This window comes from Peromyscus maniculatus, chromosome 18, assembly GCF_049852395.1.
Source record: "Peromyscus maniculatus bairdii isolate BWxNUB_F1_BW_parent chromosome 18, HU_Pman_BW_mat_3.1, whole genome shotgun sequence".
Lineage (NCBI taxonomy): Eukaryota > Metazoa > Chordata > Mammalia > Rodentia > Cricetidae > Peromyscus > Peromyscus maniculatus.
The window spans coordinates 49,456,407-49,566,191 of record NC_134869.1 but is presented as its reverse complement, the minus strand read 5'-3'; the positions used below and the strand labels follow the sequence as shown (position 1 = coordinate 49,566,191).

The 109,785-nt window shown below is 44.1% G+C and overlaps 1 protein-coding gene across 1 annotated transcript; it reads left to right on the top strand.

Moving 5' to 3' along the window:
* The first annotated feature begins 18,607 nt into the window (after positions 1-18,607).
* Positions 18,608-84,653, top strand: Wif1 (Wnt inhibitory factor 1). The gene is made up of 10 exons (XM_042263357.2): positions 18,608-19,129; positions 19,562-19,701; positions 60,764-60,872; positions 67,911-68,051; positions 69,065-69,160; positions 69,767-69,862; positions 75,289-75,384; positions 80,361-80,456; positions 81,009-81,104; positions 83,739-84,653. The coding sequence occupies exons 1-10, from the start codon at positions 18,985-18,987 to the stop codon at positions 83,858-83,860; spliced, it is 1,137 nt and encodes a 378-aa protein (XP_042119291.1). The 5' UTR covers positions 18,608-18,984; the 3' UTR covers positions 83,861-84,653.
* Positions 84,654-109,785: the final 25,132 nt, after the last annotated feature.

The following is a 109,785-nucleotide window of genomic DNA, read 5'->3' as shown; positions in this document are numbered from 1 at the left end:
GTAGAATTGCGGGTGGAAATGAATAGCAAGATGCTCAGTGGGATAGAATGTATTTATCGTATGCAAGAGGAAGATAACCCTAGAAAAATTAGGCAGAGGAAAAAAAATATGGCAGTGATACCAGACAATAGGGTCTTATGACAGAAACAGTAGAAATAAGCTCAAACCATATAGTATGAACAAGACAGGCAAGGCTTCTTTATTGGGGCATGAGGTCTCAAGTAGAAAGGTGCTAAGACTGATCTAAAGGATGACCAGGATTCTTACTTAGCAGAGGGAGCAGGTGATGCTGACTGCTTTTCTGGTGTGGACAAAGTCTTCTCTTTGTCCACTGGTCATGGTCAGTTTTTCAAAAGACATTCTTCTTCTTTGCCTAAGTATCCTAGACTTCAAGGCTATGGGTTGATGGCGGTTGACTCCACCCAGGAGCTGCTTAATTACTCTCCCAGCTCAGGTCGTCACCTGGCTTAAATGACCTGGCTTCCTGTCTTGCTCTTGGCTTTAAGATAAGAATGAACAACTTCACATGCTTGAGCTGATGAGAAGCATGAGGGCAGCGCAGAAAAAAGGCTCACGGCTCTGACAGGCATTAGTGTTAGGATTCTGTACCTGCGCAGCTCGGGGTCCTGTGTCTTACATCTTACATCATCAGCGGGCGCTGGTGACTGTGCCAAGTGGTCACACAATCCCTGCCTTAAAAAGCCGGATGTGGACCCCCACCCCTCTCCTTCTGTGTTCTCTCTGTGCTCTGCTCCCTCCCCTCATCCCCTGCTTCCCTCCCCCACCAGGCCTGGCTCCCTCCTTTCCCCTCTTTATAACTCTGGCAGTCGTGGCCCGTGACTTTTCCGCCAGTAACCAGCGCCATTTATCATAACCATCCATTATACCGCACACACCCTGTACTGTAGGGCAGGACAATGTGTCTACATGCAGGGCTGAACAGGCTCTGTCCTGTGGGTTAGGAAAACAAAGGGGTCCGAGAGAACTTGAAGGCACAGATGCCGAACCTCTTCTCACGGTTCAGTCACCCATCCGCTATCTGAAGGCCTCGTAGAAAAGTCAGTATTTTCGACAAAGGTGACCTTCAAATTCCTGTGAAGTAACCTAGGCAACGGTTATCGTAAGTCGGACATCAAAGGTATTACCTTACAGAAAAGCTGGTGGGAAGCTTATGGAGTGTGGCTCAGCTGTGGACTCTTGGTAGCTGGCGCTTTCAGGCCAAGGGTAAGAGTGTCTTCTGCAGGTTGTATTGACATTTGACTTGACTTGGGGAGAGAGGGCAGTCTTCCTAGGGGCATTTTGTGGGGTGTGATTTTTTTTTTCTTGGAAACATCACCCCTTGATTTAGTACTTCCTCCTTCCACTAGTTTTAGCTTGTTTTAGTCAGAAATCAATCCTACTTAGTAAACATTTTGGCCCCGCGGTTTATTTTTTTTTTATTGTGTTTTATGACAAAACTGTTTAAAGTAAAATGTACTTTTAACAAATGGCAGGTTCAGATTCCAAGATGTATTTGTGTTTTGTCCTCTTTGCAGTGGCCCCTGCCTTTCTCCCTAGGGCAGGGATAAAGACAACATGAAGCATCACGTGCCGTTTTTCCACAAGAAACTTGAGGTGGTGGTGTGTTTGTGCTTTTAATGCTTATTTTTATTACCTGTTCGTATTTTTTAACCCAGTGAATCCCATCAGTGCTGTCTCTATGCACACGCGTGTGGAGCCGTCCACTAGGTTTTGGGTAACCTACCAGTGGCCACACCCCTAAGGAAAAGTTATATCCCCTTACCCACTCCTCTTTCCCCAGCCAGCAACTGCTGCCAGCCACAAAAATATACAAAGTAGGATCTCAGCCGATGATGACAAAGCTAACACCTGGAAGAAACCAAGGGCCTTCCAGAGGTCAAGCTGAGGCTCGAGGAGCCTTGGTGATATTTGGCTTTTGATTATCAGTTGTTTTCTGCTATGAGTTTCTTGTGTGCTATTGTAGCTTTCCTATCATTGATTGGGCACCATTTCCTCTCTGCTAAAGGAATATTTAGATAACCTTGTGCGCTGACAGCTATGCTCAGCCAGAACCCCAGTTCAAGCCTCCCTGTAATTATCGTCATTGGCAGCATCCGGCCAGGTCCATCCCCAGATGGAGGAAAGTACCTTATCAGAGACACCTCTGTACTCTCTGAGAACAGACTTAAGCATCCAGACTACCTGTTTGAGAAGGTCTGGCGGATGAGCCAATTAAGCCTTACTTCCTCCTTTCCCAAACCTTACCTCTAGTTCCAGATCTCCCTTTAACTATCACCAGAGGCATCCAGCTGTACACAGGTTGCCTAGTGACCGAGCACACTTTCCCCCACCCTGCAGAAAAACGGCAGATAGCTTGGACAGATAGGAGCCACAGGAAAAAAGAAGACAGTTTTATTTTCTCCCATTGACCTAGAGGGGACGGAGAAGAGAAAAGAGAATGGAAGAACTAGATGGGTAAGAACTTGAGAGGAACAAACTGAGACAAGGAAGAACTAGATTGAAGGGCTAGAAGAGAGTACTAGAGGAACGAGATGGAAGATGAGGAAGAGCCAGATGGGGAAGAATAAGATGAGGAAGAACAAGATGAGAGAGTAGGAGATGGGAGAGGAGATGATAGGGGAAAGAACTAGATAGATGAGAACCTAGAAGGGACAGAACTAGATGAAGGAATTAAGATAGAACCTAGAGGGGACAGCAGATAAATGTAGAGAGAAATCAGGCAAGAAAGGAGCTAAAATGAGAGCAGAGTATAAGCTGTGTAGAGAGAGAACTGACTCAGAATAATAAAGTGTATGAACTAAGGAGTTTCGTGTACATAGATTCATTTCTTTTCATCAAAGATTAATTATCAGCTGGTTGTAGATTCTTCCCGGACCCTGGGAGGGGACTATGGAGGGGCTGGACCCCCATAGTCTTTGATAAGCAGCTGCCAATAGTTCCTCAGTTAGGGGTGGGACCCAAGGAGCCCTTCCCCCTCCACGCTAGAATTTTTTAACTGGTTTGATCTTGTGCAAACAATCAGAGCTGTGATTATTTGTGAGTTCCTGTAACAGCCATGTCATATCCAGAGGAGGCCATTTCTCACCACCCCTCCCCATCTTCTGGCTCTTGAATTCTTTCTGTTGCCTCCTCTTGGATGCTCCCTGAGCCTCGGTCAGATGGGGAGTTGATAGAGATGTCGTGTATATATGGCTGAGGTGCTTCCTACACACACACACACACACACACACACACACACACACACACACACACACACGCGCGCACACACACACACACACACACACACACACGCACACACACACAGTTTCACTCACAATTGCTTCTTGTCAGCACGTTGAGCAGTGATGAGCCAGCATTAGCCACTACAAACTGAAATAAGCTTTTCTGGCCAAGGTTGAGAGCAGCACAACTCTATGGAGAAAAGTATGTATGTTTAGAAGGCAGTTTGACAGCCTGGCAGTCTTCGTCAGGTTGACTATTGCTGTGATAAAACACCATGAACGAAACAAGCTGGGGAGGAAAACGTTTGTTTGGCTTATGATTCCACACAAGTTCATCACCGAACGAAGTCAGGAGAGGCATTCAAACAGGGCAGGCAACTGATGCAGAGGCCATGGAGGGTGCTGCTGACTGGCTTGCTCCTCATGGCTTGCTCAACCTGCTTTCTTAGAGAACCCAAGACCGCCAGCCCAGGGATGGCCCCACCTACAATCATTCACTAATCATTCCTTCATCACACCAACCATTAATTAGGAAAGTACCCTACAGGAATCCTGCGAAGGAGGAGGAAAAAGGAGCTTAGGAGCCGGAGGAGTCAAGGACACCACGGGAACACAGTCAACTAACCTGGGCTCATAGGGGCTCACAGAGACTGAACAGACAAAGGGAGCCTGCACAGGACTGACCTAGACATTCTGCATATATGTTACAGTTGTGTAGCATATAGGGGTAGGTTAACCAAAACTAAGGATGTATGAAGAAGCCTTATGAAACCCCATTAGTTTGTAAGCTAACCTTGTGGGACTCCTAACAGTAGGAACAGGGACTGTCTCTGACTCTTTTACTGGCTTTTGGGATCTTACTCTTCATACTGGGTGGCCTTGCCCAGCCTTAATACATGGGGAGGTGCTTAGTTTTACTGCAATTTGATATGCCATGTTTTATTGATGCTCATGGGAGACCTATTCTTTCCTGGATGGAGATGGAAGAAGAGGGGATTAGGAGGTGGGAATGGGGGAGGGGGAGAATGGCGGAGGACAGGGGGAGGAAATGGGAGGGGAAGATGTGGGGGAGGCTGTGGCCCAGGATGTAAAATAAAACAGATGAATAAAAAATAAAAATAAAACCAGAGAGAGAGAGAGAGAGAGAGAGAGAGAGAGAGAGAGAGAGAAAGAAAATGCCCTACAGGATTGCCTACAATCTGATCTTATGGAGGCATCTTCTCAATTGAGGTTCCTTCCTCTCAGATGACTCTAGCTTGTGTCAAGTTGACATAAAAACAGCCAGCACGATGGCCAGTTAGAAAAAACAAAACCAATAGGTTCTTAGGACCTATAACTTCCCCAAACCATGTTTTTGACCACATTTAAAAGTACCAGGCATAAACGTCTTCCTGTGGAGGCGACCTCAAACTCAACCAAGAAAGCGGTTGTTTACCTCCATGAACAGTCTTGCTGATACCGCACAAGTGGAGCCATCTTGCCTCACAGGTTGGTGTTATTACGTGCAGGGCCTATCACATGATGTCTTGTCTTTTCTTTCTTTCTTTCTTTCTTTCTTTCTTTCTTTCTTTCTTTCTTTCTTTCTTTCTTTCTTTCTTTCTTTCTTTCTTTCTTTTTTCTTTTTTCTTTCTTTGGTTTTTTTGAAACAGGGTTTCTCTGTGTAGCTTTGGAACCTGTCCTGGAACTCACTCTCTAGACCAGGCTGGCCTCGAACTCACGGAGATCTGCCTGGTTCTGTCTCCCGAGCGCTGGGATTGAAGGCGTGCGCCATCACTGCCCAGCTTTGATGTCTTCTCTTCAGCCGCAGCTTCCGTAGCACCTTCCAGCACTATGAAAGCTAGCCATCAAGGAGAAAGAGTCCTGGTATATTCAAGATTGTTTTCTCTGAGTCCTGTTAGCACAGTATTGTCTTCAACAGCGGTGTCTTAACCATCTAGTGAAATGATTAGCTTACAAACTAGTGGGGTTTCATAAGGCTTCTTCCTACATCCTTAGTTTTGGTTAACCTATTTTACCCCTGCTTTCCCATCCCATTCCTAACCATACCATTCTTAGTTTTTTTATTATTAAATTTATTTTACATATCAACCAGTTTTTCTTCTCTCCTCTCCTCCTATTCCCTCCCTCAACCTTCTTCTCCCCACCCCCACCCCTACACACACACACACACACACACACACACACACACACACTCTTCAGAAAGAGTAAGGTCTCCCACGGAAGTCAATAAAGTATGGCACATAAAGGTGAGGCAGGACCAAGCTCCTTCCCCCTGCATCAAGGTTGAGCGAAGCATCCCACCATAAGGAATAGGTTCCAAAAATCCAGCTCATGCACCAGGGACAGATCCTGGTCCCACTGCTAGGGGCCCCACAAACAGATCAAGCTACACAACTGTCACCCACATGCAGAGGGCCTAGGTTGGTCCCGTGCAGGCTCCCCGCTGTCAGTCTCTAGTCTGTGAGCTCCCGTGAGCTCAGGTCAGCTGGCTCTCCCACCCCAGCTCTTTAATAGCATGTATATTTTACTCTCTGCTTTCATTATATTTTTGTTCTTGATTTGCAAGAGCCTAGGTTCCCAAGTACTTTCTTCATGCACATTTCATGCCTGTTAAGACTTCCTCTGGCCTTTTGTTCCCCATCCCCATGACCTGTTTGATCCCTTCTCCCACTACTATCCCTTCCGACTGCCAATTTTACTATGTTGTACTATCCCTGTCTCCCTAAAATCATCCCCACACCCGTGCCAAAGGCCTGTCTCTAGTTTCTTAGCTTCCGTCAGGCATGTGTCTCAGTCCAGTGTGAAGCACTGTCCTGGGTTCTGAGAATGTAGCCGTGGGCAGAGCAGAAGGGAGTTTTGAGGGTGGGGCGATGGGAGATCAGAGAAAGGGAGAATCAACAATGGCCTAAGTAAAAGACGAGTAGAAATAAACACTTTTGATCCAACTAAAGCAGGAAAGGAAGACGGAGAGGCAGAGGCATGGCTTCACATGGTGGCCCTGTGGAGGGACAAGAGCGGTGAATGTCTGGGAGTGAGCGTTACAGATGCAGGGGATAGAAGATGCTGCGGAGGCCTTGAGTTGGAAGAGTACCCAAAATGTCGCTACATGGCTCTAGTGACTGAAGCTGTGGGGACAATGTAACAGAAGATGACCGAGGAGCCGCGTGCTGTGCTGGAGAAAACCTGGTGTGCATGCTGCAAGGTGGAGTCTCCGAGTCATGATGGCATGCTTCAGTGCCCCGGAGGTCCCCCAGCTTGATGCAGCCCAGGATGTTATAATGGAGCTGAAACAGACCTTAGCAAGGTTTTAAGAGCTCCAGTTAATTCTAGCCTAGACAGGATCCACTGATGTGAATAGGGCAAGCATCTGGAAGGTCAAATGTGGGGCATAGCGGCTCACACCTTTAATCCCAGCACTCGGGAGGCAGAGGCAGGCAGATCTCTGTGAGTTTGAAGCCAGCCTGATCTACATGGTGAGTTCCAGTACAGCCAGAGCTACAGAGTGAGACCCTGTCTCAAAAATAAATTAGGTGAAAGGGGGAGAGAGGGAGAGAGGGAGGGAAAGAAGGAAGGAAGGAAGGAAGGAAGGAAGGAAGGAAGGAAGGAAGGAAGGAAGGAAGGAAGGAAGGAAAGAAGGAAGAAAGGCCAAGCCTTTTCCCTAGCTGGGAAAGGATCCTCTCCCCAGGTTTGGAAAATGTCTGCAGTCCAGTCATGTGACATTTCTTAGAACACGTTAAAACCCCTGTTCAAGCAAGCCAGCTTATAAATTAAAACAAATAAAACACTGCCCATGAAAATGCCTGGCATATACTATTTGCTCAATAAATGTTGGTGAATTACCATACAAACATGTTTTTGTATTGTTTCATAAAAATGCAAAATATTAAAGCTATGATAAATGCTCTATTATGCCTAGTGTAAACTTGGCAAAAATCTGTTTAGTCCTCAGTTCTTGATGGAAATTTAGGTGATAATTGGTGAATTAGTAGAGAATATGTATAGACATATTTTGTTCTGATTTCTAAATATGAAGGTGATAGCTGAGTACTTATCTACAGAAAAGTGCCTAAGGCTAGGAATAATATCTAACTGTGATAAATTATATGAAACCCTTGTGAGGACAATACATAAGGACAAAAAGGAAGTTTACTCATAACATCTATTTTATAGGCTGCTAAATGCCACATGTGTGGTGATTCTCTTGTGCTGTATTGTTATGTAAGTGATGAGCTAGTTTTTCAAACTGCTTCTTTGTTTTGCAGAAAGAGAAGGGGAGGGGGGAGGGAAGGAGGGAGAGAGGGAGGGAGGGAGGGAGGGAGGGAAGGAGAAAGAAAGGAGGAAATATTGGTTTATGTTGTGATGCATTAAAAATATGAATAATGAGCTACCAACAATACTTCAACACGTAGTAACTCTGGGAACTTTAAGAGCTGAGAGCCTCTCACAGATTTCCATAACTGATATCTGCATTCTGAGACAAAATATGAACCTTCCCGAATGCCCATAAGTATCACTGTTTCAAGACTAGAGTTAAAAAAAATAAATAAAATAAAGGAAAGAGCTAATCTCTAGAGGATGAGGCTAATTAATGTAAAGCATAGTAAAAGCTATTTTTATATAAAAATGAATAGAAATGAGTGACGGTTACAATGATTGTACACTCCCTACGATTTTATTTACTTGTGTGGTTTTCTTGTGTACTGGGGATTGAACATAGATCCTTGTACATGTGAGGCAAGGACCCTATTCCTGAACTGCAGCTCTAGCCTTTGAATGCATATTTTTCTCATTTTTATTTTTGATGTTATTTTTAAAAAGGAATTAGCACCCAGCACTCGGGAGGCAGAGGCAGGCAGATCTCTGTGAGTTTGAGGCCAGCCTGGTCTCCAAAGCGAATTCCAGAAAAGGCGCAAAGCTACACAGAGAAATCCCGTCTCGAAAAAACAAAACAAAACAAAATAATAAAATAAATAAATAAGTAAAATAAAATAAAAAGGAATTAGCAAGCATTCACTAAAGTAGAGGGACCAGCATAATAAACTGCCAAATGTTCGTCTCTAGCATCACCAACTAACTGCTAATCTTTCTTGTCCTGGAGTTGGTTGAGTCCTGGTACCCACAGTCATTTCAGCATCCTTATGAATAGTGTTGGCCTGGTGTGTAGTTTTTCCAGCTTTTACCTTTAACTCAGCAGAGACATTTTACGTTTTCGCTCTCTGTTTTGAGGCAGAACATCATCACACTGCAGCCCAGACTGGTCTCAAACTCAACACAATGCTCCTGTCTCAGCCTCTGAAGTGCTGGGATTACGGGAAGGAGTCAGTCTATGAATCTTAAAATAGTTAGAATACTCTTTCCACTATTTGCCCCTATGGTTCCAGCACCGTGAAGGTTGAAGTGGAAAGATCATGCCTATGAGGCCAACTCAGTGATAGATCAAGGTACAGGTTGACCTGAACTACACAATGTGACCCTCTCTTAAAAACAAAAAGAACAAAGAAGTCCACCAAAAGACACTCTAACACACACACACACACACACACACACACACACACACACACACACACACACACAAATGATAATATTAAGTAAGGGTCTCCCCCCCCCCACGCCGTTTTTGTAGACAATATTGTTGCATCTTCATTTTTAAAACTTTAGTCTGATTATCTCTGTTTTTTAAATGGAATGTATAGATACCTGAAGTTCATGCGTTTAGCAACATCGTCACCCCTGACCCTAGCATTTTGTCATATCTGGTCTACTTCTTTTTCATTTCCTCCGTTTGACTAATTACATGCTTTTTAGTTTCCAGCTTAATCTCGGTTACTATCTTTGCTCCACTGTTTTCTTTCCCCTAGGATTTAAAATAGTCTACTTATGCTTGAATCGCACGCAGCTTTGTTCTGTGTCACACAAACAGTGAAGGACCTTGCAGAAGTGCACATCTGTGCACATCTGTTTCCTTTTCTCACTCTGTGTTATTGTCTCGGCATCCTAAACTGTAACGCATGATGAATGTCACAATGCGCTGTTCTTGATCTTGAAAGAGCTCTTTTTTTTTTTAAGGGAAATTTTTAAAAGGTAAAAGATGATTTTGTGTTCATCTACCTGCTCAGCATGTCTGCTTTCCCTCTGGTATCATTTCCTTCTTGCATGGTGATTCCCTTTAATTCTTATACTGCGGGTCGTCTGGTGACGAATTTCCCCCACTTAATTGCATGCTATTATTTCAAAAGGATTTTCACCTAGAGAGTTTTAGGTTGGATTTTTTAGAGTTTGCATTGGCATCATGAAAGTTTCAGCCAGGCAGATCTTTTAAGGCTTACAAAGAATCTCTCTCTCTCTCTCTCTCTCTCTCTCTCTCTCTCTCTCTCTCTCTCCCTCATTTTCTTTCTCTACTTGCCTTTTAGAGTTTTTCACTCATTTTTAGTAATTCAAGTAGCATTTGCTTTGGTATCATTTTCTTCATGTCGCTCTTGTTGGATTTAATGAATCTCTTGGCTCTATGACTACACTTCTCATCTACTTTGGAAAGGTTTCTGGCATTCTCTCTCTTTCTGCTCTTCCTTGTCCAGGGACTCCAATCACCTGTAAGAAAGTCTGTTTGATGTTGTCTTACAGACCGCTGAGCTCCCCCACCCCCCAAAGTCTTTTTTCCTTTTCTAGGATTCAGTTCCGGTAATTTCAAACACTTATGTTTTCAAGTCCTGTGACCTTTTCTTTGTGTACTAGTATGGAGATTTTCATGATCATCTATGTTGGAAGACTTATAATTGCTCTTGAATATTATAAGTATGAGCATATGATGTTTGATGTATCTGATCTACTCTTGAGCGAATTCAATGAAAGTTATTAAATTTTCACTTCAGATATTGCAGTTACCAGCATAAAAAAACACTACAATTTATGTAGTGATTTTTAAATAATTAATTTTTTAATTTTTTAAATCACGTTTAATAAACATGTGATTTGTGTGTCAACAGTCAAACTGACCACACTTCATACAATCTCATTGTATAATATTGACACCACAGCAGAAAAAAAATCTACTCGACTGAGTTACAATTTGGGCACTTTAAAATCTTTTCATACAAACTGCATTTGAACATTGACCATAAAAGACAAATATGAGTGGTGGAGAAAACAAAGCACCCAGCAAGAGAATCATTCTCCCACAAACAAACATAAAACCATCCGATTATGTAGTTGATTGATTGATTGATTTTTGGTTTTTCAAGACAGGGTTTCTCTGTGTAGCCCTGGCTGTCCTAAAACTCACTCTGTAGCCCAGGCTGACCTTGAACTCAGAGAGTTCCTCCTGAGGGCTGGGATTGAAGATGTGTGCCACCACGGCTTGATTATTATTTTAAATAAGAAAGACTCTAAGGGAATCAGGTGGTAGAGGTTTTAATTACGTAGTCTTCTCATCTGCTCTCTGTCATGATTGTATCTGTCTTCCTCAACGATCTTCAGTGTATTTCAAAAAGTGACTGACAGTCCTTGCCTGTGAATCCCGTTGTCTCTGCCCTTTCTTGCGTTTGTCTGAACAAGCAACACAGGACTTGCTTGTCCCCTCTTGCAGGCACTGGTTTTTCCTGCTTCCTCACATAGCCAATCACTTTATTAAACACTAAACATCGTAAATGTTAGCTTCCAAATGCCCAGATTTCAGAATGTGTCTTTAATGTCTCTGAATTGTATGTGTGTGCATGTTACCCCTGCATGTGTGGATATACATCAGGAGAGGGTGCTGGATTCCCTGGAGTAGGGGTTAGACAGCCAGTTGTGAACCATGATATGGGTCCTAGGAACCAAACCCCGATTTTCTGGGGGGAGCAGAGAGCGCTTTCAACTGCTGAATCAGCCCCCCAGCTCTCTTGAAAGCCTTCAAGTCTGTTTTCAGGGAATGACTTGCAGATAAACTTGATGCTTTTGATTATTATTATTATTTTTTTAAAGCTCAGGGCTTTCCTTACAGGTGGTAGGCAAGTAGTCTCCCACCAAGCCCCTTTTGAATCTGAAGTTTTGTTAGGGTAAACCCAGTACAACAAGATTTCCTATAGAGTAGTGGTTCTCAAGCTTCCTAGTGCTGCAGCCTTTAATCATGTTGTGGTGACCCCGACCCCAGCCATAAAATTATTTTTGTGCTACTTCATAACTGTAATTTTGCTACTGTTATGAATTGTAACGTAAATATCTCATATGTGACCCATGTGGGGTCATGATGCACAGGTTGAGAACCGCTGCTATAGAGTTAGCTTAATCCTACCATTAAGAAAGTATTTTCCGGCCTGGAGAGATGGCTCAGAGGTTAAGAGCACTGGCTGCTCTTCCGGAGGTCCTGAGGAGTTCAACTCCCAGCAACCACATGGTGGCTTACAAACATCTATAGTGAGAGCTGGTGCCCTCTTCTGGCCTGCAGGCATATATGCAAGCAGAACACGCTACATAATAAATAAATAAATCTAAAAAAAGAAGAAAGGAAGAAAGTATTTTCCCAGAGTCTCTCCCAATGCCTTCAGTGTTTAGTGAGGTCTCTTCACATGGCTTGTTAAGAGCTCAGTTCCTTCTAGCTCTGAAGGAGATCTGGGGGTTTTTCATCTTACAGTATCCCAACCATAAGCAGCCATGTGAAGTTTCTGTCCGTGTGTTCTCAGCTTGGTTTTCATAGAAGCAAGACTCTTATCCTGAGTGCTCTCTTCCTCGCTCCTTGCTTTCTTTTCTTACATAGCTCTCTCCTCGAAGGCTTTTGTTAGAAAAGGCTTTTGTTAGAACTCTTAATGCTTCCGTTCCATGGAGACATATTTGTTCTCCATGGAGACATATTTGCTGTCTGTGGATTCCATCGCCCCACACTGTAATCAGGGATGTGCCTTTAAAACCTTTGGATTTGAATGTGGTTCTGATTCTTCCTCCAGATCATTGGCTGCCTTGGTCCACGAGGGTGGAGGGAACAGGCTTGAAGACGGCTGTGGGTGTGGACGAAGACAGCCTTCCAGGAGTCAGACTTCAGTGAATCAGCTCACCTTTTTTCCAGAGTATAAGGAACAGATAGGACAGGGGAGCCTGGGGACAAACCCTTGCAGTGAGTGGTGCACTCTATCATGTCGTGGGATAGAGGAAGCTTGGCCCTATTGTCGTGGCTAGAGCACTCGCCTAATTACCATGTGGGTCCTCAGGGGAAGAACGTTTGCAGGGAACTGTGTCAAGGATCACCCTTGAGATATAAGTCAGGCATCCTGGGCCTGGAGACATCCTCCAGATAAGGCTGGGGCAGGGAGCAGGAAGCTTTGCTGGGGAGGGACTCCTCCACGTTTGCAAGCTTAGAGAAAGCTGCCAGGCTATGGTAGACTGTGACCTCTGCCAGCCAGCAATGCCTTCCAACACTTAAATACCTTGTTTCCTTCCGTTTTCAAGTCTACAGTATTGTGCTATCTGTTGTCCAATGTCTTAAGACAATTAAAAATATTGTCTTCTTTTCTAGTTGTTTTCCATGGGGTGATGAGCGCAGTAGCATTTCCTCCATTATAGCTGACAGAGGAAGTCTCACTTCCATAATCATCTTATTAGTATTCATAATCAGTACAGTTTTGATACCTCCACAAATCCCTTCCCTTCTATATAGACATGCATATCATAGAAACAACCAATTTTAAGTTGATGGTGGACAGAATGGCAAACTCATCTATGAGTGGTTGCCATAGGAGCATACCCAGAGATTGACAGTGTGCCATGGATGGAATACTGCAGTTTGGGCATGAGCTACCTTCATCCCACCTTGAAATCCATGGTTCGGTTTACAATCCACAAAGGAAGATTTTGGTTTTATGTTTCAAGTCATTTGATTTTCACCCAATTTGAGTGGCAGTTAACATGAGCAAACTCATTAACCTAATAATTTATATTTGGTTTTTCTTTTAGAAAACCATGCACACTGATTTAAACCTCACAATCTTAGCATATGTATCAGCCAGTGATTATTTACATGTTAGGTTATTTCTACTTATGTGTAATTGACGGATTAACTGTTTTGCAAAAAAAATTTAAAGAGCTGTTAATTTATCATTTTGACATTAGTATTATTTGAATGCTATCCAAATTAAAGTATTTTATTAATCTCCCCCCTTAGCTACTTTAATTGTCTACAATAAGTGGACTATTTGTAGATGTTAATGTTTACCAAAGCCATTCCAGAAAGCTACATAATATACTATAAATGACCAACGACAACAAAACCAAACCAAGACCCTTTAACAGCCAAATCAAAGCCCTGAACTGTTCCAAACACCTTATAAAAACACAGGGGACGTGCATCCCCAGTCCTTACAGTTCCCTTGCTATGAGGAATGGAAACAGTGTTTTGTTTTGCTTTGTTTTGTTTCATTTTTCTCTTTCCTTCTGAGCAAACATAGGTGGCAGTGTAATGTGAGGACTGACTGTGTTTAAAAAAAAAAAAAAAAAACTTTAGAAGTTTCATGCTGAGGATGAATGGAAAACCCCCAAACAGCATCCTTTCTCTTTGATGTAAAACTTGTAGGCAGAGGGGAAATCAGTTTTCTCCAATAGAGCTGGGTATATCAACCATTCCATTCAGGCCTCGAGTAATAATTGACCAACATATAACGGACTTCACTAAATGGACTTCACGGTTTCCTTTGGGTGTTTTTATTTGGTTACAGTTTGGTGGGTTTTTTGGGGGGTTGTGTGTGTGTGGTTTTATTTTGTTTTCTTGGTTTTAAAAAGTTTGTTATTGTATTGTTTTTTGTTTTTTGTTTTGTTTTTTTTTTTTTTGGTTTTTCAAGACAGGGTTTCTCTGTGTAGCTTTGCGCCTTTCCTGGAACTCACTTGGTAGCCCAGGCTGGCCTCGAACTCACAGAGATCCACCTGGCTCTGCCTCCCGAGTGCTGGGATTAAAGGCGTGCGCCACCACCGCCCGGCTGGGTTTTTGTTTTTTGAAAAAAAAAAAAACAAAAAAAAAAACAAAAAAAAAAAAACCCTTCAAGTTAGTTGTCTAGGGAGGGGGAGAGGATCCGGAAGGGCTTGGGGGAGAGGAAAAATATGATCGAAATATACTTACATTTAAAATTGTTTTATGATAAAAAACATAATTAAAAGTTAAAACATTTTATGTAAAAAAAAAAAAAGTTACCCCAATTTGTTTTACCCTGCCTCTAATATCAGGCAGTGGAATCATTTCTCATTTCCCCCCTTATCATAAAAAAATGGTTTTGTTAAAATATCATGGGGATGAAACAGCATGGTAAACAAGACATTTTAGGTGTGATTTGCGGAAGACAAGCTATGCAAGGTTGCTTGGCAATGGCACCCCGGAGACGAGCAGAGCCAGACTGCTGGTGGGGTGATGAGGGGTGCTCAGACTGTGCGCGCTTCGGTAATGAGCCGTCTGTCATGTGTGGGGATGCACAGTCCTCAGATGATCAAGTGTGTAAGGGGAGGTGCATGCCTGGGCAGGTGACAGCTGCCGACTTGGGGAAGCACAAAAGAAACAACACTTTTCTCAAAAAATATTTTTAACTAAAGCAGCATCTTATTAGGAAGGTCCCAGGAGTCCATGAAGGGAAAGACATTTTCTGGTCCCTCTTTCATGCTCTAGAGACGCCCACTGGAAATTTCACGGTGTAGCATCTTCCAGATGGCATATAGAAATAAATATGAACATAGATTGATAGATAAGTCTAGTCTGTGTATTATTCTGTGTATGATATATATATTCTAAAAACAAAACTAAATTATGCCTAATACTTGGCTCTCTTTTATTTCTTTTTGTGAGACTTCCTTTCCACAGGAGTGTGCTACAAATGTAACCCAGGTATTACTGACGTGCCCAGTTTCCAAGCCAACACCTGTAGCTACCAAGATAGTTCTAGCCTGGACCTGGCTACAGAAAGGCCAGCTCCCCAGGGGGAAATCACCCTCATCTTTCTTTTGAAGGTGCCTTCCTACCCCTGTGCCTGACAATGCACATATCAAACTCCCAAGGATGTTTTAAATGAATGATAAATGAAAAAAAAAATGCTCAGAATTCTAGATGCCAGATTTCATCTTTGAACTTCTGTCAAAAGTTGCCATATTCTGCTTATTTATATTTATATGTTGTTGGGTACTTGTCATTTTACTAACGCTGGTGCCCGGAGGGTGGCATCAAGTTCTGTTCTGCCTGTTCTAGGTTAGTGTCTGTCGTGCGGTGAGTGTTTAGTGAATCTTATTGGATGAGTGAGTTAAATTAATGAGCAAATAAATGAGGCTACAACTATAAACGATAAGGCTGAATCACACAAGGCAAGGAAGCATACTGGACTAGGAATAAATGGGGGAATTTCTGAAGTAAACATACTGACTCCAACATATAGCCAACATTGATCATGCAATCATATTTTTTAACAAGAAAATGTAAAAACATACCTATCCTAAATGAAGTCTACTGTATCTTTGACTTAAAAGGGGTGTGTGTGTGGGGGGGGGATAAAAATTCAGCTCTTGGATGGATTTCCTATGAAGATACACTCGATTACTGTTAAAAATAGCTGATTTCGTATACACAAAGTATGTTCCTTCCTCCTTCTTAAAATCTAAAAGTTATTCAATCACAGATGTCTTTTCTCTTCGTCGAGACAGGATTTTACTTCATAGCCCGAGCTAGCTATGAACTCTGGTAATGGTCCTACTCCTTAGCCTCCAGAGGGCTGCCATCATGGGGTGTCACATGCCATCATATCTGGATTAAATTCCAGGTGTGTGTGAATGCGCGCACTTCATACACAGAGGGCAGGGGAGGACACATCACTTTATCACTTTCCCCCTTATTTCCTTAGGCAGGGCTTCTCACTAATGGCAGCAGTAGGCTAGCAGCAGCTGTCCCAGCCCCTCAGCACTAGGTCACAGCAGCATGCTGCCTCGTCCAGCTTTCTGTTTGCCGGGGATCTGAACTCAGGTCCTCAAGCTTGATCAGCAAGGGTACGGGCTCTCACCTGCTTAGACATCTCTCTAGTACCAATAATTTTTTTAACCACACTTCTATATACCTCTAAACATACAATATCATGTCTCCTGCTGGAGAGAAGAGAACAGAAAGCAACCATTGTTGTTGCTGCTGGTGATGGTGATGATGATGAGGAGGAGGATGGTGATGCGATGATGATGATGATGATGTAGGGATGATGATGATGGTAACGATGGGGATGATGATGGTGGTGATGATGATGATGAGACAAGCTGCACTTGAATTCACTAGTAGCCTAACCTGGCCTCATTTTCATAGAAACCCTCTTGCCTTATCCTCTGAGTGCTGGGGTGACAGGCGCTTGCCACAACACCGAACAAAATAACTATTGAAAATGGGGAAATGTCCTCATAGCAGGGTAGGTTGTCGTTTCAACACCAGAGACAACGGCCACAGAAAATCCTCACTCCGAGCAAGCCCTCTTAAGATAGAACGTATTCTTTTTTCAGTTCTCAGCTAGTATTTCTCAAGAACAACCTGTAGAGGGCGTCCTTGCACCAAGAGCCATAGAGGACTGAGCCATAATACTACGGGAGGAAAAACCTTCGACGAAAACCACACGCTCCAAGCCAAAGAAAACGTCTATTTTAGTGTTTCAAAATTATTACCTGTGACTGAGTGACGCTGGCTTTACAATATTAAAGGGTTTTAAGTTTGTCTAATGCAGTAAGACATTATGAAAATGAATATTCACTGCAACAATAAAACGAAATGTTGAGGAAAGCTCTTTCGTTTTTTGAGACAGGGTCTCAGGTAGCCCCGACCGACTTCAAACTCCGTATGTAGATTGTATTCACTCTGAACTCTGAAGCCTCTGCTTCTACTTCTTAGTGCTCAAAAGATAGTCTCTGCCGCCGCCGTAACCAGTTTAAATGTTTTGTTTTCAAGGAAGACTGGCTGTGACACTTCTGGAACAAACTATCTCGTGATTTGCTCAGAACAATGATGGGGGGTGGGGTGGGGAACCTTACTGGACAGGGCTTTGAAGTCAGAGCGATCGATCGAGATTTGAACTCTGACTCCCGTCACTCACCAGCTGAGTATCTGCGGTCAGTTTACCAGACTTTTTAAAGAGTTTGTTCCCCATCAGTAAAACGAGAATGGTAACAGTGGCCACCGCACAAGGAATAAACATCCGTGGAGTTCACCATCAGTTTACAATGGAGAGTCTTCTTGTGTACCCTCCATCCACACATACACCCCCTCTTTCTATCAATCTGATTTTTTTTTTTTTTTTTTTTTAGAAACTGCACGTGACCAGCATTTGTTGAACGTGGTGAAGTTTCTGTTTGCTTTTTCCTGCTGAGAAACCTGCTGCTCTGCAAAGGACGAAGTGGAACAGCAGCCCAGGCGTGGCGTGCGTGCGGTGTGTGTGTGTGTGTGTGTGTGTGTGTGTGTGTGTGTGTGTGTGTGTGTGTGTGTGTTGGAGACAGTGTGTGTGTGTGTGTAGCTGAAAAGCAAGTGGGCGCAAAAGCAAGCAAACAAACAAACAAACGAAGCTTTTCCCGAGTCTGAAATTTGTCTGTGTTTTTGAAAGAAAAAAAGAAGTTTGCTTCCGCCTTCTCTCACATTCAAGGAGTCAGGCAAGAGGCAAAAACCTTCCCTGGCAGGGGACTGGAAGCCACTGCCAGCTAGGTGCTCTTCCCACAAGACCCTCAGTCTTGTCCCCGAGCTCCCCAAACTGCGCACGAGCCTCTATTTCCATTGTCCCCCCCCCCCCCCCAATCTAATATTTTATGAGAGTCCTACCCTCGTGGGGCAAAGTGTGTGTCTGGGTAGGTGGGGCGGTCAGGCACAGCTCCCATCCAGGACCTAGGGAACTATTCTGGGTGCCACTGGGTTATCAAGAAGACAACCCACGCCGCTTAGCGGGTATCGATCGGTCCAGTGCAGAAATGAAAACTCCCCGCTGTTGGAGGACCAGCTCCAACAGCAGCCCACTAGCTTGTGGAGTCTCCGTAGTTAACTTCCCGGGAAAGTGCCAACCGCCAGCTAGAGGAGGCAGAATTTGCAGACAGGCACACAGAAAGTAAAAGTGGACTATGTGCGTTCAGTTAGCCCCCCCGGGATGGAAGACGGGGTTATCACCATCGTTGATGGCCAATCGAGCCCACACATGTCTCTTCCGGCGGGAGAAGGATCGAGGGGCGATCCAGAAATCCCTTTGGGTGCTTTTTTTCCTCGTTGTTTTCTCCATCACACAACCCGGGGCGCGCAGCATGCGCTTCTTGTCACCTGGCGCGAGCCAGCCTGGCCTCCCGGGTACCGCGGCCCCGCCCACGCTGCGCCCCAGCGCCCCCTCGTGGCGGCCTCCCGCACCTCACCAACTCTTAGGGCTCGCCCGCGGGTGCCAGCCGTGCGTTCCCGCGGTTCCTCCTCCCTCCAGCGTGCGATCCTCTAGCTGCTGGCACTGCGGGACGTGCTGGCACCGCCAGCTTGGCCAGCATCGTGTCTCTGCGGACCTCTCTCCCTCCAGGGGCCCCCTCCTTCGGTGTGGCCGCGCATCCACTCCCTCCTTGCTCCCTCCTCTCCAGCTCTCCCAGGCTCACTCGCACCGGAGACCGGAGTCGGCAAGCAGCCCTATCCGTTTTAAGTGGGAACCGCTCCAGCCCCCGCCAGCTGCAGCCAACGCCCCCACCCCCCACCCCAAAACTTCACAAACGCAGGTTGGGTCGCTGCGGCAGGAGTTGCACCACCAGAGAGAAGGTCCTGAGCAGCAGCATGGCCCGGAGAAGTGCTGTCCCAGCTTTCGCGCTCCGGCTCTGGAGCATCCTACCTTGCCTGCTGCTCCTGCGAGCAGATGCCGGGCAGCCAGAGGAGAGCTTGTACCTGTGGATCGACGCCCATCAAGCGAGGGTGCTCATAGGTAAGGCCCAGCATTTGCACCTTCCTTCCCAGTCAGTCCTCGGTCTCTCCATGCATGCACCGAGTGTGATTTAAAACTTAACTTCGAGGGTGATTGCACTCCTTTTAAAATCAGTGTCTTCCATTGGGAAGTTTATGAGTTTCTTTCTCGGGGGAAGGGGGAAGCAAAGGCGACCGAACATTCCTATCCTGGTGTTGCTTACGGGGAATCCAACATTATTAGCACTGCATGACTCCACTGTGTGTGTTAGCAAGCCTGGTTCTTACCACAGATGGACGGAAAATAACTCTATTCATGTTGGTACCAAAGGCAGGTGCTTTGTGAAAAGCAATGACCTACCCTGGTTCTCTCAGGGTTTTGCTTTCTGCATGAAACGCCTGTCTCTTCGAAATGCATCCGGTTTGATAAGTTTGTTTGTTATTTACACAACAGGGTTTGAAGAGGATATTCTGATTGTCTCAGAGGGGAAAATGGCCCCCTTCACACATGATTTCAGGAAAGCCCAACAAAGAATGCCAGCCATTCCCGTCAATATCCACTCCATGAATTTTACCTGGCAAGCTGCGGGGCAGGTAAGTTCTGATAAGAGAGAAAGAGCGTTCTTTGGTATTTCTAGTCTCCGGTGGTGAGTAGCAATAACGGTGTGTGGTGCAGTAACATTTACAGTTCTATACCAGTTTTTGTCTGGTTGCCAAAGCAAATAAGGGATCAGTTCCAATGTATTTAAAGTTATCAAATTCATAGAAGAATCTAAGGGGCAACGTGCCTACGATCCCTATTTTAATAAGATTTGGTGTCTTGAGGTTGTGAATATAAAGACCCCAAATATCCATAACACCGTGTTTCCATAATCATTAAACAATTAAGAAAACATTTACAATAAGTTCTATACTAAGTGATAATCATTTGTGACATTATTTATACTTTACAACAAAATAAGTTTGTAAGTATTCTTGGCACACATTTTTAAAGGCTGATACGTTGAGTATTGTTCTGAGAAGTATGATGCCATACATTTTTGGTAGAGGTTCACAGACTCAAAAGAAGTAAAATAAAACCCTAAAAGTCAAAGGCTATTCATTTTTTTAAAAGTGACCACTCAAAATTCTTTTCTATGAAAAAAAAAAAGAAAAACCAATCTATGTTAATGAAGAATTCCTCTTAGTACTTAACATATAATTGGCTTTTGTGTGTCTCCTTGTATACATTTTCATGATAATATTAGTGGCCTCTAATTTGAGAAGGATAGGATGCTTGTGTGACTTTAATTTCTGTGCCACAATTGTCTGGAGGACAAATGGTAAGTAATAAATTCTGCTCATTAGTTGGTAAAAAAAATTGTGTCTACTATGAAAACCATTGTAATTATAATTAACTGCACATTTTCAGGTTTTTTTTAATTCTAAAATTGCTTAAATAGCTATTTTCAAGAAGAATGCAATCAAGACAACACTTTATAAAAAGCAACTATGCTAAATCAGGAAACCACTTTGGTTCCCTGGGATTGCCTATTACAGTGCAGGCATGACCATTTCAGCTGTCTTCTTATCCTCAGTTTGTTCTATTTTTTTTAAAATCTTCTTTGAAAATAGATCACATCCAGATCTTCAATGTTTCTATTGCTGTGCATTTTTTAAAAATTGTTAAGTGATGTTTGGTGGATCCAGGTCATAGATGCTGTGGTCCCATTGCACAGATGTGTTCACGGAAGCCTCTGTTCTTTTCCTGGTGATGTTTGATGGATCCAGGTTATAGATCCTGTGGTCCGATTGCATAGATGAATTCCCTGAAGCCTCTGTTCTCTTCCTGTCTGCAACCCTCTCTTCATAGACACTTTATGTGCTGTTTAGTTCAGAATATTGTGCAATCACTAATGAATAACTGGCCTTTCATGGTTTCCTTTTCTTTCGCCCAAATCTGTTCACTGGTGGCTAACCACTTGTTATTACACTCAACAGTCTATAATTTAAAGATACTTGTTCAGAATAATGGATCCATCAAGAGCTTTAGGAAGCTGTTCAACACTCACCCACCCCATCAGGTGAAAGGGTCGCATAATTGAAAAATTATGGTAGAAAATGCCAAGCTCCCCAACACACACACACACACACACACACACACACACACACACACACACACACACAAGCATGCCTTCTGGAGAGCTACAAGCAAAGGCTCAGTTCCATGCTCTCCTCTGTCTCCTGTCACTGCACATTGGCAAATACTGCCTTCTTGCTGAAAATAAAACGCATTCACACAGTCAGCAAACTCCCGACTGTCTTGTAAGGGGCTAGGGGGAACAGCAGAAACAGCTAAAGATGAAGTGCTTAGTGTTTTATGTCCTCTGCTTAGGCGTCGATTAAATGCATGGCTTATCTCTTTATGTAGGACAGCGTTATCACCTCAAGAAGTTACCTCGTTCTCTGTGGAGAGGTAACTGCAGGTCATTACACAGCATCTGATGTGTGTTTTCCTTATGTATTCGAGAATGTAGCATGGGGGAGAAATCCACAATGCCAAAAGAAATGTATTTTAAAATCTTATGTAAATATAACCAGTTTTGCTCCCTAAAATAATGTGATTCCAACACCATACATTTTGAAATGCCAGGGGAACGTGAAGATGGGAGAAATAATGTCTTCAGTATCAATTAAGTATTTTGAAAGGCACTCATAGCTATAGCCAAACCACATCAAAACATGAAAAATGAAAAGTTAACCCCATTATCTAGTTATTTAATCCAAATGATATCAAACACTTAGACATTTCAACACCGCAGAGACAAAAACGTATCTGATTCATTACATTTTAAGCTTCAGCTGTTTTAACAACATGTGGACCAAGTTTGTTTGTTTTAAGATACAAGACCTAATAAAAGCAACAAGGAATCATCTATTTCCAGCAAATCTTGAGTCCAGTCACCCAAAGTGTCAAGAGAGCCATTTAAAGCATACCCCATGATTGGCTCCAGAGAAGTTCCAGGGGAATTGCAAAGAGCTTCATTTTCCTGTAGGAAACTGGTCAGGTCTCGTGCAAGTGTTTTCAGTATGGAGGGAATTATGCAGACTCTTAACGTTGTGTGAGAGCATGAAACTCCTGGCACAACAGTCCCACCAGGATGGGGAGAGGTTTGAATGTGGCCTTTACAGTGGGGCATTTTATTTACAGAAACCAATCTTAAGAAAATGTCACACCTTTAATCCCAGCACTTGGGAGGCAGAGCCAGGCGGATCTCTGTGAGTTCGAGGCTAGCCTGGTCTACAGAGCTAGTCCGGGACAGGCTCCAAAGCTACAGAGAAACCCTGTCTCAAAAAACAAACAAACAAACAAACAAAAAAAAAAACAAAAAAAAAGAAGAAAGAAAAAAAAAAAGAAAAGAAAACCATTATGAACAAGAATATATGTGTAGCTGTAAAGTCACTTAGAGATCCAGTGGTCACAGCAATATATGATGAATCAATAACATGGCTAGTCTAGGCATCATGTGAGGCCATGGGAAATTTCTTAATAACAAACTAGTCTGTGATATAGTGCAGTGAGCATGTGTTGATTTGCCATCTAAAAACTCATTTCACATTAGATGTGTACGAATGGATGAGTTTATATTGGATGGGTTCAAACTCACATTGGATGAAGTTCTATGTCATAAATACTTAATCTCTATTTTCCCATATCATGTCTATACTACACATCACTCAAGGAAATGGCAGAATAAGTGTTTTTTTTTTATAGACAATCATCTATAGAGACCAGAGAGCTCACTAATGTTTATGTGACTTCACCAGCTTCTGAGGTCCTCAAAAACCTGCTTTTGAAGGCTTCCCTGCCTGAAATTATTCTACCTGAATTTCATTTCTTTGGGTGGGGAGGGGGTGGGGGTGGGGTGGAGGGTTGGGGGGGGAGTGGAGGGGTGGGGGGAATGGGGGGGAACCTTTGCCCCCATTTCCTCATCCATATAAAACACTCATTTACTGGCCGGTCTTTTTCTAAAAGCTTTTAGTTGAGAAGAGTTTCCATTGCAGAAGGGTTAGGCTGAAAGGCTTTGTAGTCACAAAGGGGAAAAGCCTTTACTATTGTGTACAACTGTTTAACAGTTGTTACTTTTCAATGTGTCCATGCCTTCTTCATGTTCTTTAAATCTGAGACAGGCAGGGACCATAAACAACCATTTTGGTTTTCTAAATTAGGCACTAATTAAACATTTTATTTGGAAAATAACACTTCCTAAACCCCAAGGCTTTCAAGTAAAAATTTTAATGGGAAGTTTGGTTAGACACATCTGAATTCTAACTTTAGGCCATCAGTGCTGATTTCCATATGAACGAATCTGGTGTAAGGCCAAAAAAAAAAAAAAAAAAAAGGTTTATAGATGTAACTCCTGTGAGTAGATCTTCATGTATAAGGCTGACAAAGACTCGATCTCTTAATGATAGTACAGCCAACATTAAGACACTATGAATCTAGTACTTAATGAGGTTTATTACTTATTATTTTTGTATGTATCTATTTTGGTGTTTGTAGCTGGAGTTTTCTCCAGTCCCATCCAGCCCACAGCCATTCAGACCCAAATGAACATACAGACGCTTATATTATTTAAACTGTTTGGCCTAATTGCTCAGGCTTCTTGCTATCTAGTTCTTACATCTTAAATTAACCCATTTCTAAAAAAATCTATACCTTGCCACGTGGCTTGTGGCTTACCAGTATCTTTACATGTTGCTTCTCATGGTGGCGGCTGGCAGCATCTCCTCACTTAGCCCTCCTGTTCCCAGAATTCTCCTTTTTCTCTGTCCCACCTATACTTCCTGCCTGGTTACTGGCCAATCATCACTTTATTTATTAACCAATCAGTGCAACACATTCACAGCATACAGCTATCCACAGTAGATGTCGCTTTCTTTTTTTCCTTTTTATGGGGGTGGTGGTGGGTGGCCACAGTTCATGGAACCATGTTGAGCCATCAACATTGACTTTCATTCTTCTTATGGCCAAAAGTCTGAATTTCTTAGTTGGACAACAAGGCCCGGGGTAAAATTGCTGTCCACGGACTAGAGATGCTTAGGGTGAAGATAATCAACCAGTATGAACTTCAAATCTATCATCTGAATTGTGGAGCAAGCTCTAGTCATCAGAACCAGGTGGTCCAGATCTTAGAGAAAGTGTTTGGTAATGCACAGCATGTCAGTTCGTATAGCCACTAGAAACCAGTGGTGTGGTCATTTTAAAAATGTTTTAAGATGCCTGCTGTCCGAGTGATGTATCTATTTTTAGAGGACTTGAGTTTATCAGGCTAAACTGCAGGAACACGCTCCTTTGTGGTTTTTAAAACTTATTATTATTAAGTGTATATAGTGTGAGCACACATGGGCACATGGGTGAAAGCCAGAGGACATCGTGTGTCCTGCACTATCACTCCCTGTCCAGGCCTTGAGGCAGGGTCTCACGCAGAACCTGGAACCAGGCTGAGAGCCAGCATGTCCCCAGAAACCCTCGTCTCCACCCAGTACACACAGCCACACCTGGCATTTTACATTTCTATAGATATGAATTCAGGTCCCCAGGTGTGTACAGCAAATGCTCTTATACACTGAGCCTTCTCCCCGGCCCCCTCCTCTGCTGTTACGCATGACCATTGAGAATAGAAAATATTGGATGGGATGAATAACCCAGTAGTCAAGCACTGATTGCAAAAAAAATTGGGGGTTAGTCCCCTGTATCACCCAAAACAAGAATAGATAATAAATATGCTGAAGTCACAGTGTATCAAAGGAAGCACTTCTAGCATGGAAAATTAACTATAAATGAATCAATGGTCCTCATTAGCTCCCTATGAACTAAAAACAGTCTTGAATTATTGAAATTACTAATTACTAGTTACTAGTCACTTAAAATAATAGTGAATAAAGTACACAGAAAGCATGACATCTTCGTACGGACTTGCCTTATAAAGGAGTCCAGTCAGTCACACCCAGGATTCAGTTTTAAAAGGAGGAAAGCACCATTGAAAAAGGATGAAAACAAAAACCGGGCCACTTCTCGGACAGCCAACTCAGGTGTGGGCTAATCGCTTTTAAGAAAAGAGAATGATGGTGAAGATACGTTTCGGCAGGAGCAACTAGATGGTCCATTCCGTCAGTCAAGTGCCGTAACCACGCCAGAGAGCCTGTTCCCAAGGCAGTATTGAGATGATGCAACACTGGCCCCATGAAATGTGAGCTGCCCTTTGCAGCCTCGGGTTTCCCCTTGCAGTGGCTGCATTCCAGAGATGTGTAGTCAAGGGGGGCTGTCCCCCCTGACGAAAATCAAAGAAGAGCAACAGGGGGTGAATTTTAATTTAAGAACATGCTTTCTATCTTCAAAAGGCCTTCCCCAGCTTTGCCACAAGAACACTCTGAAGCATCCCTTTGCAGCCCCACATTTATGATAACACTGTTGTTTAGATCCCTGTCCACGTTTTCTCCTAAGGGAGTTAGGTTGAGCAGCTCCAACCTACTGGTTGCATGTCTTAGGACTCCTGGGACTTTACCCTCCAACGTTAGTGTGTCTTTACATCACCAAATGAGGGAGATGCCTTGTTTTGGGACCCCTGTTCCACTACTTCAAAAGAATAAAAATGTGAACACATTTTTCCTACCATGGACATGTTTTGTTTTAAAGGAGGTATACGTCTCAAAAGGACGACTTTAAACCATTCGTGCTGAGACTCCGCTGTGCTCTGGTCGTTTGTGCTGTGTTGTGGACATGCCAGTGGGAATCAGAGTGACTCTGCCGAGATCCCGTTTCATTTAGCAGAGCAGGCATGTGCCAGCCATCTGCTGTATCTGCTGATAGAAAACAGCAGCTTTCTCAAACATTTGCCAGGGGAAAAGGGGGAAGGGCTTTATAGCTTAGAGGAGATGAGTTACAAGGTACCTTGAGAGCCACATCTGGTTCTGTAGAGGTCTACATGGCATAAATGTAAACTCTGTGATGTCTCCCTTCCACGGCGGTGTGAAAGCGCATAAACAAACACTTCCCTGGCATCCTTTCTGCTTGGTCCTGACTTTGAATTGCTTGCACAAATAAAGGTATTTTAAATTTCTATGGTGAAGCAGACTCGTCTTTAGTTTTAGGTTATTTAATCTATCTACCCCTGATAACTAAGAGGGATGTGTGGAGGAAATGAGTATGGGGAAGCTGACTTTCGTGACAGTGACTCTGATTCTGTGATGTGAGCTCCAGAGGGTGCCTCACTGGATCAGGGCCTCGTTGTTGACCACAGTGGTCTAGCTAACTCACTCAAGTGTCATGAGAGTAACATGGTCACATGCCTAGGGACCTGAAGGAATGGGCGTTGTTCTCCCATGGAGACCGAGAGCACCAAAGAAATCCATCCCTCTTCCTTCTAGGGAGGAGTGAGCCTCTCTAAGCAGGTGCTGTGTGAATTAATTCCCTGATAGATGAGTCAGATCAGTCACTGACAAAAATACTAAGTGAAAAGTTAGGCCGGGCGGTGGTGGCGCACGCCTTTAATCCCAGCACTCGGGAGGCAGAGGCAGGCGGATCTCTGTGAGTTCGAGGCCAGCCTGGGCTACCAAGTGAGTTCCAGGAAAGGCGCAAAGCTACACAGAGAAACCCTGTCTTGAAAAACCAAAAAAAAAAAAAAAGTTAGGATTCCCAAATGCTTGGAGGTCCTAAAGGCGAAGGCAGGTTCCCCGTGATGTGCAGGAGTTTACCTCGTATCTGAAGGGTAATGGGCACCCAATGAAGAAGAGTTAAAGGTCAAAAGATAGAGAAGGGAGTGTGGTGTGAAGGAATAGAAAGTAGAAACCACTCATGTGGTTTGTCTCTCATCTGTTTTCCCTTCCTTTGAGAGGCATCACTCATTATCTTGCACATTTGTGCTGGGGATGCACTGAGCACATTTTGTTTATCTGCTGAATGGCTGATGTCTTCTCCATCACCTGAATTCAGCTCTTTTCTCTTAGGAGCCTTTGGAAGAATTTACAATGATTTCTCTTCTCTTGTCTTTCTTCCTCCCTGTCTCCTCCCCCCCCCTTGAATTTGATGATATAGACATGAAACTATGAAAAAAAAAATAGCTTCTATGGGGCTGGAGAGGTGGCTCAGTGGTTAAGGGCAGTTGCTGCTCTTGCAGAGGACTCAGGTTTGATTCCCAGCATCTACATGGTGGCCCACAAATGTCCCAGATTCCAGGGGATCCCGTGCCATATTTTGGCCTCCACGGCATGTAGTGCACATACATACATCCAGGCAAAACACTCATATACCTATACAACTGAAAATAAACAAATCCTTAAAATAGCCTTTTAAGGGTATAGAACATAATAAATGAATTTCCTCATGGAGTCTCAACTACAAAGGGGAACTTAAATAAGGAAAGAGTGTGTTAATTTAATGAGAACAAGTGAGGTGGTCTGCCTTTTCAATTCTACAACTATCCTGTAAATTCAAAGAAAAGTAGACACAGGGCAGTAATCAAGTCTGGCAGGTAGCCTTCCTACTCAAAGAATGGGAAATTGAACACTGTGTGTAGATTCATTTAACATATGGTTGAATCTTCTAATATTTGGTTTTTTTTTCAATTTATTATCATTTAAGACACAGTAAAATCCCAGAACTGTTACTCTTCTTCCCTGTTTCCCTCAGTCATGTGGATGGTACTTCTGAGCTGTGAATTTTATCTCTGGTTGGGATTTTATGGATGCCTTAGTCAGTGTTCTATGGCTATGAAGAGACACCAGGACCAGAGCAACTCTTGGAAAGGAAAGCATTTAATTGGGGCCTGGCTTACAGTTTCAGAGGCCTTACCCACTCCAACAAGGCCACACCCACTCCAACAAGGCCACGCCTCCTAATCCTGTCAAGTAGCTCCACTCTCCAATGACCATGCATTTAAATACATGAGCCTCTGGGGGTCATTCCTATCCCAACCACCTCAACGGGTGAATCTGACGAATCTTGGAAATGGTCAGGCAGCGTTTAAAACCCAGCCCTCAGAGTAAAATCTCACAAGGGCAGCGGCATGGTATGGCCTGAGAAAAAACAGTCTATGGGTGAGAGCTTAAGCTAACGGTGTGAGAAAAGAGAGGCGATCATTTCTGTGGCTTGGCCGGTACCTAGAGCATGCTTTGGGAGAAATACATGATCAAGAACCCTCCAGAAAATTGAGCACCTACTTAAAAAGTCAGAAGTAGATGGGAATGGGGGGGGGGCTGGGGAGAAGTCGGGGGGTGGGGGGCGCCACGGAGAACAAGGGAATCCGTGGCTGATATGTAAAATTAAATTATAAAATAAAAAAATAAAAATAAAAAGAGATGTTAAAAAAAAAGTCAAGCCGGGCGGTGGTGGTGCACGCCTTTAATCCCAGCACTCAGGAGGCAGAGGCAGGTGGATCTCTGTGAGTTCAAGGCCAGCCTGGGCTACCAAGTGAGTTCCAGGAAAGGCGCAAAGCTACACAGAGAAACCCTGTCTCGAAAAACCAAAAAAAAAAAAAAAAAAAAAGTCAGAAGTATAAACAGGTCACGTTGATGATGCTTGGAATGTGGAACGTGATGCTGCAGAAGTTCTGAGGCATCCCCAAGGAATCACATGAGCGCAGAGGCAAAACTACATCTGCTTACTGAGTTAACCGAGCAAAAAGAGGACACAAGAAACAGCTTGGGATGAGACATAGAGACCAGAAACGCGGTCGTCTGGGTCTCAGGTCTCTCGGGTGGCTCGAGTGTGTAGTATGACGTAGAAGTGGGGTAGGAATTGATCCTAGGTGACTTGGTCCATCAGGCAACAGCCTCTGGGCTTGGTCCACCAGCCACTGAAGAAGCACAGAGTACTGGACAGCCTCATGCTATCTTGGTAGTAAGTTGAGGAGAACTCAGCTGCAAGGACATCTGGGAGCAGAGGAGAAGATCGTGGATGAAGGGGAGGGAAAACAGATTAGAGAAAGATTGAGGTGATAAAAATCTGGAAGTTGTGGTGCTAAGAATAAGGGGTCACTTGTCCTTTCCTCTGCCTCACTCAGTGGCCCTTCAGCCTCTCTGTCACACACACACACACACACACACACACACACACACACACACACCCCACCCCACCCCGAAGTGCCTGCCTTCCCCACCTCCGGACTTTCGTACGTGAAATTCCTTTCGCTCAGAATCCTGCACGGCCCTCTCGTGACTACCCTCTCTTACACCTCTGGTCAATGGTGCCTCCTTGGAGAGGCTTTCCGACAACAGCCAGCACTCTGTTCCCTCCCGAGCACTCGTTCTCATCTGAGAATGATGGGGGGTGGGGGGTGCTTGGTTGGTTATGTTTGGCTTTAATCGCCTGGCTGTCCGTTCCACGCAAGTTCACGAAAGCAAGAGCTCTGTTGTGTTTACCGTGTATCTCCCGAGGCCAGAACATCCTGGCTCCTAGCGCATGGTTGATAATTCTATGCTGGACGAATAAAGGAGGCATGTCTAATTATCACCGTCACTGCACAGATAAGGGCAACCGAGGCATGGCAAGGCAATGATCACACCACTAATAAATAGCAGAGTCAGGCAGGATCCAAGCCCAGGCCCCTTAGGAAAGTACTTAAACTTAGTACGCCAGGGTAAATACTAAGCAGAGCTGTGACCACAGAGCTTTGGGAACACAGAGGAGGAAGCAGCTGGTTTGGGCTGGGGCAGCAGGAGGGTGTGGCTTGTCTATGGAAGACTTGGGACAATAGGAAGGATGTTCATGGAAACGAATCGGTCAGGGGAGGAGTAAGGCTTAGGAAGAAAGGCTGGCAATAGGAAAGCCAGGGGAGTTCTGGGAGAGAAGCACATTCTGCCTGAGTCTGGGTCTTAGCACACGCAAGAGGGGATCTGGCGCTTGGGAGGGGCCCATAGAGGCTGGACATTTGGTCTAGGTGAAATGGAGAAACACTGAAGAGGTCACACAGCCAATCAGGGACTCTGGTGCTTTATCGATCAGGGCTGTGGTTTCAGTTACATCTAAACCCTACCAAATTCTCCAGCGTGGGTCTGTCTCTAAAGTCCAACATCTTCCGTCACTGAACATGCATAGTAACTTGCATCTTTATACAGAACACACGCTCAAGCTCCAGTTTTGGAAGACAAGGCAGCAAGATTCGTCCCTCCAATATGGTTTATATTTACTGCTAGGTTTCAAAGCATTTGCATGAGGATCCCTGTTTGCTTAGTCTGGGTCAATAATAATAATAGTCAACCAGTGGCCTAGAATGTAGCTTAGAGGCAGAGTGTTTGCCTAGCATCCACAAGGCCCGGGGTCCATTGCCAGCACCTAGAGAAACAGAAGCCAATTCTTAGTCAAATCTTTGTTGGGAACTCTTGTCAACCCTTTCTGGATCACCTCTCACCAGATCCTCAGAACACCCCTATGGTACTGTACTAGTTGCTATTTTCATTACTGTGCAGCGGTTATCTTGGCTCATTCTTGGCCTAGTGGAGTTCCTGACGACAGAAGCCCTTCCCATCTGGGAACATCTGGACCAGTGATGTCGAGGAGTAGAGCTACAACCAGAAGAAAATACCACCTTCAAAGTCCTCCCCCCTCCACAGAAACCCACTTCTGCTAGCTAGCCCACAGTTCCAAGAGTTCTACAAGTCCCTAAAATGGAGCCACTGGGGGGGGGGGGGACGGGACGACGGATGACTAAGTGTTGGAATGCAGCAGCCTGGGGGAGAACTTTGACATTGAAAGCATTAAGGCTACGCACCCTTGCTCTCCTGATGTTATAAAAAGGACATAGAGGTATAAAAAAGTCAAGTTATTTACTTAAGAGCAGACTGCTAAAAAATGCTTCTGCATATAAGAAGCATAATTTTTTTTTTGTGGTCCAGAAAACTTCATATCTGCTTTGATAGTTTTTGGAATGTCTACTCATTCCAAAAATCAACAATTCAAAGGACACATCAACGCTTTCTGTGTCCAAGTCCAGGAAACACACATTTTAATTGCTACAACTGCTTTCAAGAAGTCACCAGTTACAAGAAAGACACAGACATTCCTAAGGCGACTGTAGCAATGGTGATACGTTCTCAGGGTCAACGTGGGTAAAATGTTTCTTTGCACTTGAGAGTCTAATCAAAGAGGTCAGTGGGGGCTGAAATCCAGCTCACATTTCACTTCTCAGTCTTTATACTCGGACACAAAGTTACCCTGTTCGGAGAAAGCTCCTTCACACCATTTGCAAAGGAGTCCAAATGGGGCAGCTGTGGTTTCTGCGGATATGCGAAGGAAGGCGCTATGAGACCATAACCCCAGATAAATGTACAAGCGTCTACATTCTAGAGAAGACATGGCTAAGCAGGTAAGATCTGAGTGGCATCTGGAAAGACGCAGAGGAGGCAGGGAGTGGTCAAAGCAAAGGAGGTTGAGATGTGCACTCCAGCTATCATGAAGAACCCATAGGAAGGTGCACAGACGTGAGAATCCTTGGTGTGTGTGTAGAATGACAATTATTATGAATGGCTAGAGCTTATAGGATAGAAACTGAGGAATGTGGGTCTGAAAAAGTAGGCGTAGGAAAGGCTATGATAGTTACCTGCATGCCATAGTTGACTTGTAGACAGCGAATGGAAGTGGGCATTGAAAAATTTAAAGTAAATAGTGTGGTGTTTGAATGGGGAGGGTGATGTTGGACAGATGGAAGTCTGACTGGAGATTTGGGGACACTTTGGAAATTATTTGATGAGCTGTCACAGAGGTGAGGAGGGCCAAAAGCCAGGCAAGTAGTGGAGGGAGGGGCAGATTCCTGTCCTTGCTCAGTATAACTAACTGGACATGGCATTAATGGAAACAAGGCGATAGAAGATGACGTCAGGTGACTTAGTGGATAGTTGTATAATCAGAGGATCAGCATTTGAGGTGCGAAGACAATTCAATTCCTTCAGAACCTGTGGGTATACTTCACACCAGGTGGCAAAGTCTATTAGAGCCTTGAAAATTTGAAACTGGAGTTAAGACATGATGTGAATGGCAAATACCAAATTTTGAAGGCTGACTCCTTCCTGTCCTTTCCTTCCCTTCTTTTGACCTCAGGTCAATGTTTATTAAGGTCCTACCTAATGCCCATGCCTATGAAGAACACTAAGATCAGAGTGAATGAATGTAAAGATTGCTCTCATGGAGTTCACAGTCCAGTATGGAAACAGATATGACCCAAAGTAATAGCAACACACTCTAAACATTTTTCAATTTCAGGATGAGCAAGGCACAGTAAGTCCTGGGGAGGGAGCATTGGCCCAGCAGAGGGGGAGCCAATTCAACATGGCACTCCTGATGTTCTTTGGGGTTGTGTCTTGAGTTTCATAAAACCGTGACATACTATGAGGAACAATGTTTGCTGCTCTTCATGACTTGCGTGACCTTGAGCCTCGTGGATTCTGCCTTCCACTTGTCATAAAATCTTGGACATGGACACGACCAGGGTCACCATTGTCACTAGGGGGCAGAGCAAATCAGCTCTCCTAGGGAAGCCATCTGAAATTACTCATGACAAACCAGTTTGTGGAAGCCAGAGATGAGCCTGAACAAACCTGGTGAGGTGCCTTGTTTCCAAGGACCATGTCTGTCTTGGCTATGGTTGGACCACTTAGGAGGATTCTGAAGCTAAGTCCAGGGGACATCTTTTACTTCTTGTGTGACCAGAGGGTCCCCTGCAGACTTGTAGAACACTCCAGTGTTTGGTTTTACAGTTTTATATTAATTATTATTAATGAATATTAATTACTAATAATTTATCATATTAACTTCTATTTCCACTTAGAAGCTGATTAGAATGGAAGATTGCGTTTATGCTGCCATCACTTAAAGCAATGTGAAGTTTTTTCTTGGGGGTTATTTTCCACCTTGACATTTTTTTGAGCCTTAGATGTGGTGCCTTCCGGCTAATAGACCCCCGTGAGTATTGCATTGTGTGCTGCTCATTTCAGGAGCTCATTAACACCTTTAGCGTTGTTGGAAGATAAACTTGATCACATTTCAGCCACCAACATCATTGTATCTCACGTATATTCAAGAACTGACTAGTTGTCAACTAAAGACAGGAATGATTCCATTACATCTTAATGACCCACTTCTTTGGCTTTAACAGTGCTCTAATGCAGAGAGGGGTCAAATGTGCGTTTGATATTTGCTTTGCCTTTTCTGACTGTATGATTCAAAGGAGCCAGTCAGCAGCTGGAAGAGACTGGAGGGCTCCTCCAACCTTACCCCAAAGTGTCAGAGCACTCAGTGCGTAGGCTCTGATGGAACATGTCCAATGGCGGGGCTCTCATAAAGACGGGGCTTTTAAAAGGTTTGTGTGTGTGTGTGTGTGTGTGTGTGTGTGTGTGTGTGTGTGTGTGTGTGTGTGTGTGTGTGTGAAACACAGTTGCTTTTCATAAGGGATCATGGTCTGTCTTCCTAGTACAAACTGAATAGCTCCAGCCTCTACAGCAGCTGTTCTCAACCCGTGGGTCACAACCCCCTTGGAGGTCAAACAACTCTTTCACAGGGGTCACCTAAGACTATCGGAAGACGCAGATGTTTCCATTACGATTCATAATGGTAGAAAAATTAGTTATGAAGTTGCAATGAAATAACTTCCCGGTTGGGGGTCACCATGACATGAGGAACCGTGTAAAGGGTCTCAACATTAGGAAGGTTGAAAACCACTGGTATACAGAATCTCACTTGCGTTTACACCCTCAAGTAGTTTAATTTCTTCTGCTTCTTCAGAAACTAGCAGTGGGGATCTGTTAGTTCTGAATTGTTACCATGGCTCCACAAAGCCCCATCCTGGATGGAGATGTTTGACCTCTTATCACAGTGCCAGGTTGCTTCCCAGGCCTGGGCAAGCTGTTATACACTCTTTAAGCAGTGATTTCACAGCAGGCCAAGCTGGGGTCTATTCTTCTTCACAGGCCTTTGTGGCCACAGTGCAACTTGCCATTACGTGGGAGAAAAAAAATGAGGCATCTGTGGTTTGGCATTGAGCTTTGTCTCTTGGTACCTTGAGCCTGCTCCTGCAGCTCAGGTCCCCAGAGATGTCAAGCCCTAGCATTAGAATTGGGCCTTAATTCTCCTAGTAATCTTTGTCTGTCTTCCAAGCAATTGCATTAAAAAACAATTCTACCCTCCCATGGGTGGTGAAGGGCGTCACAGACAACCAGAAGCACATCCAAACTCCAGATCCCAGTTAGAGCTCTGCTGGGATGCCTGGGTAGGTCCCATCTAAAATCCCTGGTTCCAATCTTGCTTCCTGTTTCTGGAGCCTGAGGGTAAACATTTAACCTCTTTCTCATTTGAGACTGGACCATAGGCTCCCCTTCCTTTCAAATTGTTCTTTCTCTGTGCCAAACTTGCTACTTGGTGTAATCAGCTTTATATTTCTTCAACCTTGACTTGTATACTTTTATGAAAAGTACAAAATTCTCCCAGGATGGAACTCACTAGCACTTTACTCATTATGCTCTGATAAACAAAGAGTTGTTTTTTGTTTGTTTGTTCACTAGAATTGGAAATAGTTTATACAAATTTGAAAGCATCTTTTGTTCCGTAACATTTGTGTGATAAAGAAGAAGGTGGGGGCTGGAGAGATGGCTCAGCGGTTAAGAGTACTGGTTGATTTTCCAGAGGACACAGGTTCAATTTCCCCCATTGACATGGCAGCTCCTAACCATCTGTAATTCCAGTCCCAGGGACTCTGATGCTCTCTACTGGCCTCCACGTGCATCAGACATGTACATGGTGCCACAGACATACATGCAACAAAACACCTGTACACATAAAATAAAAATAAATAAATCCCTTACAAGGAGGAGCCATGGAAGAAAAAGGAAGAGGTTAAAAACCAAAGAAACTGCCAGGCGGTGGTGGCGCACGCCTTTAATCTCAGTACTTGGGAGGCAGAGCCAGGAGGATCTCTGTGAGTTCGAGGCCAGCCTGGTCTACAGAGCGAGATCCAGGACAGGCACCAAAAACTACACAGAGAAATCCTGTCTCAAAAAACAAAACAACAACAACAAAAAAATCTAATTTACTTCCCATAACCACACTATTATCCCCATTTTACAAAACAACAACTAAGTTCCACAAGGTTAGATAACATGCCTGAGGCCGCAGCTAGCCAACAGCAGAACCAGGATATACAATTAGGTAGTCAAAATCCATGATGAAATTGCAGCTTGTGCTCTTTGAAACCAATATTTTCCTGAATCTTTGTTTTTTATTATTTGAATATTATAACACACTCATCTACAGGGTATCCCACTGTATGCTGCATGGTTTTAAGACAGCATCCTGACCAGACATTATCAAAAGAGACTTCCATAACTTGGCTGATGATTTACTTGAATTTGCCATTTTTAGGACTTTTTTTTCTAATTTTTATTACATTTATTATATTTTGTGTGTGTATGGGGGGGGAGGCAAGCCCTGGTGCATGTGTGGAGGGCAGAGCACAACTTTCAGGAGTGGATTTTCTTCCTCCACAAGGTGGGACCTGGGGATCGAACTCAGATCGCTAGGCTTTGCAACCAGTGCCTTGATCCTTCAAGCCATCTTGCTGGCCAGGATGTCAAAAATCAGTGATCTCATATGACTTAATGGTATCCTGATAACCATAACTGACATTCACTGGGCAGGAGCTGTGGGTGAGCTAAGCAATTTACCTGGACTATTTCTCTTAACACTTCAATCGATTCTATGGGTTGGAAATTTTATTTTTATCTCTTTACCGCCAGTGCAAGTGAAGAATGAGGTCCAAGGAAATTGTGTAATTTTTCTCTAGGTCACACATTGGTCACCTGCAGGGCATGGGTTTGATATCACTATGAAGGAACCACCTGAGAAAGATGTAGATCAGAAGCCAAATGGATGCACGATCCACTTGTCTCCAGATTGGATGCCTGTCATTAATTCTGAAGATTTCCTTTTCGTTGAGTAATAATAAACCTTCCTGGCTTCTTTAATATCTGCATCCTTGAGTTCAGGGGGTTATTTTTACATGTTCCATGCTGTCTGGGTTCTGAGGAAGCATCCACTCATAACTCTAGGGGTAGAAATGGATATGCTTCTCTCAGATTAAGAGGTTATATTATCATGTGGGTGGTGGTGGTGCACACCTTTAATCCCAGCACTCGGGAGGCAGAGCCAGGCAGATCTCAGTGAGTTCTAGGCCAGCCTGGGCTACAGAGTGAGTTCCAGCACAGGCACCAAAACCAAAACTACACAGAGAAACCCTGTCTCTAAATACAAACAAACAAACAAAAAGAGGTTATATTCTTATCGTGGTAGACACCCCTCATTTTTATTATGCCATCATTTAAATTTACTTTCATGTATGTTATCTCGTTAAGTCCTTTCGGCCCTCTCAATGACTAGTTTTCACCATGCACCCACAAAATTTTAGCTATCCAAACAGGACGAATAACAAGTAATTGATCGCGAATGGTGTTTAGCCAAAAGGAAAGCAATTCAAACCTAAACTTCAATAGTTGTAGATCTTTGTATGATGTACAAAAGACTTGTGTTTATGATTTTATAGACATGCTTTTGCCTGCTGGCAAGGTCGCTCAGTTGGTAAAGTGCACGCCTCGCTGGGAGGAAGGTCTAGGTCCAGATCTGTAGTACTTCATAAACCAGGCAAGGTGGCCCAAGTCTATAATCCCAGCACAGTAGATGAACCATCTTATTAAAATAAAAACACAGAGCCAAATGCAGAGTTAAAAGCCCAAGAGGTCAGAGCAGTAGCTGAGAGCTGAGACTAAAAACCCTTTCTTACCCTTCGCTGCTGTTCTTCCCCTCAGAAAGAGACCTACTCCCTGTGTGTCTGTCTTTTTATTGACTTTCTGTTCTGCCTTCTCATTGGTTGTAAAACCAACCACATGACCTCCTCATCACTGCCCATCTATACAGACATCCAGGTCTTCTATGGTTGGTATTGAGATTAAAGGTATGTGTCTCCATGCTGGCTGTATCCTTGAACACACAGAGATTTGTTGGTCATGTGATCTGGATTAAAGGTGTGCACCACCACCACCCGGCTTCTGCTATGGCTTGCTATTAGCTCTGACCCCCAGGCAACTTTATTTATCAACATACAAATAAAATCACATTTCAGTACAAATAAAATATCACCATACAGCACCCAGATTCTAGAGATTGGAGAATCAGAGGTTCAAGGTCACCTTCAGTTATACGTTGAATTTGAAGTAAGCCTGGGCTACAATGGACCCTATTTTTAAAATGCATTTATCTGTAATTAAAACAAACAGGCCGGGCGGTGGTGGCGCACGCCTTTAATCCCAGCACTCGGGAGGCAGAGCCAGGCGGATCTCTGTGAGTTCGAGGCCAGCCTGGGCTACCAAGTGAGTTCCAGGAAAGGCGCAAAGCTACACAGAGAAACCCTGTCTCGAAAAACCAAAAAAAAAAAAAAAAAACAAACAGAAGCCTGTTTAATGAATATTATTCCAATTACCAGGCATTTACCCAATAATTTTCAGTTGAAAATCCAGTGGATTTCCATTCCATTCGATATAAAGAAAACAACTGACATCCATTTTTTTTTTTCAATATTTCAGACATTTTTTTTTTAAATTTACTTTTGCTACAAGTTCCCTGAAAGGCTTTGCATACCCAAGGCTTTGTCTGAATGGTATTTCTTTGACTGTGGAAAGTTGTCTCCCCACTCCCGGCCCCGGCCCCCAAATGTAAGAGAGGTAATGGAATCTACCTATTTGGGTAGACACTGGGCCAGAAGTAAATTCGGGCCAGGGAGGTACTCGGGATGCCTGTATGAGCCAAGGGGATGGGTGCCTCTCTAAACATATACCCTGGGGTAGGGGTGGCTTATCTTTCACCCAGTCCAGGCCTGAGCATGCTGGCCAAAGGTGTCATGGTTAATATTATGTGTCAACTTGACAAGGGCCATGAGGTGCCTAGAGACGGGCCCATCATTATTGTGGGTATCTCTTAGAGAATGTTTCTGGGTGAGATGAACCTTTGAATCCATAGCCAGAGAGAAGAAGATTGGCCTTTCTAATGGGAGTGGGCCCTATCCAAACAGCTGATGCCCCAAACAGAACAAGGAGACTTTTACTGCCGAGCTGCTGTCTTTCAGAACGAAATGAGAGCGTGGGCTCCCTTAGGTTCCTAGCTTGCCAACTGCAGCTCTTGGGATGGATGGACTCTGTTTTCATGTGAGTTAATCTCTCTGATCTCTCTCTCTCTCTCTGTGTCTCTCTGTCTCTGTGTCTGTCTGTCTGCCTCTGTCTCCATCTGTATCATGTACACACGTGTACACACACACACAGAGAGAGAGAGAGAGAGAGAGAGAGAGAGAGAGAGAGAGAGAGAGAGAGAGAGAGAGAGAGAGAAAGAGATCTCCTTTTAGTTCAATTTCTCCAGAGGCCCTGAACAATAAACCATTCAGAGATCACAGTAGTTGATTGAGGCTAAGTCTCGATTAACTTTAACTCTTGGGGCCTCATATTCAAGTACTAAAATGAAACCAATAATTCACTTTTTTTGCAGGGACAACAAAATGCAGTCACATAATGTGTACCAAGTACTTGACACACCGAAGACAGCTGAAGAAGTAGGGTCTTTTCTTCTCTTGGTATTAATGAGCTGTTAGAGCTAGGTGGGAGTCACGGGGCCAGAGAAAGATCAGCTGCCAGATCCCAAGCTGGGAGTGTGCTGGCACGATGCCCAAATTCCACTGTAAGTGAATGGCGCCCTACCCTCTGAACTCAGAACGTCACACTGAGCCGGCCTCAGGAGGCCTGGCTTAGAGCCCAGCTCCCACACCCGCTAGCTGGGACCTCAGACAAGTATTCCACTTGATTTCTCGTCTGTCGCATAAGGGGGTTTCTTTCTGGTCTAAAATGCCTCTGACTTCTTATTAGTCGGTGTCTTTTCTGCATTGTTCTTAGTCTTGTGTTTGAACTCAGATGACAAAAAACAGAAACAGTTCAGACAGTACAATCACTTGTCGAAGTGATAAAGCAGAGGTAACTTTTCAAAACACCACTGGCCTATTAAATCGACTCGACTCTATTCAGACAACTTTTGTATCTTCTGTGTTAGCCCAGTTCCACTCCCTCAGTCTGACTAATGAGATGACTTTAGGAGCTGAAACTCTCAGGCAAGAAGACAGAAGAGCCTTATTATTAATATTCATCCTTCAAAACCATCCCCAAATCGTGTCTCCTTTATAGACACCCATGCTTATCAAATCATGTCTCCTTTATAGACACCCATGCTTATTCCTGGCTTGGCTCTTTGCAAAGGACTAAGAACTCTGAGATTCATCTTCCTGTTACAAGTAGCGGCTTTCAAAGCTCTACTGGTCTTTGTAATAATTATAACTTGCAAAACCCATTGCTCATCGAGAACACAAACTGGACCTCATTAGAGTACCATCCTTCGCTTCCTGGGTGTAACTCTTTCTTTTGATGAATCATGATAGTTTTTTCTGCATTACTTTTTTCCATCATAAACTACTGTATTCCCTAAAGGCTTCTGGAAAATATGGAAAAAGAGAAGGAAGACTAAGGAAAGAAATCATACGTGCGTAACTCACCAAGGAAAGTGCGAATAATTCGGTGCTCATCTGAGTACCATTTTTCTAACAAGGTAGCAAGTCCAATTTTCTCTGTTGGCTGCTTAAGGATACATCACTTTCCTACGTAATTGCCTACATGTCTTGTAAACTTGATTTTTTTAAAAGGTTATGCAACATCCCATTGCATATTTAAACGTTCTCCTGTCTAAATTATGTGTCATATTTCACTATTGTAAATAACACCATGAAGAGCAGCATGGTATATAAAACTGATTCCACATTGGGATTACTTCCTTAGGACTAAATTCCAGAAGTGGAATTTCTGTGTCAAAAACTCCAGACCCACACACGGGCTTTTTGGCACACACATTAATTACCACTGAACTTATAATGGCTACTACTCCATATACCTGCAGCAGAAGTGTGAAAGAAATGTTCTTTTTTTTTGTATTCTTTTAATGGTCTTGAAAAAAATACACTACAAGATGCGTTCCAACTGGTCCCGGGGTTGTTGATACGCACCTGTATTTCTGTTCTGATATGGTAAACTCAGCTCAGTCACATTTTCATGCTGTAGGGGGCAGCGAGTGATCAGTGTGTGGGAGGCAATTCTCTCCTGTTACACAGGGCTTTAGAGCAGTGGTTCTCGATCTGTGGGTCACGACCCCTTTGTGGGTTGAACGACCCTTTCACAGGGGTCACACATCAGGTACCCCGCATATTCGATACTTACATTATGATTCATAACTGCAGCAAAATTACAGTTAGGAAGTAGCAACAAAAATAATTCTATGGTTGGGGGTCAGCACAGTGTGAGGAACTGTATCAAAGGGTCGTAGCATTTAGGGAGAATTACTGCTACAAGAGAGAGAGCACCCAGGCAATAGCAAGGCTGGTGTCATGTTTGAACCTTCGAGGTTCAGAGCCATCATCATCAATGACCAAAACAGCAGCAACCTTTTAAGAGAGGAAGAATGGGCCGGGTGTTGTGGCTCACCCCTGTGACTTTCCATTCTCCAGGGCAGCGGCAGGGGATTGCCACAAGTTCAAGGCCAGTTATAGAAGGAGTTTACCAATCTTATTATCGATCATACCTTATCAATAGGAGGGAACTATGCACACACACACACACACACACATACACACACACACACACACACACACACACTCTCACAACAAGAATGAAAGTGAAATAACTAAAAGACCAATATCATGTTTTCTCTCACTGAGGCGGGGCAAAAGAGACTGGCAGATGGGGAGGGAGGAGAATGGAGGGTCATGGGGATGAAAATAAGAAAAGTACAGTGATACAGACGTATGGAATGTCATCATGAAATCTACTCTTTTATACACTAACCAAAAAGAATAGTTCATTAAAGAAATGGACTCTAGGGGTGTTCAGAAAGGGAAAGACAGGCCGGGTGTGTGTGTACAGATGCACAGTACTCCGTTAGCTGGGCCCTGGGTTCACTCTCCTGCTACCCTTCTTCTGCTCTACCCACAAAGAAAGGACACATTTGCCAGTTAGAGTCTAGGGAGCTGTCTGAGGAGGGAGAGGATCTGGGAGAGGAGAGAGAGAGAGAGAGAGAGAGAGAGAGAGAGAGAGAGAGAGAGAGAGAGAGAGAGAGAGAGAACCCAGAAGGCAACAGGACCAGCGGCAAGACTGAGCCTTCCCTTCCACCAAGTTTACTCAGGAATCTGGTGTGGTGGTATTCTAATTGTACTGAAATGTGATTTTGATTGTATGTTAATAAATAAAGTTGCCCAGGGGTCAGAGCTATTAGAGCCATAGACAGAGTGTGGCGGTGGTGGCACACGCCTTTAATCCCAGCACTTGGTAGAAGAGCTAGGTAGATCTCTGTGTGTTCAGGGATACAGCCAGCATTGGAGACATATGCCTTTAAGACCTGGGGGGCTGTACATACAGACAGTGACGAGGCAGTCACGTGTTTGGGTTTACAACCAATGAGAAGGCAGAACAAAAAGACTATGAAAAGACCTACACACAGGAAATAGGTCTTTTTCGGAGAGCTAGGACCACCGCAGGAGGAAGGGTGAGATTTTAGCTCTGAGCTCTGACCTCTTGGCTTTCTCTTTTACATTGGTTCTGTGTTTCTTATTTAATAAGACAGTTGGCCTGCCTGGTAGGGAGACACAATGATTGTTGATCTGCCCCTGGCCTCTGAGCAGAGCATCTTCCTTCCACACTCACTTCAAAGAGAGGCGTGACCTGTGGTAGCCATGAGCACAGCACACAGTGTAGACATGTGGCCATCCAAGGCAAAGGGCTGTTGGGATAGAGAGAACTCATGCTCAGCTATTCCACTGGTTTATTCTAAGTTGTCTCATCCACAGGCTACAAAACTCATCTGTATATCCATCTACATGGGGAACTGATAAAGGCCCAGAGCGTCTCCATGGGTGTATGAACACTCGATTTCCAGCTTCACCTTTGTTTCTGAGATTGCTCATTAGATCATGCTAGAACAGAACTAATATGCCGGGCTTCAAGAACTGTGAGCTTATCAAGTCTCTGCCTAGGCATGTATTCAAGAGGAACTATATCTGCTCCATGCCACAAAGCTCAGGACTCTTACCTGAACACGGGGAAGATTGCCAAGCACTTACACATTTCCAGAAGGTCAGGAACCTTAGGCATAAGTTCAAGCACCCTGTTTTTCAGAGGAGAAAAACAAACATTCGACATGATGACAGACCTCTGGAACTAGCAGAGACTGCTACCAAATGGAGCTGGTGGAAGAGTGTGATTCCTGACAGGCAGAGCCAAGCTCTCCACTTTATTTCAACCTTAAGCTCTAGGCTGTGAGGAAGTGCAGTATCGTCGCATCCCAGCTCAACAGTCCCGTGGCGTGTGGAATGAAGTGTCCTAGCAGTTTCTCTGTGTAGCTTTGCGCCTTTCCTGGAAGTCACTTGGTAGCCCAGCCAGATCCTCCTGGCTCTGCCTCCCGAGTGCTGGGATTAAAGGTGTGTGCCACCACCACCCAGCTCATTGGTCAACCTAACACACACACACACACACACACACACACACACACACACACACACGCCTGTGTGAATTTTAGTGCTCATTTTTGAAGCAAGAGTTGGGTGGGCTGAAGGCAGTCACTATTCTGTTCTGGCCATGGTGGGTTTTACTCAGCACGGTGTCTAGGACATGAAAGGCAGCCAGCAATGGTAGATGGAAACAGGAGCAGGAAGGTGAGGTGGTTCATGGGAGAGTGTTGGGTAGGCTTTGAATCTGGAGTTTAGCATCCATCCCTCTGTGCCCTCCTAGAATATTTCCAGCTTTGGGGTGTCATGACCTACCATCTTACCCTACAGGGACACTGTCAGGAATGACTTGTATATAAGACTCTCTGAGATCCCCTGAAACACAAATGCAGCCTCATCAAATATAGATTTTTTAAAAAACAAGATTGTTTGATAGATAAACACATCTTTAAATACAGCATTGCTTTTAATGATTTTGGGAAGTTGTCCTGACCTGGTGGAAACATGTTTCTCAAAGCCTGTGCTCATAGATTGACTTATCTTTTATCCACTATCCATGGAGGAAGGAAGACATTATGTCAACACATACCTTACTCACTCTTGTATTCTGCTGCCTTTCTCTGAATTTTTATTGGAACTTTGGTTCTTGGAGAGGAGTTCTCTCTCGAAAGCCACCAATTTCAGAGTTAAACACAACCCTCCCTTCCTCTTCCCCCTTTCTTCTAGGCAGTAAGCGTATTTGTCCCATGATATTTCTTACCAGTTTTTAATGGTGTCATATTTTAACAAGTGAAGAACATTTGGAAATCAGTCTCTCCAGAGTATTTAAACCTATTCAATTTAAGGGAAGCCATTGGCTTTTGAATGTCCTTCTATTTTGTGTATGTCATTAAAAACAAACAAACAAAAAAACACCTTACATCAGTTTCTAAGACTAAAGAAATCACTATCCAGTATGTATACCTTCTAAACATAGATCTGTATGTAACTGGTGACTGAGCCATCCATCAGGATGGGTAAGGTTTAACTGTTCATCAGTCAGCATGCCATGTGGAAAGGAACTGAGACTGAGTTTTGAAATAAGCACAACTATTTCTATTATTCCCTGACCCTTATTTTGAGGAAACATCCATTTGGAATTTGGTCTGGTACTTTCTACTTCCTCTGACCATTTTTTTTTTTAATGTCTAGGTTGTTCTTCTAGATATTAAAAAAAAAAAAAAGCCATGAAAACCAATACTGAAGCTGACCAATGTAAATTTCCTTTTTTTTTTTTTTATGAGTAAGATAATGAACAAAAGAGATTCCATTCTCAGAGCTTTTCTGTTTCCACACATCCACCGAATTGTGATTCAGGTCACACCAGCCTCCCTGGCTTGTGTGCATCAGTTTTCCTATTAATCTGTCTTTTTTCTTCTCCTATGGCCCTGTCATCTTTCATCACAACTGGAGACCCTAATAAGCTCACTGGGATTTTCTTTAAAAGCAGCCAAATTGAACATAGTTAAGAGCCTAAGCCCTGGGCCCTCCGGAATTACCATCCTCTTAGATCCCCGCTTTGTACTGTATGAGTCTTTGCTCTATAAAATAAGGGGGACACCGGAAGAGGATGATGGCTACAGCACCTGCCATGAGAAATGACGCTCAGATGGGAGGAACAGGGCTAAATGTCAGATTTTCAGCGCAGATGCAAGGAAGGCATTGGAAGCCAGTGATCCCAATTTTCATTTGAAAGCTACCAATGGATTTTCAAGCAGAGGGGTTCTGTGGAGGGGAAGGAGAGCCCCTAATGCTCGGTTAGCATTGCTGATTTGAATTCGGTGTTCGAGACCTATATACATCTGCTGCTAAAAATTGGTTTTTGCAACTTTTTTGGGGGGGCGGGGGAGGGGGTTTGGAGACAGGGTTTCTCTGTGTAGTTTTGGTGCCTGTTCTGGTTCTCACTCTGTAGACCAGGCTAGATCTGCCTGGCTCTGCCTCCCAAGTGCTGGGATTAAAGGCGTGCGCTACCGCCACCTGGCCTTGGTGTTTGCAACTTTTAAGTATGTTCCAAAAGAAAAGAAAATCCATGATTAGCGGTACCCAAACTCGCCCAGGTGACATTGCAGGAGGGTCGAAATTAGCAGTCACAGGTGGTGTTAAGGGCAGGGGACCAAGGCAGAACAAATGCCTTTGCTCGGCCCATTTTTTGGTTGCTGTTGGCTTTTTAGTACTCATGTCTTTTTAAAGGTCTGATATTTAATCCAAAACTAGGAGACTAACCTTTCCTTATAACAGAATATATATACATATATATATATACATATATATATGTATATATGTATGTATGTATGTATGTATATATTTATTCTATTATCAGTTGTTGGTGCAATTCAGACTTTTTGTTCCCATCGATCAAAAACTGATGGTTTTGTTTTCACACTAGTGAGGACCTGACTTGCTTCCTGTCCCCCTAAATCCTTTCCTTCACACTGACCGCCCTTCCTCCCTAAATGGAGGCAGTTAAGCTATGCCAAACATACCCATTTCCAATTCACTAATACAAGGTCATTTATTTTTAATGAGAGAGATGGAGAGAGAGAGAGAGAGAGAAGGAGGAAGGGAGAGAAAAACCTAAATCACTACTTCTGGACTTCCTAGCCAGGTCCAAATTATTGCAGAACTTTACATAAGAGCACATCTTTGCTAAGTGAATATATCTTCATATAGATTTCTAACAATTATTTACTGAGAAGTCTTTTTATTTCCCAGTGTAGTTTTGAAAGCACACAGGCCATGCAACTCATTAAAAGGCCACTGGCTTTGCTTAAATAATTTTGTGCAAATGAGTATCTTCTGAATAGGAGAGAAAATATTTATCCTTTTAGGCTTTCAAAGAATCTGGCCCTTTAAGGCCCCACACCCAAACTAGGGGTCTAAAGATGGCTGGCAGTAGCTGTGAAAAGTCTCATTGCTTTTTATGAAAGTTCAGCAGCTGTATTTAGGGAAGAGACATGTATCCCATGCAGGACTGTAAGCTAACAGAGAGCTTGTAACATATGGAATTCATAAAGGTCCAATTACAGGGCCGTCACTGTTTGCCATGGTTTTAACTTATGTAAGTTATGGATTATACTTTCATGAGATCATAATCAAAAGGTTATTCTTTGGTAATGGTGTGTTAGGACTTCAAAGCCATCCTTGGAGCCCGGAGAACAAAGGCTCAGAAGTTTGAACACAGGCCAGAATCAGTCTGTATGAGTTAACGACGTTCAACCATCCGGGAGCCGGATCAACCTATCCATGCAGGCGGACTTTTCTCTCATCACATCAGATCAACAGTCGTCACTAAAAGATGACAGTTGATTCAGCTTTAATGCGTCCTTTTTTTTTTTTTTTTTTTTAAATAAATCAGCCTGACTAACCAGGGTGTCTGCTCACATTTGACTCAGAACTATTCGTCGGGAGACTGTAAAGCACTGTCACTCACTGTTCTCCTGGAACTGAGGAGGGATGATTAATTAGGGACTCGGCTAGGGAAAGGAATGGCAAGTTTTGAGGACTTTACAGAACTGCTCAGGTCTCAGAAATGAGAAAGTGACTGTGCAACTTACGTAACAAGTCAGAGTCTAAAGGCGGCTGCGGTCCGTCCTAGCATGCTGGCATGCTGGCATGCTGGCATGCTTTAAGTCAACGACAAAGGGAGACTGTGGGACTGGCTAACATCACAAACGGAGAATTTGCCTCCTCCCCTTGGCTCTTAACATCTTCAAATAAGGACCAAAGTGGACTTAAAACCATGATACCAAATAAGCAAAATGCCATGGTGTATAATCACACTGGCAACCTTACGGCTCCTTCGCAGCTGGCCCGGCCTCCAGTGCAGGCTGCTTCCTCCCTGGGCGTAGGGATAGATCCTGGGGTCCATCCTGAGATTTTGCTCATAAGCCTCAGGTGGTAAAACGTTCTCATTATTTTGGCCCAACAACTGTTCAGGTCTTCATTCCGAGTTGACATGTCTTCCCCGCCTGGGCTGTAGCTGGTGGAGTCAGGAGTGAGAGGGAGGCAATATGGTCGATGCGTTTCTCTAGGCTACTTGTGTCTTCTCACAGCTGGAGGACTAGATAGTGGCTAAGGAATAGAAAAGAGTCAAGAGGGAAGGAGCAGGGTATGTGTGACTACCGGCGTGTCCTCTGACTGCAAAGCAGTTTAGAATTGAAAGAAAGCAACCCCAAAAGGTTGCTTTTCTGGATTCCTCCACTGGGAGTGTGGGCAATCCTTTGCCTGTGTTGAATAGCTGCTTCCTCTGCGGGGACGCTGGTAATCAGGGCGTCCATCCAGTCCACAGAACCTCCATGTTGTTTCCTGGACATATCAGGAAACGTGCTCCCACCCCCAGAGACCCAGCCTGCACTCTTCTCTCTGTGAGATACCTGCTTGTTCTGCCCTTGGGTCTAGCCTCTGGTAAGCTGCCATCTCATAAGCGGTGTTTCACGCCCTTCATCTTTAGAGAGCGTCTCCCCCGCCATGCCAACTTTCATCCTCTGTTGCCTTTCTCCGCTTTGCTTTCCCATGTAGCCCACGGCTCATGTCCACTCGGGCGCTTTATTTTTAATTTCCATCCTCTTCTTCATCACATGGAGGGTAAGTTCTCTGAAGACCAGGACTTGACCTCATCACTTGCCACTGTGATACCCAAAGTCATGTCCAGCACTAATTGAAAGGGTTCAGTAAGAATCCACTGCCTGATTGAAAGAAGGAATGGACAAAGAAAGACCTGTTGAATGTTCTTCTTCCCTTGGTGTCTCAATTTGAAACATTTGTTATTTGTCTTTGTCACTGATTAGAACTGATTTGCTTTAAAATCTACCATGTTCAGAGCTCTTGGCCAAAATTGATTGCTAAAGTGGGAGATAAAGTCTGTGAGAAACAAACAGGTTTTTGGAAATCTAAACACAATACGATTTAACTACAACAATACTTTATCTATGTGCGATTTTTCTAATCACCTAGAAATATAGGAAATTGGCTGTGTAGGATGAAATGTCAATGTATTTTGAAGAGAACACACTCTCACTTCCTTAAGTCCAGGTGAGAAATGGTCAGAATTTCCCAGAGGGAAGGGCTAACCCTTCTTCTGTAGCCCTTCCCTTGCCTGATGCGATGCTGGACCCCGTTGGCAACACTCATGGTCAACCCAACCCTATACTTTCACATTTTAATGCTGCATTCGAACCAATAACCTCACCTGTACCGGGGAAGCATTCCATCACCAAGCTCCTTTAAATTTTTTTGTATAGGGAATAGAGTCTTGCTAAGTTGCCCAGACTGTTCTCAAATTTGTAATCCTCCTGCTTCAGCCTCCCAAGTAGCTGGGATTGTAGGTGTGTGTCTTAGTTAGGGTTTCTACCACTGTGAAAAGACACCATAATCACGGCAACTCTTATGAAGGGAACATTTCATTGGGGTGGCTCACTTACAGTTTCAGAGGTTCAGTCCATTATTGTCATGATGGGGAGCATGGTGGTGTGCAAGCAGACATGGTACTGGAGAAGTAGCTGAGAGTCCTATATCTTGCAGGCAACAGGAAGTTTACTGAGACCCTGGGCAGTATCCTGGGCATAGGAAACCTCAAAGCCTGCTCCAATAGTGACGTACTTCCTCCAACAAGACCCTATCTACTCCAACAAAGCCAAATCTCCAAATAGTGCCACTCCCAATAAGATCATGAGGGTGGGGATTACATTCAAACTACCACAGTGTGTATTATCACACTTGACTACTTTTTGCTTTTTAAACATACACTTCATTGCTGTCTTTGTGATTTGAAAAATCTCTATCAATACAACTAGGTAAATATGAACATGAAAACCTGAATAAATAAGCTAATATAGATTATTTGTGATATGTTGTTCTCTATGAATTAAAGAGTATTCATTCAATACAGAAGCCAATACAGAAGACCTTTCCAAACATATGATTATTAACATACTATGAATAAATGAATTACTTCTCACTCATGGCCAGTCTTGTTTCATCTATATTTAGTCTTTTAAACCAATCCCCTGCAGCAGCATCTCTTGGTCCCTAATATTTCAGTGGATGAATATCTCTGGAACTTAAGAGCTTAAAAAATACCCCTTAATAGGATGAAACATGCAGCTAGCAAGCTAGCATTTAAATTTCCTTTTATATCTTGCAAATGTCATATAAGGCCCATTTTCTCAGGCCCTCTTTGGTCTCTTTTGAGCAATAGCTTTCCCCTCCCTCTTTCACCTTTAAAAAATTACTTCAAGTTTTTCATTCTTCTAAAGAAATTAGGCTATCCCTATAAAATTTACAGGTGAACAGTCTACTTCCAGTAGTCAAATTGTATCTGTGCTATGGTTCAACTTGTTCATCTATCTTCTCAATTTTCTGTAAATTAATAGTTCAATAGTATTAGCTCACTTATTTTAAAGCTGAGGAAAATTCTACTTTTGCCTGCATATGCTAACTAGAACTGTATAATTTTTTTATTTTTGCATATGCTAGCTAGGACTGTACAATACAAATTTTTGAGACCCAGGCAAAAAAGGTTTGCTATTTTCAAAGTCCCTGCGCTGCTTCTGGATCCTGCTGCTTGGACCCACAGCACATGGATGATGTCACTCAGGACTTTAGCGGGCATCCTTGATCTCACACCCTCCAGCCCTAGTACCCAGAATCCCAGGCTACCCCTCTCCATGTGCGGGTGTTTCCCTCTTCCAGACTCGAGATACCCCACCCCATCAATGCGGCACTTTGCCTTGCCCCTGTCAATACTGATCAGCATTTGTCAAACTCTTGCAACATGTCGACCTCTGCTAATACTTGACGCGCATCACCTACTTTGATCCTCACAGCCCCTTCATGAAGGGAAGGATGGCTGTCCCTAGATTCCCCAGGCTCGCTGACATCCCGTCAGAGCTCTTCCTCCCTCTGCTGGTCTAACCACGCGCATTGAGCAGATCTCAGCTCTGCCATCTTTCCTCAGGGCAAACCTTTACTACCCCCACAAATAAACCACAGTGTGCACCTCGGATCACCACGTGCATTTCTGAGTCACTTTGTCACAGCCACAGATAATTTTAATTAAAAATTATCCGATGAGAGACTAACTTCACACTCCTCAGGGACAAAAGCTAAGTAAGGTCATAGTTCTTAACTTTTTTTTTTTTTTTTAGTTGTATGCTCCTTTAAGAATATGAGAGAGAGGAAAAAAAAACTAGGGTTCATTCTTGTGAGAAAAATGTTCATATACCGATGGACACAAAAGCATAGATTCTGAGGATGCATGGACCTACATGCAGGACTCCTATCTCAGGTACCGTTTTAAAGAGGGAAGGCACGTTAAAGTAACTAGAGAAGGAAGGGAAAAGATGGCTGCTGTTTATAAGTCGAGGAAGAGGGTTAGTTATTGAAAAACAAGTTTCAGAGGACATGAAGATGAGAACACGCTCACTGGACCTCCTAGCCTGCAGGTCTTCACAGTGAGGTGGGAAGAGGAATGAGCGAGAAAGTGGAGGCTGTGTGACTGCAGACTCTTCTGGAAGCGACGGAATGAGGGACAGACCCCGCATGGTAACCTTCTCACCACATTTGTCCGACTGAGGAAAGACGACGTAGTTGGTGGTGGCCGGGCTTGGGGGCTGTGGAATGGGAAGTAGTTGCGCGCCATTTGAAAGGACTATTGGCAGGAGGATCAAACAGTTCATTGTGGGTGATCACTGTTTCCCTGACTTGGGTACCTTTTGGAGTTGGGAGAAGCAAGGGGGTTGAGCAGGGGCTTTGGGGGAAACAATGGACTTGTGGAGGAGAAGAGAGAGACGGTGCTATCTCAGAGAATTACCCAGGGACCTTGAGAGACAACCGGACTTGGCCACACTGATCTAGCCGGATCTCAGGGCTTCTCGGGGATCTCGGGGGACGTTTGGAGCTGGCTACACAGGCCTAAGTGAGTCTGCAGGATCTTGAGGGATGATCAGAGTTAGCCACAGAAACCTGACTGGATCTCAGGTTTGTGGATTTTCGTCATCAGTGCTACTCAGGAAATCACTTTGGTTTCTCCCTTTCAGAAACAGGATGAATGATAGATATAGATACGTGTGGGGTGTGTGTGTGTGTGTGTGTGTGTGTGTGTGTGTGTGTATACCATATGGGTAGAAGAGCTTACTAGAGTACAAGGATGATTGGGGGTTGGGGTTCTAGGGAGATGTGAAGTGGCTCATGGACAAAGGTGCTTGTCACCAAGCCTGAGAGCTGAATTGGACTTCTGGGACTCACATGGTGGAAGCAGAGAAATGACTCTTACAAGTTGTCCTCTGACCTCCACATGCATACATGGCACATGCATGCTCCCACACACATGGCACATGCATGCTCCCACACACATGGCACATGCATGGCCCCACATATACACACACAGAACATGCACGCCTCCACATATACACACATGGAACATGCACACCCCACATATACATACATGGAACATGCACGCCCCCACATATTCACACAAGATAAATAGATGGTTTTAAAATGTTTCAAAAAGTCAACATAAAAAGTGGCTCTAGGCGATGGCCTTTTCTAAAGTGTAAAATGAAATGTGTCGCGTGAATGCGTAGTCCTTTAACCTGCGGTAAAAGCAGCCCTTGGAATTGTGTGGCCATGAGGTCACAGACACTTTCCTCTTCCTGTTTGGGTTTTAGGGACAGGAAAAGCGAATCATCAGAGACTACCTTGTAGATGGCATTTTGATATATGAAATTTCAATTTCAGGAGCAAAATATTTAAACTCCGGCAGCTCCCATGACTTTCTCTAAAGCGCTTTGAAAAATATTTGCCAAAGCTAAAGAAGAAAAAAAAATCTATTTTTTGTCTTTTTTTAAATGAAAGAAGCAAGTTAATACTGTCCATGTGGATTCAATAAAAACATATTAAAGGATTTTTGAAAACTACCTAGACCTTAAAACTAAGGAAAACATGACCTTGTTTCAAATACTCTGAAAGTCATCACTGAGAATATTTCCTGGTGTTTCTCAGTTGGTTAAAAGATTCAAACATGTTTTATCACTAGGGTGAAGTAAACACACACCTGCAGAGGTACGCCTTTGTCACGTAGAAACAAGAAATGCAATCTTCATTTCGCCTTTTGGGGGGCTACTTACACCTATTACCCAAGTGTCTATACAGTCATGTTCTCCTAGTCTCTGAAGTGCCGAGTAGACCAGACCACACATACACGATTTCTCTTTCTCAGCTCCCTTATCTTCCAATGTTTTATTTACCCAGCGCCGTTGTTCCTCCCAAGTCCAGCCTGTAGACAGCTCAGCACTGGCCCTGACTTTACACTTGCTTACATTGAATCTGGCATACTCAGAATAGTAGGTAACAAGTAGCCTGGAGCTTGGCGAATGAAGGGAAACATAAGCACTCAGAAGCCCAAGGATGCCTGCCTTGTCCTTCCCACTGGAAACACGGGCAGTCTTCTGAAAGCCGAGCATGGAACCGGGTTCCATCTGCTGTTGCTTGAGTTCTGGAGTTCGGTCCCAGCCAAGGGAGGCCAGCATCCCGCCAATGAGCTACGCCTCCAGCCCCAGAGAGGAGTATCACAACCACGTTTTAGTTATTTCTTCTTTCCTTTGGCCTTGAGACAGACTGGGAAAAGTCTTTTCTACTACCCAATGCTTTTTTTTTCTTTCTTTCCTATTTTTCTGTTTCCCTTCCCGCCCAAAACAGACACCTTAACTTTGGGATCATTCACTACAAAAGATCAGCATAGCGTGGTTGCCTCCCCATCTTGAGGACTTCTGAAAGAGAGTGAGCGGCCAGCCAACGGTTTGTCAGATAGCCAGGTCTGTTTCTGGTTTGCAGAAGCAGCGGTGATTCCAAGCGCTAGGAGGAAAGAGGGGGAAAACGTCTTAGAAATTTCAGATTTATGTGCAGCCGAACTGTGTGATCCCTTGCCAACTTTAGTTTACAAAACTCGCATGGTCCCAGATGTGTTTACTTGAACTCTAAGCTTTAATGTCACCATTTTATTCCAATAACTTCACTCGCTGCATCCAGCGTCACCGGCTGTGGTCTGGTTTGGTGTGCATAAAAATGATTACTAGAACAGAAGAACTTGGCGGCCTGGTGCCCTCTCCCTAAGCAGCAGCATTCCTTTCAATGCCAATTAGTGAACTAATGAAGTAACTATTCTGTGTGGAAAGGTGCTTTTTCTTGTTTGCATTTCACACACACACACACACACACACACACACACACACACACACACACACACACACACACTTCTGAAAGCCAGTTGCAAAAGAAGGCCCGTGAGGGGGCATTGTTGCTATCCCACAATTCCAAGCAGTACTACAATTACAGATTGAAAGTTATAGAAAGCAAGGTGGCTAGAGCTCTCAGTGGGAAATGTGAACCGGAAGAGCATGGGGACACAGTTACTTTTTAGAACCAGACCCTGTTTATACTACCCATTTATATTCTTTCTGTTGAGTCTCCTTGCCAATGGTTTGTTCCAGAATGAACACAAAACAGCAACAACCTACACACGGAGTAGCCGGCTATCCAATGTCCATATTTATTTGTTTGCCCTTAAAAAAAAAATGATTTTAGGCCGGGCGGTGGTGGCGCACGCCTTTAATCCCAGCACTCAGGAGGCAGAGGCAGGTGGACCTCTGTGAGTTCGAGGCCAGCCTGGGCTACCAAGTGACTTCCAGGAAAGGCCAAAGCTACACAGAGAAACCCTGTCTCGAAAAACCAAAAAAAAATGATTTCGTATTTTCTACGTGAGCAGTAGAGAATGACCATGTAGCAAAGTCAGGGAAGTTCTTGGACCCACAAAATAAGTTAGTGATTGTCAAAACAACAGACAGCTTCTGCCAGGAAGTAGAATCAGAAGCTAATGCCACCACGACATGTTCTGGAATGCAGTGGGTTTATGTTTCTAGTCCCTTCTCACTCACTCACTCACTCACTCATTCATTCATTCACCAAATATTTTTCAAGTACTTTGTGCATTAGTCTCCAACAATCTATTGGAGAAAAACATATCCATATTCCATTCTTATCCATAAGGATTCCACAACTGCCAGGGGCTGGACACTTTGCCTAGTAGTCAAGTGCCTACATAGAATGAGTAAAGCTAGGTTCTGTCCCTACCACCAACAAAAGCTCTATTTAGTTGACAAGAAATGACCTTTATTTGTGAACAGCTGAATGAGATTTACACAATGGTATATGTGTTAAGGAGCATGCTGGTTGAAGACCAGAGAACCCAGGCTAGGTGAAGGAAAATAGAGTGTGCCTGTTGAACTCCAGAAGGTGACACCCCTTGACAAATAAGAGATGAAGGAAATTTGGCCCAGATGGTGAAGATACTGAAAAGGCTATGGACCTTATCCTGGACGTAAGTAGCATCAGGGAAGGACTGAGACACGGCAAAATGACGTTCTTAATGAGAATGGCAGGTCTGTTTTGTGGTAGGTGTTTTTAAAAGGAAGGCAAGAAGGATTTTATAGTAATGCCGATACAGGAAAGAAAAGGTTGCGTTAAAGTTGAAAGAGTGGGATAAAAGCAAAGGACACAGAGAAAGATAGCACAGGAAAAGGGAGGGTGATGTTCCGGTGCCCAGCTACGAAGAGAAGAGAGATAGCAAGAAAGGACAACAAAGGAAGGGCAGGGTCTTTGTTATTGGAAAAAGGATAGGACCCTTGTCAGGCCTGCAGAAATCAGCAGCCTTGGAAGATAAAGAACCAGGCTTCGTGAGTATAAGCATGGGCACGTAGCAGGAAGAGAGAACGTTCTGTACTTCGGTAGAAGGATGTTGATAGTACATGTTGAGCTATCAGCTCATCCACGTCGCTACAATAAAAATATCCAAGGCTAGTGGCTTTTAAGGAAGAAAAAATTATTTAACTCATACTTTGAAGAGTCAAGTCCACGGATGGGGCCTCTAGAGAGGGCAGCCTATTATGGTAGGAGGAGGTAAAGTTGACTGTTCATGTGTCAATATAGGAAGCAGGTGGGGGGCGGGGCAGGAGAACAGAGTTCTCCTTGAGGGTGTGTCCCCATGGCCCAAAGACCTCCCACAAGGCTGTATCCTTACAGCTGCTTCACCCTGGTCCTTTAGGGGATGCTCACTCAACCAGCACAACCATCATTGCCCCAAAGGGGATGTAAAATCAACGCAGAACATGAAAAGGAAGAAAGAACAAGTCCTCGTAGGTTGGCAGAGGAGAAGTCACTGAAGTATGGCCACAGCGGAGGCCACTTATTAGCGGTTTGCTAGGATCAGAGGAGAGGCGCGAAGAGCTGATAAGAATGGGCAGGGAAAACAGGAAGTGGGTAGAGAGAAGGTGGTGACGCAATCGAGTGGGAGGAGACTCAGTGGTGATGCAACCCAAGGTTAAGTGAGTTCGGGGTTTGAAGGATGACGTCTCCAGAGAGGTTAACCAAAGGAACTCAGAAGAGTGAGAAGTCTGGCAGCCTTCGGTCTAGACATGCAGGCGGCAGATTATTTTAAGCATTGGGCATGCTTATTCATTTTGTTGGGCTTTTTAACCTTGTTTATTTTAGTAGCTGTCTTCCTACCCTTCACATACAGTCCGGGGGCTATTTTGTATCCCTTTATACTTCTCATACCTAGGACCCTGCTAATCTGAACTCTTTTGAACACTATAATCATCGTAGACTGTTATGGCAACAGTAGAGAGCTCTGAGAGTTGTGATTGGGGTGTAGTAAACACTCAGCAAGGATTATTTAAAAATTTGAATCCACTGCCTGTCATATGCTTTAGTGTCTGTGCAAGTTTGAAATTTTCATTGGAACAAAGATACCTTTAGAGTTTTGCTTTTCTCCAACGGCCACTTGGGGCAGCATCATGATAGAGGTTAATGAAGGTTTGGGGGCCAGGGTTTTATGAAAGACTGACCGGAGGTTTTTTCAATTATTATGCTTATTAGATTAAGCATATACACTGCAAGCCCAGACGTTCAAAGGTAGAAAAGAAACACTAGATTCCTCCCATAGTTAGCGTGGGTCTCTGTTTCTCTCTGTCTACCCTCCAAAGAGCCTCAGACCAAAGGCCTTCTGAGTTGTTCCAATTTGCTGTGTAAATGATGTCTTCATCTATTTGGAAGGAATGACTGTAATTTCAGCCAAGTCAATTGGAGGCAAGGTGAATGGCTTCCAGCACCCCTCCCTTGATAATATTTGGGTGCCTTTTATATTTCTCCACACACAAAAAATATTTTACTGTGTGGCAAAGCAGTCCAGCAAAAAAAAAAATTTTCAGCAACTTAATTTAAAAGTGAATTAATTATTCCCCTGAATAGACCCATTCTTTGTTTGAATACAAAGCACTCTTTTCATGTATTTCTCAAATAACTGCCTTCCTTGCCTCTACCTGAATTTCCACTAATGTTATTTAATAAAACGAAATGTACTTTTTCCTAATAGCAGTTTCCAATATAACTCTGCTGTTACAGTTCATGTTCTGAATTCCTTTTATCTAAGTAATAAATCTGTAATTTGTGAAACTTGTTCCCAAACTTTAAAGCTAGTTCTCTGTTCTTTTTGGCATAGAAATTGGGTTTTATTTGCCTCCAAATAAATTTTTCCAATGGAGAGATTGGGGTCTAGGAATATTTATTATATTATAAATAAGGTAAAAATGGAAAGTTCTGTCTAGAAGTTAGAATATGACATAAATCTAAATCAAATATTCATTTGATCAACCATTTTATGACTTAAGTGAAGGATAAATTTACTCTGTTGTGGTAATGATTTTATATATATGTAGAACTATTTACATGGTAGTGAAGGGTAGACTTCTTTACAGTGGTAAGTTAAATTTTCAAAGAAGTCAGTGTCAAGATCAAACAAAACATTGGTTCATTTCTAAGTGACTTTCAAGTTAGAATATTTAAAAAGCAATTGAAAGAGTAAGAGGGAAAGATTCCTTCGGAAATACACACATATATAAAATAAATATGGGACAAGTGAGACAGCCAGCAGATAAAGGCTCGTATAGCCAGTCTGGACAACCTGAGTTTGATCCCCAGGACCCACATGATGGAAGGAGAGAACCAACTCCCAAAAGTTGTCCCCTGACCTCCACATGTACTGTGTACCACCACACAATAAATAAATAAAAAGAAATTTAAAACATAATCAAAAATTTGTAAACAAACAAAAAAAAACATGCATGAAGGAAATTACATATTTTAGAGACTTGAGCACCATTACTGTCCTCAGTAAGAAGGACAAACAGACAAAGTTTGCTCCAACAGCTACCTTCTGCTGATAAACTCCAAGAAACTTGTGCTGGGAGATGTCTTAGATACAGAATTAGAACTGCAGTAAGGAAGCCATAATGTGTACCAACCATCCAAGAAATCAGATCGCTACCCTGAAATCAATAGTGTGAGATAAGGTCGGAGTGTTGGCCAACCTCCTCTACAGTCACGCTAAGGCGAGTTAGAAGATAATGAACCTGAGAGATCCACACCTCCCTAGCCTGCGTTTTGTGATGCCGTGAAGAACTAAGAGTTCCTTAAAGTTGCATTTCCAGGACCCGACTGAAACACTCCCAGACCCACAGTCTTCCAGCGTTATTGGAAAATTTTTGGAAGAAAGATTCAAAAGCATCTCTAATGTTTATTGTTCTTTCATGTTCCAGGGGCTGTGCCAAGAAGCGCTGTCTGAGCACAGATGCCCTCAACTGAGATCCAGTCAGAGAGTTAGTGTCTGCCACTGGCCACATGGAACTGACAGGGGGCCCATGCTTATTTTTTAAGTTAATGAATTAAACTTTGCTATAAAATTAATAGAACCACATACTGAAAGTATGGAGGAAGCAGGAAAAAAAGTAGTTATTATCAATTCTAGTTCAGTAATGCCTTCATCTGGATGCTTCAGCTTTCTTCTTACTAATAAAACCACTTTAAAGGCGAAAACTCTAGTTTCTTTTACAAAATGGTCTTGAAGTTTTACAAATGGAACTGGTAAGCATATCACACACAGGAGGACAGGTTTAACTTCCAAAAGCGACAAAGCTCCAAGACGTGCTTATGGAGGAGCAAAGGGCAATGTATGGAGCAGGATTTGAATTTTGGCTTTGCGGGATTCCTGCTCTACCCACGCTGTTCTGAACTGTCATTCCAGAGCCCATTAATAAAGTGTTCCCATGGACTTGGGACACACGATGTGTATTACACCAGGATTTGGCTTGCTATTGTTACTTGCTGTTTTATTATCTATCCTTGGTGGCACAAATAACTAGAATACAGTTAATTATAATGGCATTCAGCACCAAATCCTTTCACAGTGCCACTTTAACTGTGTTTTAAAATCAAATGTTTTAGTGATAAATACTATGAAGTGCATAGGGGGTGGGAGGGGGGTGCAATTGATAGAAGTCATTGGAAACACCTGGATCTATGGAAACCGGAGTCTTTTTCATTGATTTCTCCTGCAGGGACAGAAATACTATTCATTCTCTATCTCAAAGGAATTCGTTGCAAATTGAATTACCTTTCCCGACAGCATCGCTTTCATGGGCTTCCTTCAGATCTCTGCCTCCCCTTCCATAGGGGAGCAATCATCTGTCTTATGAACTGACCCTCTCCCTTTAGCAGATGAACTTAATATAAATTTACCCAACCCTGTCACTCTCCAAAGGAACAAACATTGTGATCTTCTGGAGGCTTTTCAATCATTGCCACAAGCCAAAGAAGGGGATTTGGCTAATGAAGTTGCTTTTCGGCTCCACGAATCCAGGGAGCATTTCTTAGCTCACTGTGTATATGGACAGACTCTCCAAGGGAGCTGAAATTCCATCGATATCCAGTGACTTAAAATTGAATGGTTTGAATGAGTTCTGTGCAGTCTTCATAGTTTCCATGTTACAAAATCAAAATTATGCTGATGTAAATCCCATTATCAAAAAACCCTCTCACTCAGTCTGTACTACAACTCATTTCTATAATTAACTCATCCAAAACTCTAGCTATCTCTTTGGATAATGGCAGAACCACTCATAATAGCTTACCTATTTCACATGTTAGTGTGTGTGTGCTCTTTATTAGTTGCTTGCTGTGGCAAATGTGTTGTTCTGATTGGTCAATAAATAAAACACTGATTGGCCAGTGGCTAGGCAGGAAGTATAGACGGGACTAACAGAAAGGAGAAAAGAAAGACCAGGAAGGCAGAAGGAGTCACTGCCAGCCGCCGCCAGGACAAGCAACATGTGAAGATGCCGGTAAGCCACGAGCCACGTGGCAAGGTATAGATTTATGAAAATGGGTTGATTTAAGCTATGAGAACAGTTAGCAAGAAGCCTGCCACAGCCATACAGTTTGTAAGCAATATAAGTCTCTGTGTTTACTTGGTTGGGTCTGAGCGACTGTGGGACTGGCAGGTGACAGAGATTTGTCCTGACTGTGGGCAAGGCAGGAAAACTCTAGCTACAGTTGCTCATCAAGCCTAAGCAAGAAAGATCATAAACTATTTCTGAAGATTTTGTGTGTGTGTGTGTGTGTGTGTGTGTGTGTGTGTGTGTGTGTGTGTGTATCCTCAGAAGTCAGAAGAGGGCATCAGATGCCCTGGAGCTAGAGTTACAGGTAGCTGTGAGCCACCCTATATGAGTCCTGGGACCTGAACTCTGGTCCCCTGGAAGAGCAGCAGCTGCTCTTAACCACTATCCACCCAGCCCCCGCAGACTTTCAATAAAGATGCTAAGCACCAAAGCTCCATGGTTAGACTGTCCATCAGTTCTCCATACTGATGGCTACCCGAGCAGCAGAACTTTTTCTTAACTACTGACATAGTGGGAAAAGGAGACTGTTTACATTGTAAAGTTTTATGGCTTGTTGACATTGCAATGTTTTTGTTTTGTTTTAGGTTTCTGGGCTTTTCTCTCTATTAAATTGAGACCTTAAATATAAACCTTTCAAACTTAATGGCAGGATTCTTAAATTTTGGTCTTTAAGTGTCTTCTTTGCCATTAGGTTTCTATCTCATTAATCAGTATTTATTACAGCTCTACCAATTCTAACCAAAAGATTCCTGTCAAATTAAGAAATACATATTAATGGCTCGGGCTGCTGAATTGAGCTTTCCAAGGGTTGGTCACTAATTGTTTTGATATGTCTTGTCCCTCTGTTTTTCCTCCAAATCTTTCTACAGACAGCAACTAATAATATTGCTGAAGTTAAATGACCTTTTGAGCAAGCTCTAAATAAATGCTTCGAGCATTTTAGGGGTTCTCTTCCCTCCAAGCATGGTCCCATTCCATAGGTATACATCGAAGAGAGTGAATTACGCCTATGTGATATTTTAGATGTTGAGGATGCCTGAGTTCCCAGAGGGAAAAATGATTGCTCTCTCATCACATGAATTATTTGTTAAGAAGTGTCTTCTCATATAAAATGAACAATCAGACCACAACCCATAGAACCATAGAGGCTATATATATATAGCATGGAGGTCCGTAGGACGACTGTGGCATATAATAAATTTCAGTTTTACTCAATTATTGAAAAAAAATAGCCAAATGAATGGAAACACATGAACTATGAACCAAAGACTGAGGGGCTCCCAGCTGGATCAGGCCCTCTGAATAGGTGAGACAGTTGATTGGCTTGATCAGTTTGGGAGGCATTTAGGCAGTGGGACCAAGTCCTGTGCTCATTCCATGAGTTGGCTGTTTGAAACCAGGAACTTATGCAGGGACACTTGGCTCAGTCTGGGAGGAAGGGACTGGACCTCCCTGGACTGAGTCTACCAAGTCAATCACAGTCCTCGGGGGAGGACTTGTCCTGGAGGAGATGGGAATGGAGGGTGGGCTGGGGGTAAGGGGAGGGCGTGGGAGGGGGGAGAATAGGGGAACCCATGGCTGATATGTAGAACTGAATGGTATTGTAAAATAAAAAATATATATCACAAAAAAAAAAAGAAATTATTAAAAAAAAAAAAAAAAAAAAAAAAAAAGAAGTGTCTTCTCAATCACCCTGGTTTCCCTGGTGCTGACTGGCAATGCCTTTTGTTATAGGCTGAATACTTCTATGAGTTCCTGTCTCTTCGCTCCCTGGATAAAGGCATCATGGCAGACCCAACTGTCAATGTCCCTCTGCTGGGAACAGTGCCTCACAAGGCATCAGGTGGGTGGCTGTTGCTTTGGAGAAAAGTTTGTTCATAAGATTTAATGGAGATGAGGATATATAAGGTTCATATGTCATCCATTAGAGGGATTGTGGGATGTTTTCCTGAGGAGAGCTGTTGCATTGAGGGCAGCTCTGTCATTATCCTTCAGGGAAAGGATTAGGATAAGAATAAAGAAATGATGGGTTCACAGTTTCCTAAAAGGCCAAGATAGCCCATTCATTAATGATTCTAGATTTTTTTCTAAAGAAACAAAAAAGAAAAGAAACATGGCTGATGAGACGGATGTGTTTGACCAGTGTGTGTGGATTAGTACGGTACACATAAAGGGGACAAAGATTCAAAGTGGGTGAGGGCAAAGGACAACCAGGAAAAAGTTCCCCAAAGGTAGCGTAGTGTCAGAAAGCCTTTAGGGAACCGAGTGACATCAACTCAAGCTTCCAGATAGAACCATCCTGCTTGGCTGAGAAAACTGTGTATGTGATTTGGTTCCAGCTTTCCATCTTGTGTGATACCCTTTCAAGCGTTATCTGACTTGATCACACTAAGACCAGAACTACAGATCTGTTTTATAAGCTTAAAAAATGAAGGGTCTCACAGCTTAACCAATTTGTTCAAAGTCAAATGTTAGTAATAAAGAGTAAAGTCAAGACCAGAGCCCAGGATTTCTGGGTTTTGGGAAACACAAAGTGCCCCTGTATTTCCTTCTAGTCCTTTTTTTTTTTTTTCTTTTTTTTTTTTTTTTTTTTTTTGGTTTTTCGAGACAGGGTTTCTCTGTGTAGCTTTGCGCCTTTCCTGGAACTCACTTGGTAGTCCAGGCTGGCCTCGAACTCACAGAGATCCACCTGGCTCTGCCTCCCGAGTGCTGGGATTAAAGGCGTGCACCACCACCGCCCGGCTCCTTCTAGTCCTTTTTTCAAGGATCTATGTTCTTACATTGGATACTTCATGACAAGCTTGCCATTGACAGGTCTTTCCAAAAGTTGTTCTTACCCTTGTAAGACATGAAATGTTCATAACATTCTATTTTATGGATATGCCATAATTTGTTTCTCCATCCCCTCAGTTTTTGTTAATGAGAATTTTTTAGAGTTTTTATGCTATAAATATCATGATAAATATCCTTTGAAACTGAAAAGATGCTCGCTGCTATAGGGGAAGGGCCCCATGTGTCTTATTTACCATGACTCCCAATGCCAGGCTCAGCAAACAGCCAATATGCAGAAGGTCATTGCTGGATTAATATGTATGCTAAATTCTTGGTGCTTGCTTTATGATTATAATAGACGGTTGGAAGTGATATTTTTGTGGTAAAGACTATAATATGAACTATTAACTTAAAAAAACCCATGAAACTGCTCAAATGCCAATAGTACTTTCCTACAGGTTCTATCTATTTGTACCCTGGCTGTAGTGTGGGAATGTGCTTAGCTCACCATAATCTCATCAGCACAAGTTACTAATTACATTAGCTACTTCGCCAAATTTAAAAAGTGAAAAGCGGCCTTTTCACACTGTTTGATTTTTAAAATTTCTTACTAAGATCGATAGAACACCATTCCTGAATTTAGTAGACTACATGAAATATCAGTGCGCCCCCCTTATTTTTCTTAATATTGAGATAATAGTGTTCTTATTAGTTTGCAAAACTTGTGACACATACCCACCGAATAGTTTTTCTGACATCCACTATGCTTTTGTCAAGCTACTGTTTGTTTATTTAATTGAGGAGAGAATAAAATTCAGATTGCCAAACTTATTTTTCTTTGCAATTTTCCCTGTTTCTTTTATGTTTCAAAATTAAAGTCCTACTCCAGAAAGCTGTCAACCGTGACCACTTCAACATTTATTTTGGTAGTAGTAGGAAAGAAGAGCTGTAGCCGGGGTTGTTCTTAACCTCTGAGCCATCTCTCCAGCCCACCCCGGGTTGTTCTTGGTCACCCTAATGGAAGAGGTTCCACTGATGTGCCCCATGCTTTGCATTTCCATGCACAGCGCCAGCTGTGGCTGATTTTGAAATAAAGTGATAGCGACTCCTACTTTTAATCTCATTCTTCTAGAGGAGTGATAAGAAATTTGTCAATGTATCATTAAGAATTCCTTCAGGAGCTAACTTGAATCTGTAGAATGATTAGGCATTGAGGCCCCTTCACGGAGACTGGGTGGCTACCGCCCGCCATTTCCAATGGATCTGTGATGTGGCTTGCTACCTCGAGACTTGAAGATGGTCTTTTTTAGATCCAGGGCATCAAAGCCGTTGTGGGTGCCAAGAGGAGGAGAAGGGTCTTGGTTCTTTGCAGTCATCTTCCCAGTGCTGCTGTGACCAAGAGCCTCCCAGGGCGTTCGCTGCCCATCTGCAGGGGTGAAGGAGAGAGGGTTTGTGTTCTCCCAGGGCGTTCGCTGCCCATCTGCAGGGGTGAAGGAGTGAGGGATTGTGTTCTGGAGATTCAAGGGCCTGAGATGTTTCACCCTGTGGACACGGACATCCTGCTCCAGAGATATGGATATTTAGATTCCGTTCAGATGGCATCCGCAGGGCTTTACCACTTCACGGAGAGGAGCAAAACACCCTGACTCTGGAAAGTCTTGAATATGGTCATTCCATAATCTGCCATGGGATATGATATTTTTTTAGCTAAAGATAATTTTATATAAACTTTTTATTGATCATTCCCCCCTCTTTAAAAAAAAAAAGCAAAGAATGAACGCATAGCATGCTTCTCAGCATCCAATGTATATTTTCAAATTCCCCCTTACCTTTTTCTGATTAGTAAAACGCATAACAGAAGCTCACTGCAACTCATTAAAATCCATCAGCTCAGGTAATTACATCGGCCACTTGTGCGGAGCCTCCCATAAAACTCAAATCGTTAAATTTCTAACTTAATGCCTGCATCCCGCATCTCCCTCCCTTTAGCCGGTTTTAGTGCCTAGTAAAATCCGACTTTTGAGGCCATCAGCACATCAGTTATTGAGCGTGCGATAAGAGAATGCCTTCCCTGGGAGTGCTTAAGTTCAACATCCCTTTCTAGCACCACCAAATCTAAAAGAACAAAACTTAGAAGCTGGGGAGACATCCCTCTTGGGAAAGTTCTGGCCACACAGACCTCGGGCAAAAAGCTGAGCTTGGCAGTGCCCAGCTGTAATCCCATCAGTGGAGAGACACGATCCCCAAACCTTGCTGGCCAGCCAGTCTAGGCCATTGGCAAGCTCCGTGTTCACTGAGAGACTTTGTCTCATAAAAACATGAGGGAGGGCAACCCAGGGAAACAGCTGGTATCGACTCCCGACCTCTCCCTGTACAGGCATGAACACATGCATGCACACATGCACATCCATAAAAAATAATAAAATTAGAGGGAAAAGGCAGATACCACTTGGGTCAAGGTGAGATTTTAAAAAGAGGAACAGGTTTTCTCTGTTGACAAAGTGACGCCCTGACATCATGCGCACGCGCGTGCGTGTGTGTGTGTGTGTGTGTGTGTGTGTGTGTGTGTGTGTGTACACGCACACTTCATTTTTCCCACTTAAGTCCTTTCACCTCGGTGTGCACGTGTATTTTTTTTTCCTTTCTTTCTTTTAGAAGCAGATGTCGGGTTTGTTTGCAAAACCGCAGGTGTGAGAAGTTTATGAGGGTTTCAGATCGTTGCGGGGCAGCGATTCATTAGCCTCATTAGCTTGGTCACCACAGTGGGAGAAGGGAAGGCACCTTGAATTATTAAAAAGTGGCCAAATCGCTCTGCCTTTGCTCCTAAGCATCCAGGTAGCGTTCGTAATTGTGCGGCGCTGTTTTATACCCCCAAGCCGCTAAGCTGTTCTCTTATCCCACGGGGCGCCTTTGTGCCTGGACATCTCTTGATCTTTTAACAGTTCTGGAGCGCCTGCCTTCTGGCATTTGAAGAGAACAAAAACAGGAAATACAACCCGTTGAGTGGTTCAGTAAAATTACTGAGTTATATGCATAAATATATATATATATATATATATATATATATATATATATATATATATATTTTCCCCATAAAACCAGGGCTTTGCCCCTTTGAACACAGTCATTGCATGAAAGCCACAGAGCAGCAGTATGTCTCAGGAACCCAGTGTGTAGAAGTTTCTAAATACGTGTTAAGGTTGGAGGGATCCCGTCTTCTTGATGGCTCCAGGCCAGAATAAAAACGGTCAGTATTTGCTGAGGGACAGAATACCGCAGCAGCTGGAAGCATGGAGTACTTATGCTGAATACTTTTTATATACATGTGTATGTGTGCATGCACGTTCCTGTGGGTAGGGGGTGCTAGAGCACACGTACGTGTGTGAGTGTGAAGGCCAGAGGAACCACCTCAGCTGTTATCCTAGGGAACACTATCCACCTAATTGGAGACAGGCTCCGTCATGGCCCTGGGGTTCACCAAAGTAGGCGAATTCACCAAATTAGCCATCCAATAAGCTTCAGGGATCCTCCTGTCCCTGCCTCCGCCAAACGGGGATTGCAAGCACAGGCCACCATACCCAGCATTTAAAAAAAAAAAAAAAAAAGATATTTCTATTAGTTCTTTGAGAATGGCATACAACTTGTTTTGATCATATTTATGTCCTCTCCCCTGGCTTCTTTCAAGTCCATCCCCACCTACCTGCCCACCCAGCTTCCTGTCCTCGCTTCCTCTCTTTTAGAAAAGCCCATCAAGTCTAATTTGTTTTTTCTCCAATGTTCTTGGGTGTAGAGCCTGTCCTGGAGCACGGTCCACCTCGCAGGGGGTCACACCTCGAAAGAAAACCAATTCTCCCTCTGCCAAAAGTTATCAGTTGCCAATAAGTCCTCAGCGGGGGAATGGGACTCTGTGCCCACCTCCTGCCTCAACCCTGGACATTTTGACTGGCATGAGCTTGCACAGGCCTTGGCGCATGCTCTCACAGGCTGCAAGTTGGCATGTGCAACCGCCGCGCTGTGTCCAGAAAACAAGTTCCTCGTAGTCGCCCACCATGTCTGAGACCTTCCTGCCCCCTCTTCCCAGGGCACTTGAGTGGATGGGTGCCCCACTTAGTGCTAGGTACTCTAGTCCACTAATAATTTTCTAGACGTCCACCGCTTGTGCACACCCAGAATTTTTGGGTCCTGAGGCTCCAACTCCAGCCTCCATACTTACAAGGCACTACTTTACCGACTGAGTAAATCATCTAATCAGGGGACAGTTTAGAATTCTGTGACGTTTGAGATTGAGTTCCTGCCGTCTCTCAACTTCTTGTGAGGGAAGTGGGTCCCATGAGAGGCTGCTCTGGGGGCTTAAAAACCACATCCATCTGCGTGTGGAAGGGGTGTTCAGTTAGAATCGGTTTTCGCTTACTTCTCCCTGAGAGTTGTTTATATGCAATCTATTGTGTGCGGATGTGTACTTGAATGCCATGTGAGTTAATCCGTTTTAGTGTTCTGAAACTGTTTTCGTTCACCCCGGTTTAGCTTATGCAGCACAGACTGCACTGGAATTCACAACATCTGGACTTGTTTTCACTTAGCCTTTGGTAAAAGCGGCTTATCATTGCCTGAGGACGCGAGTCTATTTCTGCTATCTCCTGGCAAGGTCAGGGCCTGCAAGGGAACTTTTGTTCTGCAAACACATTAAGAAGACAGTACGGCCAGCTTGGGTACTGAGGGGAGCAATTCCCAGCTCTTTTCAACTTCTAACCCTAGGAGGAAGGTGTAGTCACACTTTAAAGGGAAAAGGTTTGTCCCGCTTTAATATAAGCTCGTGCTTGGTGGCTATACCCACCACGCAAGAGCTCTCCGTACACTTACTGGCAGTATTTTTTATTTATTTATTTAAGGAAAAACTGGTGTCTAATTGTCAGCTAGACCAGTCTTTCTCAGTGGGTGGCATGATAATCCAGTATATTCTGGAAAGTTCCATAATCATTCTCTCATCCAGCAGCCAATGTCTGGTTAGCCCATTCCAGCGAGTGACCTGCATTAGAGAATTGGTGGCCTCCTCATCCTCTTTGCGCAGAAACACTTGAGTGTCCACGTCATGCCTTGTAGCTTTGTTGTCAATACCTGGACATGCCAAGCACCCCACAGACGCACAGGAAGTGGCTCTACATTCACAGGAAGCTGAATCGTGAGGTCTAGCCTACCCGCCACATTAGCTCAGCCCACCAAACACTCGGTTATGTCAGCAGGTACCTTGAGAAAACAGCAACCTGGTTAACTCAGTCACCGCTGGCGTCCAGGCGAAGTTGCAGAATATCATCAAAGAATTTGTTTTGCTGCTTTCAAACCAGGGAAATAAAACATAAACTAGTGGGCTATTATTCCAAGGGCTTACTAAATGGATATTATATGATACCTTTTTTTTTTTTCTGGCTCTTTGGCTAAACCAGGGTAAACATACCTATAAATGTCTCGTGATGATTAATATAGTTATGCTTCCTTTTTGCATCTTTAATTTGCAGACCAAAAAATAAGAAATTAAAAAAACCCACACATCTTTTTAAGGTATGGCGCTGGAGAGATGGCTGAGTGGTTAAGAGCAGTTACTGCTCTTAAAGAGGACCCAAGTTTGCTTCCTATATTAGGTGGCTCACAACTGCCTGTAAACTCCAGCTCTTGGGATCTGACATGCTCTTCTGGCCTCCACCCGCCTGCACATGGGCCCATATACACACATGCACACACACATATACAGAAATTAAAATAAAATCTTAAAGCGAACATACAAGCTAAGATTAAGCCAAAGATATACAAGCCAAGAACCTGTCTCAAAAAAAAAAAGGGGGTTTATCAACAAAATATGCCCAGTTCTGCATTAGCTGAACACAAATTACCAAGAATCATTCATTCTTTTAGCACCTAGTACGATGCATACGTTCCACAGAGACTGTCCGGGTAATAAAAATGCCATCTCAGCTCCAGGAGAAATACACAAAAATCACACACACACACACACAAAAAATGTGACCCTTTTTGCTGCTTCTTGGTCCGCCTGCAATTTCTGTAGCACCAGGATCAATTGGTTAGGTTGATTTCATGGACTTTCTTTTCCCCATAGTTGTTCAAGTTGGCTTCCCGTGTCTCGGCAAACAGGACGGCGTGGCCGCATTTGAGGTGAATGTGATCGTCATGAACTCTGAAGGCAACACCATCCTTCAGACCCCTCAAAATGCCATCTTCTTTAAGACTTGTCAGCAAGGTGAGCTGGGACAGGCACTCAAGAGAAGGCTTTGGTGGTGGGGAGTCTCGGTCTTGTTTTGTTCTTTTCTTTGTATGTATACTTTGTAGGGAAGGGGGAGTAAACACAGGGCCCATTAACAAGGACTCCGATTTTCTCAGGCTTCGAACCACGTAGGGACTCCAGTGTGCCTTCGAACACGGGCTCTTCTTCCCCCTTTTCTGACATAACATTTAGGAGTCCCCAAGTGTATGTCACCCACAGCCACAGACATCACCTTTCTTGTTCCAGTTCCTCATTGCAGGTGTCAACCATTACTAACATTTCTCCTGGTCGAAAGCCACACTACCCATGCCCCTGCCAAATGCTTGGCACAGTTCATAACCACAGAAGACAAGAAGTTGTGATCACACAATGACCCTATCAGGCGGGTCTCAGCACCTCACTGCTATGCCCTGGGTGCCCACTAACCACAAGGGCACAGCTTCTTCCCCCTGCCAGCACCAAGTTTTAACTATGAAATCTGTCAATGCTCTAAACATATACAGAAAAGCCATTTGCTCTCTGGCAGTGAATTTTGTTGTTGTTTTGTTTTGTTTTTTTGAGACAGGGTTTCTCCATGTAGTTTTGGAGTCCGTCCTAGATCTCACTCTGTAGCCCAGGCTGGCCTCGAACTCACAGAGATCCGCCTGACTCTGCCTCCTGAGTGCTGGGATTAAAGGTGTGCACCACCACCACCACCACCACCACCACCACCACCACCACCACCGCCTGGCCTCTGGCCGTGAATATTAAAGGCAATGCCCCTCCCTCTTCTGGTGTGACTTTAAAGACTTAAGCATACTTTCGGAGGAGGGGAAAAGTAAAAGTTACTTTCCTCCCCTCAGGCATGGTCCACTGTTGTAAATAAAACTGCAGGAAGAACTGTGTGAGAACCGAGGGATGTGGTGGGAAAGGTTAAAGACTGTGGTCTTCAGTCAATAATATAAATGACTGTCCATGTCTCACGCCGGCCTTGTTTCTCTTTGGTGCAGCCGAGTGTCCCGGAGGGTGTCGAAATGGAGGCTTCTGTAACGAAAGGCGGGTCTGTGAGTGTCCTGATGGGTTCTACGGGCCTCACTGTGAGAAAGGTGAGCGAGGGAGTTGGCCAGCCTGGCTTGCTTCCCAGTGAACATGGAAGCCACAGACGCCCCCACGGGGGTCTTTTGTTGTCTGTGACACATCTCTTGAACTTACTATTATTATTTGATAATGTTTTAAGGATCGGTGAAACTTTAAATAGCCACAGAAGACCTGTTGGAAAGTCGTACTTCCATGGGTTGGTTTCTGTTAAGGCAGTGTGTGGCCAGAACTTTGGCCAGAGAACTTTGATCTAGGGCCTCTGTACTTCGTGATCAAGCCTCCAGCCGGCCTATATTTACAGTGTACTTTGTGATACTCTTATGAAAAATACCCTGAGTGCTGGGATTAAAGGCGTGCGCCACCATGGCTGGCCTGATTCTGAGAAAGATTTAATCGGGCATTCTAAGTAGAACAAAGTCAAAATTCTTGCCTAGGAAATTGGCTGAGAAGTTGAAAAATAGTTGAATTAATATATAGCAAAATTGTCTATCTAAAGAGTAAACATTTCAGACTCCACCTCAGAGTTGTAAGTGGTGGAATCATTGACACTGCAAAGTGATGCTGCTGCAGAGTCCGGCTTGGCCTTAATCAGAGCCCTCTCTCTCTCCTGTAAGCTCTCTGCGTACCTCGATGTATGAACGGCGGACTCTGTGTCACCCCTGGGTTTTGTATCTGCCCGCCTGGATTCTATGGCGTCAACTGCGATAAAGGTAACAGGATTTTATTATTATTATTATTATTATTATTGTTTCAAGATTTGTGTGTGCGTGCATGCGTGTGTGTTTGCACATTTCATGTGGAGGCCAGAAGAGGGCAATGGGACCCCCCAAAGCTGGAGTTACAAGTGGTCGTAAGCCTCCATGTGGGTGGTTGGAAGCAAACCCTGTCCTCTGGAAGAACAGTGTTCTTGACCACTCAGCCCTCTCTCCAACCTCCCAAATACACATTCTTAACATCATCACTCTGTAAACACCGTACACTGTGTGGGGTAAAGATGATGTCATCACCTTGTAAACACCGTGTGCCATGTGGGGTAAAGACGACTGCTATATACCTGGAACCCCAGTTTGAGTATTGCTTAACCCAGCAGAAGAAGTTTATTTTCACTCCCAGAGTGCTCCAGTGCAGGAATATACAGGTCAGTGACTTAAGCAACATCCATCTGTGGTCCCCACAGGGTAGAAAAGACAGGAAAAATCTAAACGGGGACCAGGACCTCTCATCAGCTGAGAAGCAAGACTCCAGCACAGTTAATATTTGCTGCGAAGGTTGCCGCCACGCAGAAACCATCCCCTTCCTAGATCCTTTATGTTAAAACAGCAGTGAAGCCGACCTAAAGTCCCAACGTCTATGACCCTGTGCAGGGCTCACTGAATACTCTATTTACAGGAGGTCGGGCGCCTCCCTCTAAACACAGCAGCAATGCGTCAGATTTCACTCACAGGGAGTGGATTCAAACTTGGCCCTGAAAAAACGACCTGCCTACTTAGCCGGTCCACAACTTTTCAGTTGGAAAAACCTTTTTAAATACTCTGTAAAGTATGTGGATTGAACGAAGGTATCCTAATATCCATAATGCTATTTGCCACAGAATATTGATTTTTTTATTAATAAAATATGCCTTAAATAGGTAACAAATACTGTTTTTAAGTGGTGTCTCTAGGGGTCAGTCATTCAGCATGGATTCATACTGCAGCACAGATTTCTGTTCAGTTGGTTGGTTTGCTTTTTTGTGTGTGTGCGCACAGTTTTAGGGAAAGAGTCCTTGGCATGACTAGAGGAGTGATTGGCATGTCTTGTTGTCTTGGGCTATACAAAGCACTTCCATATGATTATCTGATTAGACTCTTGACAACCCTTGAGACAGGAAAGCATTAAACATTTCACTCCCAGAAAAGCGTACTGAGGTGTATATAACTTAAATCACTTGACCAATACTTGGGGGTACGGATTCCCTCCACTGTACCCCGTTGTTGTTCACTGTCTAATCAGGTCCTCGCTCCCAAGTGACCTGAGACTTGAACAGATAAGTTGGGTCATGGGTTTTCCCTCTTTGCCTCCTGTCTTCCATCCCCAGAATGAGATACTATCTGAAAGCATTTGCATCTTTTTTTATTGTGAAACCACAGCATTGGATTAAAAATATTTTAAATACATATTCCTAAAGACTACAACCTAGGGGCTGCAGTCATTTTTAACAGCAAGTCAGTAAAGTTACTCAAGAGTGCATCTTCATTTGTTCAGATTTAGCATTTGGTATCTCTACCATTACAAAGCCAGGCATTTCTTGGAATGGAGTAAAACTCAGGCTACAACAGACTATTGGAAATAAAGCAAACCTTCAGAGAATTGAACTGATACACAGCCAGGGTCAATGACATGATTATTGACACCTGTCTGTCCAGCTGTGGCCATTATTGCCCAGGCTTATTCGATGAAAGATCTACTGAGGACTGCTATCCAACCTGGGCTGGTTCAGCCCTCCTTATGCAACCTGGTGGGTCCCTGCTCCCAAGAGGTCACCATATTGATGCTCAGTTTAATACAGACAGCTGACAGGCATAGTGTGATACTGCATAAAACTCCTGGACTCAAGAGATCCTCCTGTCTCCAAAGTGGCTGAAATGGCAGGCACACACCACTGCCCTGGCTATTGTGAGATATATATATATATATATATATATATATATATATATATATATATATATATATATATGCGCTACAGTGTCACAAATACTTCAGTGTTATGAAGGAAAAATATACATTTGTAATCCAGTACATTTTATATTCCATAATATTCTGTCTTTCAGAGGAAAGATTTTCCTCCATGTTATACTCTAGTAATTTTTTAAAAACTCATTTGGAAAAATCTGCTGAAACTTCATTTGGTCTCTCTGGAGACCTGGGAACATAAAACATATTATTTTTTTACTGGCTCAACAAAAGATTCTTTTATTATCCACGAAGGAAAATGGAGCTGCTGAAAAATGGTTTAATTACTGGCACGGAGCTAGACTTTAGCACTATATTTTGGAACAAACTTTAAAGAATCACGTCCATCGGCCACATGGGGACATCTGCCACAAACTTTAGGAAATGACTAGTTAAGCCCTGGCCAATCTACCCTCAGCCACAGTGACATCGAGTTAGCCTCTCTGGTTCATGGCAAAACCAAATTTGTGTTAGTTTGCTTTCTGTTGCGATAACAAAATGCCTTCGACTCAGGGTTTACAAAAAAAAAAAAAAAAAAAAAAGTGAGGCCAGTTAAGCTCACAGTCCTGGAGTTTCAGTGCGACCATCTGTCTGGCTCTGGTGAGGGCCTCAGGCTACACCACAACATGGAAGTCAGCATCATGGTGGGAGTAGCTGCTAGAAGGAGAGATTTCACGGCAAGACACATCCAGAGGCCTTCGAGAGCTGGGCAGCTCTGTAAGAACTCCTGAGGTGGACGGTCCCAGTGAGCTAACCACGTTCCATCAGATCCCACTTCTGAATGGTCCCACCTCTTCTCCACACCGTGCTCTGGTGACCAAGCTTAGAGCACACGAACCATTAGCCAAACCAGGACAGAAATGCTGACAACCTTGGCCAGGATGGCAAAAGCAGTTTGAAAGTCCCAAGAATAAGGACAAATTACTCGAGTGTTGTCCTAGTCAGGGTTACTGTGGCTGTGCTGAAACACCATGACCAAAAAACACTGGCTTACACTTCCATTGCCATGTCATCGTCGGAGGAAGTCGGGCCAGGAACTCAAGCAGGGAAGGAAACTGGAGGCAGGAGCTGATGCAGAGGCCATGGAGGGGTACTGCCTACTGACCTGCTCCTCATGGCTTCCTCAGCCTATTTTCCTATAGAACCCAGGAACATCAGCCCAGGGATGGCCCCACCTACAATGGGCTGGGCCCTCCTCTATTAATCACTAATGAAGAAAATGCCTTCCAGCTGGATCTCATGGAGATATTTTCTCAACTGAGGCAGCCTCCTTTCAGATGACTAGCTTGTGTCAAGTTGACATAAATCTAGCCAGGACAGATGTGGGATCAGTGCATGTAATTCCACATTCTGGTGGCTGAGACAGGAGAGTCATGAATTAAAAACCAGCAAGGGCTACACAGCTGTATGTTAACTCAAGAAGAAGGGGCATAGGGGGTGGGCAATCAAATTATAATATAGCCAAATTTAACAAGTTCTATTTCAAGTGTGCTGTCAGGTCCATTGCCCTTCACAAATCAGTGAACAGCAGGGTGGTGGGGGAGAGGGGAGATGCTGTGGAATAACCCTCTTGTACACTGTAAAGATTTGTCACTCAAATTGGTTTAATAAAATGCTGAATGCCCAGTAGCCAAACAGGAAGTATGTGTGGAGCAACCAAACTAAGAATGCTGGGAAGAGGAAGGGCAGAGTCAGGAGTCACCAGCCAGCCACAGAGGAAGCAAGATAAGAATGTCATATTGAGAAAAGGTACCAAGCCACATGGCTAAACATAGATAAGAATTATGGGTTAATTTCAGTGTAAGAGCTAGTCAGTAATAAGCCTGAGCTACTGGCCAATTAATATAAGCCTCTGTGTGGTAATTTTGGAAGCAGCTGCTGGGTATCTGGGAATTGCTGGTGGGGTAGAGACTTCTGCCTACAGGGAGGGGCATGGGCCAAGTGAACATTGATCTTAATGTTCTCTCACCCCAATCCTATTCTGGGACGGGGGACGGGGGACGGGACGATGACAGGACTCACACATAAAAACAACTGCTCAGCCCTAACAACACTCTCTCCAAGCAGCAAAGAGAGGGCCTACAGGGCTGGATTTCCTACACTCTAAATCCTGTCCCAGAATGGGACTGTGTGTTCATTTCTGCATCAAGATGCTCAATGCACTGTTGTCTTCAGCTGGGAAGCGTTTGTGATTTTCGAATGCCCCTTAATGCATTTAAGAAGCCCGGGGTTCGCAGAGCGTTCTAATCGAACTTGTCTTCCCCAAAGCGCACACACTTTAAATTTTCTGACTTTCACACTGGAAGTCTTTAGTCATCTGTTTTACATGACTCAAGAACAAAACCAGGACACATGACTGAAATTTATTTAAGCTCTCATCTTTAGGTTTTGACTTTGCTTTTGTTTCTTTGGTTTGTTTGTTTGTTTGTTTGTTTGTTTTGAGGCAGGGTCTCAGATAGCCACATACCCCAGGCTGGCCCCAAACTCACTGTGTAGCCAGAAAAGACAGTGACTTCCCCTTGTCTCTGCTTCCCTGGATTCTGGGACTGCAAACGTGTGCTTCTACCCCAGGCCCAAACTCTCATTTTAATCTTCCTTACTGAAGGAGCCAAGCTGCTTCCTGTCCAGTATTTCCTCCTTCCTATTCCCATTTCTCTATTCTCCACTTTAATTGCCAAAGATCAGTGAAATTCAAGACGCTGGCACCAAGAGGGAGGGACTCGGGATGGGTTACGGCACGTTTATCCCCCGAGGAGGGTAATTGGATTTTCGCTGTGTCGAACCCCCCCACGTCACCTCTCGGGCTCAGTCATGGCTCCTCCCCGTCCCTGAGAACTCACAGGGTCCACAGCCTGTCTCTCTGAGTGCAATTACTGGAGTCTTTCTCCAACTGCCATGACAGTCCCTTTTTAAATCCCCCTTTTTAAATCCCGTTCGTTAAAACGAACCTCTGTTCGCCTGAGAGTCGCTTCCTCCTGGTAGGACCCTGACACTTTTGACACCAACTCTTCCCTTTATCTAACCCCAATAAGTTTTCTCCCTTTTTCTTCCAGACTTGATGCTTTCAAAAAGTACCACCTTGGATTTGCAGATTCTTCTTTTTAGCACATACATTTTTATTCAAAAAGACTTTTATTTCACACCTATTATACCTTTTTTCATTAGGAATGAATACAATGTGTGATACCCTATTCTCTCTTATATTCTGAAACGGAGTTTTTGTGACTTGACTGTAATTCTAGTTTGAATCGGTTATGTCAAATAATGGGGTGTTTGGTTATAACTTTTCTCTTAGCTGTAAAGTGGTTTGTTTATTATGTAGATGAGACTGCGTTAGACTGGAGAAATAGCACTCACTCTACGTGAAATCCTTGCTAGGTTTAGCTTCCTGTCTAATGACGCCTCCTGTCGTTCATTCCAACAGCGAACTGCTCAACTACCTGCTTTAATGGCGGCACCTGCTTTTACCCCGGCAAATGCATTTGCCCTCCAGGACTCCAGGGAGAGCAGTGTGAAATGAGTGAGTACGGACCTCAGCATTCTTCCGGGCTTGGGGGCAAGGGACCTGAAAGACTGTCTCATGCTTCCTTTTGCCACTGAGAAATCTGAAGCCTAGAAAGGATGGAGACCTTGTGTGAAACCTTAGGCCAGTGGTTTTCCTAGATTCCTCTACCACTCCCTTTGTTTAAAAGTAAGGCTAAGAAAGACAGCGTATACCCCGCAAGCACAGAGGGTTTTCTTCCACGAATCATTACTAATATTCTAGAACAGAGTGACCCATCTAAGAGAAAAGGATAGAAGAGGACGTAAACAGTGTACAGTAATTAAAACACCACCACAGCCACCTAAGGGACTCCCAGGGATATATTATATAAAAGGAGGCAGACGCACTAAAGGGGTCTTCGAGTTCAAGAGGCAAACACAAATGGATGAAACTGGAGTTGCTGTTGGGGGGCCAAGAGGAACTTTATGGGGTGCTGGGAATCCCTGTGTCTTCTACAGCAGTGTTATGTGAGTGTTCAGATTTAAAAAAAAAAAAAATAGCTGAGCTGTGAACTTAAAACAGACACCCGCTCTGCCCACACTGAGTGGTCTATCATGCGTCAATACTTGAAGAGTGGCCCCAGCCCCGCCACCTACCAGCTGCCTGTCACCCAGATCTCTCTTTGAAACTCAGCAATGAGCCCGTTCAGTCTAAGCTGCACTATGGCCCGGAAGACAGCCAGCATGGAGGCACCTGTCCAGGCAGGCGCCCAAGCCGTCAGGTGTGCCTTCGAGGGGTCCCTTCTGCCTTTTGGAGGTGTGTGTCGAGGGCAGTCCTTCTCAGCTGTCCGTCTCTAAAGCCCCACTGTGCTTGGTGCCGTCACTGTTCCCAAAGCTGAGGTAGATTCCAAATTGAATAATGCTAAGTTCCTATTTTAACTTTCAACCTCTAATTTATTTGTGGGTTTTTGTACTTTAATGAGTAGTCGATGAAGTAACCGTTTTTTATAGAGTTCAAATGGACTAGCTCTGAAGTTTCCATAGAACATGTAATTAATTGTCAGGATGTGGTTTCTGTTCTTATTAATTACTCTTTCCTGATAAAGACATCTTGAGCTAACCCCCTCAATTTTCTCCCTGTGCTCAGCCCCAGACATTGCATACTTTGTTTACGAGTCTTTGTTCGTGGGTTCATTTCATGTAAGGATGCCTTTTCATGCCTTGTGTTTATGAACTTTCCTCTGGCAAAGTCTCTCTCTCTCTCTCTCTCTCTCTCTCTCTCTCTCTCTCTCTCTCTCTCCCTCCCTCCCTGCCTTTCTTGCTTTCCTCCCCCCACTTTCTCTGTTTTGTTTGTTTGTTTGTTTTAATTCTAACTGGACCAAAAATGTAGGGTTTTGAAACTCATCACAGATCCAGCCACAAGTTTTATTCCAATTCCTTTAGAAAACTTCCTGTTTTCTGTGAAAGAGAACACTACCAGAAAGTGGGTGGGTGGGTGGGTGGGTGGGGGGAGCAGACATAGGTCTGGAGTTGAAATTTCTCTGAGTGCACAGACAAAAGGCAGAGTTGAACCATTTGTTCTTTTTTTTTTTTTTTAAGATTTGTCTATTTATTATGTACACAGAAGAGGGTGCCAGATCTCATTACAGATGGTTGTGAGCCACCATGTGGGTGCTGGGAATTGAACTCAGGATCTCTGGAAGAGCAGTCAGTGCTCTTAACCTCTGAGCCATCTCTCCAGGCCCCTCTTTTTTTTTTTTAAGTGAATGTCTAATTCACATACCATAAGGTTCGGCATTTTACATGTATCATCCTGCACATCCACAAGTTATGCTGTCCCCTCAATATGCTTCAGAACAAATTATGACCACCCTAAATAACAGTTTATACCTATGTTTATTAGAAATGTCTCCCAAGTCCCCTCATAATCCTACAACCTGACAACTATCAATCTACCCTCTTTCTCTCTAGCTTTGTCCATTCTAAACACCTCATATAAATGGAGTCATACAAGAGTTAGCGTTTTGTGCCCAGCTTCTTTTCTTCAAGGCCATTGTTTTCGAGGACTGCACATGGTGCAGAATGCCAGTCCATCACTCCTTTCTATTGCTGAGTAACATCCAGCTGTGTGGGTAGAGTTCACTTGTTTATTCATTTATCAGTCGAGGAACATTTGAATTGTTCCCGCACAGGAAAAGAAAGTTAGACTGTCGGAGAAAATAATCAAAAAACCACTCAACATTCCGAGGCCCACACATGGTGGGTGTCAGTCAGCCCTTGAACACCTCTGTACAGCGCTTTCCTCTTGTTGTCTGTGAAATAGAGTTATGGCATGAAGTGATCCCACGGTCTCACAGGTGGAGGACGCTGGGTGTCTTCACTCCGTGGTAGATGCCTTATGGTCTGCCATTGTTCTCACAAGGACTCCTCCATGGGTTACACTAAAACACTGCTTAAACTTAGTGAAATCTTCCTCAGGTAACACGTCACCTGTACAAATAGCTTGACTCCTTGGGGTCTCAGTAGACCTGTTGTTTCCAATCAATTTAACGTGGCGGCAAAGTATTCTCAGGCAAAAGAAGTCAGTATTAAAACACTTTGGGTATTCTGAATACTAAAACAGTCAGATGGTGCTATCTGATACTATGGTCATTGAACTCACTGTGGCCTAACAGCACCCTGCAAACTCATTCTGCTGGGTAAGAACCTGGAGAGACCTTCCTGTCCTCCCCCTGTGGTCTTCCTACTCTCCCTCCCAGCTGAGATGAACCTAAGAGTCTTCATTTCTCTCTGACCAAGAACGTGACGGGACCGATAGAATGAGGGGGAGAACTCTCTACCAGTTAGACTGCAATGTTCCCCATCACCAAGTTCATCCCCACCCCCACCCCCCGGAGCACAGAGCTCACCAGCTCTTCACATGGAGGAGCAGTGTATCTCTTCCACTGAGTAATGATCATCCCACATGGAGCGGTCTTGATCCAGCTGTGCTGGGGTCACATGCTTCTTTGGAAGTTTGGAGTTAGAGTCTTTCCTGCAAATGGTGTTCTTCAGAAAAACAGGACTCTTTGGGGACTTTTAGTGGTCAATAAACAGGTGGTCTTTGAGACTGGGAATGAAAGGTCGTCTTTGCGACTGAGAATGTAGCTTCCTTGGGACAAGAGTGCTTGTGTAACATGCACAAGCCCTGTGTTTGCTCCCCAGTACTGAATAAAACTGTCTAAGATGGTGCACGCCTTTGAGCCAGCACTGGGAATATGGGGGTCAAAGGATCAAAAAGAAGTTCAAGGCCATCCTCAGCTACATAGTGAATTGAATTGGAGACCAGCCAGGCAACATGAGACTCTGTCTCAAGAAAGAGAGGGGTGGACTTTAGGGGGGGGGGGGACCGAATTCTAGTCTATTGTAGAGCCCTTAGCCTTCCAACACTGTTGTGTGTAGACTGTCTTCATGACTAAATGTGGCTTTGTCCAATTTGTAAACAAATAAAGTTCTTTGGGGGTAAGTAAAAAGTAAAAACTAAAGCGTTTGCAGCAAAACAATTTTCACATGGAATTCAATTCTTTTGTTAAAAACAGTGCTTATTAGTAAAGAGCGTTATAGTTTGTTTTGTTTCAAGCTTTCTTTGGTCATTAAAAAAATCAGTGAGTGAAAGGTGTTTGTTAATGCTAATGATTTTACTAGTAAAATAAAATAAAATAAAATAAAATAAAATAAAATAAAATAAAATAAAATAAAAGGACAAGAACAAAAGCCCAAACTGGGTCACTACTGAAGTCTCGTGGCCGCTGGCTGTCTTTGGGACACCATCATGCACTCAGCAGGATGTGGTTTCAGCTTTGGGTTAACAGCCCCTTATCAGTTCCTTCTAAGAAGTTGTCCTTTAAATAGAAAATTCTGGATCGTAGAGGAAAATAAACACTTGTAGCATAAGAAAGGAGAACACTATTGCATAGTTCTTGCATTTCTGGTCCTGTTCCGGTTCTACAATTCTAGGGTTCAAAGCTCTGTGAAAACATTAGCAATATTCATTCGATGCAGAGTTAACAGGGAGAAGGGTATATCCTTAGGCTCTCAGACAGTCCAGAAAAATTGGTTGTTATGGCAACAGGGACCAGCCCTTCACTCCACCCTTTTCTATAGCAAACTGTCCCCTCATCTGACCTGTTCCACCCATGTTCCTCCCACCCAGACGCTTCTCTGGGTCCTTCTGCATTACATGCTGCTGTTCCACCATGGCAGTGAGAAGATGTCCTCTCCAAAGGACAATAAACCAGCGGGCATCAGATGCCACTAAACAAACGCTCCCCTCTGTTCTTTCCAGCCAACTCTCATGTGCTTCTGATTTAATCCTTGGGCGGGACGGACCAGCAGGACAGGGTCCAGCTGCCCATCGTGGTGACTGACCCACAAGCACGCTTCGTGTCGTCCTTTCCTTCCTTCTCCGCTGCACTCTGTTCATGCCCCCGTTCCTGTCTCCAAGGTCCCCGTCTCCCGGTTAAGCTACCGAAATGCAGACTTGCTTTCTGAAAGACGATGCCAGGCTCAAGCTGTTATCAGGTGTGGGTATAGACAGACTTACTTCCAGAAAAAAAAAGGGGTATGCAAAAACCAGGAGGTGTAGAAAAGCTCATGTAGTGAGTCAGTCATGTATGAGGCTCCAGAACAGTGTGTATGAAACAACAAGCATGCAGGAGCTGGGTTAGTTTGCATTTCCTATGTTTTGTGCATTTGGCAGCATATTATGCATTTATGGAAAAAGGGCATTATACAAAGCACAATATGATATAATATAACTCATATAATATATAATATAATACAGATAATCATATCAACATATTAGCTTGTCTCCAAAACAAAAACAATATAAAAGCCAGAAGAGACCTAAAATGGATGGAAATGACTGCCATTTCAAAGCATGTCTCCTCTCAAAGCCTTGTTAACTCCTTTGAAAGATGTAATTACTGTTGAACAAAGTCCTTCCTTACTTAACTAATTGCCTCTCTACTGCAGGCAAATGCCCACAACCCTGCCGAAATGGAGGTAAATGCATTGGTAAAAGCAAATGTAAGTGTCCCAAGGGTTACCAAGGAGACCTCTGTTCTAAGCGTAAGTACCGTACACGGTGGCGGTATGGGTGCAGGGCAAGCGCATTTAATGTTTTCTCTGGATACAACGTCCAACCTGCTGCGTGTTGTCTGGACATCAGGGTTGACTCCCCCCTCCCCATGTATATGCTTCCTTTAATTAGACCACAGGTGGGGGGGGCCTGCATATAAAATACTTATGCCCAAGCTGAAATCTTTCTTTCTTTCTTTCTTTTTTTTAATTTTGTTTGTTTCATCTATTAGGGATTTCTTGAAAGGAATAATCTCCCACCATCCAGTAGTTTCAAAACTCTCACTGAGAGTCTTTGTGTATGAGAAACAGGATGCTTAGTAGAAAGATCAGTCCTAAGGATATTTTTTTTTTCCAACTTTGAAGCTTACTTCTGGCTGGAAAGTGACTTAGACAAAAAAAAAAAAAAAAAAAACACCCAATAACTGAAGCCAAAACTAACACATTCTAAAGAACTAAAGGAAAAGTAACCGCATAGCTGTGTTTAAAAGACAGAAACAGGGAAATCAAGGAAGCAATAGCGTTGCTCTGCTCTGGTTCCAGCGGTCTGCGAGCCTGGCTGCGGCGCTCACGGGACCTGCCACGAACCCAACAAATGCCAATGTCGAGAAGGCTGGCACGGGAGACACTGTAATAAAAGTGAGTAGAGGCCATCTAGGGAGCGGGCTCTTCGGATGACCTGTACCTCAGCCCTACCTGCTCTGTCATTAGCGACCATTTCTCTGCCCCCTGCCCATCTCCTCTTTCAACTTCAAAACCAGCTATAGAATGGAAGAAGGCATGAAAAATGCCACCAGATCTGCAAAACATCACAAATATTCTCCTGTCGAATTAATAATTCAGGCTGGTTCAGTAATTTGTTGTATTGAGGGAAGAAACTGATTAACTATAGTTCTTCTCTCCTTCCCTTCTTCCTTTTTTCCTTCCTTTTCTTCCTTTAACTGTAGTCCTGGGGATCCAACCCCACCATGAGCCTCGCTAGGCAAGTGTGCTGGGCTCTAAGCTACAGTCTACCCTCAAGATATTAAATGAACATCAGTACCTATTGCCCTCTGGTTTCAGAAATCAAGCTTTATCAATTTATATATCATACGGAACACGTTTTATTTTTTGAGATCTTTTGGTGGCATTCGATATAATGTTTAGATGAGTTATCTTGGAGGAAAGGACAGACCCACAGAAGCCCTCCCTGGGAAAACATTCTAATGTATATTGTGTAGATAAACCATAGGACTATTTTATACATGAAATGATGCTTGATAAATCCACCATTCAGCACCGACTGCTGGCCCTCCTCTGTGCTAAGCAGGAATCCAGGCATTGGGACTCTGTGAACAAACAGAAGGAAAAGACCTTGTGGGGAACAGGGTCCAGGATGGGGGGCGGGCCAATCAACAAACAACAAAATGGCAGCATTTCAGTCCATCTGGCACCCAGATCAGTCTCCTGTGCGCGCATCCACCACTGCCTGCCTTGCTTTAAGGAAAAGGAGGTTCGGCCTTGAAACACTTCTACAACCAATTATCTCAATCCTGCTGCACCTCCAGAGTAACAAGCTACGAATCTGAATACGTCGCTTTCAAATCCAGTATTTTTCTAGATCAGTCTTCAGAGGGCGGCGCATGCAACCCAGTGAGCATGCCCAGTGAGCTGGGTACAAAGGTACTGTCGCCCATCCCAAAATGAAAGCCCGTTAGGAGCCTTCCTGTCACAGAGCTATGAGGAGACCACCACGTGGCACTCCAAGCGGAGACCACACTGGTTCATCCGCCCTCAGCATCCCTTTCAGAGCGAGGCGCCGCACCAGAGCGAGGTGCCCTGGTGTGTCAATGGCAAACCCGCTCTGGAGCAGCCTCCCGGCTCTTATGTACATCCACCGAGGAGAATCGAGCTGAAAGGATGGCGTTTATTTTGACTAGAGGGAGGTAACGGGGAAGCTCTGAGTCACAGAGTTCCGGTAAAGAGCGGATTCCCAGTGGGGTGGCACATTGGGAGGTCCTAGGCACCCAGGCATCATGGAGGGGAGGAGGGTCCTGGAGACAGACCAACTCTGTGTCTGCTTGGGGCTCTCCCACCCTAGCAGGGAGGTTGGGCTTCATGGGTGGCAAGCCAGGCAGGCAGCACGGGAGGGATTTATTCCAGGGCATTGTTAGCTCGTGTTTTGACCGTTCCGAGAGCTGGTAGTCTACATGCTGACAATTCAAAGCAACACGTTCAGCAAAGAGGCTCTGTTCTCAATAGCTGTTGAACAGCATGCTTGCATTTAAAAACCACAAGGAACATATGAAATGTTGGATTTGATTGACTCTGATGCACGGGAAGACGGAGACAGATTTTTTTTTTTTTAAAGATATAATTGCTGTCTTGGATCCATTTTAGGAAAAAAAAAAAAAAAACTAGCCAGTGTCCCCAGCACCTCCAGAAATTCGCAAATGGAAAGAAAGGAGACTCACATTTCATAAACAGAGTTGGAGATGGATGGATGACCACTTGGAGCAAAACTTACAAATCCTACCAGTAGGAGTCAGCTCAAATCATAGCTCTTCTTGACCACACAGAGCAAGGTCCTAATTCCAATAGAACGCCTGTGTGGTATGAGCTGTTGTATGAGCGGGATAAACTTCATCCAGGGGTCTGTATAAAGGCTGTAAGCTGTTATTCTGAACTGCTTTAACCTAAGTGAGGCTGGTTTGGTAATGGATTGAAAAGAATCCGTCACCAAATCCTCAGCAGGAGCACTGGAGACCTCGGTGTGGGACCAGTCCTTCCATCATTCGGTCATCTAAACAGTAGGACTAAGCAAAGTTCACTCGGTAGAGTGCATGCCTAGCCCGCACAAAGCCCTGGGTTTGAGTCCCAGCACCGAATAACCCTGGCCTGGTGAGGTGCATCTGTCATCCCCAGCTCTCGGGAGATGGAGGAAAGATGATCAGGAGTTCCAAGTCAAGCTGCTTTACAAGAGAGAGAGAGAGAGAGAGAGAGAGAGAGAGAGAGAGAGAGAGAGAGAGAGAGAGACTTTCTACACAGCCAAAATACATAGTGAGTGGCAAGTCCAATGGAAAACAGATCTAGTGGAGTAAGTCAAAATGGGTTTTTAGTAAACAGAGACTCGAACCTGTCACTCGCCGTTATCCAGAGAGCCCTGTGTGGTCACTACGGTCTCACTCAGGGTTAAAAAAAAAGGAAAAATGGTTTCCTTCGAATGGTTAATGAAGAATCTGAAGGGCCTGTTCTTGGAGTTTCTTTTCTTCTAAGCTGTGAATAATTTTGCAGGGTACGGAGCCAGCCTCATGCATGCCCCGAGGCCAGCAGGCGCCAGGCAGGAGCAGCGCACGCCCTCACTTAAAAAGGCCGAGGCGCGGCGGGATCCACCTGAATCCAATTACATCTGGTGAACTCCACCAGCTGAAACGGTTCGCGTTACACCAAGTTCATAGCCTTTGTTAACCTTTCATGTGTCGAATGTTCAAATGATGTTCATTACACTTTAGAATACTGGCCTGAATTTTATTAGCTTTGTCTTAAATCACTGGGCTGATATTTACTCTTTCTTTTAGGTTTTCTAAGTATGTCTAGCATGATGGTATAGATTTTCCTCTTTCAGTCCTTTGGAACAGATCTTACATCAGTTGGTCAGGTTAAAAATTTGTCTTTTTGGTGTGTAGTTGGCAGATATTTGCAAAATTCCAACACATTTGTGCTATTAGGGTGGGGAAGACTAGAGGCTGAACTGAGTATGATACATAAATCACAAGGGTTTAGATAAAGCAGTTAATAGTGTTGAAGCTACAGGATTTCAAATTTTATTGTCAAATATCTGAACATTTGTCTAACTAATATTTCAATTGCCCTCCCTGACTTGAGGTGCATACAATATTATTTCACCCTTACTATTATTCTAGACAGTTTAGTTTTGAGGGGGAACAAAGTCAAAAAATTTACACTGTGTTAGTGGCATTGAGACAATATAATATATTGTAAACACAACGAAATAAGGAATATAATGTATGAAGTCTTTTCATTGGATGGAAGCAATATAATATATTGTAAATGAAACACAGCTCTTACGTAATAAACATTTTATAACTGTTTGTATGTATAAAAAAAGGTGCAGCGTTTATTTTCTGAGTGTTGTGGGGGGGTTCTCTGAGTGACTGTTAGCTTATGGAAATAAAGTTGGTTGCTATATCATGGTGCTTAGTATCGTCACAAAAGAGAGACGAGGTTGGCTTCAAATCTCCCTCCTCCCTCCCAGCTCTCTCACTCTACCCCAGAGCACCTTGTCACTGCCGTCAAGACTCCCACTCAGGTCGCATCTCAGCTTGTCATTTCATTCAAGAAATCTGCTGGGCCTGAGATGTACTAAGCACGTTTCCACTGTGCTTTCTGTTTTATTAATGTTACAGAGTAGCTGAGACTGGGTCATGGATTAGGAAGTAGGGACGGCAGGCATTCGGCTGCGACGTCCAAGCCTTCGTGCTACCGCAGGTCATGCTGGAAGGCGCCAAGGACAAAAACGAAGACACAAGAGCAAGAAGGAGCTGAACTTGTGTTAGCAACAACCAAACGCCAAAACAGCAGTTCTGCACAAGAACCTTCACCGATGACTTACGAAGGGCGGGAGCCTCAGGAGGCAATCACTGGTTACCAAGTTGAGGGAGACCGGCTCCCTCTTTTTCCCCCAGGGTACTCTTGAGGAGGGAGAAGTGAGAAGTATATAGACAGAAATATAGAGGAGAGAGACAGTTAGAAACACAGGATAGCCTCGGGAGGGCCTGAGTCAAAACTCACCAGCCCCTTCTGGCTCTACTAAAGGGCTTTAAAAGGAAATGCCAAGGGGTGGGGCGAAAGACCGCCCCCCAGCACAGCCAAGTGCAGACCATCCCAATCACCTGGTGACCATGCACGTGGTCCAGCCATCCTCTAATGCAGCCCTGCTGGGTAAAGCAAGCTCAGATCTCACCAGGAAATCTTTGCGGGCTACCATACTAAGGGCCCCCTCCCTCTGACAGTTGTGTTGGAAATTACACTTCCAAAATTAGAACTTTGGGGGATCACCACAAACCATAGCAATACCCCACCAGTGGGAGGCCGTCTAAGGCTGGTTAAAGGTTTCAGAATTTCGCAAGTGTAAAGCACCACTAATTCATCATTTAACCTACTGACCCCAAGTACCCAACGTGTTATTTTACTATCCTGTAAAGCAACTATTACTGTGTCCTTTACTGTAGGTAGGAAGTCCAAATATGGAGACAGTAAGAAATTTACCCTAGGTCACCAATGATAGGCACAGAGTTTAACCTGTGCCCTCTGACCCCAAGGTGAGAAGAACAGGCTGCTTTCCACCTTCCTGCACACACCGCGAAACCCAAAAACCCTAAAGAGCGGCTTCCCAACACATGCTGCTCATCCTCTTTCTCTGGGGGGGCGGGTAGGCTTTATCTCACAAAACACCTGGATCAAACAGCGTTTCTTCCTGCGAGGAAGTAGCATGGCCAGCTGTTAGGTGTAGGATGTGAGGGACAGGAAAAGAAGCCAGATGACACGCAAAATTACAGACTGAAGTAATCTACACTGACCATCTGCAGCCCCTTTTAATTATGGACTCCGCTAGAAATTCGTGGCTACGGTGGCTGGGGATGTGGCTCGGTTGGTAGACTGTTTGCCGGGTGCACGTGAAGTGCTGGGCTCAGTCGTCAGCACCACAGAAACCTGGGCGTGGTGGCACACATCTGTATTCTCGGCACTCAAGAACGGCGGCAAGGGAATCAGAAGTTCCAAGGCATCCTTGGGTACATAATGAAAGATGTGTTTGAGTATGTGCAGGGGGGACGGTACCCGAGGAGGCCAGATTGGGTATCAGATCCCCTGGAGCTTTGTTAGCAGGTTGTTGTGAACCGTCTGACATGGGTATTGGGAGCCGAACTCTTTTTACAAGAGCAGCAAGCATGTGTAACAAGTGAGTCATCTGTCTAACCTCACATACTGAGTTTGAGGCCTGTCTCTTTCTCAAAGAGGAAGAGAGTAATATGAGCACCATAAAAGCCAGAAATGTTTAAAGGGCAGAAAAAAATATAAAAAATAAAGATGAACTATAATATTCAATATCCAAGTCACAAACCCCAAATCATTTTATATATATGCACACATATGCATATATACACACACTTATGCATATATATATATATATATATATATATATATATATATATATGCACACACATCCCAAAGGACACATCACATAACTAGAGAAATACCTGAAATAACTTTAGAGTCAGTGACTCAAAAGAGGTTTCAGACCTAGGCAGGAGCTGGATGACCAGCTAAAGATAGGGTTCCCAATAGGGAGACACCCAAACATCAATGTCAATGACTGAAACAGGGCACAAGAAGAACACCCCTGGGGCAGGAGTGTTTCCAGAGATGTTTGGTTTAAAGTTCCATTGGATTGTCTTATTGGAAATGCCTGGTAGGCACTTGGAAATGCAAATACAAGCAGGTACTCAAGGCCAATGACTAGCTCATTACTAGCCATATTATAAGTGAATCATACTCATTATATATTGAACACTTTAGATACACACACACACACACACACACAGAGAGAGAGAGAGAGAGAGAGAGAGAGAGAGAGAGAGAGAGAGAGAGAGAGAGAGAGAGAGAGCAGGTCTCGGGCTGAGCCTATGGTCTAGCTCAGTGTGGTTTTATTCCCTGGTGGTTTTAGATTCTCTATGTAATCGGCATTCTTTGATACTTATGTATATGTGGCCTTTATTATTTAGTTGAGTGTTGAGGGTTCCTGGCTACCAGGTGTATTATGACTCTTCATCCAAAAATAATACCTTTGGTTACCTTGTCAATATGTGCAGAGCCACAACACTAGAAACCAGCTTTAGAATGAAGACTGATGATTGTTACTGTATAGGATCTAAAGTAATTGGTTTTGTTCATATAAAGTTACTCATGCGGGAAGTAGGAAGGCAGGGAAGGAGGAGAAGGACGTCATTGCATAAAACACCTCTATAAATATTTAAGAGTTAAAGACTAGGAAAATGGCTCAGCCAGTAGAGGCTCTTGCTAACAGACAGCCTAAGTTCAGTCCCCAGAAGCCACAAGGTAGGAGGAGAGGACTGTGCTTGTTTGAATGAGAATGGCCTCCAGAGGCTCATATGTTTGAATGCTTGGTTTTCAGCTGGTGGGAACTGTTTGGGAAGGATTAGGAGGTGTGGCCTCTGTTGGAGGAGGTGTGTCACTGGATGGTTTTTGAGTTTTCAAAAGCTTATGCTAGTCCCAGTGCTTTCTCTCTCTCTCTCTCTCTCTCTCTCTCTCTCTCTCTCTCTCTCTCTCTCTCTCTCTCTGTGTGTGTGTGTGTGTGTATACTTGTGTATCCAATGTAAGCTCTCAGCTACTGTTCCAGGAACATGCCTGCCTGCTGACATGCTCCCCACCACAACGGTCATGGACTCACCCTCTGAAACTGTAAGCAAGCCCCCAATAAATTCTTTCTTCTATAAGTTGTCTTGGTGTTTCTTCACGGCAATAGAACAGTGACTAAGGTAAGAACCAACCCTGTAAATTGTCCTCTGACCTCTACATGTTTGCTAGGGGTATGAGTCCCTCCTCGCTGGAAAAAAAAAATGTAAAAATGATGGAAAGTTAAGGCATCAAGAGGGCAAGAAACTCTGAAGAGATCTGAAAAGACATGACTGCGTGCATGATTGTAGCAGGAATCTTAAAAGTTCTTATTAATAAAATCAAACCTGAGGCAGGTTTTGGGGTGAACTGGAAGATCAGAGAACCAGAATAAGCCACAGCTACCTCACCTCGCCAGATCCTCAGCTGGTCTTGTTTCCTCAGACTGGAAGCCTCTGAGTCCTCATCTAGAATGGGTCTCAGTTGAACTGCTGCTCAAAAGCCTGAATGCTTAACCAGGCCAAATGCTTAACCAGGCCAAATGCTTCTAGTTCCTGGTCCTCATGCCTTATGTATCTTTTTGCCTCTACCATCACTCCCTGGGATTAAAGGCTCGCTTTCTGGAATTAAAGGCATGAGTCACCATGCTTGGCTGTATCCTTGAACACATGGATTTCTGCCTAGCTCTGCCTCCCAAGTGCTGGGATTAAAGGCGTGTGCTACCACTGCCTATCCTCTATGTTTAATATTGTAGCTGTTCTATCTCTGACCCCAGATAAGTTTATTAGGGTGTACAATATTTAGGGGAACGCAATACCACCACACATGATGAAATATGAAGGGAAAATGAGGAAATAAAATGAAGTTTACACCACAAAATGAGGCAAAGAGTGAGGCTAGTCTGAAGGTAGGCATGAGCCCTTGCCTCTAAGCTGTTCCATCCACCTCCGAGAGAAAACCACAGCTGACTAGGCTGGAAGCCCCAATGAGCACAAACACAAGGTAGAGTCATTGCTCAGACGGTAAACCACAGAAAGCATTTCCACAAAGGAAAGAGAGATTAAGGGATGCAGGTCTGGGGCTGGAGAGATGGCCCCGTGTTTAGAGCACTTGCTGCTCTTGCAGACAAGGACCAGAGTTCAGTTGCCAGCAACCACGTCAGGCACCTCACAACCACTTGTAACTCCAGATCTCGGGGACCTAGTGCCCTCTCCTGGCCTCCGAGGGCACCAGGTATGCATATGATACACATACATACATACATACAGACAGACAGACAGACAGACAGACAGATATACAGACAGACAGACAGACATGCAGGCAGACAGACACACCCATACACCCGAAACAAAAGTAAATATTTTTAAATGAGAGAGGAAAAGGGAGAGGGACCGTGCGTGTTGTGGCAAAGCTGCCTCTTGCTACCCTTTGAAGGAAACACGTCCTCCTCCACGTTCACTTCCAGAGGAACTGTATGAAGAAGAGGTGAGAAAGAAGGTTTCCTTCAGGGTTCTGCTTCCCAGTCATTATCCCAAGACTATTTCTACCACAGTCTCCAGTAAAGTCCAGCCAACTACCTCAAGGAGAATTTACTAAGTGTTTTGGTTTTGAACACATTCCTTAATTCTTAGTACCATCACCACCACCACCACCACCACCACCACCACCACCACCACCACCACCACCACCACCACCCCGAGTGGTCTCTGTTCTTCTCAATCATGTTCAGCATGCTTCTTGAGAGGAGGATTGGTAATGAGGCGTCTTCCCCATCTCAAGTCTTCCCGTTATCCTTGTGATAGAATGGTCCTGGATACATTGGTCTTAAGTTTTCTCTGAATGAGAGAAGAGAGAAATGTCTCCTGTGGGTTCTCATGGTTCCAGTGGCTCACCTCAAAGCCTTTCATGTGTTATCCAAATTCTCTACCACTGAACTAGATCCCCAGCCATTCCCTACAGGTTCTCAGAAAAAGGCCAGAATGCCATGTATTACATGACATTCCAAATGACATGTACATAGAACAGTCACAGGGCTCTTTCTTTTCATATCCTTCCAGAAGTCACAAGTGTTCACAGTAGGGTACAATTTAGTGAGAGCATTTCTACCTTGAATGGTAACGGAAGGGTATACAGTGGAGTGAACAAGTTTTCAAGTGGGCTATGAGAGATGTCCCCTTTCAAAAGATTTTTCTGAAAGCAATAAAAAAAAGAAAGAAAGAAACAAATGCCTGCCCAAAGACTCCTGTCTTTGGAGTTCTGTTGTAATAATTCCTGGGCAGTTTGTACAACTGGTGCAAATATAAAAATTTAATAAGCACGTTGAGCAAATGTCCTCCATATGGCTCAAGATTAAAAAAAATAGAAACCCCATACAGGAAACTGACACCATAAAACAAAATACTCAGGTGTTCCATAAGCGTCTTATTTCTTGATTTTTAAGGATACTAATGTAAATGCCAAATGTAAATTGATTCTTCACCTGCTTACTGACTTATAATTGATAAGTATATAAAAGTTACAAATGAAAAATATTTCAATAAGCACAGGAATTTTAGTATTTCCCCTGAGCAATGGATCTGTCTTCCTAATCATGTTCAGCTATTAAAATTACCTGACGTTTCTTCAAAGTCCAAACCAACTAGATATCCAAGAGCGACAAGAAAAGCTACCCAGATGTTGAGAAGCTCACAAAATCCAGCAGAGAGTCACTGAAAATGGACTCAGTTCAGACTAAATACTCAGCTCTCTGCTCCAGGTCCATCACCGGGCTGGGTCCTGAGGCTGGACCTGATGTTATGGCTGTCGGGGTGGAGACCAGAACAAGGAAGCAGAGCTCTAGATAGCTATAACCCAGGAGGAAGACGAGCTACATCATTGGAGAGGTCCAAAGCAAAAGGAAACCGTGGATCTCCTTGTTCAAACAGGATGAACAGTTTCATGATGGACGAAGCAGACCACAACACAGTTAATGCTGGGTCCTGTTTAGCACAGGACCCTGTGGAGACAGACACACAGTTCATCCCAAAGGAAGCTGGCCCTATCCACAGCAAGGTCTTAAGTCTGTGTATAGTTTGAACATTCCTCATTCAAAGATCCAAAATCTGAAACTTTTGGAGAGTCACCATGATGGTACAAGTGGAAAGACCTCACAACAGACTCCACGTGACACACCACGATCAAGGTATTCAGAAAAAATTATACAGAATTATCTTCCAGCTGGGCACAATGTCTGTCATCCCAGTACTCAGGATCCTGTCACTAAGGAGCATAATGAGCTCAAGGCCAGCGTGTGTGTGTGTGTGTGTGTGTGTGTGTGTGTGTGTGTGTGTACATGTATGTATATGTATGTATACAAACACACATATGTACATACACACACAAAGAAATTTTTTTTTAATGTTTAAACTTGATTTCCAAACACTAAGATCTCATATCATGTGTGCTCAAAAAAAAAATTTTTTTTTTTTGTTTTTAAAGTTTGCAAGTCTGGAATACTTCTGGTCCCAAGTATTTTGGGTCATTGCATTGCACCTTTCTGAAGGAATTTCCTTCCTCTGCCTAGGCACTGGCCGGATGACTGTACCTTCAGTTTCATGGCAGACAGTAAGCACCAGACCCTGAGAACAGAAGACTCATTAGCCGTCAAGCTGGTCACGTCAATGGCCGTTGCAAACATCTTTTGGATTAACGCCGCAAAGACCAAACACCGGAAGGAAGAGTGAGGGCAAGTTAATGGGCCAAACTCATTGACTTTGGTTTCATGTCAGTGAAAGTCTTTGAACTTTGGTTCCTGCTCAAGGAAGAAAAAGAAAACTTGTAGTTTTGAATTTACAGCTCGTGGGAGGGGGGATACTTTACATAATTCTGTGAACAATCCATTATAACCAAATAAGATCAGTTTGGACTATTCCAGCTTCTGGCTGCTGTTCTCTATTAGGACACAGAAACATGGAAACCTGGCCGAACTGGGATCCCATGCCTTTTGACAATGAGTTCATCCCAGCCACGGAAACTTAATTCAGTGAAGAACCACATGACACTCTCCAGAAACCTCATAACAAATGTCCCCAAAGCCCCAATTAGTCTTGCCTCAAATTAAGGAAATGCCCAAAACTAAAAAGAAAAAAGAAAAATGAGTTGCCCCACCCCCACCCCTCCCTACACACACTTAGTAGCTAAGAGTTTGAACTTGAGGCTAAGGTGGAGCATGCTTTGGAAAGACTCAAACTCCAGCTCTTCAGACACAAGGCCACCATGAGCGTCTTCGTCCACTGGGCATCCTCTTGAACAGTGAACCCTGGGCTCACGTTGAAGGAACTGAACTGCCAGTGTTCCGCTAGAATTCCAAAGCTGTGTTGCTTTTGGTCATTTAGATATTCTGCCCTGGCTTGTTTATTTGGCTTACATACTGCCTTTCTCCTAAACCAAAACCAGACTGAAGGAACAGCTCCAGAGCATCAGCCCGAGGTGAGCCATCCTGGCTCCACATGTAAGCCACCCCTGAAATCACCATGGGAACACAGGCTATTCCGTGACAACTGGCCTCCATGTAAGCGACTTTAAAATGTCCCGGGGAAAATGATCGTTGACAGTTGTGCTTTTAAAGAAAACAGTAACCTTGAAAGCATATGATCAGGTTGAAACTGATGCAAGTTGGAGCTTCCCTGGCTTTTGCCACGTTATCAGTTGATGGTTTTACAGGGACATCAGCCAGGGCTTGGCATTCTAGCCACGTGCGTGACTGAGACTCCTGGCAAAATAGAGGAAGAGAGGAATTGATGAGGGGACTTTCAGCTTATCTGTGTTATTCCAGCACAGAAGGAGCATCTTGGACCTTTAAGAGACTATGGAAATGTGGATCCACACTGCCCTGTGAGGGGGACTAAGGCATCCTAAGACAAGCCAAGAGCTAGGGTTTGTTAGAGATAATGAAATAGTGTAGAAGCTGAAGACACTAATGTGGAGACGCCCAAATTCTGTTCCTCAGAATGCCAGGTTCTCAAATGTTCATAGGAATTAGATGGAAACAGGATTCTGGGGTCAAAAATGTCTAGCAGATAAGGCTGGAGGGTGTCTGTGCAGCGGCCCCTTCCAGGGTCCGTATCTTAGGGCTCTGTGCTGTGCATCTACAGAGAGGACCAGCAGGCTGGGTTCCTAACTTATTTGATCAAAGATGCCTTTTTCTCCCCCAAAAGCATTTTCCGGGAACAAAATCCCATGCAGCACACCCTGGGGAGCACACCCTGGGGAGCACTCCCTGGGGAGCACTCCCTGAGTTGAGTACTTTGAAGTCCCTGAGACTGAGTTGTTAGTACACTTTCTCTTCTAGTGTTTTCGTTTGAAGCTAACTCCAAGAGAAGTGAACCTTGTAATTCACAACACAAAGAAACTTCCGGTTTGAATTGTAAGTCAGTTGGTTCTAGGCAATTTGCTCCCCCCCCCATGTATTTTAAGAGAAATTGATTGGTTTATGCCAGATTTGTATAGGTAAAGGAACACTGGAAAACTAACTCTTATAAGTACTTTTTTTCTCAGACAGGGTCTCACTGTGTAGCTGACTAGCCTGGAGTTTGTTATGTAGTCCAGGCTGGCCTGGAACTCACAGAAATCCACCTGCCTCTGCCTCCCAAGTGCTGGGTCTAAAAGAGTCATGCCCCCAGGTGTTGCTTGTAAGCACTTTAAAACTTAGATTAAAAATTTTTAATTTATTAATTTAATTTAAAATTCATTTTATCCAAACAAGGATAAACAGATCCTTATAATGCATTCATTTTCAGGGCATGTTTTAGGCCTGACATTTCTGTCAGCATGAAAAAATAGTAGAAAAAAAAGAAAAAAAATGAAAGGAAGGAAGATTAATTTTTGGCTCGTGTTTTGAAGACAGGCTTTAGTCATGGTTGGCTAATTCCATTGCTGTGGGCCTGAGGTAAAGCTGGAATGTCATAGAGGAAAACAATTCAGCTTACAGCATCCAGGAAGGGAAGAATCAGGGTTTGGGGAGGGAGAGAGAGAGAAAGAGAGAAAGAGAGAAAGGTTCTTGAGACAAAGATACACCTCTAAAGGCATGACTCTATAATTATTTCCTAATTAGGGTACCTCCTAATGGTCCACTGATTCATTAGCGAGGTACACTCATCCACCAATAGTACTGCCATCTAGGGACCAAGCCTTCAATATAAAGCTCTCAAGAGGACACTTCATGTCCAGACCTCAACAGTGCAGGAGGAACGTCCAGCCTGTAAAGAGTTCCGTGGACTCCTGACAAAACGCTTCTTTAACTTAGGAATGTGCTTCCGGAGATTTCTCCAATCCTTCATCTCCACAGGATTTTTTTTTAAAGATTATTCAGCTTTAAATTGAGGGTGGAAAGGTGGGCAGAGAACAAAAGGTCACCATTCAAAAAACAGTGAAGAGGATGGTGTGCCAGGAGAAAGGCGATTCTACATTCTCTCTTTCATTCTTACATTTCAGTCCGACATTCTCTCCCTGTGGGGTCTTCTCCTAAAGTCTCAGAGCGGTACACCTTAAGCTAGATGTGGCCATCATGTCCCCTTGGCTGGGCTTTGTATCTGTAACAGTTTCCTCCCAAACACTAAATAGTTGGTCACATGAGCACTTTGATGGAGATGGCAACCTTCCCTTCATATTGTTTCCAACTTGAGTGCTCATGTCCTTAGAGCTGGATCTTCTAACAGCAATCAGTCTTCTTTGGGGACCAGACAGGGGGCTTCTACATTGGTGCTGAGGCTTGATAGATAATAAGGAAAAATATCTACTTTTAACATTGATAAATTAGAGCTCACTAGTTGAAATAGCATGGTAATGGTATAATTAATGCACTCAGCTTAACCTAAGGGTGACAAGGCTTTGCTCACAGTTCATAATACAGAGTAAGTGAGCTGGAGTCCACATCCATCAGTTCAAGAAAGACAGTTAACAGTTGAAAGTTGTAGGGAAATAAATGATCTAGTTGTTGAGCTCAGTCATTAGAATTTCTACAAATATAATCTCATAAATTATTTTTGAAAGTAACAACTACTCAAGGCTAATCTCTTTCCAATTATTTTACTATCTATGTCATATACATAGACACACACACACTCACACACACACACACACACACACACACACATATACAGAGAGAGAGAGAGAGAGAAAGAGAGAGAGAGAGAGAGAGAGAGAGAGAGATTTGTATATATCAGTACCAGGTACCAGAGTCTACAGTCAAGTAATAGCAGTAAAAGGCAGAAACCACAGCTCCAGAGGGTGATGGTGAATAGCTAATGGGTAAATGGATGCATTTCATTCCTCAGCAAGGCTAACCCTGAAGCTAGGAATTCTGTCCCTGTGAACTCTACACGCCCCCTTGCCCCCTCCCACCCTGCCCCCACCCCGCCCCCACCCCAGTCAGCACCATGATTTAGCTCTCAGCTCTGCTCCATCCTTTCTGCCACTTTTAGCAACTGCATTGGGTTTTATAGCAGTTTACCACGAACTCAGAGCTCCAAGCACACGCATTTCTCCTCATAGCTCTGTAGGACAGAAGTACAGATGGAGTTTCACTGAGCAGAAATCAAGGTGTTGTTGCATCTGCCTGGAGGGTCTTCGGGGAGAACGTGTCCCTTTTCTCCTTCGTTTTCTGGCAGCTGCCAACAGTGGACCCACCTTTCTCTGCTCTCTTTGCATGATCTCTTTTCTGTGTGTCCATGTTCAATCCCTATTGGTGAAATTATTAAGGCCACTCCACGTAGTTAAAAGGTTTATTTAGTGGCGTAACTTACAAATGAAGGGATAGGTAGGTTGCAGGGTCTGGGGAAGGTGTGTCGCAGTCCGGTGGTGTTCTCTGGAGAACTCTGCTCGGTCCACCTCCACCGTCCAGGATCCAGGAACAGAGAGAGGTGGCGCATCTGGATCTCGGGTCTTCAGAGTCCTCTCTTGGCCTCGCTTTGTAGGCGTGACAGTTACTGAAGCCTCAGTGGGGGCTGGAACTTCCAGATAAAAGCTGGAATGGCTACCCACTACAAATCTCTAATGTGTCCTCTTCTAATAATATTTGTGGTAGCATTTAAGACCCACTTTAAATTCCAAGATAGCCTCTTCAAGATCTCTAATTACGTGTTTTGTCATATAGGTCCATAGTCTCAGGTTCCAAGAATCACACTAGGAACACATATTTGGAACCACCACTTAGTCCACAATAGCTCACATCCTCAGCAAGCAGGAACCTATTTCAGGTTGACAGTTAGGTCTCAGGCAGGATTTCTGTCATCAAGAAGCCTCCAGCCTATAGAGGGAGATAAAACTCATACCAAAATAGAATTCCTAGCAAGAAGTCATTCACTAGAAAGATAAAATGATATACCACATTGGAAAACATCGTGACACTTTCTCAAAGAAGTTAGACGTAGACTAACCATATGACCAGGCAATTCCACTCTTAACTGAACTTATCTTTCTGGGGAGCAGAGGAAGTCCTAAGTAAATGACATCTTGAGGACATGTGTATGGTTGATATGGGCATGGCCACATCAAGGACCTAGTCTTAGACCCATGGGAAATGACGAAGGCTTCCCACCAGGGTGAGGCTCAGAGGGATAGCAAAGCCACGGTCTTGTGTGGATATTGATAGTGTGTGTAGAAAATGTCCACCCCAGGGTTCTCCCTACCAGGGATGTTTTCAGCGTGGAGGCTTCTTCCCTACGGAGATTAGATAACTCCGCCTACTTGTTTATCTGTGTACCATAACCCCACCTCCCCGCTCAACTGGATACAACAAACACACTGCGCTCCCAGCCAGCCTCTCTGTTAGAGAACCCAGTCTTTTCTTCATCCCCTTGTGACCCCCAGTTAGGTCAAGTCCCAGGAGCCATGGAGGGCTCAGCATATGTTCACAGAAAGACTTGCACATAAATATTCATAGCACTGTTGTTCATGATAGCCAAACAGCGGCGTCAACCCGATGACCATCAGCTGGTGCCTTTCCATGGGTCAGTCTCGAGACATCTCCTACAGCAGTCTCTCAGAAAAGCTGACAGACCTTTCAGAGGTTTAGAGTCTCTTGCTGCCAGTTGTCTGAAAGAACTTTCCAGAGTTTGAACCAATTCAGTGAACCAGTTCAGCAAGCATTTGCGTGTTCCATATGAGACTGTAAGGCAATATTTTGTGTTTAATGAATCATCTTTTCTGATAATTTCTAAGCAGAAGTAGAAACACCATAGTCTTATTTTGCTAGCTAAGGTGGCACCAGAGCCAAACTCTGGGACTTTTTCTCTCAGAGAACAACTGGTGACATCTTCTAAAAGGGCCTTAAGACAGACTTTAGCAACTAGATACCTGCCACTAAACTGCAGCTTAGCAGCGCTCCAGATTTATCTCGGATTGCAGGTCATGTGTTATGACGATATGAAAGCCATCACTTAGGGGAAGTCAGATTGTAACACATGCTCTATTAATAACCTCTCTGGGCCCCTAAAATGCAGAGGTAACTTCTTAATAAGGTTGATGAGGGATAGCATGACCTGTAGATGGCTGGAACACAGAATGCAGTGAGTGTCCACCAAGAACTGTGGGAATGGTGGCTGTCATTCTGTCTCTAGGTATAAAGAAAATAAGTGGGAAGATGCACAGTCAATAATCATTTGGAAGAGTCCTTCATGTCTTTAGTTAGTGTCGGTTAAAGACAAATTCAACCGACAACGAGATCCTTGTTTTGGTTTTGGTTTTTTGGGTTTTTGGGGTTTTTTTTGGTCATTCTGGCATAGTTCAAAATGTGATGCATGAACTGCACCCCTTACAATCCCCTGCACGGCTACTGTGAATGTAAATCGATACAGCCAGTTTGAAGAGGAGTGTCACATGACCCTGAACATACTCTGTCACCCCACAATTCCTCCCAGGCAAATACCATAGAGAGGTGGGGTGTATGATGCTTCCAGAATCATACGGAAGGAAAGTGGCATTTTTATTTAAACCAGTAATTGTCCATCTACACAACACTGGATGATGGGCGCCATAAGCCTAAGTGACCCTTGACACACATGCCGCCATATTTGGGCTTCTCTCCTCTTTTCCTAGATCTAGGCCTAGTCTCCATAGCACCAGAACCTCTTCTCACAGATACCAGAACCTCTTCTCAGATATCAGGTGAATGAGCTGCAGTTAGGCAATTAGGCAAGAATAGATAGATAATCCCCATAGCAACATTCTCTGCTGGCTGAACAACCCAGGATTAAAGTCCCCTCCCTGCTTGCACCCTCCTTTGCCCCACCCCCACCCCACCTATAGATGCCTTAAGAGGAAAATAAAATTTTGGAGCTTGATCAGACATCCTGCCTTGCTCTCATTCTTTGTGTCTCTTGTCTCTCTCATTTCCCAGGCCTCCCTTCAGGTCCCCGTTGAAGACCCCGCTGGCTGGGGCACTGGATATATAAATAAGATATATGCACACGAGACTACTATGCGGCAGTGAAAATACAAAGTACTATGGAAATGTTGATCAATCTTAGAAACGCAGCATTATAGACAGTAAAGAGGAGTCTAAACAGTGTGTTTCCATTTTCAAAAGAGGCAAAAATTACACCCTACTCTATTTGGAGACACATAAGAAGCACATAAAGGCTTTGAACAAAGGGGTTGGAGGCATACAACGTGGTTTTAATTAAATCACTAATGGCTGCTTATTGTGACAAATATTTTAACATCTGGGTGTATTAGTGATCAAATAATTTCAAAACATGTTTCACCACAAATAAAGGCTGGTTATGTGAGGTGAAGAGATCAGAGGCAAGAGGTGGAAGAAGCCGCTTCACTGAAGGAGATAGGACACTTGAAAAGTGGGCTGCTTGGCTTTTTGGGTGGTGATGGGGAAGAGCTGGTTCCAAAGCCCAGGGCACAAGCCCAGGTGACAATTAGAGAAACAGTCAAAGATCAGTGTGGCTGGGATGACCAGGGCAAGAGAGAGGGAGAAGGAGATGAAGCCCCAGAGGACTGCTGGGGACAAGCCTCCAAGGGCACCATAAAGGACACAAGCTTAGACTCTCAGGTGCAGGGATTGAAATGAAGAGCAAGGGATACTTTTAAGGGATTGAGATGCTCGAATGACAGAGAAATACATAAGCAAGTCACACCACACCCTGCACTTGATCGTAGTAGACTCTCAGAAAGTATTTGGAGAAGAAAGGAAAATAATGGACAATTACGGAATCACTAACAGCTGTGACTTCCAGGAAGACCTCGTATGCATTACACAAGTCAGGTGAAAATCTCCAGCTAACAAAAGAAAAAATTAGATGTAATGTATGACCCTAATGTTATACAGAGAGAAAATTCAACCAATTGAGAGAGATAATAAGTAGATCATAAAGCCATGAGAGATAGATAGTATACAAATAATAGATGGATGATTGCTAGATAGACAATAGAAAAATAAATGAAAACCATAAGGGAATACCACCACACACAAAAATGATTTTAAGTAAGCTGCTAAGTTACAAGTGTATTTGATTGGGTTTTTTTTTCCTATTTTTTGTGTATTTCTAGATTTTCTGTAAAAGCAATGTATTACTTTTATACGGGAATAAAACAGTAAATGCAATTTCTCTAAAAAATTATCATAACCACATTGTATTCTTCATGTTTTCTATGACGAATGTAAGGCACTAAGTTGTCCCATCATAATTATTAGTTTCTTTCTGGGTTCCAGGGGAAATACAAGGTATTTGCTATTCCCTGGCTGGATTTGTAGTGGGCAGCCTGCAGCTCATCCATATGGCTAATCACCCCGGAGCTCAATAAACCCACTGGAGTCACTGCAGAAGAATTGCTGGTGGGATCATGGAAACAATTCGGCTGGTAGAAAACAAATGATTAAAAAGTCATTACATTATCTACCCAGGCAGGAGAAGAATTGCCTAATTTAACCACAAAAGTCACTACAAAAGACGGGGATAATTGCAGCGTCAATGGGTACTCAAAATGACACAATCATTTGATTTTAATGACACCTTGAGAGAAAATTCGGAGTGCTCGCTAAGTTTGCCAGAATCCTGTAAAACAGCTCATTAGTACCCACATTGGACCCAGTCGCCTGCGCTTAGATGCCCCGTCCTCCTCCTGGGCAATCCTTGTTAATTTCATTTTGGTGTCAGGACCTGATGTCCTCAGTTGCTTGAGGCCCACTTGGGAATGGCAGAAAACAGTTTCCCAAGAGACACGTTTCCTTTTAAGTTCCTGTAGGACTCAATTTGTAGCAGGATTTCTGCCATCAGTAGTCAAGAACATCTGAGTTGCCGGGGGTGGCGGGGTGGTGGTGGTGGTAGTGGTGGTGGTGGTGGGGGGGTGATGGCGGCGGGGGTAGTGGTGGTGGGGTGGTGGTGGTGGTGGCGGTGGTGGCGGTGGTGGTGGTGGGGTGGTGGTGGTGGTGGTGGTGTATACAGCTCAATGGCCAACAACAAAGTGAAAGTTTTTCAGGGTCCCAAAAGTAAGATTTCCACAAAATATCTGACAGTCTCCCAGAAAACACACCCTTCCTCCCCCAAAGAGTCCACCCTTTTCTAAGGAGCCAAAGGAAATCTTTGTACAACTCGATCTTCCAATACAAGCGTCTGGATCAAGCCAGAGAGGCTGCTGAAGTGAGTATCTGTGTGTTCATCTAGTCCTGTACCACACGCCAACCTTGTAGATGGAGTCCCTGCATCAAAAGGCAAACCCTTGGGAGCTGGGGTGATAATGGTCCAGCCATCAAGGAAGCATACCGCTCTTGCAGAGAACCACACATATTCCATTTCCAACACCCACGCCAGGCAGTTCACAGGCCCCTGAAACTCCAATTGCAGGGGAATCCCACACCTGCAGCTTCAGCACCTGCACACACATGCACAAATATACACATAATTCAAGTTATTTTAAAGAAACAAGGGCTGGAGAGGTGGCTCGGCTATAAAGGCAAGACTCTCAACCAAGTAATATAAAGAAACACAGTGAAGGAGGGAGGGTGGGTCATTTGGGAACGTTCGCTGAGACGCACACCGGTAGGAAGTACTGTGGGGCTCATGGAATGAGATACCCCATTCTGGCCTGAATAGAACTAAGGAAAGGCGGTTAAACCTGCCTTCTGCAGAAAAGATATAATTTAACTCCCAAAGACGTAAGGTGAAGAAAAGGCATCAGGAACAATCGTGACAGCATCCCACGAACACATTCCACAGATAAGCTCAATACTAAATACCAAAGCAGCTTCCCCCCAACTGTGAGCACCAGGCACATTTACCCATGAACTTTATGCATGACATTCCTTTGAGGCTGACCGCTGAGGACCACATCTTCTTTACATAATTAAAATTAAAAATAAATCTTTAATAAAGAAAAAAGATCCTACTTTGAATACGCTAGATTCTTCCATCTACAGCAATTTTTAACTTTTCTGACATTTATGGCCTTTTGAGAAAAGGACTAATTGGTTATTTTATTTTATTTTTTATTCTTCTCTCATATATTACAGCCCATCCAGAGTTTTCCCTCCCTCCATTGACTCCTTAGGTCTTTATGTGAGTTTTTAGCAAGTTGAATCATCTAACAGTTTTTTTTCCAAAGATTTCCTATTGTCATGGTTCATTGAAAGAGTTAGTATTAAGCTTTTATATGAAATTCAATGTTTTGAAAAGGGACGCAGTGAGAGTTTCTTCTTGCAGAGATGGAAGTTGAGTCTTTGGATATTATGATCACAGAATAGAGATCCAGAAATTATTTATTTTGACCACCACATTCCTCACCACAGTTTCCAAGGAAGCCAAACTCTTGGGAAATATTAGATGAACTACTGGAAATCCCATGGCATGCAGTTCCCTGATAGTCTAGTAGAGGTCTTGGTTGGCCTTGGAAACTTGAACAGGACTCGAATAGGACTCCCCATTTCCTCCCCTAGTTCCCTCCAAAATACAAGGAATGTTCAAATGTGATTACAAGAAGAAAGAATTGAGGGAGTAGAGGAGGAGACAGTGAGGGATGGAGTGAAACAGGATTATAAAATCCACAAAGCAAATGTCCTCTCGCTTACCCATCCACCTGCTGGATCACAAAAGAAGTACCGGGAAATAATTAGCTGCTGTAATGAAAAAATAAATCCTACACATTTAGAGACAATTGAAGTTAAATTTTCATTTCTATTGAAGTCAAAGTCGATATTCTTTGTGGTGGAAGCCTTCCTCCACGCAGCTCACAAGGCGTATGTGTGGATGTTGCCCCCAAAGGCTCCTGTGTTACAGGCTATGTCTTCAGGCTGGCTTTCCGGGGAGGCAGTGGAATATGTAGAAGCTGGGACCTTCTGCAAAGTTTTTAGATTCGTGGAGTTCCTGCAGGGTGATGGTGATAAGGGCCCTAACTCCTGAGAACAGCCCTCAAGTAAGTAGGGTCTTTCTGACATAGAGAAAGGTGAAAAATGGCCGGAAACGCAGGGAGCGATGCTGTGTTCCGTATAGGAAGCCGCCCCTGAAGCGTCCTCCAGCCCTCCCTGGGAGTTGTTAGTGGACACAGAATCCACTCCTTCCCCCCTCCACCCTCCACCAGCAGCAAAGCAGACAGGATCTTAAATGTGACCAGCACCCTTTAGGTAGGATAAAGGCTGACAAGTGGATCCTCAGTCATCCTCCCTGGCTGAAAATTACAATCAAAGCCCCAAACGTTCGGCTACTGTCATGGAATCGTTACCTATATTTTCGACTGCCCTCAACCAGGGTGAAATGAAACCTCTATGGTAAGTGTTTTTCTGAAGCTAGAAGAAAAGGGAATCAGGTATTTCTCCTTACTGGCTTGAAGCATAGCTGTTCCTCCATTATTAAGGAAAGATACAGTCTGGTGTTCAATCTCCTACAACTAGTGTTTTGTTTGTTTCTTGTGTTGTTTTTAAGCCAGTGTCACAGCAGCAGGATGCTGGAGCAGGAGGATTACCCCAAGTTTGAGGCCTAGTGAGTTTCAGGCAAGCCTGAGCTACAGTTTGAGATTCAGTCTCAAAAACAAATAAATAAACGTACCCATGGGGGCACCGAAACAGAACATCATAAGCTACGAGGAACAGAGCTACCATTATTATGAACCCTCTCCTATTAGTTGGCGTCTGGCTAGAATCAGAGGTCATCTAGAAACTTGACGTTTTCCATATAAAAAAAGATGGAGAATTAAGATGGAGATGAGGGTGGATGTGGACCTGTGGCCCCCTTGGAGAAATGGTTAACTTTCACTGGAAAAAAATAAGGTTGTACTCCAAGAGTGATGAGGACAGAGAAATGGGATTCTATTCATCCCGGAGTGGATCTACTCACCAAACTAGAAGGCAGTTATATTAGTTACATTGTCTAGGACAGTGGTTCTCAACCTTCCTAATGCTTCGGCCCTTTAATACAGTTCCTCAGGTTGTAGTGACCTCCAGCCATAACATTCTTTTTGCTGCTCTGTAATTTTGCTACCGTTATGAATAATGTAAATATCTGTGTTCTCCAATGGTCTCCGGTGACCTCTATGAAAGGGGTTGCAACTCACAAGTTGAGAACCTATGGTCTAGAAGAATGCGGCCTATACATGTGATTGTATGAAGGGATCTGTTAGATTGGCATCCATGATCAGAGGCTGAGGAGCGGGCCATCTGTAGCCAGAAAGCCAGGGAAATCAGTGGCTGTTCGGTCCAAGAATCCAGAAGCCTCAGAGTAGGAAAGACCAAAGATGGAATGCCAGCTCAAGGCCGATGGTACCAAATGCCATGGAGAGTCACTCCTGGAGTCCAGGTTCAAAGACTAAATAATAATCTGGACGGTGTCTCTGGCATCAGTGGCAGTAACAAACAGTGTCACCTCAAGAGGAATCCAGCTCATATCGGAGCCCCCCCCCCACTTCCTTCAGCTTTTAGTGTGATTTCACCCTCCAGTCCATGGATGCACCACCCACATTGAGAGGAGGACTTCCCCTCTGTTTGCTAACCTACATGATAACCTGCACTGGAAACACCTTTACAAACACACATGTAGCTTCCCAGCTTCCCAGCTCTCTCTCAGCCCAGGTAAACTGACGACTGAGATCAACTATGGTGATGATTAAAGCATGTGAAGGAGGACAGCAATGAATTATAATCCACTTCCTACGCAGGAGAAGGGAACCACAGTCTACACAGAGTTGCTTTACAAATTAATAAATTGATAAGTGATGATGAGTGTGATATTTACAAAGATTCAAATTATCTTCTTCCCACGTGACTATGATTACAGAGTAACGCCGATGGAGGGGAGAAGCCAGGTCACGCATTGACTAAGTGACCTCTGGTGAGTCATATCACACATTAGCATCTGGTGGCAGCGGAGAGCATGTGAGGAGAGAGATGTGTCTTGCTTCTGCAGTCACTTAATTAATAACAATAAAAAGAAATCATCGCTCAAAAGTCATTCATGAGAAAACAGCTTTTGTTTTTCTGTTACCGTGATAGCCAGTTCCTGGAACAACTCGAGAAGATGGAAGATCTTCGTCTCAGTTCCAGAGATTTTCAGTGTTCGTTGTCTGGCTCCAACAAACCTGGCGTGGGACAGAGCACTATGGTGAGGAGAGCTTGTCAGAGCAGAGTTCATCGGCCCGTGGCAACCACAGAGTGGAGAGCTACACATAAAACAGACGAGAAACAAGGCATCTTTTCAGGGCACCCCCCTATTGCCTCCAGCCAGGCCCACCTCATTCTCTACCATCATGCCCGGGACCCATTCACTTCCTGTTGTGGCCTGAATGTGAAATGTCACCCATGGGCTGCGTTTGAATACCCGGTCTCTGGTCGGAGACACTGTTTGAGATGAAGCCTTGCTGGGACAAGTGTGTTATTGCAGGTGGGCCGAGAGGTTCTGGAACCTGGTTCTACTTCCGGTTGACTCTGCTTCTTGACTGCTAATGTGTTGTGACAAGGTGACCACCTCCCCACCCCCACCCCCGCCACCATGCCTTCCCCAAAATGATGGGTCACAGCGTCTCGTTCACCTGTCAGCCATATAAATCCCACCTCCCTTGGGTTGGTTCTTGCTGGGTGTTTCATCACAGTGAGAAACGTATTTGTATATGATTCCCCTCAAGTCCGTCAGCCGACACCCAGACCTGTCATAAGCTTTTGAGGACATATTAGGTTATTACCACCACATCAGAGAAGCTCACGTGGAGGGACCTTGTTCTGAGCAATCGGCCTGTGACCTTTGCAAGTGGGAAAGCCCAGAAAAAGACTCCAGGCTTCTGGAGGAGGATGAGGTGAAGCAAGATTCTCAGCTGTACCTTTTGTGGGAAAGGGCTTTACTGGGACAGTTGATGGAACACAAGGGAGCCTGAGGTGTTGCCCTCCCAACCCCCACCGGTCATGAGCGTCCCGTAAACTTCCTGGATCTGGTAGTGCACTGTGACCCTGCGAGCAAGGGAATGCTTTGCTTCAGGCAATGTGTTCAGGGAGGGGTGACGTTTGTCAGGTTTCCCACAAATTCTGACAGTTAGACAAAAGCCAGCAAGCCTCAGGAACCTGAGCAGCTCTACCGAGGGGTCAGTTCCCTTCTCGCTGGCCAAAGAGACGATGGCCGTCACAAAGCATGCTGGCCTCCAGGCTCCCTCAGGGTCACATGTACCTGTACACATTTCAGAGTCCATGCTAACGTCCTAGCCCTTCTCACCTCCTCCCCTACCCTAAAATCCCTCCAGCTCATGGGCTCCCCCCACCCCAGTGACTCATTCTCCTTATAACCCTGCTCTTTTGGCTATGGTCACTCTCTTATCTTTCTTGTTCAGGCTCTCTCTGTCTCTGTCTCTGTCTTCCTCCTCCCCCTCTCTCTGCTCTCCAGTTCTCTCTCTCTCTCTCTCTCTCTCTCTCTCTCTCTCTCTCTCTCTCTCTCTCTCTCTTCCTCCTCCCCCTCTCTCTGTCTCTGCTTTGTTCCTGCTTCTCTCACGGCCAAAGTCTGCTTACCATGTTCAGTCTGCTACTTTCTCCCTCTGCTCTGGACTCTTCCTGATGCCTTTGACTGTTCTCTCTCTCTCTCTCTCTCTCTCTCTCTCTCTCTCTCTCTCTCTCTCTCTCTCATATCTACAATAAAAACTTTCACTCCAACCATGAAGCAGTCATGTCCTCAGTTTATACAACACTGAGTCAGCAACTTACTCTTAGAGGGTCCTCCAAAAAGTTACATCACAACTATCACTTTTCTTTAAACGTGCTTTTGTTTGAAAAAAAAAATCTTAAGTCCAATTTAGACATAAGAACTAGTAAATTGTATAGTGACAATAGAATCCAGGGAAGTGGGCTCTCCTGGAAATCTCAGGGTGCATCCGTTCTCTCCAGTGAGTGAGAAAGCACCAGTTGAGAAGTTCCTTTAGCCTTCTCAGAGCCCCTGGGCCTTGGCCCTTGATCTAGGGGTTCTTTCTTTTCCTGCAACAATGGCGTTCAACAACCCAGAAGGTGTGCATTTGTCCTTAGCAATGGCTTCCCTAAGACTTAGATTTTTACCCTGTGCTTAATGGAACTAAAGGGCCAAGCACCTGCCCACCGAGTTTCCTTGCCAGGGGGACACAGCAACATACCGACCTGTCACCAGCTGACGTCCGTGAACCCTGTGTGTTCAGCGGCGTCTCATCTAGAAGCCAGTGTTTCTGAAGGATGAGGACAGATGGGTGGTTGGAGCGAGGATCCCAAAGGAAAGCAGTTCTTTTCGTGACTATAGATACCTACCATGATGCGGTGAGTGTCTTTTCCTAAGTCCATCAACCTCCAGTGTGCGGGAGTAGGAGACGAAGCCTTTCAGAGGTGATTCGGTCATGGCAATGGAGTCCTGGTGACCAGGATTCGGACCCTCACAGAAGAGTGTGTGCAAAGCTCTCCTCGTAGGCTCCTTGTGAGGAGGCAGCCACGCTGTGACTGTCTATGAACTGGACAGTCAGCCTTTGGGAAGCACCTACCGGAAACCATGGTGAGACAATTACCATGATATGAACACTGTGCTGAAGGATGGACTCTGACCCTAAGGCAGGCACTTTTTTAAGGAAACACATTTTAATTGAACTGTTACATACACTCATAGGCATAAAATCATAATCATACTACTTGGTGAATTTTTATCATCTCCATAGGCTGAGGATGCCAACACTGAAATCAAGGAAGAGTATGTCCAGCTCTTAGACGTCCCCTTGCTCCTTCCAAGCCCCCAGCCAAGGCTGACATCCACCTGACATTAAACAAGGCTTCACTTTGCAAAAAAAAATGTCCCACTTTTTCTTCTGTCTGTGTCTACGGCGTTGGGGAATCAAACTTCAGCCTTGCGCACGCTAGGCAAGCACGAGCTACATGAAGTTTTAACCTGGTCAGCTTTCAGTGAATGCTATTTTGGTGCAGAACTGTGTACTCACAGGATCGCAAGGCTCTCAGGTGGCCGCCATGCGCAGGTCATCCGGATTGGCTTCTCTGCAGTGCTAAGTCCCTGGTTAACAAGCAGGTGGTGGACTTGGCAGCCAGTCCACGATTGAGCAGGCGCTGCTGAATACGGTTGCCAGCAGGGGGCGCCTGGCGATCCCACCCACTCCTGTTAGAAGCTGTGTATTGCAGCTCTCTTACGTCAACCCTGCGTGAGTGTTGTTTGAAATAGAAGCGTGAGCGGAGTTGTGGTGGAGTTGAGATTTAGCCACCGCTCTAAACAGCATTCTGAACTTACGTATTTCTTGGAAGTCCAGTCTCCGCCGAGTCTTTCATGTGAGGCCTTCAGGAAGACCTTCGGAACTTCCCACGGTGCTGTGGCTCCTTACATCAGTAGATCCTACTCCCGCGGTGGAGGCTCTCAGATGGAACCACTCTTGTGTTTGCGTCACACAAATCTCCGCAGGGTTCAAGAAGAAACAGATGGGTTCGCAGCTAAGCCAGCTAAAGCATCGCTCCTTCCCTTTGTGGTCTGAGCCCCTGGAGCTCCGATGAGCCCATGAGGGTAGAGCCCTTCTCCATGATCCCGAAGGCCCCTGGTGGTTCTGATTCCACCCTTCATCAACCTTTCCTCATCCTGTGTCCCTCTTGCTGGTCTTCTATTTTCTTTCCTTCCTTTTTTCCTATCACACTTTTACTGCTCCCAAGGGTTTCAGCTGTATCTTTTTTTTTTCTTTTTTTGGTTTTTTGAGACAAGGTTTCTCTGTGTAGCTTTGTGCCTTTCCTGGAACTCGCTTTGGAGGCCAGCCCGGCCCGGAACTCACAGAGATCTGCCTGCCTCCGCCTCCTGAGTGCTGGGATTAAAGGTGTGCGCCACCACCGCCCAGTTGTATCTTACTGGCAATCATATGCAGAGCAGAGGGAAAGGAAGGTGAGATAATACCAGGAGAAAGTCGGGGATGGGGAGAGGACCCACATGGATATAATATGTGTTACAGGCCTTTAACCGTGAAAAACAAGATATGATGGATGGATGGATGGATGGATGGATGGATGGATGGATGGATGGATGGGCAGGCAGATAGATAGATGATAGGTAGGTAGGTAGGGAGATAGATGATAGGTAGGTAGGTAGATAGGTAGGTTAGTAGATAAAAAGATAGATAGATGGAGATATATTCTTTTAAAGAGAATTTGTGAAATTTACTAGAAATGACTAAGTAAGAATTTTTGGTTTTGTTTACCAGCGGGGAGCAATAAGATCATTTGAAACTCCAGAATGTTCAATCTGAGTTCCCAGAACCCAAAGTTCAGTGGATCCAGAGATACAATGGCTAATCTTGATGACATGATGTGATTTATAATCAACATGGAAACAAACCTCAGGGCATGTCTGGAAAGAAATTTCTAGACCAGATTAACTGACATGGAAAGATTGATCCTAAATCTTCCATGGACTGGGGTCCTGGGCTAAATCAAAAGAAGAAAGTGAGCTGAGCCCTGGCATCCTTCTCTCTGGGCATCCTGACTGGACACATGTGGCCAACGGCTGAGACTTCCCCATCATGGTGGACTGGACCCTTACCCTAGGAGCAAAGTAAGCCTTTCTCTCTTTCAGTCCCCTTTGTCACACATCTCATCACAGTGACCAGAAAATACTACACACTCCTTGTACAGACTAGGAAGTACGTCCAGAGGTGTCATCTGTCAACGTTCATACACGTGGTCACTGCCAAGCAGCCACATTGTTAGTCCTCCTTACGGTCTTCCTTGCCCTCCTGATTGTTCTTATGAACCCGAAAAGCAAACATATCAACTTCCTCCTAAGCGTCCCGTGGAAGCGGCAAGCCCCAGCAAGTTGAGAAATTAAGTACAGTGTTATTTGCAAAAGCATCCATCAGCCTCCATTAGTCCGGCCTTCAGAAAGCACAATACAAAGGAAACAGCATCTTTACTACCTTAAATTAAGGGCGGCACATTTGGTGAGGCTCCCCTCCCTCGCTCACTTGTTTTGAAAATGTCGAAACGTCTCTAAGGAATCCAGACTTTTTTGTCTTCTTGTGGTTTGTTTGATATGCAGTACCCTCTTTCATCCCCAGGGATCCCTCTCTCCCCCTCCCCCTACTCCACCTGCATACTCCACCTCAATCCCACATGAAGCCTGGAAGCTCTCAAGGGGAAAATACCACCACCACCACCAAGGGCTTAGCATCATCCCCACGACTGACCCCACATGGTGTCTCCAAAGATGAAGGGTGAGGCTAGGCCGCTGCCTGGCCCCTCGGGGTGATGTGTGGACACAGTTCTCCTTTTCTCTTACATTTCCATTTCAGAGGTGAGTTTAGCTTGCCAGACTCAAGAGTGTCTGCTCCCCTGGCTTCAAGAAAACTTGCAGCCCTGCCTTTTCTATTTCTTCAACTGCGTTCAAGAGCAACAAAATCCAGAAGTTTGAGAAGCTTTAAAAGTGTATTTCATCTGATCCTGTGCCTGCTGAATCCATGCTCCAAT

Bases quoted from the DNA above. Each gene is read 5' to 3' on its own strand.
- Wif1 (XM_042263357.2), top strand. From the start codon at position 18,985: ATGGCCCGGAGAAGTGCTGTCCCAGCTTTCGCGCTCCGGCTCTGGAGC. The intron at 19,702-60,763 runs GTAAGTTCTGAT...CTTTTGTTATAG, and splicing joins CCTGGCAAGCTGCGGGGCAG to GCTGAATACTTCTATGAGTT. The intron at 60,873-67,910 runs GTGGGTGGCTGT...TTTTCCCCATAG, and splicing joins AGTGCCTCACAAGGCATCAG to TTGTTCAAGTTGGCTTCCCG.